Source organism: Pseudorca crassidens, chromosome 1 (genome assembly GCF_039906515.1).
Source record: "Pseudorca crassidens isolate mPseCra1 chromosome 1, mPseCra1.hap1, whole genome shotgun sequence".
Taxonomy (NCBI): Eukaryota; Metazoa; Chordata; class Mammalia; order Artiodactyla; family Delphinidae; genus Pseudorca; species Pseudorca crassidens.
Window position 1 is genome coordinate 95652593 of NC_090296.1, and position 144179 is coordinate 95796771.

The following is a 144179-nucleotide window of genomic DNA, read 5'->3' on the forward strand; positions in this document are numbered from 1 at the left end:
TTATGCTTGCTTAAGGGGAAAGGTGAGTTGGGGTGCTGCATAAAACCAGAGATTGAAATTAACACAGATACCTTTCCATAAGCCAAATATGTAATAGACAAGAGCTACTCCTTGCTCAACGAAGTGGACTCAACACCCCATATTAAACGCCTACGAATATACCTGACTAGTAAGAATCTTAAAACCTATGGATTTATATGTCTCCGAAAGAGAATCAAGCGTGTGTACAGTGGCATAAACGTAGCAGTGAAAGGATTGGTGATGTTCGGTGAGCAAATGCAGACCCTTTGTAGTCATATTGCATGGTACCCATTCCATGGTTCTCAACTCTCCAGGTTTAAGGGATTCTTCCTTCAGCTAAAACATGCATGTGGAACCCAGAGTATGATCCACCATGTGATCGGGAAACATGTTCAAATATGTCTCAGTTTTCGTCCCCTGGTACTCGGGTGCAACATTCCAGACGCTTTACTAACACTCTCCCCACTTGGAGAGTCAGTGCCTTTAACCTCCTGTTTGGCCCAGTTTGCAATTTCTGCGGAAAATGAACAGGAATAGGGAGAACCAATGAGAGACTAGCTGGAGGTGTCTGGACGGGCAAATTTAACTCTCATTTCCCACCAGGAAGAGGAATTAACCAAAGGCTCAGCGAGCCATGCCGGAACCACACTAGGGCCTGAAGCAATCCTACGGTGTTGCGGCCAGCTCACAAGAAAGCGAGTTGAAGAAAGGAGCTCAGGGGCCCTGTAATTCACAAACCTGCAGAGTTATACATGACAGCTATCGTCCAAAAATATATTGAAGTAAGGCTGCCAAGAGGACTTGAAAGCGGGGCAGAATTGCAGGAAACCGATTTCAGGAGGTAGACTGGAATTGCATGTAAAGCATAGGAAAAGAGGCAGAACATCCACAATGATGCACTTGGCCAAAAAGGGCGTATGCTTTTTTTCCTGAATATATTCAGGAAAAAACGCATACGAACTTTTTGGCCAACCAAGCAAGCTTGCAAAGGAAATCTGCACTACAATGAAGTCTCACTGCCCCCCGGTCAAAAGGGCCATCTGAAAAAAGTGTAAAATCCAGAAAGGCAGGACAGTCCATGGAGAACTGGGAGCCTTGTTATGCTGATGGGCGGGATGTAAATTGCCAACAGCCACTCTGGAGAAGTGTATGGTGTTTCCTGAAACATCTAAAAAACAAAGCAACAGAGGCTAGGGCACTTCCACTTATGGTCCTATAGCTTAGGGAAATTAAAATAAAAAAGACACAGCCACCCCAAAGTTTGGGACAGCTCTGTTTACAAGAACCTCGTTTACGGTACAAGTTCAATATCACAGAAAGCGAAAAATGGATAAAGAAGTTGTGGTACTTTGGTACAATGCAATATCACTCAGCAATGAAATCTATGTCATCAGGCCCATAGCAGCATAATGAGTGGATTCAGGTACGACGATTCTAAGTGAAATATGTCACACAGAAAATGAAACATCATAAGATATCACTAATACATGGAATGTAAACTTGGCTACACAGGAACTGAATTACAAAACAGAATAGGGTCTCAAATGTAGAAAACCAACTTATGCTTGCTTAAGGGGAAAGGTGAGTTGGGGTGCTGCATAAAACCAGAGATTGAAATTAGCACAGATACCTTTCCATAAGACAAATATGTAATAGACAAGAGCTACTGCTTGCTCAACGAAGTGGACTCAACACCCCATATTAAACGCCTAAGAATATACCTGATTAGTAAGAATCTTAAAACCTATGGATTTATATGTCTCCGAAAGAGAATCAAGCGTGTGTACAGCGGCATAAACGCAGCAGTGAAAGGATTGGTGAGGTTCGGTGAGCAAATGAAGACCCTTTGAAGTCATATTGCATGGTACCCATTCCACGGTTCTCAACTCTCCAGGTTTAAGTGATTCTTCCTTCAGCTAAAACATGCATGTGGAACCCAGAGTATGATCCAACGTGTGATCGGGAAACGTGTTCAAATGTGTCTCAGTTTTCGTCCCCTGGTACTTGGGTGCAACATTCCAGACGCTTTACTAACACTCTCCCCACTTGGAGAGTCAGTGCCTTTAACCTCCTGTTTGGCCCAGTTTGCAATTTCTGCGGAAAATGAACAGGAATAGGGAGAACCAATGAGAGACTAGCTGTAGGTGTCTGGACGGGCAAATTTAACTCTCATTTCCCACCAGGAAGAGGAATTAACCAAAGGCTCAGCGTGCCATGCCAGTACCACACTAGGGCCTGAAGCAATCCTGCAGTGTTGCGGCCAGCTCACAAGAAAACGAGTTGAAGAAAGGAGCTCAGGGGCACTGTAATTCACAAACCTGCAGAGTTATAAATGACAGCTATCGTCCAAAAATATATTGAAGTAAGGCTGCCAAGAGGACTTGAAAGCGGGGCAGAATTGCAGGAAACCGATTTCAGGAGGTAGACTGGAATTGCATGTAAAGCATAGGATAAGAGGCAGAACGTCCACAATGATGCACTTGGCCAAAAAGCGCGTATGCGTTTTTTCCTGAATATATTCAGGAAAAAACGCATACGCCCTTTTTGGCCAACCAAGCAAGCTTGCAAAGGAAATCTGCACTACAATGAACTCTCACTGCCCCCCGGTCAGAAGGGCCATCTGAAAAAAGTGTAAAACCCAGAAAGGCAGGACAGGCCATGGAGAACTGGGAGCCTAGTTAGGCTGATGGGCGGGATGTAAATTGCCAACAGCCACTCTGGAGAAGTGTATGGTGTTTCCTGAAACATCTAAAAAACAAAGCAACAGAGCCTAGAGCACTTCCACTTATGGTCCTATAGCTTAGGGAAATTAAAATCAAAAAGACACAGCCACCCCAAAATTTGGGACGGCTCTGTTTACAGGAACCTCATTTACGGTACAAGTTCAATATCACAGAAAGCGAAAAATGGATAAAGAAGTTGTGGTACTAACGTACAATGCAATATCACTCAGCAATTAAATCTATGTCATCAGGTCCATAGCAGCATAATGAGTGGATTCAGGTACGATGATTCTAAGTGAAATATGTCACACAGAAAAAGAAACATCATAAGATATCACTAATACACGGAATGTAAACTTGGCTACACAGGAACTGAATTACAAAACAGAATAGGGTCTCAAATGTAGAAAACCAACTTATGCTTGCTTAAGGGGAAAGGTGAGTTGGGGTGCTGCATAAAACCAGAGATTGAAATTAGCACAGATACCTTTCCATAAGCCAAATATGTAATAGACAAGAGCTACTGCTTGCTCAACGAAGTGGACTCAACACCCCATATTAAACGCCTAAGGATATACCTGACTAGTAAGAATCTTAAAACCTATGGATTTATATGTCTCCGAAAGAGAATCAAGTGTGTGTACAGCGGCATAAACGCAGCAGTGATAGGATTGGTGAGGTTCGGTGAGCAAATGCAGACCCTTTGAAGTCATATTGCATGGTACCCATTCCATGGTTCTCAACTCTCCATGTTTAAGGGATTCTTCCTTCAGCTAAAACATGCATGTGGAACCCAGAGTATGATCCACCGTGTGATCGGGAAACGTGTTCAAATGTGTCTCAGTTTTCGTCCCATGGTACTCGGGTGTAACATTCCAGACGCTTTACTAACACTCTCCCCACTTGGAAAGTCAGTGCCTTTAACCTCCTGTTTGGCCCAGTTTGCAATTTCTGCGGAAAATGAACAGGAATAGGGAGAACCAATGAGAGACTAACTGGAGGTGTCTGGACGGGTAAATTTAACTCTCATTTCCCACCAAGAAGAGGAATTAACCAAAGGCTCAGCGAGCCATGCCGGAACCACACTAGGGCCTGAAGCAATCCTGCGGTGTTGCGGCCAGCTCACAAGAAATCGAGTTGAAGAAAGGAGCTCAGGGACCCTGTAATTCACAAACCTACAGAGTTATACATGACAGCTATCGTCCAAAAATATATTGAAGTAAGGCTGCCAAGAGGACTTGAAAGCGGGGCAGAATTGCAGGAAACCGATTTCAGGAGGTAGACTGGAATTGCATGTAAAGCATAGGAAAAGAGGCAGAACGTCCACAATGATGCACTTGGCCAAAAAGGGCGTAGCGTTTTTTCCTGAATATATTCAGGAAAAAACGCATACGCCCTTTTTGGCCAACCAAGCAAGCTTGCAAAGGAAATCTGCACTACAATGAAGTCTCACTGCCCCCCGGTCAGAAGGGCCATCTGAAAAAAGTGTAAAACCCAGAAAGGCAGGACAGGCCATGGAGAACTGGGAGCCTTGTTATGCTGATGGGCGGGATGTAAATTGCCAACAGCCACTCTGCAGAAGTGTATGGTGTTTCCTGAAACATCTAAAAAACAAAGCAACAGAGCCTAGGGCACTTCCACTTATGGTCCTATAGCTTAGGGAAATTAAAATCAAAAAGACACACCCACCCCAAAGTTTGGGACGGCTCTGTTTACAAGAAGCTCTTTTACGGTACAAGTTCAATATCGCAGAAAGCGAAAAATGGATAAAGAAGTTGTGGTACTTACGTACAATGCAATATCACTCAGCAATGAAATGTATGTCATCAGGCCAGTAGCAGCATAATGAGTGGATTCAGGTACGATGATTCTAAGTGAAATAAGTCACACAGAAAAAGAAACCTCATAAGATATCACTAATACATGGAATGTAAACTTGGCTACACAGGAACTGAATTACAAAACAGAATAGTGTCTCAAATGTAGAAAACCAACTTATGCTTGCTTAAGGGGAAAGGTGAGTTGGGGTGCTGCATAAAACCAGAGATTGAAATTAACACAGATACCTTTCCATAAGCCAAATATGTAATAGACAAGAGCTACTCCTTGCTCAACGAAGTGGACTCAACACCCCATATTAAACGCCTACGAATATACCTGACTAGTAAGAATCTTAAAACCTATGGATTTATATGTCTCCGAAAGAGAATCAAGCGTGTGTACAGTGGCATAAACGTAGCAGTGAAAGGATTGGTGATGTTCGGTGAGCAAATGCAGACCCTTTGTAGTCATATTGCATGGTACCCATTCCATGGTTCTCAACTCTCCAGGTTTAAGGGATTCTTCCTTCAGCTAAAACATGCATGTGGAACCCAGAGTATGATCCACCATGTGATCGGGAAACATGTTCAAATATGTCTCAGTTTTCGTCCCCTGGTACTCGGGTGCAACATTCCAGACGCTTTACTAACACTCTCCCCACTTGGAGAGTCAGTGCCTTTAACCTCCTGTTTGGCCCAGTTTGCAATTTCTGCGGAAAATGAACAGGAATAGGGAGAACCAATGAGAGACTAGCTGGAGGTGTCTGGACGGGCAAATTTAACTCTCATTTCCCACCAGGAAGAGGAATTAACCAAAGGCTCAGCGAGCCATGCCGGAACCACACTAGGGCCTGAAGCAATCCTACGGTGTTGCGGCCAGCTCACAAGAAAGCGAGTTGAAGAAAGGAGCTCAGGGGCCCTGTAATTCACAAACCTGCAGAGTTATACATGACAGCTATCGTCCAAAAATATATTGAAGTAAGGCTGCCAAGAGGACTTGAAAGCGGGGCAGAATTGCAGGAAACCGATTTCAGGAGGTAGACTGGAATTGCATGTAAAGCATAGGAAAAGAGGCAGAACGTCCACAATGATGCACTTGGCCAAAAAGGGCGTATGCGTTTTTTCCTGAATATATTCAGGAAAAAACGCATACGAACTTTTTGGCCAACCAAGCAAGCTTGCAAAGGAAATCTGCACTACAATGAAGTCTCACTGCCCCCCGGTCAAAAGGGCCATCTGAAAAAAGTGTAAAATCCAGAAAGGCAGGACAGTCCATGGAGAACTGGGAGCCTTGTTATGCTGATGGGCGGGATGTAAATTGCCAACAGCCACTCTGGAGAAGTGTATGGTGTTTCCTGAAACATCTAAAAAACAAAGCAACAGAGGCTAGGGCACTTCCACTTATGGTCCTATAGCTTAGGGAAATTAAAATAAAAAAGACACAGCCACCCCAAAGTTTGGGACAGCTCTGTTTACAAGAACCTCGTTTACGGTACAAGTTCAATATCACAGAAAGCGAAAAATGGATAAAGAAGTTGTGGTACTTTGGTACAATGCAATATCACTCAGCAATGAAATCTATGTCATCAGGCCCATAGCAGCATAATGAGTGGATTCAGGTACGACGATTCTAAGTGAAATATGTCACACAGAAAATGAAACATCATAAGATATCACTAATACATGGAATGTAAACTTGGCTACACAGGAACTGAATTACAAAACAGAATAGGGTCTCAAATGTAGAAAACCAACTTATGCTTGCTTAAGGGGAAAGGTGAGTTGGGGTGCTGCATAAAACCAGAGATTGAAATTAGCACAGATACCTTTCCATAAGACAAATATGTAATAGACAAGAGCTACTGCTTGCTCAACGAAGTGGACTCAACACCCCATATTAAACGCCTAAGAATATACCTGATTAGTAAGAATCTTAAAACCTATGGATTTATATGTCTCCGAAAGAGAATCAAGCGTGTGTACAGCGGCATAAACGCAGCAGTGAAAGGATTGGTGAGGTTCGGTGAGCAAATGAAGACCCTTTGAAGTCATATTGCATGGTACCCATTCCACGGTTCTCAACTCTCCAGGTTTAAGGGATTCTTCCTTCAGCTAAAACATGCATGTGGAACCCAGAGTATGATCCAACGTGTGATCGGGAAACGTGTTCAAATGTGTCTCAGTTTTCGTCCCCTGGTACTCGGGTGCAACATTCCAGACGCTTTACTAACACTCTCCCCACTTGGAGAGTCAGTGCCTTTAACCTCCTGTTTGGCCCAGTTTGCAATTTCTGCAGAAAATGAACAGGAATAGGGAGAACCAATGAGAGACTAGCTGGAGGTGTCTGGACGGGCAAATTTAACTCTCATTTCCCACCAGGAAGAGGAATTAACCAAAGGCTCAGCGTGCCATGCCAGTACCACACTAGGGCCTGAAGCAATCCTGCAGTGTTGCGGCCAGCTCACAAGAAAACGAGTTGAAGAAAGGAGCTCAGGGGCACTGTAATTCACAAACCTGCAGAGTTATAAATGACAGCTATCGTCCAAAAATATATTGAAGTAAGGCTGCCAAGAGGACTTGAAAGCGGGGCAGAATTGCAGGAAACCGATTTCAGGAGGTAGACTGGAATTGCATGTAAAGCATAGGATAAGAGGCAGAACGTCCACAATGATGCACTTGGCCAAAAAGCGCGTATGCGTTTTTTCCTGAATATATTCAGGAAAAAACGCATACGCCCTTTTTGGCCAACCAAGCAAGCTTGCAAAGGAAATCTGCACTACAATGAACTCTCACTGCCCCCCGGTCAGAAGGGCCATCTGAAAAAAGTGTAAAACCCAGAAAGGCAGGACAGGCCATGGAGAACTGGGAGCCTAGTTAGGCTGATGGGCGGGATGTAAATTGCCAAAAGCCACTCTGGAGAAGTGTATGGTGTTTCCTGAAACATCTAAAAAACAAAGCAACAGAGCCTAGAGCACTTCCACTTATGGTCCTATAGCTTAGGGAAATTAAAATCAAAAAGACACAGCCACCCCAAAATTTGGGACGGCTCTGTTTACAGGAACCTCATTTACGGTACAAGTTCAATATCACAGAAAGCGAAAAATGGATAAAGAAGTTGTGGTACTAACGTACAATGCAATATCACTCAGCAATTAAATCTATGTCATCAGGTCCATAGCAGCATAATGAGTGGATTCAGGTACGATGATTCTAAGTGAAATATGTCACACAGAAAAAGAAACATCATAAGATATCACTAATACACGGAATGTAAACTTGGCTACACAGGAACTGAATTACAAAACAGAATAGGGTCTCAAATGTAGAAAACCAACTTATGCTTGCTTAAGGGGAAAGGTGAGTTGGGGTGCTGCATAAAACCAGAGATTGAAATTAGCACAGATACCTTTCCATAAGCCAAATATGTAATAGACAAGAGCTACTGCTTGCTCAACGAAGTGGACTCAACACCCCATATTAAACGCCTAAGGATATACCTGACTAGTAAGAATCTTAAAACCTATGGATTTATATGTCTCCGAAAGAGAATCAAGTGTGTGTACAGCGGCATAAACGCAGCAGTGATAGGATTGGTGAGGTTCGGTGAGCAAATGCAGACCCTTTGAAGTCATATTGCATGGTACCCATTCCATGGTTCTCAACTCTCCATGTTTAAGGGATTCTTCCTTCAGCTAAAACATGCATGTGGAACCCAGAGTATGATCCACCGTGTGATCGGGAAACGTGTTCAAATGTGTCTCAGTTTTCGTCCCATGGTACTCGGGTGTAACATTCCAGACGCTTTACTAACACTCTCCCCACTTGGAAAGTCAGTGCCTTTAACCTCCTGTTTGGCCCAGTTTGCAATTTCTGCGGAAAATGAACAGGAATAGGGAGAACCAATGAGAGACTAACTGGAGGTGTCTGGACGGGTAAATTTAACTCTCATTTCCCACCAAGAAGAGGAATTAACCAAAGGCTCAGCGAGCCATGCCGGAACCACACTAGGGCCTGAAGCAATCCTGCGGTGTTGCGGCCAGCTCACAAGAAAGCGAGTTGAAGAAAGGAGCTCAGGGACCCTGTAATTCACAAACCTACAGAGTTATACATGACAGCTATCGTCCAAAAATATATTGAAGTAAGGCTGCCAAGAGGACTTGAAAGCGGGGCAGAATTGCAGGAAACCGATTTCAGGAGGTAGACTGGAATTGCATGTAAAGCATAGGAAAAGAGGCAGAACGTCCACAATGATGCACTTGGCCAAAAAGGGCGTAGCGTTTTTTCCTGAATATATTCAGGAAAAAACGCATACGCCCTTTTTGGCCAACCAAGCAAGCTTGCAAAGGAAATCTGCACTACAATGAAGTCTCACTGCCCCCCGGTCAGAAGGGCCATCTGAAAAAAGTGTAAAACCCAGAAAGGCAGGACAGGCCATGGAGAACTGGGAGCCTTGTTATGCTGATGGGCGGGATGTAAATTGCCAACAGCCACTCTGGAGAAATGTATGGTGTTTCCTGAAACATCTAAAAAACAAAGCAACAGAGCCTAGGGCACTTCCACTTATGGTCCTATAGCTTAGGGAAATTAAAATCAAAAAGACACACCAACCCCAAAGTTTGGGACGGCTCTGTTTACAAGAAGCTCTTTTACGGTACAAGTTCAATATCGCAGAAAGCGAAAAATGGATAAAGAAGTTGTGGTACTTACGTACAATGCAATATCACTCAGCAATGAAATGTATGTCATCAGGCCAGTAGCAGCATAATGAGTGGATTCAGGTACGATGATTCTAAGTGAAATAAGTCACACAGAAAAAGAAACCTCATAAGATATCACTAATACATGGAATGTAAACTTGGCTACACAGGAACTGAATTACAAAACAGAATAGTGTCTCAAATGTAGAAAACCAACTTATGCTTGCTTAAGGGGAAAGGTGAGTTGGGCTGCTGCATAAAACCAGAGATTGAAATTAACACAGATACCTTTCCATAAGCCAAATATGTAATAGACAAGAGCTACTCCTTGCTCAACGAAGTGGACTCAACACCCCATATTAAACGCCTACGAATATACCTGACTAGTAAGAATCTTAAAACCTATGGAATATAGGTCTCCGAAAGAGAATCAAGCGTGTGTACAGTGGCATAAACGTAGCAGTGAAAGGATTGGTGAGGTTCGGTGAGCAAATGAAGACCCTTTGAAGTCATATTGCATGGTACCCATGCCACGGTTCTCAACTCTCCAGGTTTAAGGGATTCTTCCTTCAGCTAAAACATGCATGTGGAACCCAGAGTATGATCCAACGTGTGATCGGGAAACGTGTTCAAATGTGTCTCAGTTTTCGTCCCCTGGTACTCGGGTGCAACATTCCAGACGCTTTACTAACACTCTCCCCACTTGGAGAGTCAGTGCCTTTAACCTCCTGTTTGGCCCAGTTTGCAATTTCTGCGGAAAATGAACAGGAATAGGGAGAACCAATGAGAGACTAACTGGAGGTGTCTGGACGGGTAAATTTAACTCTCATTTCCCACCAAGAAGAGGAATTAACCAAAGGCTCAGCGAGCCATGCCGGAACCACACTAGGGCCTGAAGCAATCCTGCGGTGTTGCGGCCAGCTCACAAGAAAGCGAGTTGAAGAAAGGAGCTCAGGGACCCTGTAATTCACAAACCTACAGAGTTATACATGACAGCTATCGTCCAAAAATATATTGAAGTAAGGCTGCCAAGAGGACTTGAAAGCGGGGCAGAATTGCAGGAAACCGATTTCAGGAGGTAGACTGGAATTGCATGTAAAGCATAGGAAAAGAGGCAGAACGTCCACAATGATGCACTTGGCCAAAAAGTGCGTAGCGTTTCTTCCTGAATATATTCAGGAAAAAACGCATACGCCCTTTTTGGCCAACCAAGCAAGCTTGCAAAGGAAATCTGCACTACAATGAAGTCTCACTGCCCCCCGGTCAGAAGGGCCATCTGAAAAAAGTGTAAAACCCAGAAAGGCAGGACAGGCCATGGAGAACTGGGAGCCTTGTTATGCTGATGGGCGGGATGTAAATTGCCAACAGCCACTCTGGAGAAGTGTATGGTGTTTCCTGAAACATCTAAAAAACAAAGCAACAGAGCCTAGAGCACTTCCACTTATGGTCCTATAGCTTAGGGAAATTAAAATCAAAAAGACACAGCCACCCCAAAATTTGGGACGGCTCTGTTTACAGGAACCTCATTTACGGTACAAGTTCAATATCACAGAAAGCGAAAAATGGATAAAGAAGTTGTGGTACTAACGTACAATGCAATATCACTCAGCAATTAAATCTATGTCATCAGGTCCATAGCAGCATAATGAGTGGATTCAGGTACGATGATTCTAAGTGAAATATGTCACACAGAAAAAGAAACATCATAAGATATCACTAATACACGGAATGTAAACTTGGCTACACAGGAACTGAATTACAAAACAGAATAGGGTCTCAAATGTAGAAAACCAACTTATGCTTGCTTAAGGGGAAAGGTGAGTTGGGGTGCTGCATAAAACCAGAGATTGAAATTAGCACAGATACCTTTCCATAAGCCAAATATGTAATAGACAAGAGCTACTGCTTGCTCAACGAAGTGGACTCAACACCCCATATTAAACGCCTAAGGATATACCTGACTAGTAAGAATCTTAAAACCTATGGATTTATATGTCTCCGAAAGAGAATCAAGTGTGTGTACAGCGGCATAAACGCAGCAGTGATAGGATTGGTGAGGTTCGGTGAGCAAATGCAGACCCTTTGAAGTCATATTGCATGGTACCCATTCCATGGTTCTCAACTCTCCATGTTTAAGGGATTCTTCCTTCAGCTAAAACATGCATGTGGAACCCAGAGTATGATCCACCGTGTGATCGGGAAACGTGTTCAAATGTGTCTCAGTTTTCGTCCCATGGTACTCGGGTGTAACATTCCAGACGCTTTACTAACACTCTCCCCACTTGGAAAGTCAGTGCCTTTAACCTCCTGTTTGGCCCAGTTTGCAATTTCTGCGGAAAATGAACAGGAATAGGGAGAACCAATGAGAGACTAACTGGAGGTGTCTGGACGGGTAAATTTAACTCTCATTTCCCACCAAGAAGAGGAATTAACCAAAGGCTCAGCGAGCCATGCCGGAACCACACTAGGGCCTGAAGCAATCCTGCGGTGTTGCGGCCAGCTCACAAGAAATCGAGTTGAAGAAAGGAGCTCAGGGACCCTGTAATTCACAAACCTACAGAGTTATACATGACAGCTATCGTCCAAAAATATATTGAAGTAAGGCTGGCAAGAGGACTTGAAAGCGGGGCAGAATTGCAGGAAACCGATTTCAGGAGGTAGACTGGAATTGCATGTAATGCATAGGAAAAGAGGCAGAACGTCCACAATGATGCACTTGGCCAAAAAGGGCGTAGCCTTTTTTCCTGAATATATTCAGGAAAAAACGCATACGCCCTTTTTGGCCAACCAAGCAAGCTTGCAAAGGAAATCTGCACTACAATGAAGTCTCACTGCCCCCCGGTCAGAAGGGCCATCTGAAAAAAGTGTAAAACCCAGAAAGGCAGGACAGGCCATGGAGAACTGGGAGCCTTGTTATGCTGATGGGCGGGATGTAAATTGCCAACAGCCCCTCTGCAGAAGTGTATGGTGTTTCCTGAAACATCTAAAAAACAAAGCAACAGAGCCTAGGGCACTTCCACTTATGGTCCTATAGCTTAGGGAAATTAAAATCAAAAAGACACACCAACCCCAAAGTTTGGGACGGCTCTGTTTACAAGAAGCTCTTTTACGGTACAAGTTCAATATCGCAGAAAGCGAAAAATGGATAAAGAAGTTGTGGTACTTACGTACAATGCAATATCACTCAGCAATGAAATGTATGTCATCAGGCCAGTAGCAGCATAATGAGTGGATTCAGGTACGATGATTCTAAGTGAAATAAGTCACACAGAAAAAGAAACCTCATAAGATATCACTAATACATGGAATGTAAACTTGGCTACACAGGAACTGAATTACAAAACAGAATAGTGTCTCAAATGTAGAAAACCAACTTATGCTTGCTTAAGGGGAAAGGTGAGTTGGGGTGCTGCATAAAACCAGAGATTGAAATTAACACAGATACCTTTCCATAAGCCAAATATGTAATAGACAAGAGCTACTCCTTGCTCAACGAAGTGGACTCAACACCCCATATTAAACGCCTACGAATATACCTGACTAGTAAGAATCTTAAAACCTATGGATTTATATGTCTCCGAAAGAGAATCAAGTGTGTGTACAGCGGCATAAACGCAGCAGTGAAAGGATTGGTGAGGTTCGGTGAGCAAATGAAGACCCTTTGAAGTCATATTGCATGGTACCCATGCCACGGTTCTCAACTCTCCAGGTTTAAGGGATTCTTCCTTCAGCTAAAACATGCATGTGGAACCCAGAGTATGATCCAACGTGTGATCGGGAAACGTGTTCAAATGTGTCTCAGTTTTCGTCCCCTGGTACTCGGGTGCAACATTCCAGACGCTTTACTAACACTCTCCCCACTTGGAGAGTCAGTGCCTTTAACCTCCTGTTTGGCCCAGTTTGCAATTTCTGCGGAAAATGAACAGGAATAGGGAGAACCAATGAGAGACTAACTGGAGGTGTCTGGACGGGTAAATTTAACTCTCATTTCCCACCAAGAAGAGGAATTAACCAAAGGCTCAGCGAGCCATGCCGGAACCACACTAGGGCCTGAAGCAATCCTGCGGTGTTGCGGCCAGCTCACAAGAAAGCGAGTTGAAGAAAGGAGCTCAGGGACCCTGTAATTCACAAACCTACAGAGTTATACATGACAGCTATCGTCCAAAAATATATTGAAGTAAGGCTGCCAAGAGGACTTGAAAGCGGGGCAGAATTGCAGGAAACCGATTTCAGGAGGTAGACTGGAATTGCATGTAAAGCATAGGAAAAGAGGCAGAACGTCCACAATGATGCACTTGGCCAAAAAGTGCGTAGCGTTTCTTCCTGAATATATTCAGGAAAAAACGCATACGCCCTTTTTGGCCAACCAAGCAAGCTTGCAAAGGAAATCTGCACTACAATGAAGTCTCACTGCCCCCCGGTCAGAAGGGCCATCTGAAAAAAGTGTAAAACCCAGAAAGGCAGGACAGGCCATGGAGAACTGGGAGCCTTGTTATGCTGATGGGCGGGATGTAAATTGCCAACAGCCACTCTGGAGAAGTGTATGGTGTTTCCTGAAACATCTAAAAAACAAAGCAACAGAGCCTAGGGCACTTCCACTTATGGTCCTATAGCTTAGGGAAATTAAAATCAAAAAGACACACCCACCCCAAAGTTTGGGACAGCTCGGTTTACAAGAACCTCGTTTACGGTACAAGTTCAATATCGCAGAAAGCGAAAAATGGATAAAGAAGTTGTGGTACTTACGTACAATGCAATATCACTCAGCAATGAAATGTATGTCATCAGGCCAGTAGCAGCATAATGAGTGGATTCAGGTACGATGATTGTAAGTGAAATATGTCACACAGAAAAAGAAACATCATAAGATATCACTAATACACGGAATGTAAACTTGGCTACACAGGAACTGAATTACAAAACAGAATAGGGTCTCAAATGTAGAAAACCAACTTATGCTTGCTTAAGGGGAAAGGTGAGTTGGGGTGCTGCATAAAACCAGAGATTGAAATTAACACAGATACCTTTCCATAAGCCAAATATGTAATAGACAAGAGCTACTCCTTGCTCAACGAAGTGGACTCAACACCCCATATTAAACGCCTAAGAATATACCTGACTAGTAAGAATCTTAAAACCTATGGATTTATATGTCTCCGAAAGAGAATCAAGTGTGTGTACAGCGGCATAAACGCAGCAGTGATAGGATTGGTGAGGTTCGGTGAGCAAATGCAGACCCTTTGAAGTCATATTGCATGGTACCCATTCCATGGGTCTCAACTCTCCAGGTTTAAGGGATTCTTCTTTCAGCTAAAACATGCATGTGGAACCCAGAGTATGATCCACCGTGTGATCGGGAAACATGTTCAAATGTGTCTCAGTTTTCGTCCCCTGGTACTCGGGTGCAACATTCCAGACGCTTTACTAACACTCTCCCCACTTGGAGAGTCAGTGCCTTTAACCTCCTGTTTGGCCCAGTTTGCAATTTCTGCGGAAAATGAACAGGAATAGGGAGAACCAATGAGAGACTAACTGGAGGTGTCTGGACGGGTAAATTTAACTCTCATTTCCCACCAAGAAGAGGAATTAACCAAAGGCTCAGCGAGCCATGCCGGAACCACACTAGGGCCTGAAGCAATCCTGCGGTGTTGCGGCCAGCTCACAAGAAAGCGAGTTGAAGAAAGGAGCTCAGGGACCCTGTAATTCACAAACCTACAGAGTTATACATGACAGCTATCGTCCAAAAATATATTGAAGTAAGGCTGCCAAGAGGACTTGAAAGCGGGGCAGAATTGCAGGAAACCGATTTCAGGAGGTAGACTGGAATTGCATGTAAAGCATAGGAAAAGAGGCAGAACGTCCACAATGATGCACTTGGCCAAAAAGTGCGTAGCGTTTCTTCCTGAATATATTCAGGAAAAAACGCATACGCCCTTTTTGGCCAACCAAGCAAGCTTGCAAAGGAAATCTGCACTACAATGAAGTCTCACTGCCCCCCGGTCAGAAGGGCCATCTGAAAAAAGTGTAAAACCCAGAAAGGCAGGACAGGCCATGGAGAACTGGGAGCCTTGTTATGCTGATGGGCGGGATGTAAATTGCCAACAGCCACTCTGGAGAAGTGTATGGTGTTTCCTGAAACATCTAAAAAACAAAGCAACAGAGCCTAGGGCACTTCCACTTATGGTCCTATAGCTTAGGGAAATTAAAATCAAAAAGACACACCCACCCCAAAGTTTGGGACAGCTCGGTTTACAAGAACCTCGTTTACGGTACAAGTTCAATATCGCAGAAAGCGAAAAATGGATAAAGAAGTTGTGGTACTTACGTACAATGCAATATCACTCAGCAATGAAATGTATGTCATCAGGCCAGTAGCAGCATAATGAGTGGATTCAGGTACGATGATTGTAAGTGAAATATGTCACACAGAAAAAGAAACATCATAAGATATCACTAATACACGGAATGTAAACTTGGCTACACAGGAACTGAATTACAAAACAGAATAGGGTCTCAAATGTAGAAAACCAACTTATGCTTGCTTAAGGGGAAAGGTGAGTTGGGGTGCTGCATAAAACCAGAGATTGAAATTAACACAGATACCTTTCCATAAGCCAAATATGTAATAGACAAGAGCTACTCCTTGCTCAACGAAGTGGACTCAACACCCCATATTAAACGCCTAAGAATATACCTGACTAGTAAGAATCTTAAAACCTATGGATTTATATGTCTCCGAAAGAGAATCAAGTGTGTGTACAGCGGCATAAACGCAGCAGTGATAGGATTGGTGAGGTTCGGTGAGCAAATGCAGACCCTTTGAAGTCATATTGCATGGTACCCATTCCATGGGTCTCAACTCTCCAGGTTTAAGGGATTCTTCTTTCAGCTAAAACATGCATGTGGAACCCAGAGTATGATCCACCGTGTGATCGGGACACATGTTCAAATGTGTCTCAGTTTTCGTCCCCTGGTACTCGGGTGCAACATTCCAGACGCTTTACTAACACTCTCCCCACTTGGAGAGTCAGTGCCTTTAACCTCCTGTTTGGGCCAGTTTGCAATTTCTGCGGAAAATGAACAGGAATAGGGAGAACACATGAGAGACTAGCTGGAGGTGTCTGGACGGGCAAATTTAACTCTCATTTCCCACCAGGAAGAGGAATTAACCAAAAGCTCAGCGAGCCATGCCGGAACCACACTAGGGCCTGAAGCAATCCTGCGGTGTTGCGGCCAGCTCACAAGAAAGCGAGTTGAAGAAAGGAGCTCAGGGGCCCTGTAATTCACAAACCTGCAGAGTTATACATGACAGCTATCATCCAAAAATATATTGAAGTAAGGCTGCCAAGAGGACTTGAAAGCGGGGCCGAATTGCAGGAAACCGATTTCAGGAGGTAGACTGGAATTGCATGTAAAGCATAGGAAAAGAGGCAGAACGTCCACAATGATGCACTTGGCCAAAAAGCGCGTATGCGTTTTTTCCTGAATATATTCAGGAAAAAACGCATATGCCCTTTTTGGCCACCCAAGCAAGCTTGCAAAGGAAATCTGCACTACAATGAAGTCTCACTGCCCCCCGGTCAAAAGGGCCATCTGAAAAAAGTGTAAAATCCAGAAAGGCAAGACAGGCCATGGAGAACTGAGAGCCTTCTTATGCTGATGGGCGGGATGTAAATTGCCAACAGCCACTCTGGAGAAGTGTATGGTGTTTCCTGAAACATCTAAAAAACAAAGCAACAGAGCCTAGGGCACTTCCACTTATGGTCCTATAGCTTAGGGAAATTAAAATCAAAAAGACACAGCCACCCCAAAGTTTGGGACAGCTCGGTTTACAAGAACCTCGTTTATGGTACAAGTTCAATATCGCAGAAAGCGAAAAATGGATAAAGAAGTTGTGGTACTTACGTACAATGCAATATCACTCAGCAATGAAATCTATGTCATCAGGCCAGTAGCAGCATAATGAGTGGATTCAGGTACGATGATTCTAAGTGAAATAAGTCACACAGAAAAAGAAACATCATAAGATATCACTAATACACGGAATGTAAACTTGGCTACACAGGAACTGAATTACAAAACAGAATAGGGTCTTAAATGTAGAAAACCAACTTATGCTTGCTTAAGGGGAAAGGTGAGTTGGGGTGCTGCATAAAACCAGAGATTGAAATTAGCACAGATACCTTTCCATAAGCCAAATATGTAATAGACAAGAGCTACTGCTTGCTCAACGAAGTGGACTCAACACCCCATATTAAACGCCTAAGAATATACCTGACTAGTAAGAATCTTAAAACCTATGGATTTATATGTCTCCGAAAGAGAATCAAGTGTGTGTACAGCGGCATAAACGCAGCAGTGATAAGACTGGTGAGGTTCGGTGAGCAAATGCAGACCCTTTGAAGTCATATTGCATGGTACCCATTCCATGGTTCTCAACTCTCCAGGTTTAAGGGATTCTTCCTTCAGCTAAAACATGCATGTGGAACCCAGACTATGATCCACCGAGTGATCGGGAAACGTGTTCAAATGTGTCTCAGGTTTCTTCCCCTTGTACTCGGGTGCAACATTCCAGACGCTTTACTAACACTCTCCCCACTTGGAGAGTCAGTGCCTTTAACCTCCTGTTTGGCCCAGTTTGCAATTTCTGCGGAAAATGAACAGGAATAGGGAGAACCAATGAGAGACTAGCTGGAGGTGTCTGGACGGGCAAATTTAACTCTCATTTCCCACCAGGAAGAGGAATTAACCAAAGGCTCAGCATGCCATGCCGGTACCACACTAGGGCCTGAAGCAATCCTGCAGTGTTGCGGCCAGCTCACAAGAAAGCGAGTTGAAGAAAGGAGCTCAGGGACCCTGTAATTCACAAACCTGCAGAGTTATAAATGAAAGCTATCGTCCAAAAATATATTGAAGTAAGGCTGCCAAGAGGACTTGAAAGTGGGGCAGAATTGCAGGAAACCGATTTCAGGAGGTAGACTGGAATTGCATGTAAAGCATAGGAAAAGAGGCAGAACGTCCACAATGATGCACTTGGCCAAAAACGGCGTATGCGTTTTTTCCTGAATATATTCAGGAAAAAACGCATATGCACTTTTTGGCCAACCAAGCAAGCTTGCAAAGGAAATCTGCACTACAATGAAGTCTCACAGCTCCCCGGTCAAAAGGGCCATCTGAAAAAAGTGTAAAATCCAGAAAGGCAGGACAGGCCATGGAGAACTGGGAGTTTTGTTATGCCAATGGGCGTGATGTAAATTGCCAACAGCCACTCTGGAGAAGTGTATGGTGTTTCCTGAAACATCTAAAAAACAAAGCAACAGAGCCTAGGGCACTTCCACTTATGGTCCTATAGCTTAGGGAAATTAAAATCAAAAAGACACAGCCACCCCAAAGTTTGGAACGGCTCTTTTTACAAAAACCTCATTTACGGTACAAGTTCAATATCGCAGAAAGCGAAAAATGGATAAAGAAGTTGTGGTACTTACCTACAATGCAATATCACTCAGCAATGAAATCTATGTCATCAGGCCAGTAGCAGCATAATGAGTGTATTCAGGTACGATGATTCTAAGTGAAATAAGTCACACAGAAAAAGAAACATCATAAGATATCACTAATACACAGAATGTAAACTTGTCTACGTAGGAACTGAATTACAAAACAGAATAGGGTCTCAAATGTAGAAAACCAACTTATGCTTGCTTAAGGGGAAAGGTGAGTTGGGGTGCTGCATAAAACCAGAGATTGAAATTAACAAAGATACCTTTCCATAAGACAAATATGTAATAGACAAGAGCTACTGCTTGCTCAACGAAGTGGACTCAACACCCCATATTAAACGCCTAAGAATATACCTGACTAGTAAGAATCTTAAAACCTATGGATTTATATGTCTCCGAAAGAGAATCAAGCGTGTGTACAGCGGCATAAACGCAGCAGTGATAGGATTGGTGAGGTTCGGTGAGCAAATGCAGACCCTTTGAAGTCATATTGCATGGTACCCATTCCATGGTTCTCAACTCTCCAGGTTTAAGGGATTCTTCCTTCAGCTAAAACATGCATGTGGAACCCAGAGTATGATCCACCGTGTGATCGGGAAACATGTTCAAATGTGTCTCAGTTTTCGTCCCCTGGTACTCGGGTGCAACATTCCAGACGCTTTACTAACACTCTCCCCACTTGGAGAGTCAGTGCCTTTAACCTCCTGTTTGGCCCAGTTTGCAATTTCTGCGGAAAATGAACAGGAATAGGGAGAACCAATGAGAGACTAGCTGGAGGTGTCTGGACGGGCAAATTTAACTCTCATTTCCCACCAGGAAGAGGAATTAACCAAAAGCTCAGCGAGCCATGCCGGAACCACACTAGGGCCTGAAGCAATCCTGCGGTGTTGCGGCCAGCTCACAAGAAAGCGAGTTGAAGAAAGGAGCTCAGGGGCCCTGTAATTCACAAACCTGCAGAGTTATACATGACAGCTATCATCCAAAAATATATTGAAGTAAGGCTGCCAAGAGGACTTGAAAGCGGGGCCGAATTGCAGGAAACCGATTTCAGGAGGTAGACTGGAATTGCATGTAAAGCATAGGAAAAGAGGCAGAACGTCCACAATGATGCACTTGGCCAAAAAGCGCGTATGCGTTTTTTCCTGAATATATTCAGGAAAAAACGCATATGCCCTTTTTGGCCACCCAAGCAAGCTTGCAAAGGAAATCTGCACTACAATGAAGTCTCACTGCCCCCCGGTCAAAAGGGCCATCTGAAAAAAGTGTAAAATCCAGAAAGGCAAGACAGGCCATGGAGAACTGAGAGCCTTCTTATGCTGATGGGCGGGATGTAAATTGCCAACAGCCACTCTGGAGAAGTGTATGGTGTTTCCTGAAACATCTAAAAAACAAAGCAACAGAGCCTAGGGCACTTCCACTTATGGTCCTATAGCTTAGGGAAATTAAAATCAAAAAGACACAGCCACCCCAAAGTTTGGGACAGCTCGGTTTACAAGAACCTCGTTTATGGTACAAGTTCAATATCGCAGAAAGCGAAAAATGGATAAAGAAGTTGTGGTACTTACGTACAATGCAATATCACTCAGCAATGAAATGTATGTCATCAGGCCAGTAGCAGCATAATGAGTGGATTCAGGTACGATGATTCTAAGTGAAATAAGTCACACAGAAAAAGAAACATCATAAGATATCACTAATACACGGAATGTAAACTTGGCTACACAGGAACTGAATTACAAAACAGAATAGGGTCTCAAATGTAGAAAACCAACTTATGCTTGCTTAAGGGGAAAGGTGAGTTGGGGTGCTGCATAAAACCAGAGATTGAAATTAGCACAGATACCTTTCCATAAGCCAAATATGTAATAGACAAGAGCTACTGCTTGCTCAACGAAGTGGACTCAACACCCCATATTAAACGCCTAAGAATATACCTGACTAGTAAGAATCTTAAAACCTATGGATTTATATGTCTCCGAAAGAGAATCAAGTGTGTGTACAGCGGCATAAACGCAGCAGTGATAAGACTGGTGAGGTTCGGTGAGCAAATGCAGACCCTTTGAAGTCATATTGCATGGTACCCATTCCATGGTTCTCAACTCTCCAGGTTTAAGGGATTCTTCCTTCAGCTAAAACATGCATGTGGAACCCAGACTATGATCCACCGAGTGATCGGGAAACGTGTTCAAATGTGTCTCAGGTTTCTTCCCCTTGTACTCGGGTGCAACATTCCAGACGCTTTACTAACACTCTCCCCACTTGGAGAGTCAGTGCCTTTAACCTCCTGTTTGGCCCAGTTTGCAATTTCTGCGGAAAATGAACAGGAATAGGGAGAACCAATGAGAGACTAGCTGGAGGTGTCTGGACGGGCAAATTTAACTCTCATTTCCCACCAGGAAGAGGAATTAACCAAAGGCTCAGCATGCCATGCCGGTACCACACTAGGGCCTGAAGCAATCCTGCAGTGTTGCGGCCAGCTCACAAGAAAGCGAGTTGAAGAAAGGAGCTCAGGGACCCTGTAATTCACAAACCTGCAGAGTTATAAATGAAAGCTATCGTCCAAAAATATATTGAAGTAAGGCTGCCAAGAGGACTTGAAAGTGGGGCAGAATTGCAGGAAACCGATTTCAGGAGGTAGACTGGAATTGCATGTAAAGCATAGGAAAAGAGGCAGAACGTCCACAATGATGCACTTGGCCAAAAACGGCGTATGCGTTTTTTCCTGAATATATTCAGGAAAAAACGCATATGCACTTTTTGGCCAACCAAGCAAGCTTGCAAAGGAAATCTGCACTACAATGAAGTCTCACAGCTCCCCGGTCAAAAGGGCCATCTGAAAAAAGTGTAAAATCCAGAAAGGCAGGACAGGCCATGGAGAACTGGGAGTTTTGTTATGCCAATGGGCGTGATGTAAATTGCCAACAGCCACTCTGGAGAAGTGTATGGTGTTTCCTGAAACATCTAAAAAACAAAGCAACAGAGCCTAGGGCACTTCCACTTATGGTCCTATAGCTTAGGGAAATTAAAATCAAAAAGACACAGCCACCCCAAAGTTTGGAACGGCTCTGTTTACAAAAACCTCATTTACGGTACAAGTTCAATATCGCAGAAAGCGAAAAATGGATAAAGAAGTTGTGGTACTTACCTACAATGCAATATCACTCAGCAATGAAATCTATGTCATCAGGCCAGTAGCAGCATAATGAGTGTATTCAGGTACGATGATTCTAAGTGAAATAAGTCACACAGAAAAAGAAACATCATAAGATATCACTAATACACAGAATGTAAACTTGTCTACGTAGGAACTGAATTACAAAACAGAATAGGGTCTCAAATGTAGAAAACCAACTTATGCTTGCTTAAGGGGAAAGGTGAGTTGGGGTGCTGCATAAAACCAGAGATTGAAATTAACAAAGATACCTTTCCATAAGACAAATATGTAATAGACAAGAGCTACTGCTTGCTCAACGAAGTGGACTCAACACCCCATATTAAACGCCTAAGAATATACCTGACTAGTAAGAATCTTAAAACCTATGGATATATATGTCTCCGAAAGAGAATCAAGCGTGTGTACAGCGGCTTAAACACAGCAGTGATCGGATTGGTGAGGTTCGGTGAGCAAATGCAGACCCTTTGAAGTCATATTGCATGGTACCCATTCCATGGTTCTCAACTCTCCAGGTTTAAGGGATTCTTCCTTCAGCTAAAACATGCATGTGGAACCCAGAGTATGATCCACCGTGTGATCGGGAAACATGTTCAAATGTGTCTCAGTTTTCGTCCCCTGGTACTGGGGTGCAACATTCCAGAAGCTTTACTAACACTCTCCCCACTTGGAGAGTCAGTGCCTTTAACCTCCTGTTTGGCCCAGTTTGCAATTTCTGCGGAAAATGAACAGGAATAGGGAGAACCAATGAGAGACTAGCTGGAGGTGTCTGGACGGGCAAATTTAACTCTCATTTCCCACCAGGAAGAGGAATTAACCAAAGGCTCAGCGAGCCATGCCGGAACCACACTAGGGCCTGAAGCAATCCTGCAGTGTTGCGGCCAGCTCACAAGAAAGCGAGTTGAAGAAAGGAGCTCAGGGGCCCTGTAATTCACAAACCTGCAGAGTTATACATGACAGCTATCATCCAAAAATATATTGAAGTAAGGCTGCCAAGAGGACTTGAAAGCGGGGCAGAATTGCAGGAAACCGATTTCAGGAGGTAGACTGGAATTGCATGTAAAGCATAGGAAAAGAGGCAGAACGTCCACAATGATGCACTTGGCCAGAAAGCGCGTATGCGTTTTTTCCTGAATATATTCAGGAAAAAACGCATATGCCCTTTTTGGCCACCCAAGCAAGCTTGCAAAGGAAATCTGCACTACAATGAAGTCTCACTTCCCCCCGGTCAAAAGGGCCATCTGAAAAAAGTGTAAAATCCAGAAAGGCAAGACAGGCCATGGAGAACTGGGAGCCTTCTTATGCTGATGGGCGGGATGTAAATTGCCAACAGCCACTCTGGAGAAGTGTATGGTATTTCCTGAAACATCTAAAAAACAAAGCAACAGAGCCTAGGGCACTTCCACTTATGGTCCTATAGCTTAGGGAAATTAAAATCAAAAAGACACAGCCACCCCAAACTTTGGGACAGCTCGGTTTACAAGAACCTCGTTTACGGTACAAGTTCAATATCGCAGAAAGCGAAATATGGATAAAGAAGTTGTGGTACTTACGTACAATGCAATATCACTCAGCAATGAAATGTATGTCATCAGGCCAGTAGCAGCATAATGAGTGGATTCAGGTATGATGATTCTAAGAGAAATAAGTCACACAGAAAAACAAATATCATAAGATATCACTAATACACGGAATGTAAACTTGGCTACACAGGAACTGAATTACAAAACAGAATAAGGTCTCAAATGTAGAAAACCAACTTATGCTTGCTTAAGGGGAAAGGTGAGTTGGGGTGCTGCATAAAACCAGAGATTGAAATTAGCACAGATACCTTTCCATAAGCCAAATATGTAATAGACAAGAGCTACTGCTTGCTCAACAAAGTGGACTCAACACCCCATATTAAACGCCTAAGAATATACCTGACTAGTAAGAATCTTAAAACCTATGGATTTATATGTCTCCGAAAGAGAGTCAAGTGTGTGTACAGTGGCATAAACGCAGCAGTGATAAGATTGGTGAGGTTCGGTGAGCAAATGCAGACCCTTTGAAGTCATATTGCATGGTACCCATTCCATGGTTCTCAACTCTCCAGGTTTAAGGGATTCTTCCTTCAGGTAAAACATGCATGAGGAACCCAGAGTATGATCCAACGTGTGATCGGGAAACGTGTTCAAATGTGTCTCAGTTTTCGTCCCCTGGTACTCGGGTGCAACATTCCAGACGCTTTACTAACACTCTCCCCACTTGGAGAGTCAGTGCCTTTAACCTCCTGTTTGGCCCAGTTTGCAATTTCTGCGGAAAATGAACAGGAATAGGGAGAACACATGAGAGACTAGCTGGAGGTGTGTGGACGGGCAAATTTAACTCTCATTTCCCACCAAGAAGAGGAATTAACCAAAGGCTCAGCGAGCCATGCCGGAACCACACTAGGGCCTGAAGCAATCCTGCGGTGTTGTGGCCAGCTCACAAGAAAGCGAGTTGAAGAAAGGAGCTCAGGGGCCCTGTAATTCACGAACCTGCAGAGTTATACATGACAGCTATCGTCCAAAAATATATTGAAGTAAGGCTGCCAAGAGGACTTGAAAGCGGGTCAGAATTGCAGGAAACCGATTTCAGGAGGTAGACTGGAATTGCATGTAAAGCATAGGAAAAGAGGCAGAACGTCCACAATGATGCACTTGGCCAAAAAGGGCGTCTGCGTTTTTTCCTGAATATATTCAGGAAAAAACGCATATGCCCTTTTTGGCCAACCAAGCAAGCTTGCAAAGGAAATCTGCACTACAATGAAGTCTCACTGCCCCCCGGTCAAAAGGGCCATCTGAAAAAAGTGTAAAATCCAGAAAGGCAGGACAGTCCATGGAGAACTGGGAGCCTTGTTATGCTGATGGGCGGGATGTAAACTGCCAACAGCCACTCTGGAGAAATGTATGGTGTTTCCTGAAACATCTAAAAAACAAAGCAACAGAGCCTAGGGCACTTCCACTTATGGTCCTATAGCTTAGGGAAATTAAAATCAAAAAGACACAGCCACCCCAAAGTTTGGGATGGCTCTGTTTACAAGAACCTCGTTTACGGTACAAGTTCAATATCGCAGAAAGAGAAAAATGGATAAAGAAGTTGTGGTACTAACGTACAATGCAATATCACTCAGCAATGAAATCTATGTCATCAGGCCCATAGCAGCATAATGAGTGGATTCAGGTACGATGATTGTAAGTGAAATATGTCACACAGAAAAAGAAACATCATAAGATATCACTAATACACGGAATGTAAACTTGGCTACACAGGAACTGAATTACAAAACAGAATAGGGTCTCAAATGTAGAAAACCAACTTATGCTTGCTTAAGGGGAAAGGTGAGTTGGGGTGCTGCATAAAACCAGAGATTGAAATTAACACAGATACCTTTCCATAAGACAAATATGTAATAGGAAAGAGCTACTGCTTGCTCAACGAAGTGGACTCAACACCCCATATTAAATGCCTAAGAATACACCTGACTAGTAAGAATCTTAAAACCTATGGATTTATATGTCTCCGAAAGAGAATCAAGCGTGTGTATAGCGGCATAAACGCAGCAGTGAAAGGATTGGTGAGGTTCGGTGAGCAAATGCAGACCCTTTGAAGTCATATTGCATGGTACCCATTCCATGGTTCTCAACTCTCCAGGTTTAAGGGATTCTTCCTTCAGCTAAAACATGCATGTGGAACCCAGAGTATGATCCACCATGTGATCGGGAAACATGTTCAAATGTGTCTCAGTTTTCGTCCCCTGGTACTCGGGTGCAACATTCCAGACGCTTTACTAACACTCTCCCCACTTTTAGTGTCAGTGCCTTTAACCTCCTGTTTGGCCCAGTTTGCAATTTCTGCAGAAAATGAACAGGAATAGGGAGAACCAATGAGAGACTAGCTGGAGGTGTCTGGACGGGCAAATTTAACTCTCATTTCCCACCAAGAAGAGGAATTAACCAAAGGCTCAGCGAGCCATGCCGGAACCACACTAGGGCCTGAAGCAATCCTGCGGTGTTGCGGCCAGCTCACAAGAAAGCGAGTTGAAGAAAGGAGCTCAGGGGCCCTGTAATTCACAAACCTGCAGAGTTATACATGACAGCTATCGTCCAAAAATATATTGAAGTAAGGCTGCCAAGAGGACTTGAAAGCGGGGCAGAATTGCAGGAAACCGATTTCAGGAGGTAGACTGGAATTGCATGTAAAGCATAGGAAAAGAGGCAGAACGTCCACAATGATGCACTTGGCCAAAAAGGGTGTATGCGTTTTTTCCTGAATATATTCAGGAAAAAACGCATACGCACTTTTTGGCCAACCAAGCAAGCTTGCAAAGGAAATCTGCACTACAATGAAGTCTCACTCCCCCCCGGTCAAAAGGGATATCTGAAAAAAGTGTAAAATCCAGAAAGGCAGGACAGGCCATGGAAAACTGGGAGCCTTGTTATGCTGATGGGCGGGATGTAAATTGCCAACAGCCACTCTGGAGAAGTGTATGGTGTTTCCTGAAACATCTAAAAAACAAAGCAACAGAGCCTAGGGCACTTCCACTTATGGTCCTATAGATTAGGGAAATTAAAAGCAAAAAGACACAGCCACCACAAAGTTTGGAATGGCTCTGTTTACAAGAACATCTTTTACGATACAAGTTCAATATCGCAGAAAGAGAAAAATGGATAAAGAAGTTGTGGTACTTACGTACAATGTAATATCACTCAGAAATGAAATCTATGTCATCAGGCCCGTAGCAGCATAATGAGTGGATTCAGGTACGATGATTCTAAGTGAAATAAGTCACACAGAAAAAGAAACATCATAAGATATCACTAATACACGGAATGTAAACTTGGCTACACAGGAACTGAATTACAAAACAGAATAGGGTCTCAAATGTAGAAAACCAACTTATGCTTGCTTAATGGGAAAGGTGAGTTGGCTTTTTGCATAAAACCAGAGATTGAAATTAACACAGATACCTTTCCATAATCCAAATATGTAATAGGAAAGAGCTACTCCTTGCTCAATGAACTGGACTCAACACCCCATATTAAACGCCTAAGAATATACCTGACTAGTAAGAATCTTAAAACCTATGGATTTATATGTCTCCGAAAGAGAATCAAGCGTGTGTACAGCGGCATAAACGCAGCAGTGAAAGGATTGGTGAGGTTCGGTGAGCAAATGCAGACCCTTTGAAGTCATATTGCATGGTACCGATTCCATGGTTCTCAACTCTCCAGGTTTAAGGGATTCTTCCTTCAGCTAAAACATGCATGTGGAACCCAGAGTATGATCCACCGTGTGATCGGGAAACGTGTTCAAATGTGTCTCAGTTTTCGTCCCCTGGTACTCGGGTGCAACATTCCAGACGCTTTACTAACACTCTCCCCACTTGGAGAGTCAGTGCCTTTAACCTCCTGTTTGGCTCAGTTTGCAATTTCTGCAGAAAATGAACAGGAATAGGGAGAACCAATGAGAGACTAGCTGGAGGTGTCTGGACGGGCAAATTTAACTCTCATTTCCCACCAGGAAGAGGAATTAACCAAAGGCTCAGCGTGCCATGCCAGTACCACACTAGGGCCTGAAGCAATCCTGCAGTGTTGCGGCCAGCTCACAAGAAAGCGAGTTGAAGAAAGGAGCTCAGGGGCCCTGTAATTCACAAACCTGCAGAGTTATACATGACAGCTATCATCCAAAAATATTTTGAAGTAAGGCTGCCAAGAGGATTTGAAAGCGGGGCAGAATTGCAGGAAACCGATTTCAGGAGGTAGACTGGAATTGCATGTAAAGCATAGGAAAAGAGGCAGAACGTCCACAATGATGCACTTGGCCAAAAAGGGCGTATGCGTTTTTTCCTGAATATATTCAGGCAAAAACGCATACGAACTTTTTGGCCAACCAAGCAAGCTTGCAAAGTAAATCTGCACAACAATGAAGTCTCACTGCCCCCCGGTCAAAAGGGCCATCTGAAAAAAGTGTAAAATCCAGAAAGGCAGGACAGTCCATGGAGAACTGGGAGCCTTGTTATGCTGATGGGCGGGATGTAAATTGCCAACAGCCACTCTGCAGAAGTGTATGGTGTTTCCTGAAACATCTAAAAAACAAAGCAACAGAGCCTAGGGCACTTCCACTTATGGTCCTATAGATTAGGGAAATTAAAATCAAAAAGACACAGCCACCCCAAAGTTTGGGACGGCTCTGTTTACAAGAACCTCGTTTACGGTACAAGTTCAATATCGCAGAAAGCGAAAAATGGATAAAGAAGTTGTGGTACTTACGTACAATGCAATATCACTCAGCAATGAAATCTATGTCATCAGGCCAGTAGCAGCATAATGAGTGGATTCAGGTACGATGATTCTAAGTGAAATAAGTCACACAGAAAAAGAAACATCATAAGATATCACTAATACACGGAATGTAAACTTGGCTACACAGGAAATGAATTACAAAACAGAATAGGGTCTCAAATGTAGAAAACCAACTTATGCTTGCTTAAGGGGAAAGGTGAGTTGGGGTGCTGCATAAAACCAGAGATTGAAATTAACACAGATACATTTCCATAAGCCAAATATGTAATAGACAAGAGCTACTGCTTGCTCAACGAAGTGGACTCAACACCCCATATTAAACGTCTAAGAATATACCTGACTAGTAAGAATCTTAAAACCTATTGATTTATATGTCTCCGAAAGAGAATCAAGCGTGTGTACAGCGGCATAAATGCAGCAGTGATAGGTGTGGTGAGGTTCGGTGAGCAAATGCAGACCCTTTGAAGTCATATTGCATGGTACCCATTCCATGGTTCTCAACTCTCCAGGTTTAAGGGATTCTTCCTTCAGCTAAAACATGCATGTGGACCCCAGAGTATGATCCACCGTGTGATCGGGAAACGTGTTCTAATGTGTCTCAGTTTTCGTCCCCTGGTACTCGGGTGCAACATTCCAGACGCTTTACTAACACTCTCCCCACTTGGAGAGTCAGTGCCTTTACGGTGAGCAAATGCAGACCCTTTGAAGTCATATTGCATGGTACACATTCCATGGTTCTCAACTCTCCAGGTTTAAGGGATTCTTCCTTCAGCTAAAACATGCATGTGGAACCCAGAGTATTATCCACCGTGTGATCGGGAAACGTGTTCTAATGTGTCTCAGTTTTCGTCCCCTGGTACTCGGGTGCAACATTCCAGACGCTTTACTGACACTCTCCCCACTTGGAGAGTCAGTGCCTTTAACCTCCTGTTTTGCCCAGTTTGCAATTTCTGCGGAAAATGAACAGGAATAGGGAGAACCAATGAGAGACTAGCTGGAGGTGTCTGGACGGGCAAATTTAACCCTCATTTCCCACCAGGAAGAGGAATTAACCAAAGGCTCAGCGAGCCATGCCGGAACCACACTAGGGCCTGAAGCAATCCTGCGGTGTTGCGGCCAGCTCACAAGAAAGCGAGTTGAAGAAAGGAGCTCAGGGGCACTGTAATTCACAAACCTGCAGAGTTATAAATGACAGCTATCGTCCAAAAATATATTGAAGTAAGGCTGCCAAGAGGACTTGAAAGCGGGGAAGAATTGCAGGAAACCGATTTCAGGAGGTAGACTGGAATTGCATGTAAAGCATAGGAAAAGAGGCAGAACGTCCACAATGATGCACTTGGCCAAAAAGGGCGTATGCGTTTTTTCCTGAATATATTCAGGAAAAAACGCATACGCCCTTTTTGGCCAACCAAGCAAGCTTGCAAAGGATATCTGCACTACAATGAAGTCTCACTGCCCCCCGGTCAAAAGGGCCATCTGAAAAAAGTGTAAAATCCAGAAAGGCAGGACAGGCCATGGAGAACTGGGAGCCTTGTTATGTTGAGAGGCGGGATGTAAATTGCCAAGAACCACTCTGGAGAAGTGTATGGTGTTTCCTGAAACATCTAAAAAACAAAGAAACAGAGCCTAGGGCACTTCTACTTATGGTCCTATAGCTTAGGGAAATTAAAATCAAAAAGAAACAGCCAGCCCAAAGTTTAGGACGGCTCTGTTTACAAGAACCTCATTTACGGTACAAGTTCAATATCGCAGAAAGCGAAAAATGGATAAAGAAGTTGTGGTCCTTACGTACAATGCAATATCACTCAGCAATTAAATCTATGTCATCAGGCCCGTAGCAGCATAATGAGTGGATTCAGGTACGATGATTCTATGTGAAATAAGTCACACAGAAAAAGAAACATCATAAGATATCACTAATACACGGAAGGTAAACTTGGCTACACAGGAACTGAATTAGAAAACAGAATAGTGTCTCAAATGTAGAAAACCAACTTATGCTTGCTTAAGGGGAATGGTGAGTTGGGGTGCTGCATAAAACCAGAGATTGAAATTAGCACAGATACCTTTCCATAAGCTAAATATGTAATAGACAAGAGCTACTCCTTGCTCAATGATGTGGACTCAACACCCCATATTAAGCGCCTAAGAATATACCTGACTAGTAAGAATCTTAAAACCAATGGATTTATATGTCTCCGAAAGAGAATCAAGCGTGTGTACAGTGGCATAAACGCAGCAGTGATAGGATTGGTGAGGTTCGGTGAGCAAATGCAGACCCTGTGAAGTCATATTTCATGGTACCCATTCCATGGGTCTCAACTCTCCAGGTTTAAGGGATTCTTCCTTCAGCTAAAACATGCATGTGGAACCCAGAGTATGATCCACCGTGTGATCGGGAAACGTATTCAAATGTGTCTCAGTTTTCGTCCCCTGGTACTCGGGTGCAACATTCCAGACGCTTTACTAACACTCTCCCCACTTGGAGAGTCAGTGCCTTTAACCTCCTGTTTGGCCCAGTTTGCAATTTCTGCAGAAAATGAACAGGAATAGGGAGAACCAATGAGAGACTAGCTGGAGGTGTCTGGACGGGCAAATTTAACTCTCATTTCCCACCAGGAAGAGGAATTAACCAAAGGCTCAGCGTGCCATGCCAGTACCACACTAGGGCCTGAAGCAATACTGCAGTGTTGCGGCCAGCTCACAAGAAAGCGAGTTGAAGAAAGGAGCTCAGGGGCACTGTAATTCACAAACCTGCAGAGTTATAAATGACAGCTATCATCCAAAAATATATTGAAGTAAGGCTGCCAAGAGGACTTGAATGCGGGGCAAATTGCAGGAAACCGATTTCAGGAGGTAGACTGGAATTGCATGTAAAGCATAGGAAAAGAGGCAGAACGTCCACAGTGATGCACTTGGCCAAAAACGGTGTATGCGTTTTTTCCTGAATATATTCAGGAAAAAACGCATACGCCCTTTTTGGCCAACCAAGCAAGCTTGCAAAGGAAATCTGCACTACAATGATGTCTCACTGCCCCCCGGTCAGAAGGGCCATCTGAAAAAAGTGTAAAACCCAGAAAGGCAGGACAGGCCATGGAGAACTGGGAGCCTAGTTAGGCTGATGGGCGGGATGTAAATTGCCAACAGCCACTCTGCAGAAGTGTATGGTGTTTCCTGAAACATCTAAAAAACAAAGCAACAGAGCCTAGGGCACTTCCACTTATGGTCCTATAGCTTAGGGAAATTAAAATCAAAAAGACACAGCCACCCCAAAGGTTGGGACAACTCGGTTTACAAGAACCTCGTTTACGGTACAAGTTCAATATCACAGAAAGCGAAAAATGGATAAAGAAGTTGTGGTACTTACGTACAATGCAATATCACTCAGCAATGAAATCTATGTCATCAGGCCAGTAGCAGCATAATGAGTGGATTCAGGTACGATGATTCTAAGTGAAATAAGTCACACAGAAAAAGAAACATCATAAGATATCACTAATACACGGAATGTAAACTTGGCTACACAGGAACTGAATTACAAAACAGAATAGGGTCTCAAATGTAGAAAACCAACTTATGCTTGCTTAAGGGGAAAGGTGAGTTGGGGTGCTGCATAAAACCAGAGATTGAAATTAGCACAGATACCTTTCCATAAGCCAAATATGTAATAGACAAGAGCTACTGCTTGCTCAACGAAGTGGACTCAACACCCCATATTAAACGCCTAAGAATATACCTGACTAGTAAGAATCTTAAAACCTATGGATTTATATGTCTCCGAAAGAGAATCAAGCGTGTGTACAGCGGCATAAACGCAGCAGTGATAGGATTGGTGAGGTTCGGTGAGCAAATGCAGACCCTTTGAAGTCATATTGCATGGTACCCATTCCATGGTTCTCAACTCTCCAGGTTTAAGGGATTCTTCCTTCAGCTAAAACATGCATGTGGAACCCAGAGTATGATCCACCGAGTGATCAGGAAACGTGTTCAAATGTGTCTCAGGTTTCTTCCCCTTGTACTCGGGTGCAACATTCCAGACGCTTTACTAACACTCTCCCCACTTGGAGAGTCAGTGCCTTTAACCTCCTGTTTGGCCCCGTTTGCAATTTCTGTGGCAAATGAACAGGAATAGGGAGAACCAATGAGAGACTAGCTGGAGGTGTCTGGACGGGCAAATTTAACTCTCATTTCCCACCAGGAAGAGGAATTAACCAAAGGCTGAGCGTGCCATGCCGGTACCACACTAGGGCCTGAAGCAATCCTGCAGTGTTGCGGCCACCTCACAAGAAAGCGAGTTGAAGAAAGAGCTAAGGGGCCCTGTAATTCACACACCTGCAGAGTTCTAAATGACAGCTATCGTCCAAAAATATATTGAAGTAAGGCTGCCAAGAGGACTTGAAAGCGGGGCAGAATTGCAGGAAACCGATTTCAGGAGGTAGACTGGAATTGCATGTAAAGCATAGGAAAAGAGGCAGAACGTCCACAATGATGCACTTGGCCAAAAAGGGCGTATGCGTTTTTTCCTGAATATATTCAGGAAAAAACGCATACGCCCTTTTTGGCCAACCAAGCAAGCTTGCAAAGGAAATCTGCACTACAATGAAGTCTCACTGCCCCCCGGTCAAAAGGGCATTCTGAAAAAAGTGTAAAATCTAGAAAGGCAGGACAGGCCATGAAGAACTGGGAGCCTTCTTATGCTGATGGGCGGGATGTAAATTGCCAACAGCCACTCTGGAGAAGTGTATGGTGTTTCCTGAAACATCTAAAAAACAAAGCAACAGAGCCTAGGGCACTTCCACTTATGGTCTTATAGATTAGGGAAATTAAAATCAAAAAGACACAGCCACCCCAAATTTGGGACGGCTCTGTTTACAAGAACCTCGTTTATGGTACAAGTTCAATATCGCAGAAAGCGAAAAATGGATAAAGAAGTTGTGGTACTTACGTACAATGCAATATCACTCAGCAATGAAATCTATGTCATCAGGCCAGTAGCAGCATAATGAGTGTATTCAGGTACGATGATTCTAAGTGAAATAAGTCACACAGAAAAAGAAACATCATAAGATATCACTAATACACGGAATGTAAACTTGGCTACACAGGAAATGAATTACAAAACAGAATAGGGTCTCAAATGTAGAAAACCAACTTATGCTTGCTTAAGGGGAAAGGTGAGTTGGGGTGCTGCATAAAACCAGAGATTGAAATTAACACAGATACATTTCCATAAGCCAAATATGTAATAGACAAGAGCTACTGCTTGCTCAACGAAGTGGACTCAACACCCCATATTAAACGTCTACGAATATACCTGACTAGTAAGAATCTTAAAACCTATTGATTTATATGTCTCCGAAAGAGAATCAAGCGTGTGTACAGCGGCATAAATGCAGCAGTGATAGGTGTGGTGAGGTTCGGTGAGCAAATGCAGACCCTTTGAAGTCATATTGCATGGTACCCATTCCATGGTTCTCAACTCTCCAGGTTTAAGGGATTCTTCCTTCAGCTAAAACATGCATGTGGAACCCAGAGTATGATCCACCGTGTGATCGGGAAACGTGTTCTAATGTGTCTCAGTTTTCGTCCCCTGGTACTCGGGTGCAACATTCCAGACGCTTTACTAACACTCTCCCCACTTGGAGAGTCAGTGCCTTTACGGTGAGCAAATGCAGACCCTTTGAAGTCATATTGCATGGTACACATTCCATGGTTCTCAACTCTCCAGGTTTAAGGGATTCTTCCTTCAGCTAAAACATGCATGTGGAACCCAGAGTATGATCCACCGTGTGATCGGGAAACGTGTTCAAATGTGTCTCAGTTTTCGTCCCCTGGTACTCGGGTGCAACATTCCAGATGCTTTACTAACACTCTCCCCACTTGGAGAGTCAGTGCCTTTAACCTCCTGTTTGGCCCAGTTTGCAATTTCTGCGTAAAATGAACAGGAATAGGGAGAACCAATGAGAGACTAGCTGGAGGAGTCTGGACGGGCAAATTTAACTCTCATTTCCCACCAGGAAGAGGAATTAACCAAAGGCTCAGCGAGCCATGCCGGAACCACACTAGGGCCTGAAGCAATCCTGCGGTGTTGCGGCCAGCTCACAAGAAAGCGTGTTGAAGAAAGGAGCTCAGGGGCACTGTAATTCACAAACCTGCAGAGTTATAAATGACAGGTATCATCCAAAATTATACTGAAGTAAGGCTGCGAAGAGGACTTGAAAACGGTGCAGAATTGCTGGAAACCGATTTCAGAAGGTACACGGGAGTCGCTCTTAAAGCATAGGAAAAGAGACAGAACTTGGAAAATAATGCACTTGGCAAAAGAGGGCATATGTGTTTTATCCAGAGCTCTCATAACCGAGGGGAGGAGATTCCCAGCAGGCTCCAACTGCCACCTGAAGGCTCACGTTGTCAAGGCAACGTGAGCAAGCCAGGCAGGAGTTACCTCACAGCAGAGGTCCCAGCTCACAGAAGGGTGAGAAAATCAGCCAACATCAGACTCTCACCAGAGGGCCCACATCACCAAGGGGATGGGAACCAGGCAGGAGTGTCTTCACACCAGTGGGGCCACATCATCGAAAGGTGAGGTACTCAGCACATGTGTCCTCAAACCAGAGGACCCACATCACCAAGGGCCTCGGAGTGAGGCAGGCAGGAGTAGCCTCACAACACTGGGCCCATAGAACAAAAAAGTGAGGAATCCAGCAGTTGGAACCTCCCAGCAGGCGGCCCAGAGCACCGAGGCTATGGGATCCAGGCCACAGTGAACTCACAGAAGAGGGCCCATGTCATGAAACTGAGCAACCCAGCCATTGGGACCTCAGAGCAGGAGGCCCACATCCCCATGGGGATATAAATCTGGTAGGAGTGTCCTCGCACCACTGAGAACATATCAGAAAATTTTGGGAGACCAGCAGTTAGGGCCTGACGCCAGAGGACCCTCATCACCAAGGGAAGGAGGCTCCCAGCAGGCTCCAACTGCCACCAGAGGGCTGACGTCGCCAAGGTGATGTGTGCCAACCAGGCATGAATGACCTCACAGCAGAGGGCCCACCTCAGAGAAGTGTGATGAACCCAGTCAGGATCACACTCGCACCAGAGGGCCCACATCACCAAATGGATTCGAACCAGGCAGGAGTGTCCTCACATGAGTAGGGCCACATCATCTAAAGCTGAGGAACCCAGAACATGTGGCTTCAAACCATAGGACACCCATCATCAAGGGGCTGGGAGTGAGGCAGGCAGGAGGAGCCTCACAAAAGAGGGCCCAAAAATAAGAAAGGTGAGGAGTGACCTCACAGCAGAGGGCCCACCTCACAGAAGGGTGAGGAACACAGCCAGGATCAGACTCTCACCAGAGGGTCCACATCACCAAGGGGATGGGAACAAGGCAGGAGTGTCCCCAAACCAGTGGGACAACATCATCGAAAGGTGAGGATCCCAGCACATGTAGCCTCAAACCAGAGGAACCACATCACTAAGGGGTTCGGAACGAGGCTGGCAGGACCAGCCTCACAACACAGGGTCCATAGAATATAAAAGTTGAGGAATCCAGCAGTTGGAACCTCCCAGCAAGTGGCCCAGAGCACCGAGGCTATGAGATCCAGGCCGCAGTGAACTCACAACAGACGGCCCACATCATGAACCTGTGAGCAGCCCAGCCGTTGGGACCTCAGAACAGAAGGCCCACATCCCCATTGGGATGGGAACCTGGCAGGAGTGGCCTCGCACCACTTAGCACATATCAGAAAATGTTAGGAGCCCAGCAGTTAGGGCCTGACGCCAGGGGGCCCTCATAACTGAGGGGAGGAGACTCCCAGCAGGTTCCAACTGCCAACAGAGGGCCCACGTCTACAAGGAGGCATGCGTCAGCCAGGCAGTAGTGACCTCACAGCAGAGGGCCTATCTCACAGAAGGGTGAGGAACCGAGGCAGGATGAGACTCTCGCCAGAGGGCCCACAACACCAAGGGGATGGAAACCAGTCAGGACTGTCCTCCCACCAGTGGGGCCACATCATCGAAAGGTGAGGAACCCAGCACATGCGGCCTCATATCAGAGGACATACATCACAAAGGGGATGGGAGTGAGGCAGGTAGGAGTAGCTTAAATACAGAGGGCCCAAAGAATAAAAAAGGTGAGGAATCCAGCATTTGGAACCTCCCAGCAGGCGGCCGAGAGCACAGAAGCTATGGGATGCAGGCAGGAGTGAACTAACACCAGAGAGCCCACATCATGAAACTGTGAGCAACCCAGGCGTTGGGACCTCAGAGCAGAAAGCCCACATCCCCATGGGGATGGGAACCTGACAGGAGTGTCCTGGCATCACTGGGCTCACATCAGAAAACGTGGGGAGCCCAGCAGTTATGGCCTGATGCTAGAGGGCCGTCATCACCGAGGGCAGGAGGCTCCCAGCAGGTTCCATGTGCCAACAGAGGGCCCACGTCGCCAAGGTGATGTGTGCAAGTCAGGCAGGATTGACCTCACAGCAGAGGGCCTACCTCACAGAAGAGTGAGGAACCCAGCCAGGATAAGACTGTCACCAGAAGGCCCACATCACCAAGGGGATGGGAACCAGGCAGGAGTGTCCTCACACCAGTGGGGCCACATCATTGAAAGTTGCGGAACCCAGCACATGTGGCCTCAAACCAGAGGACCCACATCACGAAGGGGTTGCGAGTGAGGCAGGCAGGAGGAGCATCGCAACACAGGACCCATAGAATACAAAAGTTGAGGAATCGAGCAGTTGGAACCTCCCAGCAGGCGGCCCAGAGCACAGAGGCTATGGCATCCAGGCCAGAGTGAACTAACAGCAGAGAGCCCACATCATGAAACTGTGAACAACCCAGCCGTTGGGACTTCAGAGCAGAAGACCCACATCCCAATGGGGATGTGAACCTGGATAGAGTGTCTTCGAACCACTGGGCGCACATCACAAAATGTGGGGAGCCCAGCAGTTAGGGCCTGACGCCAGAGGGCCCTCATCACCAAGGGGAGGAGGCTCCCAGCAGGCTCCAAGTGCCACCGAAGGCTCATGTCCACAAGGCGAGGTGAGCAAGCCAAGCAGGAGTGACCTCACAGCAGACGGCCCACCTCACAGAAGGGTGAGGAACCCAGCCAGGATCAGACTCTCAACAGAGGGCCCACATCACCAAGGGGATGTGAACCAGGCAGGAGTCTCCTAAGACCATTGGTCCCACATCATCGAAAGGTGAGGAACCCAGCACATGTGGCCTCAAACCAGACGACACACATCACGAAGGGGCTGGGAGTGAGGCAGACAGGAGGATCCTCACAACAGAGGGCCTAAAAAATTAAAAAAGTGAGGAATCCAGCAGTTGGAACCTCCCAGCAGGCGGCCAAGAGCACAGAGGCTATGGGATCCAGGCCACAGTGAACTAACACCAGAGAGCCCACATCATGAAATTGTGATCAACCCAGCCGTTGGAACCTCAGAGCAGAAGGCCCACATCCCCATGGAGATGGGAACCTAAGAGGAGTGCCCGAGCATCACTGGGCTCACTAAGAAAAGTTGGGGAGCCCAGCAGTTAGGGCCTGACGTCAGAGGGCCCTCATCACAGAGGTGAGGAGGCTCCCAGCAGGGTCCAAGTGCCACCAGAGGGCTCATGTTAACAAGGCGAGGTGAGCAAGCCAGGCAAGAGTTACCTGATAGTAGAGGGCCCACCTCACAGATGGGTGAGGAACCCAGCCAGGATCAGACTCTCACCAGAGGGCCCACATCACAAAGGGGATGGGAACCAGTCAGGATTATCCTCACACCAGTGGGGCCTCATCATCTTAAGGTGAGGAACCCAGCACATGTGTCCTCAAACCAGAGGACCCACATCACCAAGGGCCTTGGAGTGAGGCAGGCAGGAGTAGCCTCACAACACAGGGCACATAATATAAAAAACGTGAGGATTCCAGCATTTAGACCTTCCAGCAGGCGGCTCAGAACACCGAGGCTATGGGATCCAGGCCGCAGTGAACTCACAGCAGAGGGCCCACATCATAAAACTGTGAGCAACCCAGGCGTTGGGACTTCAGCGCAGAAGGCCCACATCCCCATGGGAATGGGAACCTGGCTGGAGTGTCCTCGCACCACTGGGCGCACATCAGAAAATGTGGGGAGCCCACCATTTAGGGCCTGATGCCAGAGGGCCATCATCACCGAGAGGAGGAGGCACCCTGCACGCTCCAACTGCCACCAGAGGGCTCACGTCTCCAAGGTGACGTGTGCCAGCCAGGCAGGAGTGACCTCACAGCAGAGGGCCTACCTCACAGAACGTTGAGGAACCCAGCCAGGATTAGACTCTCGCCAGAGGGCCCACCTCACCAAGGGGATGGGAACCAGGCAGGAGTGTCCTCACACGAGTGGGGTCACATCATCGAAAGGTGAGGAACGCAGCACATGTGGCCTCAAGCCATAGGACAGTCATCACCAAGGGGCTGGCAGTGAGGCAGGCAGGAGGAGCCTCACAACAGAGGGCACATAGAATAAAAAAGTTGAGGAATCCAGCAGTTGGAACCTCCCAGCAGGCGGCTCAGAGCACCGATGATAAGGGATCCTTGCCGGAGTGAACTCACAGCAGAGGGCCCACATCAGGGTACTGTGAGCAAGCCAGCCGTTTTGACCTCAGAGCAGAAGGCCCATATCCCCATGGGGATGGGAACCTGGCAAGAGTGTCCTCACTCACTTGGCACACATCAGAAAATGTGGGGAGCCCAGCAGTTATGGCCTAAGGCAAGAGGGCCCTCATCACTGAGGGGAGGAGGATCCCAGCACACTCCAACTGCCACCAGAGGGCCCACGTCGCCAAGGTGACGTGTGCCAGACAGGCATGAATGACCTCACAGCAGAGGGGCCACCTCACAGACGGGTGGGGAACCCAGCCAGGATCAGACTCTCACCTGAGGGCCCACATCAGCAAGGGGATGGGAACCAGTCAGGACTGTCTTCCCTCCAGTGGGGCCACATCATCGAAAGGTGCGGAACCCAGCACATGTGGCCTCAAATCAGAGGACACATATCACAAAGGGAATGGGAGTGAGGCAGGCAGGAGTAGCCTAAAAACAGAGGGCCCAAAGAATAAGAAAGGTGAGGAATCCAGCAGTTGGAACCTCCCAGCAGGTGGCCGAGAGCACAGAAGCTATGGGATGCAGGCAGGAGTGAACTAATAGCAGAGAGCCCACATCATGAAACTGTGAGCAACCCAGGCGTTGGTACCTCAGAGCAGAAGGCCCACATCCCAATGGGGAGGTGAACCTGGCTGGAGTGTCCTCGCACCACTGGGCGCACATCACAAAATGTGGGGAGACCAGCAGTTAGGGCCTGACGCCAGAGGGCCCTCATCACCGAGGGGAGGAGGCTCCCAGCAGGCTCCAAGTGCCACCAGAGGGCTCATGTCCACAAGGCGAGGTGAGCAAGCCAGGCAGGACTGACCTCACAGCAGACGGCCCACCTCACAGAAGGGTGAGGAACCCAGCCAGGATCAGACTCTCAACAGAGGGCCCACATCACCAAGGGGATGTGAACCAGGCAGGAGTCTCCTAAGACCATTGGTCCCACATCATCGAAAGGTGAGGAACCCAGCACATGTGGCCTCAGACCAGACGACACACATCACGAAGGGGCTGGGAGTGAGGCAGGCAGGAGGATCCTCACAACAGAAGACCCAAAAAATTAAAAAAGTGAGGAATCCAGCAGTTGGAACCTCCCAACAGGTGGCCAAGAGCACAGAGGCTATGGGATCCAGGCCTCTGTGAACTAACACCAGAGAGCCCACATCATGAAAATGTGAACAACCCAGCCGTTGGGACTTCAGAGCAGAAGGCCCACATCCCCATCGAGATGGGATCCTAAGAGGAGTGCCCAAGCATCATTGGGCTCACTAAGAAAAGTTGGTGAGCCCAGCAGTTAGGGCCTGACGCAAGAGGGCCCTCATCACCGAGGGGAGGAGATCCTCAGCACGCTCCTACTGCCACCACATGGCTGACTTCACCAAGGCAATGTGTGCCAGCCATGCAGGAGTGACCTATCAGCAGTGACCTCCCTCACAGAAGGGTGAGGAACACAGCCAGGAACAGACTCTCACCAGGGGGTCCACATAACCACGTAGATGAGAACCAGGCAGGAGTGTCCTCACACTAGTGGGGCCACATCATCGAAAGGTGAGGAACCCAGCAAAGGTGGCCACAAACCAGAGGACCCACATCACCAAGGGGTTGAGAGTGAGGTAGGTGTCTGGACGGGCATATTTAACACTCATTTCCCACCAGGAAGAGGAATTAACCAAAGGCTCAGCGTGCCCTGCCAGAAGCAGATTAGGGCCTGAAGCAGTCTTGCGGGTTTGCGGCCAGCTCACAAGAAAGCGAGTTGAAGAAAGGAGCTCAGGGGCCCTGTAATTCACAAACCTGCAGAGTTATAAATGACAGATAACGTCCAAAAATATATTGAAGTAAGGCTGCCAAGAGGACTTGAAAGCGGGGCAGAATTTCAGGAAACCGATTTCAGGAGGTAGACTGGATTTGCATTTAAAGCATAGGAAAAGAGGCAGAACATCGACAATGATGCACTTGGCAAAAAAAAGGGCGTATGAGTTTGTTCCTGAATATATTCAGGAAAAAACACATACGCCCTTTTTGGCAAACCAAGCAAGCTTGCAATGGAAATCCGAACTACTATGAAGTGTCACTTCCCCCCGGTCTAAAGGGCCATCTGAAAAAAGTGTAAAATCCAGAAAGGCAAGACAGGCCATGGGGAAAAAGGAGCCTTGTTATGCTGATGGGCGGGATGTAAATTGCCAACAGCCACTCTGGAGAAGTGTATGGTGTTTCCTGATACATCTGAAAAACAAAGCAACAGAGTCTAGGGCATTTCCACTTATGGTCCTATAGCTTAGGGAAATTAAAATCAAAAAGACACAGCCACCCCAAAATTTGGGACGGCTCTGTTTACAAGAACCTCGTTTACGGTCCAAGTTCAATATCACAGAGAGCAAAAACTGGATAAAGAAGTTGTGGTACTTATGTACAATGCAATATCACTCAGCAATGAAATCTGTGTCACCAGGCCTGTACCAGCATAATGAGTGGATTGAGGCACGGTGATTCTAAGTGAAATAAGTAACACAGAAAAAGAAACATCATAAGGTATCACTAATGCACGGAATGTAAACTTGGCTACACATGAACTGAATTACAAAACAGAACAGGGTCTCAAGTTTAGAAAACCAACTTATGCTTGCTTAAGGGGAAAGGTGAGTTGGGGTGCTGCATAAAACCAGAGTTTGAAATTAGCACAGATACCGTTCCATAAGCCAAATATGTAATAGACAAGACCTACCCCTTGTTCATCGAAATGGACTCAACAATGAGGTATCACCTCACACCTGTTAGAATGGGCATCATCTGAAAATCTACAAACAACAAATGCTGGAAAGGGTGTGGAGAAAAGGAAGCCTCTTCCACTATTGTTGGGAATATAAATTGATACAGTCACTATGGAGAACAATATGGAGTTTCTTAAGAAACTAATAATAGAATTACCATATGATACAGCAATCCCAGTACTGGACATATACCCAGACAAAACCATAAATCAAAAAGAGACATTCACCGTAATGTTCATTGCATCACTATTTACAATATCGAGGTAATGGAAGCAACCTAAATGCCCACAGACAGACGAATGCATAAAGATGTGGTACATATATAAAATGGAATATTACTAAGCCATGAAAGGAATGAAATTGGGTCATTTGTAGAGACGTCGATGGATCTAGAGACTGTCATACAGAGTGAAGTAAGTCAGAAAGAGAAAAACAAATCTTGTATATTCATGCATATATGTGGAACCTAGAAAAACTGTACAGATTAACCGTTTTGCAAGGCATAAATAGAGCAACAGATGTAGACAACAATCGTATGGACAACAAGGGGGGAAAGCTCTTGGGGGTGGTGGTGGTGGGAGGAGTTGAGAGATTGGGATTGGCATGTAAACATTTATATGTATAAAATAGATAACCAATAAGAACCTGCTGTATAAAAATATAAAATAAAATTCAAAATTAAAAAGAAATAAAATTTAAAAAATAAAACAGAAAAAACAATTATTCCCTTCACATACATGTATTTATATGAATAAATTATTTCCATGCTTATATCTGTAAATACAAAAAAGAGGAATAAAATCTACCTTGAACCAAAAACAAAAAAGAGAAAAAAAAAACAGAACCCACCAGTTACTCAGAGGAAAACCGTATCAGGGCACTTGCTCCAGTTGTAAACAATTCTGAAGTTGGTCAGTGGTGGGGAATCGTCTCCCATTCAGCCAGCAGCCCCCACACAACAAGCGTCCTCATTGCAAAGCTGGGGCACTGTGCCGAGGCATCTGTGAGTAAACGTGAGCTGAGCCCCAGGCCAGTTGCTGCTGAACTGTTCCCACCCTTCCCAGGTAAAACACCTGAATATATACAAGGACTTGAAAGCCTAGAGGAAGGGCCATGGAGCCACACGAGTGACAGCATGCCAGCTGACTTGGTGCCTGCAGGCCAGCCAGGATGGTCCTGGCCCTGGGTGCTCTTCTGGAAGATTTCCATTTCCCTGCCTGAGATACCCGTCCTGTCCCTGCCCCCACTGCTTTTTTCCTTCCTCACCTCTGCCCAGGGAGCAATTCCAGCAGCAGGTATGGGTGACACATCCTCTTCTTTAGCAGGTGGCAGCCTGGCAACTGCTGCAGAAAGTCCAGCAGAGCCCCACTCACACTGGGCCACCCACAAAGCCGTGGCCTCTCACTCCCTCCCACCAGCCCAGCCCCGAGACTGCTGACAGGGCAGAGAAAATGGCGTCAGACACAGCTGCAGGGGCTCTTGCTGCCTGGAGTGGTATTTATATTGATCTCAACCCAGGCACACCTGGGGAGGGCTGGCCGGCACCGTAAGGCTGCCCAGGTCAGCCAATCGTCACCCCTCAGGGGCTCACAGTTGCAGAAAATGGAACTTGCTGAACCGGCCAGGTCCAAGGAACAGGTGTGGGCTCCTGAGAGTCAGGATAGACAAGGGGCTGCAGCTTTGGCTTGTTTTCTAATCATTTTATCTGGCCCATGAGTGGGAGACAACTTCAAGAAAACCCTCTCCTAATGAGAGGAACCCAGGAGTCAGGGAGAGGAGGGGTGGGTGGTGGTTGGAGACAGAGGCCTGGTGCCCCGGGTGCAGTGGAAGTCTCTGGAAGACCAGGTGGAGGGAGGCCACACAGAGTGATGCCCAGGGTCACAGACCTGTCGGAGCTGCTGTTTGTTAGTTCAAGTCCTGCTCTGAGGTGCTCTGTGTCAGCTCTGAGCGACAGGTGAGCTGGGGGTGCTCTTCAATGAGGGCTATGTGCACGGTTCCTGTGTGCCCAGCCCTGCCACGGTACCTGCAAGGGTAGCTCTGTATCCTGGGAGGGGCCTGACCACGAGAGCCCCGTGGGCTGGCTTGGGGGTGGGGTACCTGCCCAGGAGAGCTCCATATCCTGGGATTGGCCTGACCACGAGAGCTCCATGGGCTGCTGGGGACCTGGTAAAGGATGTCAGGACAGTCAGTGAAGCCACCGAGGATATACCTCCAGTTGCTCCTAATTCCTACACCCTGCTGGTCATTCTACCAACCACCAGGACATGGTATTCTGTATTAGTCTTCAATGATGCCTTCTTTTGTATTCCATTAGTCCCAGAGTCACAAGAAATTTTGGCTTGTGAGTGGCAGGACTCAACATACAACTAAAACAATACTTCCGGGCCGTCTTGCCCCAAGGGTTCAAAAATTCCCACACCATCTTTGGGGAAAGCTTAGCTAAAGACCGAAAAGTTCTACCTCTGGAAAAGGAAACCCTCCTTCAATATGCAGACGACATTCTGATCGCCAGCCCTACTAAGGAGGCCTCTGAACTACCAAGCCAATAAAGGATAGAAGTTGTCCAAGAAAAAGCTCAAATATCACAGACTGCGGTGACCTGCCTGGGCTTCATTCTCACACAAGGTCGGAGAAGCCCATCCCAGGAAAGGGAAGAAACCATTTGCAGCCTTACCCCTTTCTAAAACGAGAAGACAGCTTAGGGGTTCCTGGGGAGGCCAGGGTTTGCTGCTTCTGGATCCCTAACTACAGTCTACTAGCTGGGCCTCTATATGAAACACTGAAAGGAAAAGATGATGATCCTTTTGAAGAGAATCCAGAAGTGGCCTTTCAAGAATGGAAAGAGCAGTCAATTCAGACCCTTGCCCTGGAACTCCCTAATTGAGCTAAACCCTTTGACCTTTCCATTCCCGGTGAAAGGTGAATCGCCATTGGAGAATTAGTGCAAAAACTGGGACCACTTGAAATGGAACAACGCAAGAATGCCATCCAGGTAGGATAAACTACAGTCACCAAGGGGCTTGGCCCACTGCCACATCTGGCCAAGATACTGGCGGTATCTAAAAACCTGGAAATCAGCAGCCCAAAAGGCCACCTCCCTCCTAAGGGAAAAGGACCCCACGTGGTGATCCTAATCACCAACCATGCCCTGAAGTTGCAGGGTTCGCTCCGTGGGCACACCGACCTCGAGTGAGGAGGCCCTCCAACTCCAACATCCAGAGAGATAACCGGGGGCAGCAGGGCACCATGACGACTCGTGTGAACATCACTTGACCTGGAGTTTCTCTCATAAAACAACAATAGTGTGTCCCGAAGGAGTAGACTACTGCTTGCAGGACTTACTGCACCCGGAGGGGAGCTAATAATCTTGGCGGGGGAACCGTATATCACACTGTCACCATAGAAAAGCCTACAGACACCGTGATGATGGTGGCCAATAAGACCGGCTGGACTCCTGTTTACTTCAAAAGGCTGTTGACTCAGTGGCCATCATGGTCCTTGATCACCACTGACCCTGGACTGTCTGGGAGTTGAGCGGGCAGGGCTCTGACACCTGGTGCTGTTTTTACGTTAATTCAGGGACCTAATTGAAGAAAGAGCAGACTACTGGACAGAGCATCTAGGCTGGCAGAAACGGTCAGCCTAAGGTGGCCGAACAAATGTGGGGCGGGGTGAAACCGGCCCCCACAGCGTCTCTGCACATCTCTTTCCTGGACCCTTAAAGGTCATTAGAATCTATAACACTTCCAATGCTGGTGCTCAGGCGGACGAGCAGGGAGGCAGGGGTCCTGGGGCCAATCAACGTCACCTGGAGGCTGCTGGGGAGAAGTTCTGACCCTCGTCCCCTGGTATGAGGGCTCCCAACTCAGCACTCAGCAGTTACAGAAGAAGGGTCTGCACCCTCAGCACTCCAAGAATGAGGAATGGGACAAAAGGCAGAGGAGGGGTTTGTCCCCAGCAAAGCCCATTAAAAATCCCTGGGAGATAAAAATAGAATCTGGGCAATAAAGTCAAGTCTGACCTTTTTTATCCTTTGTGCTTTGTCTAATTTCACGTGCTCCTAGGGTCCCGCATACAGAGGTTCCACACCCGGCACTTCAGACCAGATTTCCTAGTGCAGAATGGCTGGGTCGACACCTCAGCTCCTGGGGCCCAGTGCAGACTCCGAGATATAGAGCCTGAGCTGCAGCCAACCCGGCCCTCGAGAGCTCCGCCCCCTCCCTCCCACTGACTCTGACAGGATCTCTACACAGCAGCCCAGCCCACAGCCCACGGGGTAGTGCATGCTCTCACCTCTCCATTCTCTGATCAAAATATAAAGTTTCCTTTGCTTGTGAACCAAACTCAGTCTCGATCTGTTGGCCCCAATGACACTGGGCAGGGGGACACTTGTTGGGGTCCACTCTGGAGGATCAGTAACAGAAATTGAGACTACTGTAACTTCAATGAACAGATGTGTGAGCCAAACTGTAGTTAACATAGAACAGTTTATAAGGCTCGGGTAAAATAAGATGTTTCTAACACTTCCATTTGATATTTCCATCACTTTATTATAAGCAAGTTCAGTGAAAAGGTTTGTCTTATTTGTCAGGTCAATATTAGAGAAATGAAGTGATTTCTTTCCAAGGATGTACATCTAATAATCTTGGTTAAAGCTTCAATCTTGTTTTAAATGCTTTTCCATTGAAAATGATACCTCTCTTTCAGCTCCCCCATTTCTGAGAAGTATAAAATCTTATAATTTATTATTACCAAAGGGGAAAGGTGGGAGGAGGGATAAATTAACAGTTTGGAATTAAAACATACACACTGCTATGTATAAAATAGATCATCAACAAGGAACTACTGTATAGCACAGGGAACTACACTCAATATTTTGCAATAACCTATAAGGGGAAATAATCGGAAAAAGAATAGATATTTTTATTGACATCATCTATCAATGACAGTTAAAGTGTAACCTAAGGGAAGCCGGTGGTGAGTGCTTCTGACCCTGAAGACTTCAATCATCTAAAGTTTGGACTCTGCCTACTTCCCAAGGCCCTTAATGAACATATGTGTAGCCGTAGCTTAAAAATTTCCCCAGTTTGGGTTTCGGGGAGACACTGATTTTGAAAAAGCCCTGGTGTTCTCCTTACATGAATGGGACCCTTCCTACTGCTAAAACATGTCTGTCACACCCAGAGGATGGTATACCGTCTGATCGGGAAGAATTTGGAAAAGGCATCTCATCTCCTCATCTCCTGGTGCTCGGGTTCACCCCTCCAGCGTCTTTACTAACAGTCTCCCCACTTGGAGATGTCAGCACTGTCAACATCCTGTTGCGTACAGTTTGGAATTTGCCCAGAGGATGAAGCGGAAGGATGAGGAACAATGAGAGACAAGTCCTAGGTGTTCAGACAGGCACATGTCACTCTAATTTCCAATCAGGAAGACGAATTGACCAAAGGCTAGGGTTGCCCATGGAAACAGTATAGGGCTTGAGGAAATCCCACTGCTTTGTGGCCAGTTCCCATAAACACAAGTTGAACAATGGAACTCAGGGGCAGTAAAATTCACGAAACTGCAGAGTTGAAAATATCTATCACTGAAAAATGTCTTGAGGAAAGTCAAAGAAAAGGATTGGTAAGCAAGGGAGAATGACAGGAAAGGGATTTGAGGAGGTAGAAAGGACTCGCCATTAAGCACAAGAAAAGGGGCTGAACATTGCCAACATTGCAGTTGGCCAAAAAGGCTGTATGCGTTTTTTTCTGTATATATTCAAGAAAAGGGCATACACTTTTTTAGCCAACCAAACAGGTGGGCACTGGAAATCAATACTACAAAAGATATCACTTCGCATCAGTCAGAAAAGCCATCCTCATAAAGTGTAAACACCAGAAATGCAGGACAGGGCAAGGAGAAGAGGGAGCCCTGTGAGGCTTATAGTGGAAATGTATATTGCCAACGGCCATTCTGGAGAAGTGTATTGTGTTTACTAAAGCATCTAAAAAATGAGCTACAGAGCATAGGGCACTTGCACTCATGGGCGTATATCTTGGGAAAAACAAAAATCGAGAGGACACAGGCACCCCAATGTTTACTGCCTCTCTGTTTAAAAGATCCTCGACTAGGATATAACTTAAATGTCTCTGGAGGGAAAAAATGGATAGAGATGTGGTACTTATGTAGAGTGGAATATTACTCAGCCTGGAAATCAATGAAATATGGCCAGTTGTAACAACTCCGGAGGAGTTACCTATGATCATTCTAAGTGACATAATTCAAAAAGAAAAAGACACATATCATAAGATATCACTTAAAGGTGGAATCCAAAATGGCTACACATGAAATAAATTACAAAACAAAAACATAGTCAAATATGTAGAAAACACGCGTAAGGCTGCTAAACGGGAAAGGTGGGGAGGGGTGAGGCATCATCCAGGAGGTTGAAATTAGCAAAGATACCATTCCAAATACCAAACTGATAATCAACAAGGCCTACACGGTAGCTAAAAGAACTGCACTCAGCACACTCAAGTCACCGGAAAAGAATATCTATGACTGGTAAGAATCTGAAAAAGAATTTATTGATGTCTCTCTGTACGTGAATCAAGTGGATGTACAGCAGCAAGAAACAGAGCTTTGAAAATCAGTTGTAACCAATATAGTAATAAATTGAAAAAAATAAACGACAGAGAGACAGAGAAAACCTCTTACAACTTTTCCTCAGGGACGGTGATGCAACATGGATTGAACACATCTAGACCCACAGCAGGATGAGACATAAGGCTGGAAACTGTTCGCGCTAAGAGAAATGTGAGGTTGGGTGAGGAAATGCACACCCTTTAAAGTAATACTACCTGGTACCCATTCAATGGGTCCCAAATCTGCAGGTTCAAGGAATCTTCCTACAGCTAAAACATGCATGGAAAACATGCATGGAAAACACCATGTGATCGGGAGATGTGTCTAAAATGCACCTCATTTATCCTCTCCTGGTGCTCCTGTTCATCATTCCAGCCACGTTACTTAGAATCTCCCCACTTAGAGAATCAGCACATTTAAACTTCTGTTTCACACATTTTGCAAATTGTGAGGAGGATGAACGGGAAGAGGGGGAACCAATGAGAGAATAGTTGTAGGGGTTTGGACGGGCACATGTCACTCTAATTTCCCATTAAGAGTAAGAATTAAAAAAAGGCTCAGCCCGCCTCGCCGGAGCCAAAATAGGGCCTGAAGCAATCCTGCGGCTTTGAGGCCAGCTCACAAAAGAGCAACTTAAAAAATGGAGCTCAGGGTCACTGCAATTCACAAACCTGCAGAGTTATAAATGAAAACTAACGTCCAAAAATATGTTGAGGTAAGGCAAAGAAGAGGATCTGAATGCAAGACAGAATTGCAAGAAACAGATTTCAAGAGATAGATTGGACTCGTCCTTAAAGTACATGAAAAGCGGCAGAATTTCGACAATGATGTAGTTGGCCCAAAAGGGAGTATGCGTTTTTTCCTGAATATATCCAGGAAAAAACGCATACGCACTTTATGGGCAACCAAGCAAGCAAGCAATGCAAATGTGCACAACAAAGAAGTCTCATTTCCCACCGGTCAAAAGGGCCATCCGAAAAAATTGTAAAAACCAGAAATGCAGGACAGGCCATGGAGAACAGGGAGCCTTTATACGCTGATGGACAGTGTGTGAACTGCCGAGAGCCACTCTGGAGAAGTGTATGGTGGTTCCTAAATCATCTAAAAAACAGAGCTACAGAGCATAGGGCACTTCCAATCATGGAAGTATATCTAGGGAAGTCTAAAAATCAACAAGACACAAGCACACCACAGTTTAGGGCTACTCTGTTTACAAGAACCTCAACTTCAGTACACCTTAAATATCCCAGGAAAGAGAACAATGGATAAAGAAAATGTGGTACTTATGTACAATGGAATATCTCTTCACCATGAAATCAATGTAATAAGGCTAGTAGAAGGATAAAGAGTGGATTTAGGTCCGATAATACTACTTGAAATAAGTCAAACAGAAAAAGAAACATATCATAAGATATCACTTATAGAGGGAGGATAAATATGGCTGCACAAAAAATGAATTACAAAACAGAACAGTGTCTCACATTTAGAAAACACACTTATGTCAGCTTAAGGGGAAAGGAGAGGTGGGGTGATGCATAAAACCAGAGTTTGAAATTAGCACAGATACCGTTCAATAAACCAAATAGGTATTAGACAAGATCTACACCTTGCTCAATGAACTGGCCTCAACACACCCTATACACCGCAGAGAAATATATCTGAGTAATAAGAATCTTAAAACCCATGTATTGATATATCTCCATAAGGGAATCAAGTGTGTGCAGAGCGGCACAAACACAGCAGTGAAAATGAGCTAAACCCCATTATAGAAATAAATTTTAAAACCAAAACGCAGAAACAATGAAAGAGAGAAAAATTCTTACAAAATTCGCTCAGGGGCTGTGATGCAACCTGTAATGACCACATATAAACCCACAGCTGGATAAGACATAAGGCTGGACACTTGGGGCTGAGAGCATTGGTGAGCTTTGGTGAGCAACTGCCGAAAGTTTAATGCAATACTTCATACTACTCATTCCAAGGGTCCCAACACTCCAGGTTGAAGGGAATCTTCCTACAGCTAAACCATGCATGGGGAATCCAGCAGATGGTATACCATATGATCGGGAAAGGTTTCTAAAACGCACCTCATTTTCCTCTCCTGGGGCTCCGGATCAACATTCCAGCCACTTTACTAACAACATCTCCACATGGAGAGTCAATGCCTTTAAGTTCCGGTATCGCACAGTCTGCAGTTAGTGCGGAGGATGAATGGGAATAGGGGGAACCAGTGAGAAAATAGCTGTAGCGGTTTCAATGGGCACATGTCACTCTAATTTCACATCAGGAAGAAGAATTAACCAAAGGCAGAGCAAGGCGCCCCAGAAGAAGGATAGGGCCTGAAGAAATCCTGTGGATATGAGGCAAGATCACAAAAATAAGAGCTGAAAAATGGAGCTAAGGGCCACTGCAATTCAAAAACCTGCAGAGTTATAAAGGCCAACTATTTTCCAAAAGTATATTGAGGTAAGGCTATGAAGAGGCACTGACAGCAAGGCAGAATTGCAGGAAACCGATTTCAAGAGGTAGACAGGAACTGCATTGAAAACATATGAAAAGACTCAGAACGTCGACAATGATGCACTTGGCCAAAAAGGGCGTATGCGTTTCTTCCTGAATATATTCAGGAAAAAACGCATACGCCCTTTCTGGCCAACCAAGCAAGCTTGCAAAGGAAATCTGCACTACAATGAAGTCTCACTGCCCCCCGGTCAAAAGGGCCATCTGAAAAAAGTGTAAAATCCAGAACGGCAGGACAGGCCATGGAGAACTGGGAGCCTTTTTGTGCTTATGGGCAGGATGTAAATTGCCAACAGCCACTCTGGAGAAGTGTATGGTGTTTCCTGAAACATCTAAAAAACAAAGCAACAGAGCCTAGGGCACTTCCACTTATGGTCCTATAGCTTAGTGAAATTAAAATCAAAAAGACACAGCCACCCCAAAGTTTGGGACGGCTCTGTTTACAAGAACCTCGTTTACGGTACAAGTTCAATATCGTAGAAAGCAAAAAATGGATAAAGAAGTTGTGGTACATACGTAGAATGCAATATCATTCAGCAATGAAATCTATGTTATCAGGCCCGTAGCAGCATAATGAGTGGATTCAGGTACGATGATTCTAAGTGAAATAAGTCACACAGAAAAAGAAACATCATAAGATATCCCTAATACACGGAATGTAAACTTGGCTACCCAGGAAATGAATTACAAAACAGAACAGGGTCTCAAATGTAGAACCAACTTATGCTTGCTAAAGGGGAAAGGTGAGTTGGTGTGCTGCATAAAACAAGAGATTGAAATTAACACAGATACCGTTCAATAAGCCAAATATGTAATAGACTAGAGCTACTCCTTGCTCAACGAAGTGGACTCAACACCACATATTAAACGCCTAAGAATATACCTGACTAGTAAGAATCTTAAAACCTATGGATTTATATGTCTCCGAAAGAGAATCAAGCGTGTGTACAGCGGCATAAACGCAGCAGTGATAGGATTGGTGAGGTTCGGTGAGCAAATGCAGACCCTTTGAAGTCATATTGCATGGTACCCATTCCATGGTTCTCAACTCTCCAGGTTTAAGGGATTCTTCCTTCAGCTAAAACATGCATGTGGAACCCAGAGTATGATCCACCGTGTGATCGGGAAACGTGTTCAAATGTGTCTCAGTTTTCATCCCCTGGTAATCGGGTGCAACATTCCAGACGCTTTACTAACACTCTCCCCCACTTGGAGAGTCAGTGCCTTTAACCTCCTGTTTGGCCCAGTTTGCAATTTCTGCGGAAAATGAACAGGAATAAGGAGAACCAATGAGAGACTAGCTGGGGGTGTCTGGACGGGCAAATTTAACTCTCATTTCCCACCAGGAAGAGGAATTAACCAAAGGCTCAGCGAGCCATGCCGGAACCACACTAGGGCCTGAAGCAATCCTGCGGTGTTGCGGCCAGCTCACAAGAAAGCGAGTTGAAGAAAGGAGCTCAGGGGCAATGTAATTCACAAACCGGCAGAGTTATAAATGACAGCTATCGTCCAAAAATATATTGAAGTAAGGCTGCCAAGAGGACTTGAAAGCGGGGCAGAATTGCAGGAAACCGATTTCAGGAGGTAGACTGGAATTGCATGTAAAGCATAGGAAAAGAGGCAGAACGTCCACAATGATGCACTTGGCCAAAAAGGGCGTATGCGTTTTTTCCTGAATATACTCAGGAAAAAACGCATACGCCCTTTTTGGCCAACCAAGCAAGCTTGCAAAGGAAATCTGCACTACAATGAAGTCTCACTGCCCCCCGGTCAAAAGGGCCATCGGAAAAAAGTGTAAAATCCAAAAAGGCAGGACAGGCCAAGGAGAACTGGGAGCCTTGTTATGCTGATGGGCGGGATGTAAATTGCCAACAGCCACTCTGGAGAAGTGTATGGTGTTTCCTGAAATATCTAAGAAACAGAGCAACACAGCCTAAGGCACTTCCACTTATGGTCCTATAGATTAGGGAAATTAAAATCAAAAAGACACAGACACCGCAATGTTTGGGACGGCTCTGTTTACAAGAACCTCGTTTACAATACAAGTTCAATATCACAGAAAGCGAAAAATGGATAAAGAAGTTGTGGTACTTACGTACAATGCAATATCACTCAGCAATGAAATGTATGTCATCAGGCCAGTAGCAGCATAATGAGTGGATTCAGGTACGATGATTCTAAGTGAAATAAGTCACCCAGAAAAAGAAACATCATAAGGTATCACTAATACACGGAATGTAAACTTGGCTACACAGGAACTGAATTACAAAACAGAACAGGGTCTCAAATGTAGAAAACCAACTTATGCTTGCTTAAGGGGAAAGGTGAGTTGGGGTGCTGCAGAAAACCAGAGATTGAAATTAACACAGATAGCTTTCCATAAGACAAATATGTAATAGACAAGAGCTACTCCTTGCTCAACGAAGCGGACTCAACACCCCATATTAAACGCCTAAGAATATACCTGACTAGTAAGAATCTTAAAACCTATGGATTTATATGTCTCCGAAAGAGAATCAAGCGTGTGTACAGCGACATAAAGGCAGCAGTGAAAGGATTGGTGAGGTTCGGTGAGCAAATGAAGACCGTTTGAAGTCATATTGCATGGTACCCACTCCATGGTTCTCAACTCTCCAGGTTTAAGGGATTCTTCCTTCAGCTAAAACATGCATGTGGAACCCAGAGTATAATCCACCGTGTGATCGGGAAACGTGTTCAAATGTGTCTCAGTTTTCGTCTCCTGGTACTCGGGTGCAACATTCCAGACGCTTTACTAACACTCTCCCCACTTGGAGAGTCAGTGCCTTTAACCTCCTGTTTGGCCCAGTTTGCAATTTCTGCAGAAAAGGAACAGGAATAGGCAGAACGAATGAGAGACTAGCTGGAGGTGTCTGGACGGGCAAATTTAACTCTCATTTCCCACCAGGAAGAGGAATTAACCAAAGGCTCAGCGAGCCATGCCGGAACCACACTAGGGCCTGAAGCAATCCTGCGGTGTTGCGGCCAGCTCACAAGAAAGCGAGTTGAAGAAAGGAGCTCAGGGGCCCTGTAATTCACACACCTGCAGAGTTCTAAATGACAGCTATCGTCCAAAAATATATTGAAGTAAGGCTGCCAAGAGGACTTGAAAGCGGGGCAGAATTGCAGGAAACCGATTTCAGGAGGTAGACTGGAATTGCATGTAAAGCATAGGAAAAGAGGCAGAACGTCCACAATGATGCACTTGGCCAAAAAGGGCGTATGCGTTTTTTCCTGAATATATTCAGGAAAAAACCCATACGCCCTTTTTGGCCAACCAAGCAAGCTTGCAAAGGAAATCTGCACTACAATGAAGTCTCACTGCTCCCAGGTCAAAAGGGCCATCTGAAAAAAGAGTAAAATCCAGAAAGGCAGGACAGGCCATGGAGAACTGGTAGTTTTGTTATGCTGATGGGCGTGATGTAAATTGCCAACAGCCACTCTGGAGAAGTGTATGGTGTTTCCTGAAACATCTAAAAAACAAAGCAACAGAGCCTAGGGCACTTCCACTTATGGTGCTATAGCTTAGGGAAATTAAAATCAAAAAGACACGGCTACCCCAAAGTTTGGGACGGCTCTGTTTACAAGAACCTCGTTTACGGTACAAGTTCAATATCGCAGAAAGCGAAAAATGGATAAAGAAGTTGTGGTACTTACGTACAATGCAATATCACTCAGCAATGAAATCTATCTCATCAGGCCAGTAGCAGCATAATGAGTGGATTGAGGTACGATGATTCTAAGTGAAATAAGTCACACAGAAAAAGAAACATCATAAGATATCACTAATACACAGAATGTAAACTTGGCTACACAGGAACTGAATTACAAAACAGAATAGGGTCTCAAATGTAGAAAACCAACTTATGCTTGCTTAAGGGGAAAGGTGAGTTGGGGTGCTGCATAAAACCAGAGATTGAAATTAGCACAGATACCTTTCCATAAGACAAATATGTAATAGAAAAGAGCTACTCCCTGCTCAACGAAGTGGACTCAACACCCCATATTAAACGCCTAAGAATATACCTGACTAGTAAGAATCTTAAAACCTATGGATTGATATGTCTCCGAAAGAGAATCAAGCGTGTGTACAGCGGCATAAACGCAGCAGTGAAAGGATTGGTGAGGTTCGGTGAGCAAATGCAGACCCTTTGAAGTCATATTGCAGGGTTCCCATTCCATGGTTCTTAACTCTTCAGGTTTAAGGGATTCTTCCTTCAGCTAAAACATGCATGTGGAACCCAGAGTATGATCCAACGTGTGATCGGGAAACGTGTTCAAATATGTCTCAGTTTTCATCCCCTGGTACTCGGGTGCAACATTCCAGACGCTTTACTAACACTCTCCCCACTTGGAGAGTCAGTGCCTTTAACCTCCTGTTTGGCCCAGTTTGCAATTTCTGCGGAAAATGAACAGGAATAGGGAGAACAAATGAGAGACTAGCTGGAGGAGTCTGGACGGGCTAATTTAACTCTCATTTCCCACCAGGAAGAGGAATTAACCAAAGGCTCAGCGTGCCATGCCGGAACCACACTAGGGCCTGAAGCAATCCTGCGGTGTTGTGGCCAGCTCACAAGAAAGCGAGTTGAAGAAAGGAACTCAGGGGCCCTGTAATTCACAAACCTGCAGAGTTATAAATGACAGCTATCGTCCAAAAATATATTGAAGTAAGGCTGCCAAGAGGACTTGAAAGCGGGGCAGAATTGCAGGAAACCGATTTCAGGAGGTAGACTGGAATTGCATGTAAAGCATAGGAAAAGAGGCAGAACGTCCTCAATGATGCACTTGGCCAAAAAGGGCGTATGCGTTTTTTCCTGAATATACTCAGGACAAAACGCAGACACCCTTTTTGGCCCACCAAGCAAGCTTGCAAAGGAAATCTGCACTACAATGAAGTCTCACTGCCCCCCGTTCAAAAGGGCCATCTGAAAAAAGTGTAAAATCCAGAAAGGCAGGACAGGCCATGGAGAACTGGGAGCCTTCTTATGCTGACGGGCGGGATGTAAATTGCCAACAGCCACTCTGGAGAAGTGTATGGTGTTTCCTGAAACATCTAAAAAACAAGCAAAAGAGCCTAGGGCACTTCCACTTATGGTCCTATAGATAAGGGAAATTAAAATAAAAAAGACACAGCCACCCCAAAGTTTGGGACAGCTCTGTTTACAAGAACCTTGTTTACGGTACAAGTTCAATATCGCAGAAAGCGAAAAATGGATAAAGAAGTTGTGGTACTTACGTACAATGCAATATCACTCAGCAATGAAATCATATTGCAGGGTACCCACTCCATGGTTCTCAACTCTCCAGGTTTAAGGGATTCTTCCTTCAGCTAAAACATGCATGTGGAACCCAGAGTATGATCCACCATGTGATCGGGAAATGTGTTCAAATGTGTCTCAGATTTCGTCCCCTGGTACTCGGGTGCAACATTCCAGATGCTTTACTAACACTCTCCCCACTTGCAGAGTCAGTGCCTTTAATCTGCTGTTGGGCCCAGTTTGCAATTTCGGCGGAAAATGAACAGGAATAGGGAGAACCAATGAGAGACTAGCTGGAGGTGTCTGGATGGGCAAATTTAACTCTCATTTCTCACCAGGAAGAGGAATTAACGTAAGGCTCAGCATGCCATGCCAGTATCACACTAGGGCCTGAAGCAATCCTGCAGTGTTGCGGCCAGCTCACAAGAAAGCGAGTTGAAGAAAGGAGCTCAGGGGCACTGTAATTCACAAAACTGCAGAGATATAAATGACAGCTATCGTCCAAAAATATATTGAAGTAAGGCTGCCAAGAGGACTTGAAAGCGGGGCAGAATTGCAGGAAACCGATTTCAGGAGGTAGACTGGAATTGCATGTAAAGCATAGGAAAAGAGGCAGAACGTCCACAATGATGCACTTGGCCAAAAAGGGCGTATGCGTTTTTTCCTGAATATATTCAGGAAAAAACGCATACGCCCTTTTTGGCCACCCAAGCATGCTTGCAAAGAAATCTGCAATACAATGAAGTCTCACTGCCCCCCGGTCAAAAGGGCCATCTGAAAAAAGTGTAAAATCCAGAAAGGCAGGACAGGCCATGGAGAACTGGGAGCCTTGTTATGCTGATGGTCAGGATGTAAATTGCCAACAGCCACTCTGGAGAAGTGTATGGTGGTTCCTGAAATATCTAAAAAACAAAGCAACACAGCCTAGGGCACTTCCACTTATGGTCCTATAGCTTAGGGAAATTAAAATCAAAAAGACACAGCCACCCCAATGTTTGGGACGGCTCTGTTTACAAGAACCTCATTTACGGTACAAGTTCAATATCGCAGAAGGCGAAAAATGGATAAAGAAGTTGTGGTACTTACGTACAATGCAATATCACTCAGCAATGAAATGTATGTCATCAGACCAGTAGCAGCATAATGAGTGGATTCAGGTACGATGATTCTAAGTGAAATAAGTCACACAGAAAAAGAAACATCATAAGATATCACTAATACACAGAATGTAAACTTCTCTACATAGGAACTGAATTACAAAACAGAATAGGGTCTCAAATGTAGAAAACCAACTTATGCTTGCTTAAGGGGAAAGGTGAGTTGGGGTGCTGCATAAAACCAGAGATTGAAATTAACACAGATACCTTTCCATAAGAAAAATATATAATAGACAAGAGCTACTCCTTGCTCAAAGAAGTGGACACAACACCCCATATTAAACGCCTAAGAATATGCCTGACTAGTAAGAATCTTAAAACCTATGGATATATATGTCTCCGAAAGAGAATCAAGCGTGTGTACAGCGGCATAAAAGCAGCAGTGATAGGATTGGTGAGGTTCGGTGAGCAAATGCAGACCCTTTGAAGTCATATTGCATGGTACCCATTCCATGGTTCTCAACTCTCCAGGTTTAAGGGATTCTTCCTTCAGCTAAAACATGCATGTGGAACCCAGAGTATGATCCACCGTGTGATCGGGAAACGTGTTCAAATGTGTCTCAGATTTCGTCCCCTGGTACTCGGGTGCAACATTCCAGACACTTTACTAACACTCTCCCCACTTGGAGAGTCAGTGCCTTTAACCTCCTATTTGGCCCAATTTGCAAATTCTGCTGAAGATGAACAGGAATAGGGAGAACCAATGAGAGACTAGCTGGAGGTGTCTGGATGGTCAAATTTAACTCTCATTTCCCACCAGGAAGAGGAATTAACCAAACCTCAGCCTGCCGTGCCAGAACGACATTAGGGCCTGAAGCAATCCTGCGGTGTTGCGGCCAGCTCTGAAGAAAGCGAGTTGAAGAAAGGAGCTCAGGGGCACTGTAATTCACAAACCTGCAGAGTTATAAATGACAGCTATCGTCCAAAAATATATTGAAGTAAGGCTGCCAAGAGGACTTGAAAGCGGGGCAGAATTGCAGGAAACCGATTTCAGGAGGTAGACTGGAATTGCATGTAAAGCATAGGAAAAGAGGCAGAACGTCCACAATGATGCACTTGGCCAAAAAGGGCGTATTCTTTTTTTCCTGAATATGTTCAGGAAAAAACGCATACGCACTTTTTGGCCAACCAAGCAAGCTTGCAAAGGAAATCTGCACTACAATGAAGTCTCACTGCCCCCCGGTCAAAAGGGCCATCTGAAAAAAGTGTAAAATCCAGAAAGGCAGGACAGACCATGGAGAACTGGGAGCCTACTTAGGCTGATGGGCGGGATGTAAATTGCCAACAGCCACTCTGGAGAAGTGTATGGTGTTTCCTGAAACATCTAAAAAACAAAGCAACAGAGCCTAGGGCACTTCCACTTATGGTCTTATAGATTAGGGAAATTAAAATCAAAAAGACACAGCCACCCCAAAGTTTGGGACGGCTCTGTTTACAAGAACCTCGGTTACGGTACAAGTTCAATATCGCAGAAAGCGAAAAATGGATAAAGAAGTTGTGGTACTTACGTACAATGCAATATCACTCAGCAATGAAATCTATGTCATCAGGCCAGTAGCAGCATAATGAGTGGATTCAGGTACGATGATTCTAAATGAAATAAGTCACACAGAAAAAGAAACATCATAAGATATCACTAATACACGGAATGTAAACTTGCCTACACAGGAACTGAATTACAAAACAGAATAGGGTCTCAAATGTAGAAAACCAACTTATGCTTGCTTAAGGGGAAAGGTGAGTTGGGGTGCTGCATAAAACCAGAGATTGAAATTAGCACAGATACCTTTCCATAAGCCAAATATGTAATAGACAAGAGCTACTGCTTGCTCAACGAAGTGGACTCTACACCCCATATTAAACGCCTAAAAATATACCTGACTAGTAAGAATCTTAAAACCTATGGATTGATATGTCTACGAAAGAGAATCAAGCGTGTGTACAGCAGCATAAACGCAGCAGTGATAGGATTGGTGAGGTTCGGTGAGCAAATGCAGACCCTTTGAAGTCATATTGCATGGTACCCATTCCATGGTTCTCAACTCTCCACGTTTAAGGGATTCTTCCTTCAGCTAAAACATGCATGTGGAACCCAGAGGATGATCCACCGTGTGATCGGGAAACGTGTTCAAATGTGTCTCAGTTTTCGTCCCCTGGTACTCGGGTGCAACATTCCAGATGCTTTACTAATACTCTCCCCACTTGGAGAGTCAGTGCCTTTAACCTCCTGTTTGGCCCAGTTTGCAATTTCTTCGGAAAATGAACAGGAATAGGGAGAACCAATGAGAGACTAGCTGGAGGTGTCTGGACGGGCAAATTTTACTCTCATTTCCCACCAGGAAGAGGAATTAACCAAAGGCTCAGCCTGCCGTGCCGGAACCACACTAGGGCCTGAAGCAATCCTGCGGTGTTGCGGCCAGCTCACAAGAAAGCGAGTTGAAGAAAGGAGCTCAGGGGCACTGTAATTCACAAACCTGCAGAGTTATAAATGACAGCTATCGTCCAAAAATATATTGAAGTAAGGCTGCCAAGAGGACTTGAAAGCGGGGCAGAATTGCAGGAAACCGATTTCAGGAGGTAGACTGGAATTGCATGTAAAGCATAGGAAAAGAGGCAGAACGTCCACAATGATGCACTTGGCCAAAAAGGGCGTCTGCGTTTTTTCCTGAATATACTCAGGAAAAAACGCATACGCCCTTTTTGGCCAACCAAGCAAGCTTGTAAAGGAAATCTGCACTACAATGAAGTCTCACTGCCCCCCGGTCAAAAGGGCCATCTGAAAAAAGTGTAAAATCCAGAAAGGCAGGACAGGCCATGGAGAACTGGGAGCCTTGTTATGCTGATGGTCGTGATGTAAATTGCCAACAGCCACTCTGGAGAAGTGTATGGTGTTTCCTGAAACATCTAAAAAGCAAAGCAACAGAGCCTAGGGCACTTCCACTTATGGTCCTATAGATTAGGGAAATTAAAATCAAAAAGACACAGCCACCCCAAAGTTTGGAACAGCTCTGTTTACAAGAACCTCGTTTACGGTACAAGTTCAATATCGCAGAAAGCGAAAAATGGATAAAGAAGTTGTGGTACTTACGTACAATGCAATATCACTCAGCAATGAAATCTATGTCATCAGGCCAGTAGCAGCATAATGAGTGGATTCAGGTACGATGATTCTAAGTGAAATAAGTCACACAGAAAAAGAAACATCATAAGATATCACTAATACACGGAATGTAAACTTGCCTACACAGGAACTGAATTACAAAACAGAATAGGGTCTCAAATGTAGAAAACCAACTTATGCTTGCATAAGGGGAAAGGTGAGTTGGGGTGCTGCATAAAACCAGAGATTGAAATTAGCACAGATACCTTTCCATAAGCCAAATATGTAATAGACAAGAGCTACTGCTTGCTCAACGAAGTGGACTCAACACCACATATTAAACGCCTAAGAATATACCTGACTAGTAAGAATCTTAAAACCTATGGATTTATATGTCTCAGAAAGAGAATCAAGCGTGTTGACAGCGGCATAAACACAGCAGTGATAGGATTGGTGAGGTTCGGTGAGCAAATGCAGACCCTTTGAAGTCATATTGCAATGTACCCATTCCATGGTTCTCAACTCTCCAGGTATAAGGGATTCTTCCTTCAGCTAAAACATGCATGTGGAACCCAGAGTATGATCCACCGTGTGATCGGGAAACGTGTTCAAATGTGTCTCAGTTTTCGTCCCCTGGTACTCGGGTACAACATTCCAGACGCTTTACTAACACTCTCCCCCCTTGGAGAGTCAGTGCCTTTAACGTCCTGTTTGGCCCAGTTTGCAATTTCTGCGGAAAATGAACAGGAATAGGGAGAACCAATGAGAGAGTAGCCTGAGCTGTCTGGACGGGCAAATTTAACTCTCATTTCCCACCAGGAAGAGAAATTAACCAAAGGCTCAGCGAGCCATGCCGAAATCACACTAGGGCCTGAAGCAATCCTGCGGTGTTGCGGCCAGCTCAGAAGAAAGCGAGTTGAAGAAAGGAGCTCAGGGGCACTGTAATTCACAAACCTGCAGAGTTATAAATGACAGCTATCGTCCAAAAATATATTGAAGTAAGGCTGCCAAGAGGACTTGAAAGCGGGGCAGAATTGCAGGAAACCGATTTCCGGAGGTAGACTGGAATTGCATGTAAAGCATAGGAAAAGAGGCAGAACATCCACAATGATGCACTTGGCCAAAAAGGGCGTATTCTTTTTTTCCTGAATATGTTCAGGAAAAAACGCATACGCACTTTTTGGCCAACCAAGCAAGCTTGCAAAGGAAATCTGCACTACAATGAAGTCTCACTGCCCCCCGGTCAAAAGGGCCATCTGAAAAAAGTGTAAAATCCAGAAAGGCAGGACAGACCATGGAGAACTGGGAGCCTACTTAGGCTGATGGGCGGGATGTAAATTGCCAACAGCCACTCTGGAGAAGTGTATGGTGTTTCCTGAAACATCTAAAAAACAAAGCAACAGAGCCTAGGGCACTTCCACTTATGGTCTTATAGATTAGGGAAATTAAAATCAAAAAGACACAGCCACCCCAAAGTTTGGGACGGCTCTGTTTACAAGAACCTCGGTTACGGTACAAGTTCAATATCGCAGAAAGCGAAAAATGGATAAAGAAGTTGTGGTACTTACGTACAATGCAATATCACTCAGCAATGAAATCTATGTCATCAGGCCAGTAGCAGCATAATGAGTGGATTCAGGTACGATGATTCTAAATGAAATAAGTCACACAGAAAAAGAAACATCATAAGATATCACTAATACACGGAATGTAAACTTGCCTACACAGGAACTGAATTACAAAACAGAATAGGGTCTCAAATGTAGAAAACCAACTTATGCTTGCTTAAGGGGAAAGGTGAGTTGGGGTGCTGCATAAAACCAGAGATTGAAATTAGCACAGATACCTTTCCATAAGCCAAATATGTAATAGACAAGAGCTACTGCTTGCTCAACGAAGTGGACTCTACACCCCATATTAAACGCCTAAAAATATACCTGACTAGTAAGAATCTTAAAACCTATGGATTGATATGTCTACGAAAGAGAATCAAGCGTGTGTACAGCAGCATAAACGCAGCAGTGATAGGATTGGTGAGGTTCGGTGAGCAAATGCAGACCCTTTGAAGTCATATTGCATGGTACCCATTCCATGGTTCTCAACTCTCCACGTTTAAGGGATTCTTCCTTCAGCTAAAACATGCATGTGGAACCCAGAGGATGATCCACCGTGTGATCGGGAAACGTGTTCAAATGTGTCTCAGTTTTCGTCCCCTGGTACTCGGGTGCAACATTCCAGATGCTTTACTAATACTCTCCCCACTTGGAGAGTCAGTGCCTTTAACCTCCTGTTTGGCCCAGTTTGCAATTTCTTCGGAAAATGAACAGGAATAGGGAGAACCAATGAGAGACTAGCTGGAGGTGTCTGGACGGGCAAATTTTACTCTCATTTCCCACCAGGAAGAGGAATTAACCAAAGGCTCAGCCTGCCGTGCCGGAACCACACTAGGGCCTGAAGCAATCCTGCGGTGTTGCGGCCAGCTCACAAGAAAGCGAGTTGAAGAAAGGAACTCAGGGGCCCTGTAATTCACAAACCTGCAGAGTTATAAATGACAGCTATCGTCCAAAAATATATTGAAGTAAGGCTGCCAAGAGGACTTGAAAGCGGGGCAGAATTGCAGGAAACCGATTTCAGGAGGTAGACTGGAATTGCATGTAAAGCATAGGAAAAGAGGCAGAACGTCCTCAATGATGCACTTCGCCAAAAAGGGCGTATGCGTTTTTTCCTGAATATACTCAGGAAAAAACGCAGACACACTTTTTGGCCCACCAAGCAAGCTTGCAAAGGAAATCTGCACTACAATGAAGTCTCACTGCCCCCCGGTCAAAAGGGCCATCTGAAAAAAGTGTAAAATCCAGAAAGGCAGGACAGGCCATGGAGAACTGGGAGCCTTATTATGCTGATGGGCGGGATATAAATTGCCAACAGCCACTCTGGAGAAGTGTATGGTGTTTCCTGAAACATCTAAAAAACAAGCAACAGAGCCTAGGGCACTTCCACTTATGGTCCTATAGATTAGGGAAATTAAAATCAAAAACACAGCCACCCCAAAGTTTGGGACAGCTCTGTTTACAAGAACCTCGTTTACGGTACAAGTTCAATATCGCAGAAAGCGAAAAATGGATAAAGAAGTTGTGGTACTTACGTACAATGCAATATCACTCAGCAATGAAATCTATGTCATCAGGCCAGTAGCAGCATAATGAGTGGATTCAGGTACGATGATTCTAAGTGAAATAAGTCACACAGAAAAAGAAACATCATAAGGTATCACTAATACACGGAATGTAAACTTGGCTACACAGGAACTGAATTACAAAACAGAACAGGGTCTCAAATGTAGAAAACCAACTTATGCTTGCTTAAGGGGAAAGGTGAGTTGGGGTGCTGCAGAAAACCAGAGATTGAAATTAACACAGATAGCTTTCCATAAGACAAATATGTAATAGACAAGAGCTACTCCTTGCTCAACGAAGCGGACTCAACACCCCATATTAAACGCCTAAGAATATACCTGACTAGTAAGAATCTTAAAACCTATGGATTTATATGTCTCCGAAAGAGAATCAAGCGTGTGTACAGCGGCATAAAGGCAGCAGTGAAAGGATTGGTGAGGTTCGGTGAGCAAATGAAGACCGTTTGAAGTCATATTGCATGGTACCCACTCCATGGTTCTCAACTCTCCAGGTTTAAGGGATTCTTCCTTCAGCTAAAACATGCATGTGGAACCCAGAGTATAATCCACCGTGTGATCGGGAAACGTGTTCAAATGTGTCTCAGTTTTCGTCTCCTGGTACTCGGGTGCAACATTCCAGACGCTTTACTAACACTCTCCCCACTTGGAGAGTCAGTGCCTTTAACCTCCTGTTTGGCCCAGTTTGCAATTTCTGCAGAAAAGGAACAGGAATAGGCAGAACGAATGAGAGACTAGCTGGAGGTGTCTGGACGGGCAAATTTAACTCTCATTTCCCACCAGGAAGAGGAATTAACCAAAGGCTCAGCGAGCCATGCCGGAACCACACTAGGGCCTGAAGCAATCCTGCGGTGTTGCGGCCAGCTCACAAGAAAGCGAGTTGAAGAAAGGAGCTCAGGGGCCCTGTAATTCACACACCTGCAGAGTTCTAAATGACAGCTATCGTCCAAAAATATATTGAAGTAAGGCTGCCAAGAGGACTTGAAAGCGGGGCAGAATTGCAGGAAACCGATTTCAGGAGGTAGACTGGAATTGCATGTAAAGCATAGGAAAAGAGGCAGAACGTCCACAATGATGCACTTGGCCAAAAAGGGCGTATGGGTTTTTTCCTGAATATATTCAGGAAAAAACCCATACGCCCTTTTTGGCCAACCAAGCAAGCTTGCAAAGGAAATCTGCACTACAATGAAGTCTCACTGCTCCCAGGTCAAAAGGGCCATCTGAAAAAAGAGTAAAATCCAGAAAGGCAGGACAGGCCATGGAGAACTGGTAGTTTTGTTATGCTGATGGGCGTGATGTAAATTGCCAACAGCCACTCTGGAGAAGTGTATGGTGTTTCCTGAAACATCTAAAAAACAAAGCAACAGAGCCTAGAGCACTTCCACTTATGGTCCTATAGCTTACGGAAATTAAAATCAAAAAGACACGGCTACCCCAAAGTTTGGGACGGCTCTGTTTACAAGAACCTCGTTTACGGTACAAGTTCAATATCGCAGAAAGCGAAAAATGGATAAAGAAGTTGTGGTACTTACGTACAATGCAATATCACTCAGCAATGAAATCTATCTCATCAGGCCAGTAGCAGCATAATGAGTGGATTGAGGTACGATGATTCTAAGTGAAATAAGTCACACAGAAAAAGAAACATCATAAGATATCACTAATACACAAATTGTAAACTTGGCTACACAGGAACTGAATTACAAAACAGAATAGGGTCTCAAATGTAGAAAACCAACTTATGCTTGCTTAAGGGGAAAGGTGAGTTGGGGTGCTGCATAAAACCAGAGATTGAAATTAGCACAGATACCTTTCCATAAGACAAATATGTAATAGAAAAGAGCTACTCCCTGCTCAACGAAGTGGACTCAACACCCCATATTAAACGCCTAAGAATATACCTGACTAGTAAGAATCTTAAAACCTATGGATTGATATGTCTCCGAAAGAGAATCAAGCGTGTGTACAGCGGCATAAACGCAGCAGTGAAAGGATTGGTGAGGTTCGGTGAGCAAATGCAGACACTTTGAAGTCATATTGCAGGGTTCCCATTCCATGGTTCTCAACTCTTCAGGTTTAAGGGATTCTTCCTTCAGCTAAAACATGCATGTGGAACCCAGAGTATGATCCAACGTGTGATCGGGAAACGTGTTCAAATATGTCTCAGTTTTCATCCCCTGGTACTCGGGTGCAACATTCCAGACGCTTTACTAACACTCTCCCCACTTGCAGAGTCAGTGCCTTTAATCTGCTGTTGGGCCCAGTTTGCAATTTCGGCGGAAAATGAACAGGAATAGGGAGAACCAATGAGAGACTAGCTGGAGGTGTCTGGATGGGCAAATTTAACTCTCATTTCTCACCAGAAAGAGGAATTAACGTAAGGCTCAGCATGCCATGCCAGTATCACACTAGGGCCTGAAGCAATCCTGCAGTGTTGCGGCCAGCTCACAAGAAAGCGAGTTGAAGAAAGGAGCTCAGGGGCACTGTAATTCACAAAACTGCAGAGATATAAATGACAGCTATCGTCCAAAAATATATTGAAGTAAGGCTGCCAAGAGGACTTGAAAGCGGGGCAGAATTGCAGGAAACCGATTTCAGGAGGTAGACTGGAATTGCATGTAAAGCATAGGAAAAGAGGCAGAACGTCCACAATGATGCACTTGGCCAAAAAGGGCGTATGCGTTTTTTCCTGAATATATTCAGGAAAAAACGCATACGCCCTTTTTGGCCACCCAAGCATGCTTGCAAAGAAATCTGCAATACAATGAAGTCTCACTGCCCCCCGGTCAAAAGGGCCATCTGAAAAAAGTGTAAAATCCAGAAAGGCAGGACAGGCCATGGAGAACTGGGAGCCTTGTTATGCTGATGGTCAGGATGTAAATTGCCAACAGCCACTCTGGAGAAGTGTATGGTGGTTCCTGAAATATCTAAAAAACAAAGCAACACAGCCTAGGGCACTTCCACTTATGGTCCTATAGCTTAGGGAAATTAAAATCAAAAAGACACAGCCACCCCAATGTTTGGGACGGCTCTGTTTACAAGAACCTCATTTACGGTACAAGTTCAATATCGCAGAAGGCGAAAAATGGATAAAGAAGTTGTGGTACTTACGTACAATGCAATATCACTCAGCAATGAAATGTATGTCATCAGACCAGTAGCAGCATAATGAGTGGATTCAGGTACGATGATTCTAAGTGAAATAAGTCACACAGAAAAAGAAACATCATAAGATATCACTAATACACAGAATGTAAACTTCTCTACATAGGAACTGAATTACAAAACAGAATAGGGTCTCAAATGTAGAAAACCAACTTATGCTTGCTTAAGGGGAAAGGTGAGTTGGGGTGCTGCATAAAACCAGAGATTGAAATTAACACAGATACCTTTCCATAAGAAAAATATATAATAGACAAGAGGTACTCCTTGCTCAAAGAAGTGGACACAACACCCCATATTAAACGCCTAAGAATATGCCTGACTAGTAAGAATCTTAAAACCTATGGATATATATGTCTCCGAAAGAGAATCAAGCGTGTGTACAGCGGCATAAAAGCAGCAGTGATAGGATTGGTGAGGTTCGGTGAGCAAATGCAGACCCTTTGAAGTCATATTGCATGGTACCCATTCCATGGTTCTCAACTCTCCAGGTTTAAGGGATTCTTCCTTCAGCTAAAACATGCATGTGGAACCCAGAGTATGATCCACCATGTGATCGGGAAACGTGTTCAAATGTGTCTCAGATTTCGTCCCCTGGTACTCGGGTGCAACATTCCAGACACTTTACTAACACTCTCCCCACTTGGAGAGTCAGTGCCTTTAACCTCCTATTTGGCCCAATTTGCAAATTCTGCTGAAGATGAACAGGAATAGGGAGAACCAATGAGAGACTAGCTGGAGGTGTCTGGATGGTCAAATTTAACTCTCATTTCCCACCAGGAAGAGGAATTAACCAAACCTCAGCCTGCCGTGCCAGAACGACATTAGGGCCTGAAGCAATCCTGCGGTGTTGCGGCCAGCTCCGAAGAAAGCGAGTTGAAGAAAGGAGCTCAGGGGCACTGTAATTCACAAACCTGCAGAGTTATAAATGACAGCTATCGTCCAAAAATATATTGAAGTAAGGCTGCCAAGAGGACTTGAAAGCGGGGCAGAATTGCAGGAAACCGATTTCCGGAGGTAGACTGGAATTGCATGTAAAGCATAGGAAAAGAGGCAGAACGTCCACAATGATGCACTTGGCCAAAAAGGGCGTATTCTTTTTTTCCTGAATATGTTCAGGAAAAAACGCATACGCACTTTTTGGCCAACCAAGCAAGCTTGCAAAGGAAATCTGCACTACAATGAAGTCTCACTGCCCCCCGGTCAAAAGGGCCATCTGAAAAAAGTGTAAAATCCAGAAAGGCAGGACAGACCATGGAGAACTGGGAGCCTACTTAGGCTGATGGGCGGGATGTAAATTGCCAACAGCCACTCTGGAGAAGTGTATGGTGTTTCCTGAAACATCTAAAAAACAAAGCAACAGAGCCTAGGGCACTTCCACTTATGGTCTTATAGATTAGGGAAATTAAAATCAAAAAGACACAGCCACCCCAAAGTTTGGGACGGCTCTGTTTACAAGAACCTCGGTTACGGTACAAGTTCAATATCGCAGAAAGCGAAAAATGGATAAAGAAGTTGTGGTACTTACGTACAATGCAATATCACTCAGCAATGAAATCTATGTCATCAGGCCAGTAGCAGCATAATGAGTGGATTCAGGTACGATGATTCTAAGTGAAATAAGTCACACAGAAAAAGAAACATCATAAGATATCACTAATACACGGAATGTAAACTTGCCTACACAGGAACTGAATTACAAAACAGAATAGGGTCTCAAATGTAGAAAACCAACTTATGCTTGCTTAAGGGGAAAGGTGAGTTGGGGTGCTGCATAAAACCAGAGATTGAAATTAGCACAGATACCTTTCCATAAGCCAAATATGTAATAGACAAGAGCTACTGCTTGCTCAACGAAGTGGACTCTACACCCCATATTAAACGCCTAAAAATATACCTGACTAGTAAGAATCTTAAAACCTATGGATTGATATGTCTACGAAAGAGAATCAAGCGTGTGTACAGCAGCATAAACGCAGCAGTGATAGGATTGGTGAGGTTCGGTGAGCAAATGCAGACCCTTTGAAGTCATATTGCATGGTACCCATTCCATGGTTCTCAACTCTCCACGTTTAAGGGATTCTTCCTTCAGCTAAAACATGCATGTGGAACCCAGAGGATGATCCACCGTGTGATCGGGAAACGTGTTCAAATGTGTCTCAGTTTTCGTCCCCTGGTACTCGGGTGCAACATTCCAGATGCTTTACTAATACTCTCCCCACTTGGAGAGTCAGTGCCTTTAACCTCCTGTTTGGCCCAGTTTGCAATTTCTTCGGAAAATGAACAGGAATAGGGAGAACCAATGAGAGACTAGCTGGAGGTGTCTGGACGGGCAAATTTTACTCTCATTTCCCACCAGGAAGAGGAATTAACCAAAGGCTCAGCCTGCCGTGCCGGAACCACACTAGGGCCTGAAGCAATCCTGCGGTGTTGCGGCCAGCTCACAAGAAAGCGAGTTGAAGAAAGGAGCTCAGGGGCACTGTAATTCACAAACCTGCAGAGTTATAAATGACAGCTATCGTCCAAAAATATATTGAAGTAAGGCTGCCAAGAGGACTTGAAAGCGGGGCAGAATTGCAGGAAACCGATTTCAGGAGGTAGACTGGAATTGCATGTAAAGCATAGGAAAAGAGGCAGAACGTCCACAATGATGCACTTGGCCAAAAAGGACATATGCGTTTTTTCCTGAATATATTCAGGAAAAAACGCATACGCCCTTTTTGGCCAACCAAGCAAGCTTGCAAAGGAAATCTGCACTACAATGAAGTCTCACTGCCCCCCGGTCAAAAGGGCCATCTGAAAAAAGTGTAAAATCCAGAAAGGCAGGACAGGCCATGGAGAACTGGGAGCCTTGTTATGCTGATGGGCGTGATGTAAATTGCCAACAGCCACTCTGGAGAAGTGTATGGTGTTTCCTGAAACATCTAAAAAACAAAGCAACAGAGCCTAGGGCACTTCCACTTATGGTCCTATAGATTAGGGAAATTAAAATCAAAAAGACACAGCCACCCCAAAGTTTGGAACAGCTCTGTTTACAAGAACCTCGTTTACGGTACAAGTTCAATATCGCAGAAAGCGAAAAATGGATAAAGAAGTTGTGGTACTTACGTACAATGCAATATCACTCAGCAATGAAATCTATGTCATCAGGCCAGTAGCAGCATAATGAGTGGATTCAGGTACGATGATTCTAAGTGAAATAAGTCACACAGAAAAAGAAACATCATAAGATATCACTAATACACGGAATGTAAACTTGCCTACACAGGAACTGAATTACAAAACAGAATAGGGTCTCAAATGTAGAAAACCAACTTATGCTTGCTTAAGGGGAAAGGTGAGTTGGGGTGCTGCATAAAACCAGAGATTGAAATTAGCACAGATACCTTTCCATAAGCCAAATATGTAATAGACAAGAGCTACTGCTTGCTCAACGAAGTGGACTCAACACCACATATTAAACGCCTAAGAATATACCTGACTAGTAAGAATCTTAAAACCTATGGATTTATATGTCTCAGAAAGAGAATCAAGCGTGTTTACAGCGGCATAAACACAGCAGTGATAGGATTGGTGAGGTTCGGTGAGCAAATGCAGACCCTTTGAAGTCATATTGCAATGTACCCATTCCATGGTTCTCAACTCTCCAGGTATAAGGGATTCTTCCTTCAGCTAAAACATGCATGTGGAACCCAGAGTATGATCCACCATGTGATCGGGAAACGTGTTCAAATGTGTCTCAGTTTTCGTCCCCTGGTACTCGGGTACAACATTCCAGACGCTTTACTAACACTCTCCCCCCTTGGAGAGTCAGTGCCTTTAACGTCCTGTTTGGCCCAGTTTGCAATTTCTGCGGAAAATGAACAGGAATAGGGAGAACCAATGAGAGAGTAGCCCGAGCTGTCTGGACGGGCAAATTTAACTCTCATTTCCCACCAGGAAGAGAAATTAACCAAAGGCTCAGCGAGCCATGCCGAAATCACACTAGGGCCTGAAGCAATCCTGCGGTGTTGCGGCCAGCTCAGAAGAAAGCGAGTTGAAGAAAGGAGCTCAGGGGCACTGTAATTCACAAACCTGCAGAGTTATAAATGACAGCTATCGTCCAAAAATATATTGAAGTAAGGCTGCCAAGAGGACTTGAAAGCGGGGCAGAATTGCAGGAAACCGATTTCCGGAGGTAGACTGGAATTGCATGTAAAGCATAGGAAAAGAGGCAGAACATCCACAATGATGCACTTGGCCAAAAAGGGCGTATTCTTTTTTTCCTGAATATGTTCAGGAAAAAACGCATACGCACTTTTTGGCCAACCAAGCAAGCTTGCAAAGGAAATCTGCACTACAATGAAGTCTCACTGCCCCCCGGTCAAAAGGGCCATCTGAAAAAAGTGTAAAATCCAGAAAGGCAGGACAGACCATGGAGAACTGGGAGCCTACTTAGGCTGATGGGCGGGATGTAAATTGCCAACAGCCACTCTGGAGAAGTGTATGGTGTTTCCTGAAACATCTAAAAAACAAAGCAACAGAGCCTAGGGCACTTCCACTTATGGTCTTATAGATTAGGGAAATTAAAATCAAAAAGACACAGCCACCCCAAAGTTTGGGACGGCTGTGTTTACAAGAACCTCGGTTACGGTACAAGTTCAATATCGCAGAAAGCGAAAAATGGATAAAGAAGTTGTGGTACTTACGTACAATGCAATATCACTCAGCAATGAAATCTATGTCATCAGGCCAGTAGCAGCATAATGAGTGGATTCAGGTACGATGATTCTAAATGAAATAAGTCACACAGAAAAAGAAACATCATAAGATATCACTAATACACGGAATGTAAACTTGGCTACACAGGAACTGAATTACAAAACAGAATAGGGTCTCAAATGTAGAAAACCAACTTATGCTTGCTTAAGGGGAAAGGTGAGTTGGGGTGCTGCATAAAACCAGAGATTGAAATTAGCACAGATACCTTTCCATAAGCCAAATATGTAATAGACAAGAGCTACTGCTTGCTCAACGAAGTGGACTCTACACCCCATATTAAACGCCTAAAAATATACCTGACTAGTAAGAATCTTAAAACCTATGGATTGATATGTCTACGAAAGAGAATCAAGCGTGTGTACAGCAGCATAAACGCAGCAGTGATAGGATTGGTGAGGTTCGGTGAGCAAATGCAGACCCTTTGAAGTCATATTGCATGGTACCCATTCCATGGTTCTCAACTCTCCACGTTTAAGGGATTCTTCCTTCAGCTAAAACATGCATGTGGAACCCAGAGGATGATCCACCGTGTGATCGGGAAACGTGTTCAAATGTGTCTCAGTTTTCGTCCCCTGGTACTCGGGTGCAACATTCCAGATGCTTTACTAATACTCTCCCCACTTGGAGAGTCAGTGCCTTTAACCTCCTGTTTGGCCCAGTTTGCAATTTCTTCGGAAAATGAACAGGAATAGGGAGAACCAATGAGAGACTAGCTGGAGGTGTCTGGACGGGCAAATTTTACTCTCATTTCCCACCAGGAAGAGGAATTAACCAAAGGCTCAGCCTGCTGTGCCGGAACCACACTAGGGCCTGAAGCAATCCTGCGGTGTTGCGGCCAGCTCACAAGAAAGCGAGTTGAAGAAAGGAGCTCAGGGGCACTGTAATTCACAAACCTGCAGAGTTATAAATGACAGCTATCGTCCAAAAATATATTGAAGTAAGGCTGCCAAGAGGACTTGAAAGCGGGGCAGAATTGCAGGAAACCGATTTCAGGAGGTAGACTGGAATTGCATGTAAAGCATAGGAAAAGAGGCAGAACGTCCACAATGATGCACTTGGCCAAAAAGGGCATCTGCGTTTTTTCCTGAATATACTCAGGAAAAAACGCATACGCCCTTTTTGGCCAACCAAGCAAGCTTGCAAAGGAAATCTGCACTACAATGAATTCTCACTGCCCCCCGTTCAAAAGGGCCATCTGAAAAAAGTGTAAAATCCAGAAAGGCAGGACAGGCCATGGAGAACTGGGAGCCTTGTTATGCTGATGGGCGTGATGTAAATTGCCAACAGCCACTCTGGAGAAGTGTATGGTGTTTCCTGAAACATCTAAAAAACAAAGCAACAGAGCCTAGGGCACTTCCACTTATGGTCCTATAGATTAGGGAAATTAAAATCAAAAAGACACAGCCACCCCAAAGTTTGGAACAGCTCTGTTTACAAGAACCTCGTTTACGGTACAAGTTCAATATCGCAGAAAGCGAAAAATGGATAAAGAAGTTGTGGTACTTACGTACAATGCAATATCACTCAGCAATGAAATCTATGTCATCAGGCCAGTAGCAGCATAATGAGTGGATTCAGGTACGATGATTCTAAGTGAAATAAGTCACACAGAAAAAGAAACATCATAAGATATCACTAATACACGGAATGTAAACTTGCCTACACAGGAACTGAATTACAAAACAGAATAGGGTCTCAAATGTAGAAAACCAACTTATGCTTGCTTAAGGGGAAAGGTGAGTTGGGGTGCTGCATAAAACCAGAGATTGAAATTAGCACAGATACCTTTCCATAAGCCAAATATGTAATAGACAAGAGCTACTGCTTGCTCAACGAAGTGGACTCAACACCACATATTAAACGCCTAAGAATATACCTGACTAGTAAGAATCTTAAAACCTATGGATTTATATGTCTCAGAAAGAGAATCAAGCGTGTTTACAGCGGCATAAACACAGCAGTGATAGGATTGGTGAGGTTCGGTGAGCAAATGCAGACCCTTTGAAGTCATATTGCAATGTACCCATTCCATGGTTCTCAACTCTCCAGGTATAAGGGATTCTTCCTTCAGCTAAGACATGCATGTGGAACCCAGAGTATGATCCACCGTGTGATCGGGAAACGTGTTCAAATGTGTCTCAGTTTTCGTCCCCTGGTACTCGGGTACAACATTCCAGACGCTTTACTAACACTCTCCCCCCTTGGAGAGTCAGTGCCTTTAACGTCCTGTTTGGCCCAGTTTGCAATTTCTGCGGAAAATGAACAGGAATAGGGAGAACCAATGAGAGAGTAGCCCGAGCTGTCTGGACGGGCAAATTTAACTCTCATTTCCCACCAGGAAGAGAAATTAACCAAAGGCTCAGCGAGCCATGCCGAAATCACACTAGGGCCTGAAGCAATCCTGCGGTGTTGCGGCCAGCTCAGAAGAAAGCGAGTTGAAGAAAGGAGCTCAGGGGCACTGTAATTCACAAACCTGCAGAGTTATAAATGACAGCTATCGTCCAAAAATATATTGAAGTAAGGCTGCCAAGAGGACTTGAAAGCGGGGCAGAATTGCAGGAAACCGATTTCCGGAGGTAGACTGGAATTGCATGTAAAGCATAGGAAAAGAGGCAGAACATCCACAATGATGCACTTGGCCAAAAAGGGCGTATTCTTTTTTTCCTGAATATGTTCAGGAAAAAACGCATACGCACTTTTTGGCCAACCAAGCAAGCTTGCAAAGGAAATCTGCACTACAATGAAGTCTCACTGCCCCCCGGTCAAAAGGGCCATCTGAAAAAAGTGTAAAATCCAGAAAGGCAGGACAGACCATGGAGAACTGGGAGCCTACTTAGGCTGATGGGCGGGATGTAAATTGCCAACAGCCACTCTGGAGAAGTGTATGGTGTTTCCTGAAACATCTAAAAAACAAAGCAACAGAGCCTAGGGCACTTCCACTTATGGTCTTATAGCTTAGGGAAATTAAAATCAAAAAGACACAGCCACCCCAAAGTTTGGGACGGCTCTGTTTACAAGAACCTCGGTTACGGTACAAGTTCAATATCGCAGAAAGCGAAAAATGGATAAAGAAGTTGTGGTACTTACGTACAATGCAATATCACTCAGCAATGAAATCTATGTCATCAGGCCAGTAGCAGCATAATGAGTGGATTCAGGTACGATGATTCTAAATGAAATAAGTCACACAGAAAAAGAAACATCATAAGATATCACTAATACACGGAATGTAAACTTGCCTACACAGGAACTGAATTACAAAACAGAATAGGGTCTCAAATGTAGAAAACCAACTTATGCTTGCTTAAGGGGAAAGGTGAGTTGGGGTGCTGCATAAAACCAGAGATTGAAATTAGCACAGATACCTTTCCATAAGCCAAATATGTAATAGACAAGAGCTACTGCTTGCTCAACGAAGTGGACTCTACACCCCATATTAAACGCCTAAAAATATACCTGACTAGTAAGAATCTTAAAACCTATGGATTGATATGTCTACGAAAGAGAATCAAGCGTGTGTACAGCAGCATAAACGCAGCAGTGATAGGATTGGTGAGGTTCGGTGAGCAAATGCAGACCCTTTGAAGTCATATTGCATGGTACCCATTCCATGGTTCTCAACTCTCCACGTTTAAGGGATTCTTCCTTCAGCTAAAACATGCATGTGGAACCCAGAGGATGATCCACCGTGTGATCGGGAAACGTGTTCAAATGTGTCTCAGTTTTCGTCCCCTGGTACTCGGGTGCAACATTCCAGATGCTTTACTAATACTCTCCCCACTTGGAGAGTCAGTGCCTTTAACCTCCTGTTTGGCCCAGTTTGCAATTTCTTCGGAAAATGAACAGGAATAGGGAGAACCAATGAGAGACTAGCTGGAGGTGTCTGGACGGGCAAATTTTACTCTCATTTCCCACCAGGAAGAGGAATAAACCAAAGGCTCAGCCTGCCGTGCCGGAACCACACTAGGGCCTGAAGCAATCCTGCGGTGTTGCGGCCAGCTCACAAGAAAGTGAGTTGAAGAAAGGAGCTCAGGGGCACTGTAATTCACAAACCTGCAGAGTTATAAATGACAGCTATCGTCCAAAAATATATTGAAGTAAGGCTGCCAAGAGGACTTGAAAGCGGGGCAGAATTGCAGGAAACCGATTTCAGGAGGTAGACTGGAATTGCATGTAAAGCATAGGAAAAGAGGCAGAACGTCCACAATGATGCACTTGGCCAAAAAGGGCGTATTCTTTTTTTCCTGAATATATTCAGGAAAAAACGCATACGCCCTTTTTGGCCAACCAAGCAAGCTTGCAAAGGAAATCTGCACTACAATGAAGTCTCACTGCCCCCCAGTCAAAAGGGACATCTGAAAAAAGTGTAAAATCCAGAAAGGCAGGACAGGCCATGGAGAACTGGGAGCCTTATTATGCTGATGGGCGGGATGTAAATTGCCAACAGCCACTCTGGACAAGTGTATGGTGTTTCCTGAAACATCTGAAAAACAAAGCAACAGAGCCTAGGGCACTTCCATTTTTGGTCCTATAGATTAGTGAAATTAAAATCAAAAAGACACAGCCACCCCAAAGTTTGGAACGGCTCTGTTTACAAGAACCTCATTTACGGTTCAAGTTCAATATCGCAGAAAGCGAAAAATGGATAAAGAAGTTCTGGTACTTACGTACAATGCAATATCACTCAGCAATGAAATCTATGTCATCAGGCCAGTAGCAGCATAATGAGTGGATTCAGGTATGATGATTCTAAGTGAAATAAGTCACACAGAAAAAGAAACATCATAAGATATCACTAATACACGGATTGTAAACTTGGCTACACAGGAACTGAATTACAAAACAGAATAGGGTCTCAAATGTAGAAAACCAACTTATGCTTGCTTAAGGGGAAAGGTGAGTTGGAGTGCTGCAGAAAACCAGAGATTGAAATTAGCACAGATACCTTTCCATAAGCCAAATATGTAATAGACAAGAGCTACTGCTTGCTCAACGAAGTGGACTCAACACCCCATATTAAACGCCTAAGAATATACCTGACTAGTAAGAATCTTAAAACCTATGGATTGATATGTCTCCGAAAGAGAATCAAGCGTGTGTACAGCGGCATAAACGCAGCAGTGATAGGATTGGTGAGGTTCGGTGAGCAAATGCAGACCCTTGGAAGTCATATTGCATGGTACCCATTCCATGGGTCTCAACTCTCCAGGTTTAAGGGATTCTTCCTTCAGCTAAAACATGCATGTGGAACCCAGAGTATGATCCACCGTGTGATCGGGAAACGTGTTCAAATGTGTCTCACATTTCGTCCCCTGGTACTCGGGTGCAACATTCCAGACACTTTACTAACACTCTCCCCACTTGGAGAGTCAGTGCCTTTAACCTCCTATTTGGCGCAACTTGCAAATTCTGCCGAAAATGAACAGGAATAGGGAGAACCAATGAGAGACTAGCTGGAGGTGTCTGGAAGGGCAAATTTAACTCTCATTGCCCACCAGGAAGAGGAATTAACCAAAGGCTCAGCCTGCCATGCCGGAACGACACTAGGGCCTGAAGCAATCATGCGGTGTTGCGGCCAGCTCACAAGAAAGCGAGTTGAAGAAAGGAGCTCAGGGGCACTGTAATTCACAAACCTGCAGAGTTATAAATGACAGCTATCGTCCAAAAATATATTGAAGTAAGGCTGCCAAGAGGACTTGAAAGCGGGGCAGAATTGCAGGAAACCGATTTCAGGAGGTAGACTGGAATTGCATGTAAAGCATAGGAAAAGAGGCAGAACGTCCACAATGATGCACTTGGCCAAAAAGGGCGTATGCGTTTTTTCCTGAATATATTCAGGAAAAAACGCATACGCCCTTTTTGGCCAACCAAGCAAGCTTGCAAAGGAAATCTGCACTACAATGAAGTCTCACTGCCCCCCGGTCAAAAGGGACATCTGAAAAAAGTGTAAAATCCAGAAAGGCAGGACAGGCCATGGAGAACTGGGAGCCTTGTTATGCTGATGGGCGTGATGTAAATTGCCAACAGCCACTCTGGAGAAGTGTATGGTGTTTCCTGAAACATCTAAAAAACAAAGCAACAGAGCCTAGGGCACTTCCACTTATGGTCCTATAGCTTAGGGAAATTAAAATCAAAAAGACACAGCCACCCCAAAGTTTGGGACGGCTCTTGTTACAAAAACCTCGTTTACGGTACAAGTTCAATATCGCAGAAAGCGAAAAATGGATAAAGAAGTTGTGGTACTTACGTACAATGCAATATCACTCAGCAATGAAATCTATGTCATCAGGCCAGTAGCAGCATAATGAGTGGATTCAGGTACGATGATTCTAAGTGAAATAAGTCACACAGAAAAAGAAGCATCATAAGATATCACTAATACACGGAATGTAAACTTTGCTACACAGGAACTGAATTACAAAACAGAATAGGGTCTCAAATGTAGAAAACCAACTAATGCTTACTTAAGGGGAAAGGTGAGTTGGGGTGCTGCATAAAACCAGAGATTGAAATTAGCACAGATACCTTTCCATAAGCCAAATATGTAATAGACAAGAGCTACTGCTTGCTCAACGAAGTGGACTCAACACCCCATATTAAACGCCTACGAATATACCTGACTAGTAAGAATCTTAAAACCTATGGATTGATATGTCTACGAAAGAGAATCAAGCGTGTGTACAGCGGCATAAACGCAGCAGTGATAGGATTGGTGAAGTTCGGTGAGCAAATGCAGACCCTTTGAAGTCATATTGCATGGTACCCATTCCATGGGTCTCAACTCTCCAGGTTTAAGGGATTCTTCCTTCAGCTAAAACATGCATGAGGATCCCAGAGTATGATCCACCGTGTGATCGGGAAACGTGTTCAAATGTGTCTCTGTTTTCGTCCCGTGGTACTCGGGTGCAACATTCCAGACACTTTACTAACACTCTCCCCACTTGGAGAGTCAGTGCCTTTAACCTCCTATTTGGCCCAATTTGCAAATTCTGCTGAAGATGAACAGGAATAGGGAGAACCAATGAGAGACTAGCTGGAGGTGTCTGGACGGGCAAATTTAACTCTCATTTCCCACCAGGAAGAGGAATTAACCAAAGGCTCAGGCTGCCGTGCCGGAACGACACTACGGCCTGAAGCAATCCTGCAGTGTTGCGGCCAGCTCACAAGAAAGCGAGTTGAAGAAAGGAGCTCAGGGGCACTGTAATTCACAAACCTGCAGAGTTATAAATGACAGCTATCGTCCAAAAATATATTGAAGTAAGGCTGCCAAGAGGACTTGAAAGCGGGGCAGAATTGCAGGAAACCGATTTCAGGAGGTAGACTGGATTTGCATGTAAAGCATAGGAAAAGAGGCAGAACGTCCACAATGATGCACTTGGCCAAAAAGGGCGTATGCGTTTTTTCCTGAATATATTCAGGAAAAAACGCATACGCCCTTTTTGGCCAACCAAGCAAGCTTGCAAAGGAAATCTGCACTACAATGAAGTCTCACTGCCCCCCGGTCAAAAGGGCCATCTGAAAAAAGTGTAAAATCCAGAAAGGCAGGACAGGCCATGGAGAACTGGGAGCCTTGTTATGCTGATGGGCGGGATGTAAATTGCCAACAGCCACTCTGGAGAAGTGTATGGTGTTTCCTGAAACATCTAAAAAACAAAGCAACAGAGCCTAGGGCACTTCCACTTATGGTCCTATAGCTTAGGGAAATTAAAATCAAAAAGACACAGCCACCCCAAAGTTTGGGACGGCTATGTTTACAAGAACCTCGTTTACGGTACAAGTTCAATATGGCAGAAAGCGAAAAATGGATAAAGAAGTTGTGGTACTTACGTACAATGCAATATCACTCAGCAATGAAATCTATGTCATCAGGCCAGTAGCAGCATAATGAGTGGATTCAGGTACGATGATTCTAAGTGAAATAAGTCACACAGAAAAAGAAACATCATAAGATATCACTAATACACGGAATGTAAACTTGGCTACACAGGAATTGAATTACAAAACAGAATAGGGTCTCAAATGTCGAAAACCAACTTATGCTTGCTTAAGGGGAAAGGTGAGTTGGGGTGCTGCATAAAACCAGAGATTGAAATTAGCACAGATACCTTTCCATAAGCCAAATATGTAATAGACAAGAGCTACTGCTTGCTCAACGAAGTGGACTCAACACCCCATATTAAACGCCTAAGAATATACCTGACTAGTAAGAATCTTAAAACCTATGGATTTATATGTCTCCGAAAGAGAATCAAGCATGTGTACAGCGGCATAAACGCAGCAGTGATAGGATTTGTGAGGTTCGGTGAGCAAATGCAGACCCTTTGAAGTCATATTGCATGGTACCCATTCCATGGTTCTCAACTCTCCAGGTTTAAGGGATTCTTCCTTCAGCTAAAACATGCATGTGGAACCCAGAGTATGATCCTCCGTGTGATCGGGAAACGTGTTCAAATGTGTCTCAGTTTTCGTCCCCTGGTACTCGGGTGCAACATTCCAGACGCTTTACTAACACTCTCCCCACTTGGAGAGTCAGTGCCTTTAACCTCCTGTTTGGCCCAGTTTGCAATTTCTGCGGAAAATGAACAGGAATAGGGAGAACCAATGAGAGACTAGCTGGAGGTGTCTGGATGGGCAAATTTAACTCTCATTTCTCACCAGGAAGAGGAATTAACCAAAGGCTCAGCATGCCATGCCAGTATCACACTAGGGCCTGAAGCAATCCTGCGGTGTTGCGGCCAGCTCACAAGAAAGCGAGTTGAAGAAAGGAGCTCAGGGGCACTGTAATTCACAAACCTGCAGAGATATAAATGACAGCTATCGTCCAAAAATATATTGAAGTAAGGCTGCCAAGAGGACTTGAAAGCGGGGCAGAATTGCAGGAAACCGATTTCAGGAGGTAGACTGGAATTGCATGTAAAGCATAGGAAAAGAGGCAGAACGTCCACAATGATGCACTTGGCCAAAAAGGGCGTATGGGTTTTTTCCTGAATATATTCAGGAAAAAACGCATACGCCCTTTTTGGCCACCCAAGCAAGCTTGCAAAGAAATCTGCACTACAATGAAGTCTCACTGCCCCCCGGTCAAAAGGGCCATCTGAAAAAAGTGTAAAATCCAGAGAGGCAGGAAAGGCCATGGAGAACTGGGAGCCTTGTTATGCTGATGGGCAGGATGTAAATTGCCAACAGCCACTCTGGAGAAGTGTATGGTGGTTCCTGAAATATCTAAAAAACAAAGCAACACAGCCTAGGGCACTTCCACTTATGGTCCTATAGCTTAGGAAAATTAAAATAAAAAAGACACAGCCACCCCAATGTTTGGGACGGCTCTGTTTACAAGAACCTCGTTTACGGTACAAGTTCAATATCGCAGAAGGCGAAAAATGGATAAAGAAGTTGTGGTACTTACGTACAATGCAATATCACTCAGCAATGAAATGTATGTCATCAGGCCAGTAGCAGCATAATGAGTGGATTCAGGTACGATGATTCTAAGTGAAATAAGTCACACAGAAAAAGAAACATCATAAGATATCACTAATACACAGAATGTAAACTTCTCTACATAGGAACTGAATTACAAAACAGAATAGGGTCTCAAATGTAGAAAACCAACTTATGCTTGCTTAAGGGGAAAGGTGAGTTGGGGTGCTGCATAAAACCAGAGATTGAAATTAACACAGATACCTTTCCATAAGAAAAATATGTAATAGACAAGAGCTACTCCTTGCTCAACGAAGTGGACACAACACCCCATATTAAACGCCTAAGAATATGCCTGACTAGTAAGAATCTTAAAACCTATGGATATATATGTCTCCGAAAGAGAATCAAGCGTGTGTACAGCGGCATAAACGCAGCAGTGATAGGATTTGTGAGGTTCGGTGAGCAAATGAAGACCCTTTGAAGTCATATTGCATGGTACCCATTCCATGGTTCTCAACTCTCAAGGTTTAAGGGATTCTTCCTTCAGCTAAAACATGCATGTGGAACCCAGAGGATGATCCACCGTGTGATCGGGAATCGTGTTCAAATGTGTCTCAGTTTTCGTCCCCTGGTACTCGGGTGCAACATTCCAGATGCTTTACTAACACTCTCCCCACTTGGAGAGTCAGTGCCTTTAACCTCCTGTTTGGCCCAGTTTGCAATTTCTGCAGAAAATGAACAGGAATAGGGAGAACCAATGAGAGACTAGCTGTAGGTGTCTGGACGGGCAAATTTAACTCTCATTTCCCACCAGGAAGAGGAATTAACCAAAGGCTCAGCGAGCCATGCCGGAACCACACTAGGGCCTGAAGCAATCCTGCAGTGTTGCGGCCAGCTCACAAGAAATCGAGTTGAAGAAAGGAGCTCAGGGACCCTGTAATTCACAAACCTGCAGAGTTAAACATGACAGCTATCGTCCAAAAATATATTGAAGTAAGGCTGCCAAGAGGACTTGAAAGCGGGGCAGAATTGCAGGAAACCGATTTCAGGAGGTAGACTGGAATTGCATGTAAAGCATAGGAAAAGAGGCAGAACATCCACAATGATGCACTTGGCCAAAAAGGGCGTATGCGTTTTTACCTGAATATATTCAGGAAAAAACGCATACGCCCTTTTTGGCCAACCAAGCAAGCTTGCAAAGGAAATCTGCACTACAATGAAGTCTCACTGCCCCCCGGTCAAAAGGGCCATCTGAAAAAATTGTAAAATCCAGAAAGGCAGGACAGGCCATGGAGAACTGGGAGCCTTCTTATGCTGATGGGTGGGATGTAAATTGCCAACAGCCACTCTGCAGAAGTGTATGGTGTTTCCTGAAACATCTAAAAAACAAAGCAACAGAGCCTAGGGCCCTTCCACTTATGGTCCTATAGATTAGGGAAATTAAAATCAAAAAGACACAGCCACCCCAATATTTGGTTCGGCTCTGTTTACAAGAACCTCATTTACGGTACAAGTTCAATATTGCAGAAAGCGAAAAATGGATAAAGAAGTTGTGGTACTTACGTACAATGCAATACCACTCAGCAATGAAATCTATGTCATCAGGCCAGTAGCAGCATAATGAGTGGATTCAGGTACGATGATTCTAAGTGAAATAAGTCACACAGAAAAAGAAACATCATAAGATATCACTAATACACGGAATGTAAACTTGCCTACACAGGAACTGAATTACAAAACAGAATAGGGTCTCAAATGTAGAAAACCAACTTATGCTTGCTTAAGGGGAAAGGTGAGTTGGGGTGCTGCATAAAACCAGAGATTGAAATTAGCACAGATACCTTTCCATAAGCCAAATATGTAATAGACAAGAGCTACTGCTTGCTCAACGAAGTGGACTCAACACCCCATATTAAACGCCTAAGAATATACCTGACTAGTAAGAATCTTAAAGCGTATGGATTTATATGTCTCCGAAAGAGAATCAAGCGTGTGTACAGCGGCATAAACGCAGCAGTGATAGGATTGGTGAGGTTCGGTGAGCAAATGCAGACCCTTTGAAGTCATATTGCATGGTACCCATTCCATGAGTCTCAACTCTCCAGGTAAGGGATTCTTCCTTCAGCTAAAACATGCATGTGGAACCCAGAGTATGATCTACCGTGTGATTGGGAAACGTGTTCATATGTGTCTCAGTTTTCGTCCCCTGGTACTCAGGTGCAACATTCCAGACGCTTTACTAACACTCTCCCCACTTGGAGAGTCAGTGCCTTTAACCTCCTGTTTGGCCCGGTTTGCAATTTCTGTGGAAAATTAACAGGAATAGGGAGAACCAATGACAGACTAGCTGGAGGTGTCTGGACGGGCAAATTTAACTCTGATATCCCACCAGGAAGATGAATTAACCAAAGGCTCAGCGAGCCATGCCGAAACTACACTAGGGCTTGAAGCAATCCTGCGGTGTTGCGGCCAGCTCACAAGAAAGCGAGTTGAAGAAAGAAGCTCAGGGGCACTGTAATTCACAAACCTGCAGAGTTATAAATGACAGCTATCATCCAAAAATATATTGAAGTAAGGCTGCCAAGAGGACTTGAAAGCGGGGCAGAATTGCAGGAAACCGATTTGAGGAGGTAGACTGGAATTGCATGTAAAGCATAGGAAAAGAGGCAGAACGTCCACAATGATGCACTTGGCCAAAAAGGGCGTATGCGTTTTTTCCTGAATATATTCAGGAAAAAACGCATACGCCCTTTTTGGCCAACCAAGCAAGCTTGCAAAGGAAATCTGCACTACAATGAAGTCTCACTGCCCCCCGGTCAAAAGGGCCATCTGAAAAAAGTGTAAAATCCAGAAAGGCAGGACAGGCCATGGAGAACTGGGAGCCTTGTTATGCTGATGGGCGTGATGTAAATTGCCAACAGCCACTCTGGAGAAGTGTATGGTGTTTCCTGAAACATCTAAAAAACAAAGCAACAGAGCCTAGGGCACTTCCACTTATGGTCCTATAGATTAGGGAAATTAAAATCTAAAAGACACAGCCACCCCAAAGTTTGGGACAGCTCTGTTTACAAGAACCTCATTTACGGTACAAGTTCAATATTGCAGAAAGCGAAAAATGGATAAAGAAGTTGTGGTACTTACGTACAATGCAATACCACTCAGCAATGAAATCTATGTCATCAGGCCAGTAGCAGCATAATGAGTGGATTCAGGTACGATGATTCTAAGTGAAATAAGTCACACAGAAAAAGAAACATCATAAGGTATCACTAATACACGGAATGTAAACTTGGCTACACAGGAACTGAATTACAAAACAGAATAGGGTCTCAAATGTAGAAAACCAACTTATGCTTGCTTAAGGGGAAAGGTGAGTTGGGTGCTGCATAAAACCAGAGATTGAAATTAACACAGATACCTTTCCATAAGCCAAATATGTAATAGACAAGAGCTACTGCTTGCTCAACGAAGTGGACTCAACACCCCATATTAAACGCCTAAGAATATACCTGACTAGTAAGAATCTTAAAACCTATGGATTTATATGTCTCCGAAAGAGAATCCAGTGTGTGTACAGCGGCATAAACGCAGCAGTGATAGGATTGGTGAGGTTCGGTGAGCAAATGCAGACCCTTTGAAGTCATATTGCATGGTACCCATTCCATGGGTCTCAACTCTCCAGGTTTAAGGGATTCTTCCTTCAGCTAAAACATGCATGTGGAACCCAGAGTATGATCCACCGTGTGATCGGGAAACGTGTTCAAATGTGTATCAGTTTTCGTCCCCTGGTACTCGGGTGCAACATTCCAGACGCTTTACTAACACTCTCCCCACTTGGAGAGTCAGTGCCTTTAACCTCCTATTTGGCCCAGTTTGCAATTTCTGCGGAAAATGAACAGGAATAGGGAGAACCAATGAGAGACTAGCTGGAGGTGTCTGGACGGGCAAATTTAACTCTCATTTCCCACCAGGAAGAGGAATTAACCAAAGGCTCAGCGAGCCATGCCGGAACCACACTAGGCCTGAAGCAATCCTGCGGTGTTGTGGCCAGCTCAGAAGAAAGCGAGTTGAAGAAAGGAGCTCAGGGGCACTGTAATTCACAAACCTGCAGAGTTATAAATGACAGCTATCGTCCAAAAATATATTGAAGTAAGGCTGCCAAGAGGACTTGAAAGCGGGGCAGAATTGCAGGAAACCGATTTCAGGAGGTAGACTGGAATTGGATGTAAAGCATAGGAAAAGAGGCAGAACGTCCACAATGATGCACTTGGCCAAAAAGGGCGTATGCGTTTTTTCCTGAATATATTCAGGAAAAATCGCATACGCCCTTTTTGGCCAACCAAGCAAGCTTGCAAAGGAAATCTGCACTACAATGAAGTCTCACTGCCCCCCGGTCAAAAGGGCCATCTGAAAAAAGTGTAAAATCCAGAAAAGCAGGACAGGCCATGGAGAACTGGGAGCCTTGTTATGCTGATGGGCGGGATGTAAATTGCCAACAGCCACTCTGGAGAAGTGTATGGTGTTTCCTGAAACATCTAAAAAACAAAACAACAGAGCCTAGGGCACTTCCACTTATGGTCCTATAGATTAGGGAAATTAAAATCAAAAAGACACAGCCACCCCAAAGTTTGGGACGGCTCTGTTTACAAGAACCTCATTTACGGTACAAGTTCAATATCGCAGAAAGCGAAAAATGGATAAAGAAGTTGTGGTACTTACGTACAATGCAATATCACTCAGCAATGAAATCTATGTCATCAGGCCAGTAGCAGCATAATGAATGGATTCAGGTACGATGATTCTAAGTAAAATAAGTCACACAGAAAAAGAAACATCATAAGGTATCACTAATACACGGAATGTAAACTTGGCTACACAGGAACTGAATTACAAAACAGAATAGGGTCTCAAATGTAGAAAACCAACTTATGCTTGCTTAAGGGGAAAGGTGAGTTGGGGTGCTGCATAAAACCAGAGATTGAAATTAGCATAGATACCTTTCCATAAGTCAAATATGTAATAGACAAGAGCTACTGCTTGCTCAACGAAGTGGACTCAACACCCCATATTAAAAGCCTAAGAATATACCTGACTAGTAAGAATCTTAAAACCTATGGATTTATATGTCTCCGAAAGAGAATCCAGTGTGTGTACAGCGGCATAAACGCAGCAGTGATGGGATTGGTGAGGTTCGGTGAGCAAATGCAGACCCTTTGAAGTCATATTGCATGGTACCCATTCCATGGGTCTCAACTCTCCAGGTTTAAGGGATTCTTCCTTCAGCTAAAACATGCATGTGGAACCCATAGTATGATCCACCATGTGATCTGGAAACGTGTTCAAATGTGTCTCAGTTTTCGTCCCCTGGTACTCGGGTGCAACATTCCAGACGCTTTACTAACACTCTCCCCACTTGGAGAGTCAGCGCCTTTAACCTCCTGTTTGGCCCAGTGTGCAATTTCTGCGGAAAATGAACGGGAATAGGGAGAACCAATGAGAGACTAGCTGGAGGTGTCTGAACGGGCAAATTTAACTCTCATTTCCCACCAGGAAGAGGAATTAACCAAAGGCTCAGCGAGCCATGCCGGAACCACACTAGGGCCTGAAGCAATCCTGCGGTGTTGCGGCCAGCTCACAAGAAAGCCAGTTGAAAAAAGGAGCTCAGGGGCACTGTAATTCACAAACCTTCAGAGTTATAAATGACAGCTATCGTCCAAAAATATATTGAAGTAAGGCTGCCAAGAGGACTTGAAAGCGGGGCAGAATTGCAGGAAACCGATTTCAGGAGGTAGACTGGAATTGCATGTAAAGCATAGGAAAAGAGGCAGAACGTCCACAATGATGCACTTGGCCAAAAAGGGCGTATGCGTTTTTTCCTAAATATATTCCTGAATATATTCAGGAAAAAACGCATACGCCCTTTTTGGCCAACGAAGCAAGCTTGCAAAGGAAATCTGCACTACAATGAAGTCTCACTGCCCCCCGGTCAAAAGGGCCATCTGAAAAAATTGTAAAATCCAGAAAGGCAGGACAGGCCATGGAGAACTGGGAGCCTTCTTATGCTGATGGGTGGGATGTAAATTGCCAACAGCCACTCTGCAGAAGTGTATGGTGTTTCCTGAAACATCTAAAAAACAAAGCAACAGAGCCTAGGGCCATTCCACTTATGGTCCTATAGATTAGGGAAATTAAAATCAAACAGACACAGCCACCCCAAAAATTGGGACGGCTCTGTTTACAAGAACCTCATTTACGGTACAAGTTCAATATTGCAGAAAGCGAAAAATGGATAAAGAAGTTGTGGTACTTACGTACAATGCAATATCACTCAGCAATGAAATCCATGTCATCAGGCCAGTAGCAGCATGATGAGTGGATTCAGGTACGATGATTCTAAGTGAAATAAGTCACACAGAAAAAGAAGCATCATAAGGTATCACTAATACACGGAATGTAAACTTTGCTACACAGGAACTGAATTACAAAACAGAATAGGGTCTCAAATGTAGAAAACCAACTTATGCTTACTTAAGGGGAAAGGTGAGTTGGGGTGCTGCATAAAACCAGAGATTGAAATTAGCACAGATACCTTTCCATAAGCCAAATATGTAATAGACAAGAGCTACTGCTTGCTCAACGAAGTGGACTCAACACCCCATATTAAACGCCTAAGAATATACCTGACTAGTAAGAATCTTAAAACCTATGGATTGATATGTCTACGAAAGAGAATCAAGCGTGTGTACAGCGGCATAAACGCAGCAGTGATAGGATTGGTGAAGTTCGGTGAGCAAATGCAGACCCTTTGAAGTCATATTGCATGGTACCCATTCCATGGGTCTCAACTCTCCAGGTTTAAGGGATTCTTCCTTCAGCTAAAACATGCATGAGGAACCCAGAGTATGATCCACCGTGTGATCGGGAAACGTGTTCAAATGTGTCTCAGTTTTCGTCCCCTGGTACTCGGGTGCAACATTCCAGACGCTTTACTAACACTCTCCCCACTTGCAGAGTCAGTGCCTTTAAACTCCTGTTTGGCCCGGTTTGCAATTTCTGCAGAAAATGAACAGGAATAGGGAGAACTAATGAGAGACTAGCTGGAGGTGTCTGGAAGGGCAAATTTAACTCTCATTTCCCACCAGGAAGAGGAATTAACCAAAGGCTCACTGAGATATGCCGGAACGACACTAGGGCCTGAAGCAATCCTGCGGTGTTGCGGCGAGCTCACAAGAAAGCCAGTTGAAGAAAGGAGCTCAGGGGCACTGTATTTCACAAACCTGCAGAGTTATAAATGACAGTTATCTTCCAAAAATATATTGAAGTAATGCTGCCAAGAGGATTTGAAAGCGGGGCAGAATTGCAGGAAACCGATTTCAGGAGGTAGACTGGAATTGCATGTAAAGCATAGGAAAAGAGGCAGAACGTCCACAATGATGCACTTGGCCAAAAGGGCGTATGCGTTTTATCCTGAATATATTTAGGAAAAAACGCGTACGCGCTTTTTGGCCAACCAAGCAAGCTTGCAAAGGAAATCTGCACTACAATGAAGTCTCACTGCCCCCCGGTTAAAAGGGCCATCTGAAAAAAGTGTAAAATCCAGAAAGGCAGGACAGGCCATGGAGAACTGGGAGCCTTCTTATGCTGATGGGCGGGATGTAAATTGCCAACAGCCACTCTGGAGAAGTGTATGGTGTTTCCTGAAACATCTAAAAAACAAAGCAACAGAGCCTAGGGCACTTCCACTTATGGTCCTATAGATTAGGGAAATTAAAATCAAAAAGACACAGCCACCCCAAAGTTTGGGACGGCTCTGTTTACAAGAACCTCGTTTACGGTACAAGTTCAATATCGCAGAAAGCGAAAAATGGATAAAGTAGTTGTGGTACTTACGTACAATGCAATATCACTCAGCAATGAAATCTATGTCATCAGGCCAGTAGCAGCATAATGAGTGGATTCAGGTACGATGTTTCTAAGTGAAATAAGTCACAGAGAAAAAGAAACATCATAAGGAATCACTAATACACGGAGTGTAAACTTGGCTACACAGGAACTGAATTACAAAACAGAATAGGGTCTCAAATGTGGAAAACCAACTTATGCTTGCTTAAGGGGAAAGGTGAGTTGGGTGTTGCATAAAACCAGAGATTGAAATTAGCACAGATACCTTTCCATAAGCCAAATATGTAATAGACAAGAGCTACTGCTTGCTCAACGAAGTGGACTCAACACCCCATATTAAAAGCCTAAGAATATACCTGACTAGTAAGAATCTTAAAACCTATGGATTTATATGTCTCCGAAAGAGAATCAAGCGTGTGTACAGCAGCATAACCGCAGCAGTGATAGGATTGGTGAGGTTCGGTGAGCAAATGCAGACCCTTTGAAGTCATATTGCATGGTACCCATTCCATGGTTCTCAACTCTCCAGGTTTAAGGGATTCTTCCTTCAGTTAAAACATGCATGTGGAACCCAGAGTATGATACACCGTGTGATCGGGAAACGTGTTCAAATGTGTCTCAGTTTTCGTCCCCTGGTACTCGGGTGCAACATTCCAGACGCTTTACTAACACTCTCCCCACTTGGAGAGTCAGCGCCTTTATCCTCCTGTTTGGCCCAGTGTGCAATTTCTGCGGAAAATGAACAGGAATAGGGATAACCAATGAGAGACTAGCTGGAGGAGTCTGGACGGGCAAATTTAACTCTCATTTCCCACCAGGAAGAGGAATTAACCAAAGGCTCAGCGAGCCATGCCGGAACCACACTAGGGCCTGAAGCAATCCTGCGGAGTTGCGGCCAGCTCACAAGAAAGCCAGTTGAAAAAAGGAGCTCAGGGGCACTGTAATTCACAAAGCTTCAGAGTTATAAATGACAGCTATCGTCCAAAAATATATTGAAGTAAGGCTGCCAAGAGGACTTGAAAGCGGGGCAGAATTGCAGGAAACCGATTTCAGGAGGTAGACTGGAATTGGATGTAAAGCATAGGAAAAGAGGAAGAACGTACACAACGATGCACTTGGCCAAAAAGGGCGTATGCGTTTTTTCCTGAATATATTCAGGAAAAAACGCATACGCCCTTTTTGGCCAACCAAGCAAGCTTGCAAAGGAAATCTGCACTACAATGAAGTCTCACTGCCCCCACGGTCAAAAGGGCCATCTGAAAAAAGTGTAAAATCCAGAAAGGCAGGACAGGCCATGGAGAACTGGGAGCCTTGTTATGCTGATGGGCGGGATGTAAATTGCCAACAGCCACTCTGGAGAAGTGTATGGTGTTTCCTGAAACATCTAAAAAACAAAGCAACAGAGCCTAGGGCACTTCCACTTATGGTCCTATAGATTAGGGAAATTAAAATCAAAAAGACACAGCCACCCCAAAGTTTGGGACGGCTCTGTTTACAAGAACCTCATTTACGGTACAAGTTCAATATCGCAGAAAGCGAAAAATGGATAAAGAAGTTGTGGTACTTACGTACAATGCAATATCACTCAGCAATGAAATCTATGTCATCAGGCCAGTAGCAGCATAATGAGTGGATTCAGGTACGATGATTCTAAGTAAAATAAGTCACACAGAGAAAGAAACATCATAAGTTATCACTAATACACGGAATGTAAACTTGGCTACACAGGAACTGAATTACAAAACAGAATAGGGTCTCAAATGTAGAAAACCAACTTATGCTTGCTTAAGGGGAAAGGTGAGTTGGGGTGCTGCATAAAACCAGAGATTGAAATTAGCACAGATACATTTCCATATGTCAAATATGTAATAGACAAGAGCTACTGCTTGCTCAACGAAGTGGACTCAACACCCCATATTAAACGCCTAAGAATATATCTGACTAGTAAGAATCTTAAAGCCTATGGATTTATATGTCTCCGAAAGAGAATCAAGCGTGTGTACAGCGGCATAAACGCAGCAGTGATAGGATTGGTGAGGTTTGGTGAGCAAATGCAGACCCTTTGAAGTCATATTGCATGGTACCCATTCCATGGTTCTCAACTCTCCAGGTTTAAGGGATTCTTACTTCAGCTAAAACATGCATGTGGAACACAGAGTATGATCCACCATGTGATCTGGAAACGTGTTCAAATGTGTCTCAGTTTTCGTCCCCTGGTACTCGGGTGCAACATTCCAGACGCTTTACTAACACTCTCCCCACTTGGAGAGTCAGCGCCTTTATCCTCTTGTTTGGCCCAGTGTGCAATTTCTGCGGAAAATGAACAGGAATAGGGAGAACCAATGAGAGACTAGCTGGAGGTGTCTGGACGGGCAAATTTAACTCTCATTTCCCACCAGGAAGAGGAATTAACCAAAGGCTCAGCGAGCCATGCCGGAACCACACTAGGGCCTGAAGCAATCCTGCGGTGTTGCGGCCAGCTCACAAGAAATCGAGTTGAAGAAAGGAGCTCAGGGACCCTGTAATTCACAAACCTGCAGAGTTATACATGACAGCTATCGTCCAAAAATATATTGAAGTAAGGCTGCCAAGAGGACTTGAAAGCGGGGCAGAATTGCAGGAAACCGATTTCAGGAGGTAGACTGGAATTGCATGTAAAGCATAGGAAAAGAGGCAGAACGTCCACAATGATGCACTTGGCCAAAAAGGGCGTATGCGTTTTTTCCTGAATATATTCAGGAAAAAACGCATACGCCCTTTTTGGCCAACCAAGCAAGCTTGCAAAGGAAATTTGCACTACAATGAAGTCTCACTGTCCCCCTGTCAAAAGGGCCATCTGAAAAAAGTGTAAAATCCAGAAAGGCAGGACAGGCCATGGAGAAATGGGAGCCTACTTAGGCTGATGGGCGGGATGTAAATTGCCAACAGCCACTCTGGAGAAGTGTATGGTGTTTCCTGAAACATCTAAAAAACCAAAGCAACAGAGCCTAGGGCACTTCCACTTATGATCCTATAGATTAGGGAAATTAAAATCAAAAAGACACAGCCACCCCAAAGTTTGGGATGGCTATGTTTACAAGAACCTCATTTACGGTACAAGTTCAATATCGCAGAAAGCGAAAAATGGATAAAGAAGTTGTGGTACTTACGTACAATGCAATATCACACAGCAATGAAATCTATGTCATCAGGCCAGTAGCAGCATAATGAATGGATTCAGGTACGATGATTCTAAGTAAAATAAGTCACACAGAAAAAGAAACATCATAAGGTATCACTAATACACGGAATGTAAACTTGGCTACACAGGAACTGAATTACAAAACAGAATAGGGTCTCAAATGTAGAAAACCAACTTATGCTTGCTTAAGGGGAAAGGTGAGTTGGGGTGCTGCATAAAACCAGAGATTGAAATTAGCATAGATACCTTTCCATAAGTCAAATATGTAATAGACAAGAGCTACTGCTTGCTCAATGAAGTGGACTCAACACCCCATATTAAACGCCTAAGAATATACCTGACTAGTAAGAATCTTAAAACCTATGGATTTATATGTCTCCGAAAGAGAATCCTGTGTGTGTACAGCGGCATAAACGCAGCAGTGATAGGATTGGTGAGGTTCGGTGAGCAAATGCAGACCCTTTGAAGTCATATTGCATGGTACCCATTCCATGGTTCTCAACTCTCCAGGTTTAAGGGATTCTTCCTTCAGCTAAAACATGCATGTGGAACCCAGAGTATGATCCACCATGTGATCGGGAAACGTGTTCAAATGTGTCTCAGTTTTCGTCCCCTGGTACTCGGGTGCAACATTCCAGACGCTTTACTAACACTCTCCCCACTTGGAGAGTCAGCGCCTTTAACCTCCTGTTTGGCCCAGTGTGCAATTTCTGCGGAAAATGAACGGGAATAGGGAGAACCAATGAGAGACTAGCTGGAGGTGTCTGAACGGGCAAATTTAACTCTCATTTCCCACCAGGAAGAGGAATTAACCAAAGGCTCAGCGAGCCATGCCGGAACCACACTAGGGCCTGAAGCAATCCTGCGGTGTTGCGGCCAGCTCACAAGAAAGCCAGTTGAAAAAAGGAGCTCAGGGGCACTGTAATTCACAAACCTTCAGAGTTATAAATGACAGCTATCGTCCAAAAATATATTGAAGTAAGGCTGCCAAAAAGACTTGAAAGCGGGGCAGAATTGCAGGAAACCGATTTCAGGAGGTAGACTGGAATTGCATGTAAAGCATAGGAAAAGAGGCAGAACGTCCACAATGATGCACTTGGCCAAAAAGGGCGTATGCGTTTTTTCCTAAATATATTCCTGAATATATTCAGGAAAAAACGCATACGCCCTTTTTGGCCAACGAAGCAAGCTTGCAAAGGAAATCTGCACTACAATGAAGTCTCACTGCCCCCCGGTCAAAAGGGCCATCTGAAAAAAGTGTAAAATCCAGAAAGGCAGGACAGGCCATGGAGAACTGGGAGCCTTCTTATGCTGATGGGTGGGATGTAAATTGCCAACAGCCACTCTGCAGAAGTGTATGGTGTTTCCTGAAACATCTAAAAAACAAAGCAACAGAGCCTAGGGCCCTTCCACTTATGGTCCTATAGATTAGGGAAATTAAAATCAAAAAGACACAGCCACCCCAAAATTTGGGACGGCTCTGTTTACAAGAACCTCATTTACGGTACAAGTTCAATATTGCAGAAAGCGAAAAATGGATAAAGAAGTTGTGGTACTTACGTACAATGCAATACCACTCAGCAATGAAATCTATGTCATCAGGCCAGTAGCAGCATAATGAGTGGATTCAGGTACGATGATTCTAAGTGAAATAAGTCACACAGAAAAAGAAACATCATAAGATATCACTAATACACGGAATGGAAACTTGCCTACACAGGAACTGAATTACAAAACAGAATAGGGTCTCAAATGTAGAAAACCAACTTATGCTTGCTTAAGGGGAAAGGTGAGTTGGGGTGCTGCATAAAACCAGAGATTGAAATTATCACAGATACCTTTCCATAAGCCAAATATGTAATAGACAAGAGCTACTGCTTGCTCAACGAAGTGGACTCAACACCCCATATTAAACGCCTAAGAATATACCTGACTAGTAAGAATCTTAAAGCGTATGGATTTCTATGTCTCCGAAAGAGAATCAAGCGTGTGTACAGCGGCATAAACGCAGCAGTGATAGGATTGGTGAGGTTCGGTGAGCAAATGCAGACCCTTTGAAGTCATATTGCATGCTACCCATTCCATGCGTCTCAACTCTCCAGGTAAGGGATTCTTCCTTCAGCTAAAACATGCATGTGGAACCCAGAGTATGATCTACCGTGTGATCGGGAAACGTGTTCATATGTGTCTCAGTTTTCGTCCCCTGGTACTCGGGTGCAACATTCCAGACGCTTTACTAACACTCTCCCCACTTGGAGAGTCAGTGCCTTTAACCTCCTGTTTGGCCCAGTTTGCAATTTCTGTGGAAAATTAACAGGAATAGGGAGAACCAATGACAGACTAGCTGGAGGTGTCTGGACGGGCAAATTTAACTCTCATTTCCCACCAGGAAGAGGAATTAACCAAAGGCTCAGCGAGCCATGCCAAAACTACACTAGGGCTTGAAGCAATCCTGCGGTGTTGCGGCCAGCTCACAAGAAAGCGAGTTGAAGAAAGAAGCTCAGGGGCACTGTAATTCACAAACCTGCAGAGTTATAAATGACAGCTATCATCCAAAAATATATTGAAGTAAGGCTGCCAAGAGGACTTGAAAGCGGGGCAGAATTGCAGGAAACCGATTTCAGGAGGTAGACTGGAATTGCATGAAAAGCATAGGAAAAGAGGCAGAACGTCCACAATGATGCACTTGGCCAAAAAGGGCGTATGCGTTTTTTCCTGAATATATTCAGGAAAAAACGCATACGCCCTTTTTGGCCAACCAAGCAAGCTTGCAAAGGAAATCTGCACTACAATGAAGTCTCACTGCCCCCCGGTCAAAAGGGCCATCTGAAAAAAGTGTAAAATCCAGAAAGGCAGGACAGGCCATGGAGAACTGGGAGCCTTGTTATGCTTATGGGCGGGATGTAAATTGCCAACAGCCAATCTGGAGAAGTGTATGGTGTTTCCTGAAACATCTAAAAAACAAAGCAACAGAGCCTAGGGCACTTCCACTTATGGTCCTATAGATTAGGGAAATTAAAATCTAAAAGACACAGCCACCCCAAAGTTTGGGACGGCTCTGTTTACAAGAACCTCATTTACGGTACAAGTTCAATATTGCAGAAAGCGAAAAATGGATAAAGAAGTTGTGGTACTTACGTACAATGCAATACCACTCAGCAATGAAATCTATGTCATCAGGCCAGTAGCAGCATAATGAGTGGATTCAGGTACGATGATTCTAAGTGAAATAAGTCACACAGAAAAAGAAACATCATAAGGTATCACTAATACACGGAATGTAAACTTGGCTACACAGGAACTGAATTACAAAACAGAATAGGGTCTCAAATGTAGAAAACCAACTTATGCTTGCTTAAGGGCAAAGGTGAGTTGGGTGCTGCATAAAACCAGAGATTGAAATTAACACAGATACCTTTCCATAAGCCAAATATGTAATAGACAAGAGCTACTGCTTGCTCAACGAAGTGGACTCAACACCCCATATTAAACGCCTAAGAATATACCTGACTAGTAAGAATCTTAAAACCTATGGATTTATATGTCTCCGAAAGAGAATCCAGCGTGTGTACAGCGGCATAAACGCAGCAGTGATAGGATTGGTGAGGTTCGGTGAGCAAATGCAGACCCTTTGAAGTCATATTGCATGGTACCCATTCCATGGGTCTCAACTCTCCAGGTTTAAGGGATTCTTCCTTCAGCTAAAACATGCATGTGGAACCCAGAGTATGATCCACCGTGTGATCGGGAAACGTGTTCAAATGTATCTCAGTTTTCGTCCCCTGGTACTCGGGTGCAACATTCCAGACGCTTTACTAACACTCTCCCCACTTGGAGAGTCTGTGCCTTTAACCTCCTATTTGGCCCAGTTTGCAATTTCTGGGGAAAATGAACAGGAATAGGGAGAACCAATGAGAGACTAGCTGGAGGTGTCTGGACGGGCAAATTTAACTCTCATTTCCCACCAGGAAGAGGAATTAACCAAAGGCTCAGCGAGCCATGCCGGAACCACACTAGGCCTGAAGCAATCCTGCGGTGTTGTGGCCAGCTCACAAGAAAGCGAGTTGAAGAAAGGAGCTCAGGGGCACTGTAATTCACAAACCTGCAGAGTTATAAATGACAGCTATCGTCCAAAAATATATTGAAGTAAGGCTGCCAAGAGGACTTGAAAGCGGGGCAGAATTGCAGGAAACCGATTTCAGGAGGTAGACTGGAATTGGATGTAAAGCATAGGAAAAGAGGCAGAACGTCCACAATGATGCACTTGGCCAAAAAGGGCGTATGCGTTTTTTCCTGAATATATTCAGGAAAAATCGCATACGCCCTTTTTGGCCAACCAAGCAAGCTTGCAAAGGAAATCTGCACTACAATGAAGTCTCACTGCCCCCCGGTCAAAAGGGCCATCTGAAAAAAGTGTAAAATCCAGAAAAGCAGGACAGGCCATGGAGAACTGGGAGCCTTGTTATTCTGATGGGCGGGATGTAAATTGCCAACAGCCACTCTGGAGAAGTGTATGGTGTTTCCTGAAACATCTAAAAAACAAAACAACAGAGCCTAGGGCACTTCCACTTATGGTCCTATAGATTAGGGAAATTAAAATCAAAAAGACACAGCCACCCCAAAGTTTGGGACGGCTCTGTTTACAAGAACCTCATTTACGGTACAAGTTCAATATCGCAGAAAGCGAAAAATGGATAAAGAAGTTGTGGTACATACGTACAATTCAATATCACTCAGCAATGAAATCTATGTCATCAGGCCAGTAGCAGCATAATGAATGGATTCAGGTACGATGATTCTAAGTAAAATAAGTCACACAGAAAAAGAAACATCATAAGGTATCACTAATACACGGAATGTAAACTTGGCTACACAGGAACTGAATTACAAAACAGAATAGGGTCTCAAATGTAGAAAACCAACTTATGCTTGCTTAAGGGGAAAGGTGAGTTGGGGTGCTGCATAAAACCAGAGATTGAAATTAGCATAGATACCTTTCCATAAGTCAAATATGTAATAGACAAGAGCTACTGCTTGCTCAACGAAGTGGACTCAACACCCCATATTAAACGCCTAAGAATATACCTGACTAGTAAGAATCTTAAAACCTATGGATTTATATGTCTCCGAAAGAGAATCCAGTGTGTGTACAGCGGCATAAATGCAGCAGTGATGGGATTGGTGAGGTTCGGTGAGCAAATGCAGACCCTTTGAAGTCATATTGCATGGTACGCATTCCATGGTTCTCAACTCTCCAGGTTTAAGGGATTCTTCCTTCAGCTAAAACATGCATGTGGAACCCAGAGTATGATCCACCATGTGATCGGGAAACGTGTTCAAATGTGTCTCAGTTTTCGTCCCCTGGTACTCGGGTGCAACATTCCAGACGCTTTACTAACACTCTCCCCACTTGGAGAGTCAGCGCCTTTAACCTCCTGTTTGGCCCATTGTGCAATTTCTGCGGAAAATGAACGGGAATAGGGAGAACCAATGAGAGACTAGCTGGAGGTGTCTGAACGGGCAAATTTAACTCTCATTTCCCACCAGGAAGAGGAATTAACCAAAGGCTCAGCGAGCCATGCCGGAACCACACTAGGGCCTGAAGCAATCCTGCGGTGTTGCGGCCAGCTCACAAGAAAGCCAGTTGAAAAAAGGAGCTCAGGGGCACTGTAATTCACAAACCTTCAGAGTTATAAATGACAGCTATCGTCCAAAAATATATTGAAGTAAGGCTGCCAAGAGGACTTGAAAGCGGGGCAGAATTGCAGGAAACCGATTTCAGGAGGTAGACTGGAATTGCATGTAAAGCATAGGAAAAGAGGCAGAACGTCCACAATGATGCACTTGGCCAAAAAGGGCGTATGCGTTTTTTCCTAAATATATTCCTGAATATATTCAGGAAAAAACGCATACGCACTTTTTGGCCAACGAAGCAAGCTTGCAAAGGAAATCTGCACTACAATGAAGTCTCACTGCCCCCCGGTCAAAAGGGCCATCTGAAAAAATTGTAAAATCCAGAAAGGCAGGACAGGCCATGGAGAACTGGGAGCCTTCTTATGCTGATGGGTGGGATGTAAATTGCCAACAGCCACTCTGCAGAAGTCTATGGTGTTTCCTGAAACATCTAAAAAACAAAGCAACAGAGCCTAGGGCCCTTCCACTTATGGTCCTATAGATTAGGGAAATTAAAATCAAAAAGACACAGCCACCCCAAAAATTGGGACGGCTCTGTTTACAAGAACCTCATTTACGGTACAAGTTCAATATTGCAGAAAGCGAAAAATGGATAAAGAAGTTGTGGTACTTACGTACAATGCAATACCACTCAGCAATGAAATCTATGTCATCAGGCCAGTAGCAGCATAATGAGTGGATTCAGGTACGATGATTCTAAGTGAAATAAGTCACACAGAAAAAGAAACATCATAAGATATCACTAATACACGGAATGTAAACTTGCCTACACAGGAACTGAATTACAAAACAGAATAGGGTCTCAAATGTAGAAAACCAACTTATGCTTGCTTAAGGGGAAAGGTGAGTTGGGTGCTGCATAAAACCAGAGATAGAAATTAACACAGATACCTTTCCATAAGCCAAATATGTAATAGACAAGAGCTACTGCTTGCTCAACGAAGTGGACTCAACACCCCATATTAAACGCCTAAGAATATACCTGACTAGTAAGAATCTTAAAACCTATGGATTTATATGTCTCCGAAAGAGAATCCAGCGTGTGTACAGCGGTATAAACGCAGCAGTGATAGGATTGGTGAGGTTCGGTGAGCAAATGCAGACCCTTTGAAGTCATATTGCATGGTACCCATTCCATGGGTCTCAACTCTCCAGGTTTAAGGGATTCTTCCTTCAGCTAAATCATGCATGTGGAACCCAGAGTATGATCCACCGTGTGATCAGGAAACGTGTTCAAATGTGTCTCAGTTTTCGTCCCCTGGTACTCGGGTGCAACATTCCAGGCGCTTTACTAACACTCTCCCCACTTGGAGAGTCAGTGCCTTTAACCTCCTATTTGGCCCAGTTTGCAATTTCTGCGGATAATGAACAGGAATAGGGAGAACCAATGAGAGACTAGCTGGAGGTGTCTGGACGGGCAAATTTAACTCTCATTTCCCACCAGGAAGAGGAATTAACCAAAGGCTCAGCGAGCCATGCCGGAACCACACTAGGCCTGAAGCAATCCTGCGGTGTTGTGGCCAGCTCACAAGAAAGCGAGTTGAAGAAAGGAGCTCAGGGGCACTGTAATTCACAAACCTGCAGAGTTATAAATGACAGCTATCGTCCAAAAATATATTGAAGTAAGGCTGCCAAGAGGACTTGAAAGCGGGGCAGAATTGCAGGAAACCGATTTCAGGAGGTAGACTGGAATTGGATGTAAAGCATAGGAAAAGAGGCAGAACGTCCACAATGATGCACTTGGCCAAAAAGTGCGTATGCGTTTTTTCCTGAATATATTCAGGAAAAATCGCATACACCCTTTTTGGCCAACCAAGCAAGCTTGCAAAGGAAATCTGCACTACAATGAAGTCTCACTGCCCCCCGGTCAAAAGGGCCATCTGAAAAAAGTGTAAAATCCAGAAAAGCAGGACAGGCCATGGAGAACTGGGAGCCTTGTTATGCTGATGGGCGGGATGTAAATTGCCAACAGCCACTCTGGAGAAGTGTATGGTGTTTCCTGAAACATCTAAAAAACAAAACAACAGAGCCTAGGGCACTTCCACTTATGGTCCTATAGATTAGGGAAATTAAAATCAAAAAGACACAGCCACCCCAAAGTTTGGGACGGCTCTGTTTACAAGAACCTCATTTATGGTACAAGTTCAATATCGCAGAAAGCGAAAAATGGATAAAGAAGTTGTGGTACATACGTACAATTCAATATCACTCAGCAATGAAATCTATGTCATCAGGCCAGTAGCAGCATAATGAATGGATTCAGGTACGATGATTCTAAGTAAAATAAGTCACACAGAAAAAGAAACATCATAAGGTATCACTAATACACGGAATGTAAACTTGGCTACACAGGAACTGAATTACAAAACAGAATAGGGTCTCAAATGTAGAAAACCAACTTATGCTTGCTTAAGGGGAAAGGTGAGTTGGGGTGCTGCATAAAACCAGAGATTGAAATTAGCATAGATACCTTTCCATAAGTCAAATATGTAATAGACAAGAGCTACTGCTTGCTCAACGAAGTGGACTCAACACCCCATATTAAACGCCTAAGAATATACCTGACTAGTAAGAATCTTAAAACCTATGGATTTATATGTCTCCGAAAGAGAATCCAGTGTGTGTACAGCGGCATAAACGCAGCAGTGATGGGATTGGTGAGGTTCGGTGAGCAAATGCAGACCCTTTGAGGTCATATTGCATGGTACCCATTCCATGGTTCTCAACTCTCCAGGTTTAAGGGATTCTTCCTTCAGCTAAAACATGCATGTGGAACCCAGAGTATGATCCACCATGTGATCGGGAAACGTGTTCAAATGTGTCTCAGTTTTCGTCCCCTGGTACTCGGGTGCAACATTCCAGACGCTTTACTAACACTCTCCCCACTTGGAGAGTCAGCGCCTTTAACCTCCTGTTTGGCCCATTGTGCAATTTCTGCGGAAAATGAACGGGAATAGGGAGAACCAATGAGAGACTAGCTGGAGGTGTCTGAACGGGCAAATTTAACTCTCATTTCCCACCAGGAAGAGGAATTAACCAAAGGCTCAGCGAGCCATGCCGGAACCACACTAGGGCCTGAAGCAATCCTGCGGTGTTGCGGCCAGCTCACAAGAAAGCCAGTTGAAAAAAGGAGCTCAGGGGCACTGTAATTCACAAACCTTCAGAGTTATAAATGACAGCTATCGTCCAAAAATATATTGAAGTAAGGCTGCCAAGAGGACTTGAAAGCGGGGCAGAATTGCAGGAAACCGATTTCAGGAGGTAGACTGGAATTGCATGTAAAGCATAGGAAAAGAGGCAGAACGTCCACAATGATGCACTTGGCCAAAAAGGGCGTATGCGTTTTTTCCTGAATATATTCAGGAAAAAACGCATACGCCCTTTTTGGCCAACCAAGCAAGCTTGCAAATGAAATCTGCACTACAATGAAGTCTCACTGCCCCCCGGTCAAAAGGGCCATCTGAAAAAAGTGTAAAATCCAGAAAGGCAGGACAGGCCATGGAGAACTGGGAGCCTTGTTATGCTGATGGGCGGTATGTAAATTGCCAACAGCCACTCTGGAGAAGTGTATGGTGTTTCCTGAAACATCTAAAAAACAAAGCAACAGAGCCTAGGACACTTCCACTTATGGTCATATAGATTAGGGAAATTAAAATCAAAAAGAAACAGCCACCCCAAAGTTTGGGACGGCTATGTTTACAAGAACCTCATTTACGGTACAAGTTCAATATCGCAGAAAGCGAAAAATGGATAAAGAAGTTGTGGTACTTACGTACAATGCAATATCACTCAGCAATGAAATCTATGTCATCAGGCCAGTAGCAGCATAATGAGTGAATTCAGGTACGATGTTTCTAAGTAAAATAAGTCACAGAGAAAAAGAAACATCATAAGGTATCACTAATACACGGAATGTAAACTTGGCTACACAGGAACTGAATTACAAAACAGAATAGGGTCTCAAATGTAGAAAACCAACTTATGCTTGCTTAAGGGGAAAGGTGAGTTGGGGTGCTGCATAAAACCAGAGATTGAAATTAGCACAGATACATTTCCATAAGTCAAATATGTAATAGACAAGAGCTACTGCTTGCTCAACGAAGTGGACTGAACACCCCATATTAAACGCCTAAGAATATACCTGACTAGTAAGAATGTTAAAGCCTATGAATTTATATGTCTCCAAAAGAGAATCAAGCGTGTGTACAGCGGTATAAACGCAGCAGTGATAGGATTGGTGAGGTTCGGTGAGCAAATGCAGACCCTTTGAAGTCATATTGCATGGTACCCATTCCATGGTTCTCAACTCTCCAGGTTTAAGGGATTCTTCCTTCAGCTAAAACATGCATGTGGAACCCAGAGTATGATCCACCATGTGATCGGGAAACGTGTTCATATGTGTCTCAGTTTTCGTCCCCTGGTACTCGGGTGCAACATTCCAGACGCTTTACTAACACTCTCCCCACTTGGAGAGTCAGTGCCTTTAACCTCCTTTTTGGCCCAGTTTGCAATTTCTGTGGAAAATTAACAGGAATAGGGAGAACCAATGACAGACTAGCTGGAGGTGTCTGGACGGGCAAATTTAACTCTCATTTCCCACCAGGAAGAGGAATTAACCAAAGGCTCAGCGAGCCATGCCGAAACTACACTAGGGCCTGAAGCAATCCTGCGGTGTTGCGGCCAGCTCACAAGAAAGTGAGTTGAAGAAAGAAGCTCAGGGGCACTGTAATTCACAAACCTGCAGAGTTATAAATGACAGCTATCATCCAAAAATATATTGAAGTAAGGCTGCCAAGAGGACTTGAAAGCGGGGCAGAATTGCAGGAAACCAATTTCAGGAGGTAGACTGGAATTGCATGAAAAGCATAGGAAAAGAGGCAGAACGTCCACAATGATGCAATTGGCCAAAAAGGGCGTATGCGTTTTTTCCTGAATATATTCAGGAAAAAACGCATACGCACTTTTTGGCCAACTAAGCAAGCTTGCAAAGGAAATCTGCACTACAATGAAGTCTCACTGCCCCCCGGTCAAAAGGGCCATCTGAAATAGTGTAAAATCCAGAAAGGCAGGACAGGCCATGGAGAACTGGGAGCCTTCTTATGCTGATGGGCGGGATGTAAATTGCAAACAGCCACTCTGGAGAAGTGTATGGTGTTTCCTGAAACATCTAAAAACCAAAGCAACAGAGCCTAGGGCACTTCCACTTATGGTCCTATAGATTAGGGAAATTAAAATCAAAAAGACACAGCCACCCCAAAGTTTGGGACGGCTCTGTTTACAAGAACCTCATTTACGGTAGAAGTTCAATATTGCAGAAAGCGAAAAATGGATAAAGAAGTTGTGGTACTTACGTACAATGCAATACCACTCAGCAATGAAATCTATGTCATCAGGCCAGTAGCAGCATAATGAGTGGATTCAGGTACGATGATTCTAAGTGAAATAAGTCACACAGAAAAAGAAACATCATAAGATATCACTAATACACGGAATGTAAACTTGCCTACACAGGAACTGAATTACAAAACAGAATAGGGTCTCAAATGTAGAAAACCAACTTATGCTTGATTAAGGGGAAAGGTGAGTTGGGGTGCTGCATAAAACCAGAGATTGAAATTAGCACAGATACCTGTCCATAAGCCAAATATGTAATAGACAAGAGCTACTGCTTGCTCAACGAAGTGGACTCAACACCCCATATTAAACGCCTAAGAATATACCTGACTAGTAAGAATCTTAAAACCTATGGATTGATATGTCTACGAAAGAGAATCAAGCGTGTGTACAGCGGCATAATCGCAGCAGTGATAAGATTGGTGAGGTTCGGTGAGCAAATGCAGACCCTTTGAAGTCATATTGCATGGTACCCATTCCATGGTTCTCAACTCTCCAGGTTTAAGGGATTCTTCCTTCAGCTAAAACATGCATGTGGAACCCAGATTATGATCCACCGTGTGATCGGGAAACGTGTTCAAATGTGTCTCAGTTTTCGTCCCCTGGTACTCGGGTGCAACATTCCAGACGCTTTACTAACACTCTCCCCACTTGGAGAGTCAGTGCCTTTAACCTCCTGTTTGGCCCAGTTTGAAATTTCTGCGGAAAATGAACAGGAATAGGGAGAACCAATGACAGACTAGCTGGAGGTGTCTGGACGGGCAAATTTAACTCTCATTTCCCACCAGGAAGAGGAATTAACCAAAGGCTCAGCGAGCCATGCTGGAACCACACTAGGGCCTGAAGCAATCCTGCGGTGTTGTGGCCAGCTCACAAGAAAGCGAGTTGAAGAAAGGAGCTCAGGGGCACTGTAATTCACAAACCTTCAGAGTTATAAATGACAGCTATCGTCCAAAAATATATTGAAGTAAGCCTGCCAAGAGGACTTGAAAGCGGGACGGAATTGCAGGAAACCGATTTCAGGAGGTAGACTGGAATTGCATGTAAAGCATAGGAAAAGAGGCAGAACGTCCACAATGATGCACTTGGCCAAAAAGGGCGTATGCGTTTTTTCCTGAATATATTCAGGAAAAAACGCATACGCCCTTTTTGGCCAACCAAGCAAGCTTGCAAAGGAAATCTGCACTACAATGAAGTCTCACTGCCCCCCGGTCAAAAGGGCCATCTGAAAAAAGTATAAAATCCAGAAAGGCAGGACAGGCCATGGAGAACTGGGAGCCTTCTTATGCTGATGGGCAGGATGTAAATTGCAAACAGCCACTCTGGAGAAGTGTATGGTGTTTCCTGAAACATCTAAAAAACAAAGCAACAGAGCCTAGGGCACTTCCACTTATGGTCCTATAGATTAGGGAAATTAAAATCAAAAAGACACAGCCACCCCAAAATTTGGGACGGCTGTGTTTACAAGAACCTCGTTTACGGTACAAGTTCAATATCGCAGAAAGCGAAAAATGGATAAAGAAGTTGTGGTACTTACGTACAATGCAATATCACTCAGCAATGAAATCTATGTCATCAGGCCAGTAGCAGCATAATGAGTGGATTCAGGTACGATGATTCTAAGTGAAATCAATCACACATAAAAAGAAGCATCATAAGATATCACTAATACACGGAATGTAAACTTGGCTACACAGGAACTGAATTACAAAACAGAATAGGGTCTCAAATGTAGAAAACCAACTTATGCTTGCTTAAGGGGAAAGGTGAGTTGGGTGCTGCATAAAACCAGAGATTGAAATTAACACAGATACCTTTCCATAAGCCAAATATGTAATAGACAAGAGATACTGCTTGCTCAAAGAAGTGGACTCAACACCCCATATTAAACGCCTAAGAATAAACCTGACTAGTAAGAATCTTAAAACCTATGGATTTATATGTCTCCGAAAGAGAATCCAGCGTGTGTACAGCGGCATAAACGCAGCAGTGATAGGATTGGTGAGGTTCGGTGAGCAAATGCAGACCCTTTGAAGTCATATTGCATGGTACCCATTCCATGGGTCTCAACTCTCCAGGTTTAAGGGATTCTTCCTTCAGCTAAAACATGCATGTGGAACCCAGAGTATGATCCACCGTGTGATCGGGAAACGTGTTCAAATGTGTCTCAGTTTTCGTCCCCTGGTACTCGGGTGCAACATTCCAGACGCTTTACTAACACTCTCCCCACTTGGAGAGTCAGTGCCTTTAACCTCCTATTTGGCCCAGTTTGCAATTTCTGTGGAAAATGAACAGGAATAGGGAGAACCAATGAGAGACTAGCTGGAGGTGTCTGGACGGGCAAATTTAACTCTCATTTCCCACCAGGAAGAGGAATTAAACAAAGGCTCAGCGAGCCATGCCGGAACCACACTAGGGCCTGAAGCAATCCTGCGGTGTTGTGGCCAGCTCACAAGAAATCGAGTTGAAGAAAGGAGCTCAGGGGCACTGTAATTCACAAACCTGCAGAGTTATAAATAACAGCTATCGTCCAAAAATATATTGAAGTAAGGCTGCCAAGAGGACTTGAAAGCGGGGCAGAATTGCAGGAAACCGATTTCAGGAGGTAGACTGGAATTGGATGTAAAGCATAGGAAAAGAGGCAGAACGTCCACAATGATGCACTTGGCCAAAAAGGGCGTATGCGTTTTTTCCTGAATATATTCAGGAAAAAACGCATACGCCCTTTTTGGCCAACCAAGCAAGCTTGCAAAGGAAATCTGCACTACAATGAAGTCTCACTGTCCCCCGGTCAAAAGGTACATCTGAAAAAAGTGTAAAATCCAGAAAAGCAGGACAGGCCATGGAGAACTGGGAGCCTTGTTATGCTGATGGGCGGGATGTAAATTGCCAACAGCCACTCTGGAGAAGTGTATGGTGTTTCCTGAAACATCTAAAAAACAAAACAACAGAGCCTAGGGCACTTCCACTTATGGTCCTATAGATTAGGGAAATTAAAATCAAAAAGACACAGCCACCCCAAAATTGGGGACGGCTCTGTTTACAAGAACCTCATTTACGGTACAAGTTCAATATCGCAGAAAACGAAAAATGGATAAAGAAGTTGTGGTACTTACGTACAATTCAATATCACTCAGCAATGAAATCTATGTCATCAGGCCAGTAGCAGCATAATGAATGGATTCAGGTACGATGATTCTAAGTAAAATAAGTCACACAGAAAAAGAAACATCATAAGGTATCACTAATACACGGAATGTAAACTTGGCTACACAGGAACTGAATTACAAAACAGAATAGGGTCTCAAATGTAGAAAACCAACTTATGCTTGCTTAAGGGGAAAGGTGAGTTGGGGTGCTGCATAAAACCAGAGATTGAAATTAGCATAGATACCTTTCCATAAGTCAAATATGTAATAGACAAGAGCTACTGCTTGCTCAACGAAGTGGACTCTACACCCCATATTAAACGCCTAAGAATATACCTGACTAGTAAGAATCTTAAAACCTATGGATTTATATGTCTCCGAAAGAGAATCCAGCGTGTGTACAGCGGCATAAACGCAGCAGTGATAGGATTGGTGAGGTTCGGTGAGCAAATGCAGAACCTTTGAAGTCATATTGCATGGTACCCATTCCATGGTTCTCAACTCTCCAGGTTTAAGGGATTCTTCCTTCAGCTAAAACATGCATGTGGAACCCAGAGTATGATCCACCGTGTGATCGGGAAACCTGTTCAAATGTGTCTCAGTTTTCGTCCCCTGGTACTCGGGTGCAACATTCCAGACGCTTTACTAACACTCTCCCCACTTGGAGAGTCAGCGCCTTTAACCTCCTGTTTGGCCCAGTGTGCAATTTCTGCGGAAAATGAACAGGAATAGGGAGAACCAATGACAGACTAGCTGGAGGTGTCTGGACGGGCAAATTTAACTCTCATTTCCCACCAGGAAGAGGAATTAACCAAAAGCTCAGCGAGCCATGCCGGAACCACACTAGGGCCTGAAGCAATCCTGCGGTGTTGCGGCCAGCTCACAAGAAAGCCAGTTGAAAAAAGGAGCTCAGGGGCACTGTAATTCACAAACCTTCAGAGTTATAAATGACAGCTATCGTCCAAAAATATATTGAAGTAAGGCTGCCAAGAGGACTTGAAAGCGGGGAAGAATTGCAGGAAACCGATTTCAGGAGGTAGACTGGAATTGCATGTAAAGCATAGGAAAAGAGGCAGAATGTCCACAATGATGCACTTGGCCAAAAAGGGCGTATGCGTTTTTTCCTGAATATATTCCTGAATATATTCAGGAAAAAACGCATACGCCCTTTTTGGCCAACCAAGCAAGCTTGCAAAGGAAATCTGCACTACAATGAAGTCTCACTGCCCCCCGGTCAAAAGGGCCATCTGAAAAAATTGTAAAATCCAGAAAGGCAGGACAGGCCATGGAGAACTGGGAGCCTTCTTATGCTGATGGGTGGGATGTAAATTGCCAACAGCCACTCTGCAGAAGTCTATGGTGTTTCCTGAAACATCTAAAAAACAAAGCAACAGAGCCTAGGGCCCTTCCACTTATGGTCCTATAGATTAGGGAAATTAAAATCAAAAAGACACAGCCACCCCAAAAATTGGGACGGCTCTGTTTACAAGAACCTCATTTACGGTACAAGTTCAATATTGCAGAAAGCGAAAAATGGATAAAGAAGTTGTGGTACTTACGTACAATGCAATACCACTCAGCAATGAAATCTATGTCATCAGGCCAGTAGCAGCATAATGAGTGGATTCAGGTACGATGATTCTAAGTGAAATAAGTCACACAGAAAAAGAAACATCATAAGATATCACTAATACACGGAATGTAAACTTGCCTACACAGGAACTGAATTACAAAACAGAATAGGGTCTCAAATGTAGAAAACCAACTTATGCTTGCTTAAGGGGAAAGGTGAGTTGGGGTGCTGCATAAAACCAGAGATTGAAATTAGCACAGATACATTTCCATAAGTCAAATATGTAATAGACAAGAGCTACTGCTTGCTCAACGAAGTGGACTCAACACCCCATATTAAACGCCTAAGAATATACCTGACTAGTAAGAATCTTAAAGCCTATGAATTTATATGTCTCCAAAAGAGAATCAAGCGTGTGTACAGCGGCATAAACGCAGCAGTGATAGGATTGGTGAGGTTCGGTGAGCAAATGCAGACCCTTTGAAGTCATATTGCATGGTACCCATTCCATGGTTCTCAACTCTCCAGGTAAGGGATTCTTCCTTCAGCTAAAACATGCATGTGGAACCCAGAGTATGATCCACCATGTGATCGGGAAACGTGTTCAAATGTGTCTCAGTTTTCGTCCCCTGGTACTCGGGTGCAACATTCCAGACGCTTTACTAACACTCTCCCCACTTGGAGAGCAGTGCCTTTAACCTCCTGTTTGGCCCACTTTGCAATTTCTGTGGAAAATTAACAGGAATAGGGAGAACCAATGAGAGACTAGCTGGAGGTGTCTGGACGGGCAAATTTAACTCTCATTTCCCACCAGGAAGAGGAATTAACCAAAGGCTCAGCGAGCCATGCCGAAACTACACTAGGGCCTGAAGCAATCCTGCGGTGTTGCGGCCAGCTCACAAGAAAGTGAGTTGAAGAAAGAAGCTCAGGGGCACTGTAATTCACAAACCTTCAGAGTTATAAATGACAGCTATCATCCAAAAATATATTGAAGTAAGGCTGCCAAGAGGACTTGAATGCGGGGCAGAATTGCAGGAAACCGATTTCAGGAGGTAGACTGGAATTGCATGAAAAGCATAGGAAAAGAGGCAGAACGTCCACAATGATGCACTCGGCCAAAAAGGACGTATGCTTTTTTTCCTGAATATATTCAGGAAAAAACGCATATGCCCTTTTTGGCCAACAAGCAAGCTTGCAAAGGAAATCTGCACTACAATGAAGTCTCACTGCCCCCCGGTCAAAAGGGCCATCTGAAAAAAGTGTAAAATCCAGAAAGGCAGGACAGGCCATGGAGAACTGGGAGCCTAGTTAGACTGATGTGCGGGATGTAAATTTCCAACAGCCACTCTGGAGAAGTGTATGGTGTTTCCTGAAACATCTAAAAAACAAAGCAACAGAGCCTAGGGCACTTCCACTTATGGTCCTATAGATTAGGGAAATTAAAATCAAAAAGACACAGCCACCCCAAAGTTTGGGACGGCTCTGTTTACAAGAACCTCATTTACGGTAGAAGTTCAATATTGCAGAAAGCGAAAAATGGATAAAGAAGTTGTGGTACTTACGTACAATGCAATACCACTCAGCAATGAAATCTATGTCATCAGGCCAGTAGCAGCATAATGAGTGGATTCAGGTACGATGATTCTAAGTGAAATAAGTCACACAGAAAAAGAAACATCATAAGATATCACTAATACACGGAATGTAAACTTGCCTACACAGGAACTGAATTACAAAACAGAATAGGGTCTCAAATGTAGAAAACCAACTTATGCTTGCTTAAGGGGAACGGTGAGTTGGGGTGCTGCATAAAACCAGAGATTGAAATTAGCACAGATACCTGTCCATAAGCCAAATATGTAATAGACAAGAGCTACTGCTTGCTCAACGAAGTGGACTCAACACCCCATATTAAACGCCTAAGAATATACCTGACTAGTAAGAATCTTAAAACCTATGGATTGATATGTCTACGAAAGAGAATCAAGCGTGTGTACAGCGGCATAAACGCAGCAGTGATAAGATTGGTGAGGTTCGGTGAGCAAATGCAGACCCTTTGAAGTCATATTGCATGGTACCCATTCCATGGTTCTCAACTCTCCAGGTTTAAGGGATTCTTCCTTCAGCTAAAACATGCATGTGGAACCCAGATTATGATCCACCGTGTGATCGGGAAACGTGTTCAAATGTGTCTCAGTTTTCGTCCCCTGGTACTCAGGTGCAACATTCCAGACGCTTTACTAACACTCTCCCCACTTGGAGAGTCAGTGCCTTTAAACTCCTGTTTGGCCCAGTTTGCAATTTCTGCGGAAAATGGACAGGAATAGGGAGAACCAATGAGAGACTAGCTGGAGGTGTCTGGATGGGCAAATTTTACTCTCATTTCCCACCAGGAAGAGGAATTAACCAAAGGCTCAGCGAGCCGTGCCGGAACCACACTAGGGCCTGAAGCAATCCTGCGGTGTTGCAGCCAGCTCACAAGAAAGCGAGTTGAAGAAAGTAGCTCAGGGGCACTGTAATTCACAAACCTTCAGAGTTCTAAATGACAGCTATCGTCCAAAAATATATTGAAGTAAGGCTGCCAAGAGGACTTGAAAGCCGGGCAGAATTGCAGGAAACCGTTTTGAGGAGGTAGACTGGAATTGCATGTAAAGCATAGGAAAAGAGGCAGAACGTCCACAATGATGCACTTGGCCAAAAAGGGCGTATGCGTTTTTTCCTGAATATATTCAGGAAAAAACGCATACGCCCTTTTTGGCCAACCAAGCAAGCTTGCAAAGGAAATCTGCACTACAATGAAGTCTCACTGCCCCCCGGTCAAAAGGGCCATCTGAAAAAAGTGTAAAATCCAGAAAGGCAGGACAGACCATGGAGAAATGGGAGCCTACTTAGGCTGATGGGCGGGATGTAAATTGCCAACAGCCACTCTGGAGAAGTGTATGGTGTTTCCTGAAACATCTGAAAAACAAAGCAACAGAGCCTAGGGCACTTCCACTTATGGTCCTATAGATTAGGGAAATTAAAATCAAAAAGACACAGCCACCCCAAAGTTTGGGACGGCTCTGTTTACAAGAACCTCATTTACGGTACAAGTTCAATATCGCAGAAAGCGAAAAATGGATAAAGAAGTTGTGGTACTTACGTACAATGCAATATCACTCAGCAATGTAATCTATGTCATCAGGCCAGTAGCAGCATAATGAGTGGATTCAGGTACGATGATTCTAAGTGAAATAAGTCACACAGAAAAGGAAACATCATAAGGTATCACTAATACACGAAATGTAAACTTGGCTACACAGGAACTGAATTACAAAACAGAATAGGGTCTCAAATGTAGAAAACCAACTTATGCTTGCTTAAGGGGAAAGGTGAGTTTGGGTGCTGCATAAAACCAGAGATTGAAATTAGCACAGATACCTTTCCATAAGTCAAATATGTAATAGACAAGAGCTACTGCTTCCTCAACGAAGTGGACTCAACACCCCATATTAAACGCCTAAGAATATACCTGACTAGTAAGAATCTTAAAACCTATGGATTTATATGTCTCCAAAAGAGAATCCAGCGTGTGTACAGCGGCATAAACGCAGCAGTGATAGGATTGGTGAGGTTCGGTGAGCAAATGCAGACCCTTTGAAGTCATATTGCATGGTACCCATTCCATGGTTCTCAACTCTCCAGGTTTAAGGGATTCTTCCTTCAGCTAAAACATGCATGTGGAACCCAGAGTATGATCCACCGTGTGATCGGGAAACGTGTTCAAATGTGTCTCAGTTTTCATCCCCTGGTACTCGGGTGCAACATTCCAGACGCTTTACTAACACTCTCCCCACTTGGAGAGTCAGTGCCTTTAACCTCCTGTTTGGCCCAGTTTGCAATTTCTGCGGAAAATGAACAGGAATAGGGAGAACCAATGAGAGACTAGCTGGAGGTGTCTGGACGGGCAAATTTAACTCTCATTTCCCACCAGGAAGAGGAATTAACCAAAGGCTCAGCGAGCCATGCCGGAACCACACTAGGGCCTGAAGCAATCCTGCGGTGTTGCGGCCAGCTCACAAAAAAGCCAGTTGAAAAAAGGAGCTCAGGGGCACTGTAATTCACAAAGCTTCAGAGTTATAAATGACAGCTATCGTCCAAAAATATATTGACGTAAGGCTGCCAAGAGGACTTGAAAGCGGGGCAGAATTGCAGGAAACCGATTTCAGGAGGTAGACTGGAAATGCATGTAAAGCATAGGAAAAGAGGCAGAACGTCCACAATGATGCACTTGGCCAAAAAGGGCATATGCGTTTTTTCCTGAATATATTCAGGAAAAAACGCATATGCCCTTTTTGGCCAACCAAGCAAGCTTGCAAAGGAAATCTGCACTACAATGAAGTCTCACTGCCCCCCGGTCAAAAGGGCCATCTGAAAAAAGTGTAAAATCCAGAAAGGCAGGACAGGCCATGGAGAACTGGGAGCCTTATTATGCTGATGGGCGGGATGTAAATTGCCAACAGCCACTCTGGAGAAGTGTATGGTGTTTCCTGAAACATCTAAAAAACCAAAGCAACAGAGCCTAGGGCACTTCCACTTATGGTCCTATAGATTAGGGAAATTAAAATCAAAAAGACACAGCCACCCCAAAGTTTGGGACGGCTATGTTTACAAGAACCTCGTTTACGGTACAAGTTCAATATCGCAGAAAGCGAAAAATGGATAAAGAAGTTGCGGTACTTACGTACAATGCAATATCACTCAGCAATGAAATCTATGTCATCAGGCCAGTAGCAGCATAATGAGTGGATTCAGGTACAATGATTCTAAGTGAAATAAGTCACAGAGAAAAGGAAACATCATAAGGTATCACTAATACACGGAATGTAAACTTGGCTACACAGGAACTGAATTACAAAACAGAATAGGGTCTCAAATGTAGAAAACCAACTTATGCTTGCTTAAGGGGAAAGGTGAGTTGGGGTGCTGCATAAAACCAGAGATTGAAATTAGCACAGATACCTTTCCATAAGCCAAATATGTAATAGACAAGAGCTACTGCTTGCTCAACGAAGTGGACTCAACACCCCATATTAAAGGCCTAAGAATATACCTGACTAGTAAGAATCTTAAAACCTATGGATTTATATGTCTCCGAAAGAGAATCCAGCGTGTGTACAGCGGCATAAACGCAGCAGTGATAGGATTGGTGAGGTTCGGTGAGCAAATGCAGACCCTTTGAAGTCATATTGCATGGTACCCATTCCATGGGTCTCAACTCTCCAGGTTTAAGGGATTCTTCCTTCAGCTAAAACATGCATGTGGAACCCAGAGTATGATCCACCGTGTGATCGGGAAACGTGTTCAAATGTGTCTCAGTTTTCGTCCCCTGGTACTCAGGTGCAACATTCCAGACGCTTTACTAACACTCTCCCCACTTGGAGAGTCAGTGCCTTTAACCTCCTGTTTGGCCCAGTTTGCAATTTCTGTGGAAAATGAACAGGAATGGGGAGAACCAATGAGAGACTAGCTGGAGGTGTCTGGACGGGCAAATTTAACTCTCATTTCCCACCAGGAAGAGGAATTAACCAAAGGCTCAGCGAGCCATGCCGGAACCACACTAGGGCCTGAAGCAATCCTGCGGTGTTGCGGCCAGCTCACAAGAAAGCGAGTTGAAGAAAGGAGCTCAGGGGCACTGTCATTCACAAACCTGCAGAGTTATAAATGACAGCTATCATCCAAAAATATATTGAAGTAAGGCTGGCAAGAGGACTTGAAAGCGGGGCAGAATTGCAGGAAACCGATTTCAGGAGGTAGACTGGAATTGCATGTAAAGCATAGGAAAAGAGGCAGAACGTCCACAATGATGCACTTGGCCAAAAAGGGCGTATGCGTTTTTTCCTGAATATATTCAGGAAAAAACGCATACGTCCTTTTTGGCCAACCAAGCAAGCTTGCAAAGGAAATCTGCACTATAATGAAGTCTCACTGCCCCCCGGTCAAAAGGGCCATCTGAAAAAACTGTAAAATCCAGAAAGGCAGGACAGGCCATGGAGAACTGGGAGCCTTCTTATGCTGATGGGCGGGATGTAAATTGCCAACAGCCACTCTGGAGAAGTGTATGGTGTTTCCTGAAACATCTAAAAAACAAAGCAACAGAGCCTAGGGCACTTCCACTTATGGTCCTATAGATTAGGGAAATTAAAATCAAAAAGACACAGCCACCCCAAAATTTGGGACGGCTGTGTTTACAAGAACCTCGTTTACGGTACAAGTTCAATATCGCAGAAAGCGAAAAATGGATAAAGAAGTTGTGGTACTTACGTACAATGCAATATCACTCAGCAATGAAATCTATGTCATCAGGCCAGTAGCAGCATAATGAGTGGATTCAGGTACGATGATTCTAAGTGAAATAAGTCACACATAAAAAGAAGCATCATAAGATATCACTAATACACGGAATGTAAACTTGGCTACACAGGAACTGAATTACAAAACAGAATAGGGTCTCAAATGTAGAAAACCAACTTATGCTTGCTTAAGGTGAAAGGTGACTTGGGGTGCTGCATAAAACCAGAGATTGAAATTAGCACAGATACCTTTCCATAAGCCAAATATGTATAGACAAGAGCTACTGCTTCCTCAACGAAGTGGACTCAACACCCCATATTAAACGCCTAAGAATATACCTGACTAGTAAGAATCTTAAAACCTATGGATTTATATGTCTCCGACAGAGAATCCAGCATGTGTACAGCGGCATAAACGCAGCAGTGATAGGATTGGTGAGGTTCGGTGAGCAAATGCAGACCCTTTGAAGTCATATTGCATGGTACCCATTCCATGGTTCTCAACTCTCCAGGTTTAAGGGATTCTTCCTTCAGCTAAAACATGCATGTGGAACCCAGAGTATGATCCACCGTGTGATCGGGAAACGTGTTCAAATGTGTCTCAATTTTCGTTCCCTGGTACTCGGGTGCAACATTCCAGACGCTTTACTAACACTCTCCCCACTTGGAGAGTCAGTGCCTTTAACCTCCTGTTTGGCCCAGTTTGCAATTTCTGCGGAAAATGAACAGGAATAGGGAGAACCAATGAGAGACTAGCTGGAGGTGTCTGGACGGGCAAATTTAACTCTCATTTCCCACCAGGAAGAGGAATTAACCAAAGGCTCAGCGTGCCATGCTGGAACCACACTAGGGCCTGAAGCAATCCTGCGCTGTTGCGGCCAGCTCACAAGAAAGCGAGTTGAAGAAAGGAGCTCAGGGGCTCTGTAATTCACAAACCTGCAGAGTTATAAATGACAGCTATCGTCCAAAAATATATTGAAGTAAGGCTGCCAAGAGGACTTGAAAGCAGGGCAGAATTGCAGTAAAACGATTTCAGGAGGTAGACTGGAATTGCATGTAAAGCATAGGAAAAGAGGCAGAACGTCCACAATGATGCACTTGGCCAAAAAGGGCGTATGCGTTTTTTCCTGAATATATTCAGGAAAAAACGCATACGCCCTTTTTGGCCAACCAAGCAAGCTTGCAAAGGAAATCTGCACTACAATGAAGTCTCACTGCCCCCCGGTCAAAAGGGCCATCTGAAAAACCTGTAAAATCCAGAAAGGCAGGACAGGCCATGGAGAACTGGGAGCCTTCTTATGCTGATGGGCGGGATGTAAATTGCCAACAGCCACTCTGCAGAAGTCTATGGTGTTTCCTGAAACATCTAAAAAACAAAGCAACAGAGCCTAGGGCACTTCCACTTTTGGTCCTATAGCTTAGGGAAATTAAAATCAAAAAGACACAGCCACCCCAAAGTTTGGGTCGGCTCTGTTTACAAGAACCTCGTTTATGGTACAAGTTCAATATCGCAGAAAGCGAAAAATGGATAAAGAAGTTGTGGTACTTACGTACAATGCAATATCACTCAGCAATGAAATCTATGTCATCAGGCCAGTAGCAGCATAATGAGTGGATTCAGGTACGATGATTCTATGTGAAATAAGTCACACAGAAAAAGAAACATCATAAGGTATCACTAATACACGGAATGTAAACTTGGCTACACAGGAACTGAATTACAAAACAGAATAGGGTCTCAAATGTAGAAAACCAACTAATGCTTGCTTAAGGGGAAAGGTGAGTTGGGGTGCTGCATAAAACCAGAGATTGAAATTAGCACAGATACCTTTCCATAAGCCAAATATGTAATAGACAAGAGCTACTGCTTGCTCAACGAAGTGGACTCAACACCCCATATTAAACGCCTAAGAATATACCTGACTAGTAAGAATCTTAAAACCTATGGATTTATATGTCTCCGAAAGAGAATCCAGCGTGTGTACAGCGGCATAAACGCAGCAGTGATAGGATTGGTGAGGTTCGGTGAGCAAATGCAGACCCTTTGAAGTCATATTGCATGGTACCCATTCCATGGGTCTCAACTCTCCAGGTTTAAGGGATTCTTCCTTCAGCTAAAACATGCATGTGGAACCCAGAGTATGATCCACCGTGTGATCGGGAAACGTGTTCAAATGTGTCTCAGTTTTCGTCCACTGGTACTCGGATGCAACATTCCAGACGCTTTACTAACACTCTCCCCACTTGGAGAGTCAGTGCCTTTAACCTCCTATTTGGCCCAGTTTGCAATTTTTGTGGAAAATGAACAGGAATAGGGAGAACCAATGAGAGACTAGCTGGAGGTGTCTGGACGGGCAAATTTAACTCTCATTTCCCACCAGGAAGAGGAATTAACCAAAGGCTCAGCGAGCCATGCTGGAACCACACTAGGGCCTGAAGCAATCCTGCGGTGTTGTGGCCAGCTCACAAGAAAGCGAGTTGAAGAAAGGAGCTCAGGGGCACTGTAATTCACAAACCTTCAGAGTTATAAATGACAGCTATCGTCCAAAAATATATTGAAGTAAGGCTGCCAAGAGGACTTGAAAGCGGGGAAGAATTGCAGGAAACCGATTTCAGGAGGTAGACTGGAATTGCATGTAAAGCATAGGAAAAGAGGCAGAACGTCCACAATGATGCACTTGGCCAAAAAGGACGTATGCTTTTTTTCCTGAATATATTCAGGAAAAAACGCATATGCCCTTTTTGGCCAACAAGCAAGCTTGCAAAGGAAATCTGCACTACAATGAAGTCTCACTGCCCCCCGGTCAAAAGGGCCATCTGAAAAAAGTGTAAAATCCAGAAAGGCAGGACAGGCCATGGAGAACTGGGAGCCTAGTTAGACTGATGGGCGGGATGTAAATTTCCAACAGCCACTCTGGAGAAGTGTATGGTGTTTCCTGAAACATCTAAAAAACAAAGCAACAGAGCCTAGGGCACTTCCACTTATGGTCCTATAGATTAGGGAAATTAAAATCAAAAAGACACAGCCACCCCAAAATTTGGGACGGCTGTGTTTACAAGAACCTCATTTACGGTACAAGTTCAATATCGCAGAAAGCGAAAAATGGATAAAGAAGTTGTGGTACTTACGTACAATGCAATATCACTCAGCAATGAAATCTATGTCATCAGGCCAGTAGCAGCATAATGAGTGGATTCAGGTACGATGATTCTAAGTGAAATAAGTCACACATAAAAAGAAGCATCATAAGATATCACTAATACACGGAATGTAAACTTGGCTACACAGGAACTGAATTACAAAACAGAATAGGGTCTCAAATGTAGAAAACCAACTTATGCTTGCTTAAGGTGAAAGGTGACTTGGGGTGCTGCATAAAACCAGAGATTGAAATTAGCACAGATACCTTTCCATAAGCCAAATATGTAATAGACAAGAGCTACTGCTTGCTCAACGAAGTGGACTCAACACCCCATATTAAACGCCTAAGAATATACCTGACTAGTAAGAATCTTAAAACCTATGGATTTATATGTCTCCGAAAGAGAATCCAGCATGTGTACAGCGGCATAAACGCAGCAGTGATAGGATTGGTGAGGTTCGGTGAGCAAATGCAGACCCTTTGAAGTCATATTGCATGGTACCCATTCCATGGTTCTCAACTCTCCAGGTTTAAGGGATTCTTCCTTCAGCTAAAACATGCATGTGGAACCCAGAGTATGATCCACCGTGTGATCGGGAAACGTGTTCCAATATGTCTCACTTTTTGTCCCCTGGTACTCGGGTGCAACATTCCAGACGCTTTACTTACACTCTCCCCACTTGGAGAGTCAGTGCCTTTAAACTCCTGTTTGACCCAGTTTGCAATTTCTGCGGAAAATGAACAGGAATAGGGAGAACCAATGAGAGACTAGCTGGAGGTGTCTGGACGGGCAAATTTTACTCTCATTTCCCACCAGGAAGAGGAATTAACCAAAGGCTCAGCGAGCCGTGCCGGAACCACACTAGGGCCTGAAGCAATCCTGCGGTGTTGCGGCCAGCTCACAAGAAAGCGAGTTGAAGAAAGGAGCTCAGGGGCACTGTAATTCACAAACCTTCAGAGTTCTAAATGACAGCTATCGTACAAAAATATATTGAAGTAAGGCTGCCAAGAGGACTTGAAAGCGAGGCAGAATTGCAGGAAACCGATTTCAGGAGGTAGACTGGAATTGCATGTAAAGCATAAGAAAAGAGGCAGAACGTCCACAATGATGCACTTGGCCAAAAAGGGCGTATGCGTTTTTTCCTGAATATATTCAGGAAAAAACGCATACGCCCTTTTTGGCCAACCAAGCAAGCTTGCAAAGGAAATCTGCACTACAATGAAGTCTCACTGCCCCCCGGTCAAAAGGGCCATCTGAAAAAAGTGTAAAATCCAGAAAGGCAGGACAGACCATGGAGAACTGGGAGCCTACTTAGGCTGATGGGCGGGATGTAAATTGCCAACAGCCACTCTGGAGAAGTGTATGGTGTTTCCTGAAACATCTGAAAAACAAAGCAACAGAGCCTAGGGCACTTCCATTTTTGGTCCTATAGATTAGGGAAATTAAAATCAAAAAGACACAGCCACCCCAAAGTTTGGGACAGCTCTGTTTACAAGAACCTCATTTACGATACAAGTTCAATATCGCAGAAAGCGAAAAATGGATAAAGAAGTTGTGGTACTTACGTACAATGCAATATCACTCAGCAATGAAATCTATGTCATCAGGCCAGTAGCAGCATAATGAGTGGATTCAGGTACGATGATTCTAAGTGAAATAAGTCACACAGAAAAAGAAACATCATAAGGTATCACTAATACACGGAATGTAAACTTGGCTACACAGGAACTGAATTACAAAACAGAATAGGGTCTCAAATGTAGAAAACCAACTTATGCTTGCTTAAGGGGAAAGGTGAGTTGGGGTGCTGCATAAAACCACAGATTGAAATTAGCACAGATACCTTTCCATAAGCCAAATATGTAATAGACAAGAGCTACTGCTTGCTCAACGAAGTGGACTCAACACCACATATTAAACGCCTAAGAATATACCTGACTAGTAAGAATCTTAAAACCTATGGATTTATATGTCTCCGAAAGAGAATCCAGCGTGTGTACAGCGGCATAAACGCAGCAGTGATAGGATTGGTGAGGTTCGGTGAGCAAATGCAGACCCTTTGAAGTCATATTGCATGGTACCCATTCCATGGGTCTCAACTCTCCAGGTTTAAGGGATACTTCCTTCAGCTAAAACATGCATGTGGAACCCAGAGTATGATCCACCGTGTGATCGGGAAACGTGTTCAAATGTGTCTCAGTTTTCGTCCCCTGGTACTCGGGTGCAACATTCCAGATGCTTGACTAACACTCTCCCAACTTGGAGAGTCAGTGCCTTTAACCTCCTGTTTGGCCCAGTTTGCAATTTCTGTGGAAAATGAACAGGAATAGGGAGAACCAATGAGAGACTAGCTGGAGGTGTCTGGACGGGCAAATTTAACTCTCATTTCCCACCAGGAAGAGGAATTAACCAAAGGCTCAGCGAGCCATGCCGGAACCACACTAGGGCCTGAAGCAATCCTGTGGTGTTGCGGCCAGCTCACAAGAAAGCCAGTTGAAGAAAGGAGCTCAGGGGCACTGTAATTCACAAACCTTCAGAGTTATAAATGACAGCTATCGTCCAAAAATATATTGAAGTAAGGCTGCCAAGAGGACTTGAAAGCAGGGCAGAATTGCAGTAAACCGATTTCAGGAGGTAGACTGGAATTGCATGTAAAGCATAGGAAAAGAGGCAGAACGTCCACAATGATGCACTTGGCCAAAAAGGGCGTATGCATTTTTTCCTGAATATATTCAGGAAAAAACGCATACGCCCTTTTTGGCCAACCAAGCAAGCTTGCAAAGGAAATCTGCACTACAATGAAGTCTCACTGCCCCCAGGTCAAAAGGGCCATCTGAAAAACCTGTAAAATCCAGAAAGGCAGGACAGGCCATGGAGAACTGGGAGCCTTCTTATGCTGATGGGCGGGATGTAAATTGCCAACAGCCACTCTGGAGAAGTGTATGGTTTTTCCTGAAACATCTAAAAAACAAAGCAACAGAGCCTAGGGCACTTCCACTTATGGTCCTATAGCTTAGGGAAATTAAAATCAAAAAGACACAGCCACCCCAAAGTTTGGGTCGGCTCTGTTTACAAGAACCTCGTTTATGGTACAAGTTCAATATCGCAGAAAGCGAAAAATGGATAAAGAAGTTGTGGTACTTACGTACAATGCAATATCACTCAGCAATGAAATCTATGTCATCAGGCCAGTAGCAGCATAATGAGTGGATTCAGGTACGATGATTCTAAGTGAAATAAGTCACACAGAAAAAGAAACATCATAAGGTATCACTAATACACGGAATGTAAACTTGGCTACACAGGAACTGAATTACAAAGCAGAATAGGGTCTCAAATGTGGAAAACCAACTTATGCTTGCTTAAGGGGAAAGGTGAGTTGGGGTGCTGCATAAAACCAGAGATTGAAATTAGCACAGATACCTTTCCATAAGCCAAATATGTAATAGACAAGAGCTACTGCTTGGTCAACGAAGTGGACTCAACACCCCATATTAAACGCCTAAGAATATACCTGACTAGTAAGAATCTTAAAGCCTATGGATTTATATGTCTCCGAAAGAGAATCAAGCGTGTGTACAGCGGCATAAACGCAGCAGTGATAGGATTGGTGAGGTTCGGTGAGCAAATGCAGATCCTTTGAAGTCATATTGCATGGTACCCATTCCATGTGTCTCAACTCTCCAGGTAAGGGATTCTTCCTTCAGCTAAAACATGCATGTGGAACCCAGAGTATGATCCACCGTGTGATCGGGAAACGTGTTCAAATGTGTCTCAGTTTTCGTCCCCTGGTACTCGGGTGCAACATTCCAGACGCTTTACTAACACTCTCCCCACTTGGAGAGTCAGTGCCTTTAACCTCCTGTTTGGCCCAGTTTGCAATTTCTGTGGAAAATTAACAGGAATAGGGAGAACCAATGACAGACTAGCTGGAGGTGTCTGGACGGGCAAATTTAACTCTCATTTCCCACCAGGAAGAGGAATTAACCAAAGGCTCAGCGAGCCATGCCGAAACCACACTAGGGCCTGAAGCAATCCTGCGGTGTTGCGGCCAGCTCACAAGAAAGCGAGTTGAAGAAAGAAGCTCAGGGGCACTGTAATTCACAAGCCTGCAGAGTTATAAATGACAGCTATCATCCAAAAATATATTGAAGTAAGGCTGCCAAGAGGACTTGAAAGTGGGGCAGAATTGCAGGAAACCGATTTCAGGAGGTAGACTGGAATTGCATGAAAAGCATAGGAAAAGAGGCAGAACGTCCACAATGATGCACTTGGCCAAAAAGGACGTATGCGTTTTTTCCTGAATATATTCAGGAAAAAACGCATACGCCCTTTTTGGCCAACCAAGCAAGCTTGCAAAGGAAATCTGCACTACAATGAAGTCTCACTGCCCCCCGGTCAAAAGGGCCATCTGAAAAAAGTGTAAAATCCAGAAAGGCAGGACAGGCCATGGAGAACTGGGAGCCTTCTTATGCTGATGGGCGGGATGTAAATTGCCAACAGCCACTCTGGAGAAGTGTATGGTGTTTCCTGAAACATCTAAAAAACAAAGCAACAGAGCCTAGGGCACTTCCACTTATGGTCCTATAGATTAGGGAAATTAAAATCAAAAAGACACAGCCACCCCAGAGTTTGGGACGGCTCTGTTTACAAGAACCTCATTTACGGTACAAGTTCAATATTGCAGAAAGTGAAAAATGAATAAAGAAGTTGTGGTACTTACGTACAATGCAATACCACTCAGCAATGAAATCTATGTCATCAGGCCAGTAGCAGCATAATGAGTGGATTCAGGTACGATGATTCTAAGTGAAATATGTCACACAGAAAAAGAAACATCATAAGATATCACTAATACACGGAATGTAAACTTGGCTACACAGGAACTGAATTACAAAACAGAATAGGGTCTCAAATGTAGAAAACCAACTTATGCTTGCTTAAGGGGAAAGGTGAGTTGGGGTGCTGCATAAAACCAGAGATTGAAATTAGCACAGATACCTTTCCATAAGCCAAATATGTAATAGACAAGAGCTACTGCTTGCTCAACGAAGTGGACTCAACACCCCATATTAAACGCCTAAGAATATACCTGACTAGTAAGAATCTTAAAACCTATGGATTTATATGTCTCCGAAAGAGAATCCAGCGTGTGTACAGCGGCATAAATGCAGCAGTGATAGGATTGGTGAGGTTCGGTGAGCAAATGCAGACCCTTTGAAGTCATATTGCATGCTACCCATTCCAAGGTTCTCAACTCTCCAGGTTTAAGGGATTCTTCCTTCAGCTAAAACATGCATGTGGAACCCAGAGTATGATCCACCGTGTGATCGGGAAACGTGTTCAAATGTGTCTCAGTTTTCGTCCCCTGGTACTCGGGTGCAACATTCCAGATGCTTTACTAACACTCTCCCCACTTGGAGAGTCAGTGCCTTTAAACTCCTGTTTGGCCCAGTTTGCAATTTCTGCGGAAAATGAACAGGAATAGGGAGAACCAATGAGAGACTAGCTGGAGGTGTCTGGACGGGCAAATTTTACTCTCATTTCCCACCAGGAAGAGGAATTAACCAAAGGCTCAGCGAGCCGAGCCGGAACCACACTAGGGCCTGAATCAATCCTGCGGTGTTGCGGCCAGCTCACAAGAAAGCGAGTTGAAGAAAGTAGCTCAGGGGCACTGTAATTCACAAAACTTCAGAGTTCTAAATGACAGCTAACGTCCAAAAATATATTGAAGTAAGGCTGCCAAGAGGACTTGAAAGCGGGGCAGAATTGCAGGAAACCGTTTTCAGGAGGTAGACTGGAATTGCATGTAAAGCATAAGAAAAGAGGCAGACCGTCCACAATGATGCACTTGGCCAAAAAGGGCATATGCGTTTTTTCCTGTATATATTCAGGAAAAAACGCATACGCCCTTTTTGGCCAATCAAGCAAGCTTGCAAAGGAAATCTGCACTACAATGAAGTCTCACTGCCCCCGGGTCAAAAGGGCCATCTGAAAAAAGTGTAAAATCCAGAAAGTCAGGACAGACCATGGAGAACTGGGAGCCTACTTAGGCTGATGGGCGGGATGTAAATTGCCAACAGCCACTCTGGAGAAGTGTATGGTGTTTCCTGAAACATCTGAAAAACAAAGCAACAGAGCCTAGGGCACTTCCATTTTTGGTCCTATAGATTAGGGAAATTAAAATCAAAAAGACACAGCCACCCCAAAGTTTGGGACAGCTCTGTTTACAAGAACCTCATTTACGATACAAGTTCAATATCGCAGAAATCGAAAAATGGATAAAGAAGTTGTGGTACTTATGTACAATGCAATATCACTCAGCAATGAAATCTATGTCATCAGGCCAGTAGCAGCATAATGAGTGGATTCAGGTACGATGATTCTAAGTAAAATAAGTCACACAGAAAAAGAAACATCATAAGGTATCACTAATACACGGAATGTAAACTTGGCTACACAGGAACTGAATTACAATACAGAATAGGGTCTCAAATGTAGAAAACCAACTTATGCTTGCTTAAGGGGAAAGGTGAGTTGGGGTGCTGCATAAAACCAGAGATTGAAATTAACACAGATACCTTTCCATAAGCCAAATATGTAATAGACAAGAGCTACTGCTTGCGCAACGAAGAGAAATCAACACCCCATATTAAACGCCTAAGAATATACCTGACTAGTAAGAATCTTAAAACCTATGGATTTATATGTCTCCGAAAGAGAATCCAGCGTGTGTACAGCGGCATAAACGCAGCAGTGATAGGATTGGTGAGGTTCGGTGAGCAAATGCAGACCCTTTGAAGTCATATTGCATGGTACCCATTCCATGGTTCTCAACTCTCCAGGTTTAAGGGATTCTTCCTTCAGCTAAAACATGCATGTGGAACCCAGAGTATGATCCACCATGTGATCGGGAAACGTGTTCAAATGTGTCTCAGTTTTCGTCCCCTGGTACTCGGGTGCAACATTCCAGACGCTTTACTAACACTCTCCCCACTTGGAGAGTCAGCGCCTTTAACCTCCTGTTTGGCCCAGTGTGCAATTTCTGCGGAAAATGAACAGGAATAGGGAGAACCAATGAGAGACTAGCTGGAGGTGTCTGGACGGGCAAATTTAACTCTCATTTCCCACCAGGAAGAGGAATTAACCAAAGGCTCAGCGAGCCATGCCGGAACCACACTAGGGCCTGAAGCAATCCTGCGGTGTTGCGGCCAGCTCACAAGAAAGCCAGTTGAAAAAAGGAGCTCAGGGGCACTGTAATTCACAAACCTGCAGAGTTATAAATGACAGCTATCGTCCAAAAATATATTGAAGCAAGGCTGCCAAGAGGACTTGAAAGCGGGGAAGAATTGCAGGAAACCGATTTCAGGAGGTAGACTGGAATTGCATGTAAAGCATAGGAAAAGAGGCAGAACGTCCACAATGATGCACTTGGCCAAAAAGGTCGTATGCGTTTTTTCCTGAATATATTCAGGAAAAAACGCATACGCCCTTTTTGGCCAACCAAGCAAGCTTGCAAAGGAAATCTGCACTACAATGAAGTCTCACTGCCCCCCGGTCAAAAGGGCCATCTGAAAAAAGTGTAAAATCCAGAAAGGCAGGACAGGCCATGGAGAACTGGGAGCCTTCTTATGCTGATGGGTGGGATGTAAATTGCAAACAGCCACTCTGGAGAAGTGTATGGTGTTTCCTGATATATCTAAAAACAAAGCAACAGAGCCTAGGGCACTTCCACTTATGGTCCTATAGCTTAGGGAAATTAAAATCAAAAAGACACAGCCACCCCAAAGTTTGGGACGGCTCTGTTTACAAGAACCTCGTTTACGGTACAAGTTCAATATCGCAGAAAGCGAAAAATGGATAAAGAAGTTGTGGTACTTACGTAAAATGCAATATCACTCAGCAATGAAATCTATGTCATCAGGCCAGTAGCAGCATAATGAGTGGATTCAGGTACGATGATTCTAAGTGAAATAAATCACACAGAAAAAGAAACATCATAAGGTATCACTAATACACGGAATGTAAACATGGCTACACAGGAACTGAATTACAAAACAGAATAGGGTCTCAAATGAAGAAAACCAACTTACGCTTGCTTAAGAGGAAAGGTTAGTTGGGGTGCTGCATAAAACCAAAGATTGAAATTAACACAGATACCTTTCCATAAGCCAAATATGTAATAGACAAGAGCTACTGCTTGCTCAACGAAGTGGACTCAACACCACATATTAAACGCCTAAGAATATACCTGACTAGTAAGAATCTTAAAACCTATGGATTTATATGTCTCTGAAAGAGAATCAAGCGTGTGTACAGCGGCATAAACGCAGCAGTGATAGGATTGGTGAGGTTCGGTGAGCAAATGCAGACCCTTTGAAGTCATATTGCATGGTACCCATTCCATGCGTCTCAACTCTCCAGGTAAGGGATTCTTCCTTCAGCTAAAACATGCATGTGGAACCCAGAGTATGATCCACCGTGTGATCGGGAAACGTGTTCATATGTGTCTCAGTTTTCGTCCCCTGGTACTCGGGTGCAACATTCCAGACGCTTTACTAACACTCTCCCCACTTGGAGAGTCAGTGCCTTTAACCTCCTGTTTGGCCCAGTTTGCAATTTCTGTGGAAAATTAACAAGAATAGGGAGAACCATTGACAGACTAGCTGGAGGTGTCTCGACGGGCAAATTAAACTCTCATTTCCCACCAGGAAGAGGAATTAACCAAAGGCTCAGCGAGCCATGCCGAAACCACACTAGGGCCTGAAGCAATCCTGCGGTGTTGCGGCCAGCTCACAAGAAAGCGAGTTGAAGAAAGAAGCTCAGGGGCACTGTAATTCACAAACCTGCAGAGTTATAAATGACAGCTATCATCCAAAAATATATAGAAGTAAGGCTGCCAAGAGGACTTGAAAGCGGGGCAGAATTGCAGGAAACCGATTTCAGGAGGTAGACTGGAATTGCATGAAAAGCATAGGAAAAGAGGCAGAACGTCCACAATGATGCACTTGGCCAAAAAGGACGTATGCGTTTTTTCCTGAATATATTCAGGAAAAAACGCATACGCCCTTTTTGGCCAACCAAGCAAGCTTGCAAAGGAAATCTGCACTACAATGAAGTCTCACTGCCCCCCGGTCAAAAGGGCCATCTGAAAAAAGTGTAAAATCCAGAAAGGCAGGACAGGCCATGGAGAACTGGGAGCCTTCTTATGCTGATGGGCGGGATGTAAATTGCCAACAGCCACTCTGGAGAAGTGTTTGGTGTTTCCTGAAACATCTAAAAAACAAAGCAACAGAGCCTAGGGCACTTCCACTTATGGTCCTATAGATTAGGGAAATTAAAATCAAAAAGACACAGCCACCCCAGAGTTTGGGACGGCTCTGTTTACAAGAACCTCATTTACGATACAAGTTCAATATTGCAGAAAGCGAAAAATGGATAAAGAAGTTGTGGTACTTACGTACAATGCAATACCACTCAGCAATGAAATCTATGTCATCAGGCCAGTAGCAGCATAATGAGTGGATTCAGGTACGATGATTCTAAGTGAAATATGTCACACAGAAAAAGAAACATCATAAGATATCACTAATACACGGAATGTAACTTGGCTACACAGGAACTGAATTACAAAACAGAATAGGGTCTCAAATGTAGAAAACCAACTTATGCTTGCTTAAGGGGAAAGGTGAGTTGGGGTGCTGCATAAAACCAGAGATTGAAATTAGCACAGATACCTTTCCATAAGCCAAATATGTAATAGACAAGAGCTACTGCTTGCTCAACGAAGTGGACTCAACACCCCATATTAAACGCCTAAGAATATACCTGACTAGTAAGAATCTTAAAACCTATGGATTTATATGTCTCCGAAAGAGAATCCAGCGTGTGTACAGCGGCATAAACGCAGCAGTGATAGGATTGGTGAGGTTCGGTGAGCAAATGCAGACCCTTTGAAGTCATATTGCATGGTACCCATTCCAAGGTTCTCAACTCTCCAGGTTTAAGGGATTCTTCCTTCAGCTAAAACATGCATGTGGAACCCAGAGTATGATCCACCGTGTGATCGGGAAACGTGTTCAAATGTGTCTCAGTTTTCGTCCCCTGGTACTCGGGTGCAACATTCCAGATGCTTTACTAACACTCTCCCCACTTGGAGAGTCAGTGCCTTTAACCTCCTGTTTGGCCCAGTTTGCAATTTCTGCGGAAAATGAACAGGAATAGGGAGAACCAATGAGAGACTAGCTGGAGGTGTCTCGACGGGCAAATTAAACTCTCATTTCCCACCAGGAAGAGGAATTAACCAAAGGCTCAGCGAGCCGTGCCGGAACCACACTAGGGCCTGAATCAATCCTGCGGTGTTGCGGCCAGCTCACAAGAAAGCGAGTTGAAGAAAGTAGCTCAGGGGCACTGTAATTCACAAAACTTCAGAGTTCTAAATGACAGCTAACGTCCAAAAATATATTGAAGTAAGGCTGCCAAGAGGACTTGAAAGCGGGGCAGAATTGCAGGAAACCGTTTTCAGGAGGTAGACTGGAATTGCATGTAAAGCATAAGAAAAGAGGCAGACCGTCCACAATGATGCACTTGGCCAAAAAGGGCATATGCGTTTTTTCCTGAATATATTCAGGAAAAAACGCATACGCCCTTTTTGGCCAACCAAGCAAGCTTGCAAAGGAAATCTGCACTACAATGAAGTCTCACTGCCCCCCGGTCAAAAGGGCCATCTGAAAAAAGTGTAAAATCCAGAAAGGCAGGACAGACCATGGAGAACTGGGAGCCTACTTAGGCTGATGGGCGGGATGTAAATTGCCAACAGCCACTCTGGAGAAGTGTATGGTGTTTCCTGAAACATCTGAAAAACAAAGCAACAGAGCCTAGGGCACTTCCATTTTTGGTCCTATAGATTAGGGAAATTAAAATCAAAAAGACACAGCCACCCCAAAGTTTGGGACAGCTCTGTTTACAAGAACCTCATTTACGATACAAGTTCAATATCGCAGAAAGCAAAAAATGGATAAAGAAGTTGTGGTACTTACGTACAATGAAATATCACTCAGCAATGAAATCTATGTCATCAGGCCAGTAGCAGCATAATGAGTGGATTCAGGTACGATGATTCTAAGTAAAATAAGTCACACAGAAAAAGAAACATCATAAGGTATCACTAATACACGGAATGTAAACTTGGCTACACAGGAACGGAATTACAAAACAGAATAGGGTCTCAAATGTAGAAAACCAACTTATGCTTGCTTAAGGGGAAAGGTGAGTTGGGGTGCTGCATAAAACCAGAGATTGAAATTAACACAGATACCTTTCCATAAGCCAAATATGTAATAGACAAGAGCTACTGCTTGCTCAACGAAGAGGACTCAACACCCCATATTAAACGCCTAAGAATATACCTGACTAGTAAGAATCTTAAAACCTATGGATTTATATGTCGCCGAAAGAGAATCCAGCGTGTGTACAGCGGCATAAACGCAGCAGTGATAGGATTGGTGAGGTTCGGTGAGCAAATGCAGACCCTTTGAAGTCATATTGCATGGTACCCATTCCATGGTTCTCAACTCTCCAGGTTTAAGGGATTCTTCCTTCAGCTAAAACATGCATGTGGAACCCAGAGTATGATCCACCATGTGATCGGGAAACGTGTTCAAATGTGTCTCAGTTTTCGTCCCCTGGTACTCGGGTGCAACATTCCAGACGCTTTACTAACACTCTCCCCACTTGGAGAGTCAGCGCCTTTAACCTCCTGTTTGGCCCAGTGTGCAATTTCTGCAGAAAATGAACAGGAATAGGGAGAACCAATGAGAGACTAGCTGGAGGTGTCTGGACGGGCAAATTTAACTCTCATTTCCCACCAGGAAGAGGAATTAACCAAAGGCTCAGCGAGCCATGCCGGAACCACACTAGGGCCTGAAGCAATCCTGCGGTGTTGCGGCCAGCTCACAAGAAAGCCAGTTGAAAAAAGGAGCTCAGGGGCACTGTAATTCACAAACCTGCAGAGTTATAAATGACAGCTATCGTCCAAAAATATATTGAAGCAAGGCTGCCAAGAGGACTTGAAAGCGGGGAAGAATTGCAGGAAACCGATTTCAGGAGGTAGACTGGAATTGCATGTAAAGCATAGGAAAAGAGGCAGAACGTCCACAATGATGCACTTGGCCAAAAAGGGCGTATGCGTTTTTTCCTGAATATATTCAGGAAAAAACGCATACGCCCTTTTTGGCCAACCAAGCAAGCTTGCAAAGGAAATCTGCACTACAATGAAGTCTCACTGCCCCCCGGTCAAAAGGGCCATCTGAAAAAAGTGTAAAATCCAGAAAGGCAGGACAGGCCATGGAGAACTGGGAGCCTTCTTATGCTGATGGGTGGGATGTAAATTGCAAACAGCCACTCTGGAGAAGTGTATGGTGTTTCCTGAAATATCTAAAAAACAAAGCAACAGAGCCTAGGGCACTTCCACTTATGGTCCTATAGCTGAGGGAAATTAAAATCAAAAAGACACAGCCACCCCAAAGTTTGGGACGGCTCTGTTTACAAGAACCTCGTTTACGGTACAAGTTCAATATCGCAGAAAGCGAAAAATGGATAAAGAAGTTGTGGTACTTACGTACAATGCAATATCACTCAGCAATGAAATCTATGTCATCAGGCCAGTAGCAGCATAATGAGTGGATTCAGGTACGATGATTCTAAGTGAAATAAATCACACAGAAAAAGAAACATCATAAGGTATCACTAATACACGGAATGTAAACATGGCTACACAGGAACTGAATTACAAAACAGAATAGGGTCTCAAATGAAGAAAACCAACTTACGCTTGCTTAAGAGGAAAGGTTAGTTGGGGTGCTGCATAAAACCAGAGATTGAAATTAACACAGATACATTTCCATAAGCCAAATATGTAATAGACAAGAGCTACTGCTTGCTCAACGAAGTGGACTCAACACCACATATTAAACGCCTAAGAATATACCTGACTAGTAAGAATCTTAAAACCTATGGATTTATATGTCTCCGAAAGAGAATCAAGCGTGTTTACAGCGGCATAAACGCAGCAGTGATAGGATTGGTGAGGTTCGGTGAGCAAATGCAGACCCTTTGAAGTCATATTGCATGGTACCCATTCCATGGTTCTCAACTCTCCAGGTTTAAGGGATTCTTCCTTCAGCTAAAACATGCATGTGGAACCCAGAGTATGATCCACCGTGTGATCGGGAAACGTGTTCAAATGTGTCTCACTTTTCGTCCCCTGGTACTCGGGTGCAACATTCCAGACGCTTTACTAACACTCTCCCCACTTGGAGAGTCAGTGCCTTTAACCTCCTGTTTGGCCCAGTTTGCAATTTCTGTGGAAAATGAACAGGAATAGGGAGAACCAATGAGAGACTAGCTGGAGGTGTCTGGACGGGCAAATTTAACTCTCATTTCCCACCAGGAAGAGGAATTAACCAAAGGCTCAGCGAGCCATGCCGAAACCACACTAGGGCCTGAAGCAATCCTGCGGTGTTGCGGCCAGCTCACAAGAAAGCGAGTTGAAAAAAGGAGCTCAGGGGCACTGTCATTCACAAACCTGCAGAGTTATACATGACAGCTATCGTCCAAAAATATATTGAAGTAAGGCTGCCAAGAGGACTTGAAAGCGGGGCAGAATTGCAGGAAACCGATTTCAGGAGGTAGAGTGGAATTGCATGTAAAGCATAGGAAAAGAGGCAGAACGTCCACAATGATGCACTTGGCCAAAAAGGGCGTAGGCGTTTTTTCCTGAATACATTCAGGAAAAAACGCATACGCCCTTTTTGCCCAAGGAAGCAAGCTTGCAAAGGAAATCTGCATTACAATGAAGTCTCACTGCCCCCCGGTCAAAAGGGCCATCTGAAAAAAGTGTAAAATCCAGAAAGGCAGGACAGACCATGGAGAACTGGGAGCCTACTTAGGCTGATGGGCGGGATGTAAATTGCCAACAGCCACTCTGGAGAAGTGTATGGTGTTTCCTGAAACATCTGAAAAACAAAGCAACAGAGCCTAGGGCACTTCCATTTTTAGTCCTATAGATTAGGGAAATTAAAATCAAAAAGACACAGCCACCCCAAAGTTTGGGACGGCTCTGTTTACAAGAACCTCGTTTACGGTACAAGTTCAATATCGCAGAAAGCGAAAAATGGATAAAGAAGTTGTGGTACTTACGTACAATGCAATATCACTCAGCAATGAAATCATATTGCAGGGTACCCACTCCATGGTTCTCAACTCTCCAGGTTTAAGGGATTCTTCCTTCAGCTAAAACATGCATGTGGAACCCAGAGTATGATCCACCGTGTGATCGGGAAATGTGTTCAAATGTGTCTCAGATTTCGTCCCCTGGTACTCGGGTGCAACATTCCAGACGCTTTACTAACACTCTCCCCACTTGCAGAGTCAGTGCCTTTAATCTGCTGTTGGGCCCAGTTTGCAATTTCGGCGGAAAATGAACAGGAATAGGGAGAACCAATGAGAGACTAGCTGGAGGTGTCTGGATGGGCAAATTTAACTCTCATTTCTCACCAGGAAGAGGAATTAACGTAAGGCTCAGCATGCCATGCCAGTATCACACTAGGGCCTGAAGCAATCCTGCAGTGTTGCGGCCAGCTCACAAGAAAGCGAGTTGAAGAAAGGAGCTCAGGGGCACTGTAATTCACAAAACTGCAGAGATATAAATGACAGCTATCGTCCAAAAATATATTGAAGTAAGGCTGCCAAGAGGACTTGAAAGCGGGGCAGAATTGCAGGAAACCGATTTCAGGAGGTAGACTGGAATTGCATGTAAAGCATAGGAAAAGAGGCAGAACGTCCACAATGATGCACTTGGCCAAAAAGGGCGTATGCGTTTTTTCCTGAATATATTCAGGAAAAAACGCATACGCCCTTTTTGGCCACCCAAGCATGCTTGCAAAGAAATCTGCAATACAATGAAGTCTCACTGCCCCCCGGTCAAAAGGGCCATCTGAAAAAAGTGTAAAATCCAGAAAGGCAGGACAGGCCATGGAGAACTGGGAGCCTTGTTATGCTGATGGTCAGGATGTAAATTGCCAACAGCCACTCTGGAGAAGTGTATGGTGGTTCCTGAAATATCTAAAAAACAAAGCAACACAGCCTAGGGCACTTCCACTTATGGTCCTATAGCTTAGGGAAATTAAAATCAAAAAGACACAGCCACCCCAATGTTTGGGACGGCTCTGTTTACAAGAACCTCATTTACGGTACAAGTTCAATATCGCAGAAGGCGAAAAATGGATAAAGAAGTTGTGGTACTTACGTACAATGCAATATCACTCAGCAATGAAATGTATGTCATCAGACCAGTAGCAGCATAATGAGTGGATTCAGGTACGATGATTCTAAGTGAAATAAGTCACACAGAAAAAGAAACATCATAAGATATCACTAATACACAGAATGTAAACTTCTCTACATAGGAACTGAATTACAAAACAGAATAGGGTCTCAAATGTAGAAAACCAACTTATGCTTGCTTAAGGGGAAAGGTGAGTTGGGGTGCTGCATAAAACCAGAGATTGAAATTAACACAGATACCTTTCCATAAGAAAAATATATAATAGACAAGAGCTACTCCTTGCTCAAAGAAGTGGACACAACACCCCATATTAAACGCCTAAGAATATGCCTGACTAGTAAGAATCTTAAAACCTATGGATATATATGTCTCCGAAAGAGAATCAAGCGTGTGTACAGCGGCATAAAAGCAGCAGTGATAGGATTGGTGAGGTTCGGTGAGCAAATGCAGACCCTTTGAAGTCATATTGCATGGTACCCATTCCATGGTTCTCAACTCTCCAGGTTTAAGGGATTCTTCCTTCAGCTAAAACATGCATGTGGAACCCAGAGTATGATCCACCGTGTGATCGGGAAACGTGTTCAAATGTGTCTCAGATTTCGTCCCCTGGTACTCGGGTGCAACATTCCAGACACTTTACTAACACTCTCCCCACTTGGAGAGTCAGTGCCTTTAACCTCCTATTTGGCCCAATTTGCAAATTCTGCTGAAGATGAACAGGAATAGGGAGAACCAATGAGAGACTAGCTGGAGGTGTCTGGATGGTCAAATTTAACTCTCATTTCCCACCAGGAAGAGGAATTAACCAAACCTCAGCCTGCCGTGCCAGAACGACATTAGGGCCTGAAGCAATCCTGCGGTGTTGCGGCCAGCTCTGAAGAAAGCGAGTTGAAGAAAGGAGCTCAGGGGCACTGTAATTCACAAACCTGCAGAGTTATAAATGACAGCTATCGTCCAAAAATATATTGAAGTAAGGCTGCCAAGAGGACTTGAAAGCGGGGCAGAATTGCAGGAAACCGATTTCCGGAGGTAGACTGGAATTGCATGTAAAGCATAGGAAAAGAGGCAGAACGTCCACAATGATGCACTTGGCCAAAAAGGGCGTATTCTTTTTTTCCTGAATATGTTCAGGAAAAAACGCATACGCACTTTTTGGCCAACCAAGCAAGCTTGCAAAGGAAATCTGCACTACAATGAAGTCTCACTGCCCCCCGGTCAAAAGGGCCATCTGAAAAAAGTGTAAAATCCAGAAAGGCAGGACAGACCATGGAGAACTGGGAGCCTACTTAGGCTGATGGGCGGGATGTAAATTGCCAACAGCCACTCTGGAGAAGTGTATGGTGTTTCCTGAAACATCTAAAAAACAAAGCAACAGAGCCTAGGGCACTTCCACTTATGGTCTTATAGATTAGGGAAATTAAAATCAAAAAGACACAGCCACCCCAAAGTTTGGGACGGCTCTGTTTACAAGAACCTTGGTTATGGTACAAGTTCAATATCGCAGAAAGCGAAAAATGGATAAAGAAGTTGTGGTACTTACGTACAATGCAATATCACTCAGCAATGAAATCTATGTCATCAGGCCAGTAGCAGCATAATGAGTGGATTCAGGTACGATGATTCTAAATGAAATAAGTCACACAGAAAAAGAAACATCATAAGATATCACTAATACACGGAATGTAAACTTGCCTACACAGGAACTGAATTACAAAACAGAATAGGGTCTCAAATGTAGAAAACCAACTTATGCTTGCTTAAGGGGAAAGGTGAGTTGGGGTGCTGCATAAAACCAGAGATTGAAATTAGCACAGATACCTTTCCATAAGCCAAATATGTAATAGACAAGAGCTACTGCTTGCTCAACGAAGTGGACTCTACACCCCATATTAAACGCCTAAAAATATACCTGACTAGTAAGAATCTTAAAACCTATGGATTGATATGTCTACGAAAGAGAATCAAGCGTGTGTACAGCAGCATAAACGCAGCAGTGATAGGATTGGTGAGGTTCGGTGAGCAAATGCAGACCCTTTGAAGTCATATTGCATGGTACCCATTCCATGGTTCTCAACTCTCCACGTTTAAGGGATTCTTCCTTCAGCTAAAACATGCATGTGGAACCCAGAGGATGATCCACCGTGTGATCGGGAAACGTGTTCAAATGTGTCTCAGTTTTCGTCCCCTGGTACTCGGGTGCAACATTCCAGATGCTTTACTAATACTCTCCCCACTTGGAGAGTCAGTGCCTTTAACCTCCTGTTTGGCCCAGTTTGCAATTTCTTCGGAAAATGAACAGGAATAGGGAGAACCAATGAGAGACTAGCTGGAGGTGTCTGGACGGGCAAATTTTACTCTCATTTCCCACCAGGAAGAGGAATTAACCAAAGGCTCAGCCTGCCGTGCCGGAACCACACTAGGGCCTGAAGCAATCCTGCGGTGTTGCGGCCAGCTCACAAGAAAGCGAGTTGAAGAAAGGAGCTCAGGGGCACTGTAATTCACAAACCTGCAGAGTTATAAATGACAGCTATCGTCCAAAAATATATTGAAGTAAGGCTGCCAAGAGGACTTGAAAGCGGGGCAGAATTGCAGGAAACCGATTTCAGGAGGTAGACTGGAATTGCATGTAAAGCATAGGAAAAGAGGCAGAACGTCCACAATGATGCACTTGGCCAAAAAGGGCGTCTGCGTTTTTTCCTGAATATACTCAGGAAAAAACGCATACGCCCTTTTTGGCCAACCAAGCAAGCTTGTAAAGGAAATCTGCACTACAATGAAGTCTCACTGCCCCCCGGTCAAAAGGGCCATCTGAAAAAAGTGTAAAATCCAGAAAGGCAGGACAGGCCATGGAGAACTGGGAGCCTTGTTATGCTGATGGTCGTGATGTAAATTGCCAACAGCCACTCTGGAGAAGTGTATGGTGTTTCCTGAAACATCTAAAAAACAAAGCAACAGAGCCTAGGGCACTTCCACTTATGGTCCTATAGATTAGGGAAATTAAAATCAAAAAGACACAGCCACCCCAAAGTTTGGAACAGCTCTGTTTACAAGAACCTCGTTTACGGTACAAGTTCAATATCGCAGAAAGCGAAAAATGGATAAAGAAGTTGTGGTACTTACGTACAATGCAATATCACTCAGCAATGAAATCTATGTCATCAGGCCAGTAGCAGCATAATGAGTGGATTCAGGTACGATGATTCTAAGTGAAATAAGTCACACAGAAAAAGAAACATCATAAGATATCACTAATACACGGAATGTAAACTTGGCTACACAGGAACTGAATTACAAAACAGAATAGGGTCTCAAATGTAGAAAACCAACTTATGCTTGCATAAGGGGAAAGGTGAGTTGGGGTGCTGCATAAAACCAGAGATTGAAATTAGCACAGATACCTTTCCATAAGCCAAATATGTAATAGACAAGAGCTACTGCTTGCTCAACGAAGTGGACTCAACACCACATATTAAACGCCTAAGAATATACCTGACTAGTAAGAATCTTAAAACCTATGGATTTATATGTCTCAGAAAGAGAATCAAGCGTGTTGACAGCGGCATAAACACAGCAGTGATAGGATTGGTGAGGTTCGGTGAGCAAATGCAGACCCTTTGAAGTCATATTGCAATGTACCCATTCCATGGTTCTCAACTCTCCAGGTATAAGGGATTCTTCCTTCAGCTAAAACATGCATGTGGAACCCAGAGTATGATCCACCGTGTGATCGGGAAACGTGTTCAAATGTGTCTCAGTTTTCGTCCCCTGGTACTCGGGTGCAACATTCCAGACGCTTTACTAACACTCTCCCCCCTTGGAGAGTCAGTGCCTTTAACGTCCTGTTTGGCCCAGTTTGCAATTTCTGCGGAAAATGAACAGGAATAGGGAGAACCAATGAGAGAGTAGCCTGAGCTGTCTGGACGGGCAAATTTAACTCTCATTTCCCACCAGGAAGAGAAATTAACCAAAGGCTCAGCGAGCCATGCCGAAATCACACTAGGGCCTGAAGCAATCCTGCGGTGTTGCGGCCAGCTCAGAAGAAAGCGAGTTGAAGAAAGGAGCTCAGGGGCACTGTAATTCACAAACCTGCAGAGTTATAAATGACACCTATCGTCCAAAAATATATTGAAGTAAGGCTGCCAAGAGGACTTGAAAGCGGGGCAGAATTGCAGGAAACCGATTTCAGGAGGTAGACTGGAATTGCATGTAAAGCATAGGAAAAGAGGCAGAACGTCCTCAATGATGCACTTCGCCAAAAAGGGCGTATGCGTTTTTTCCTGAATATACTCAGGAAAAAACGCAGACACACTTTTTGGCCCACCAAGCAAGCTTGCAAAGGAAATCTGCACTACAATGAAGTCTCACTGCCCCCCGGTCAAAAGGGCCATCTGAAAAAAGTGTAAAATCCAGAAAGGCAGGACAGGCCATGGAGAACTGGGAGCCTTATTATGCTGATGGGCGGGATATAAATTGCCAACAGCCACTCTGGAGAAGTGTATGGTGTTTCCTGAAACATCTAAAAAACAAGCAAAAGAGCCTAGGGCACTTCCACTTATGGTCCTATAGATTAGGGAAATTAAAATCAAAAACACAGCCACCCCAAAGTTTGGGACAGCTCTGTTTACAAGAACCTCGTTTACGGTACAAGTTCAATATCGCAGAAAGCGAAAAATGGATAAAGAAGTTGTGGTACTTACGTACAATGCAATATCACTCAGCAATGAAATCTATGTCATCAGGCCAGTAGCAGCATAATGAGTGGATTCAGGTACGATGATTCTAAGTGAAATAAGTCACACAGAAAAAGAAACATCATAAGGTATCACTAATACACGGAATGTAAACTTGGCTACACAGGAACTGAATTACAAAACAGAACAGGGTCTCAAATGTAGAAAACCAACTTATGCTTGCTTAAGGGGAAAGGTGAGTTGGGGTGCTGCAGAAAACCAGAGATTGAAATTAACACAGATAGCTTTCCATAAGACAAATATGTAATAGACAAGAGCTACTCCTTGCTCAACGAAGCGGACTCAACACCCCATATTAAACGCCTAAGAATATACCTGACTAGTAAGAATCTTAAAACCTATGGATTTATATGTCTCCGAAAGAGAATCAAGCGTGTGTACAGCGGCATAAAGGCAGCAGTGAAAGGATTGGTGAGGTTCGGTGAGCAAATGAAGACCGTTTGAAGTCATATTGCATGGTACCCACTCCATGGTTCTCAACTCTCCAGGTTTAAGGGATTCTTCCTTCAGCTAAAACATGCATGTGGAACCCAGAGTATAATCCACCGTGTGATCGGGAAACGTGTTCAAATGTGTCTCAGTTTTCATCTCCTGGTACTCGGGTGCAACATTCCAGACGCTTTACTAACACTCTCCCCACTTGGAGAGTCAGTGCCTTTAACCTCCTGTTTGGCCCAGTTTGCAATTTCTGCAGAAAAGGAACAGGAATAGGCAGAACGAATGAGAGACTAGCTGGAGGTGTCTGGATGGGCAAATTTAACTCTCATTTCCCACCAGGAAGAGGAATTAACCAAAGGCTCAGCGAGCCATGCCGGAACCACACTAGGGCCTGAAGCAATCCTGCGGTGTTGCGGCCAGCTCACAAGAAAGCGAGTTGAAGAAAGGAGCTCAGGGGCCCTGTAATTCACACACCTGCAGAGTTCTAAATGACAGCTATCGTCCAAAAATATATTGAAGTAAGGCTGCCAAGAGGACTTGAAAGCGGGGCAGAATTGCAGGAAACCGATTTCAGGAGGTAGACTGGAATTGCATGTAAAGCATAGGAAAAGAGGCAGAACGTCCACAATGATGCACTTGGCCAAAAAGGGCGTATGGGTTTTTTCCTGAATATATTCAGGAAAAAACCCATACGCCCTTTTTGGCCAACCAAGCAAGCTTGCAAAGGAAATCTGCACTACAATGAAGTCTCACTGCTCCCAGGTCAAAAGGGCCATCTGAAAAAAGAGTAAAATCCAGAAAGGCAGGACAGGCCATGGAGAACTGGTAGTTTTGTTATGCTGATGGGCGTGATGTAAATTGCCAACAGCCACTCTGGAGAAGTGTATGGTGTTTCCTGAAACATCTAAAAAACAAAGCAACAGAGCCTAGAGCACTTCCACTTATGGTCCTATAGCTTACGGAAATTAAAATCAAAAAGACACGGCTACCCCAAAGTTTGGGACGGCTCTGTTTACAAGAACCTCGTTTACGGTACAAGTTCAATATCGCAGAAAGCGAAAAATGGATAAAGAAGTTGTGGTACTTACGTACAATGCAATATCACTCAGCAATGAAATCTATCTCATCAGGCCAGTAGCAGCATAATGAGTGGATTCAGGTACGATGATTCTAAGTGAAATAAGTCACACAGAAAAAGAAACATCATAAGATATCACTAATACACAAATTGTAAACTTGGCTACACAGGAACTGAATTACAAAACAGAATAGGGTCTCAAATGTAGAAAACCAACTTATGCTTGCTTAAGGGGAAAGGTGAGTTGGGGTGCTGCATAAAACCAGAGATTGAAATTAGCACAGATACCTTTCCATAAGACAAATATGTAATAGAAAAGAGCTACTCCCTGCTCAACGAAGTGGACTCAACACCACATATTAAACGCCTAAAAATATACCTGACTAGTAAGAATCTTAAAACCTATGGATTGATATGTCTCCGAAAGAGAATCAAGCGTGTGTACAGCGGCATAAACGCAGCAGTGAAAGGATTGGTGAGGTTCGGTGAGCAAATGCAGACACTTTGAAGTCATATTGCAGGGTTCCCATTCCATGGTTCTCAACTCTTCAGGTTTAAGGGATTCTTCCTTCAGCTAAAACATGCATGTGGAACCCAGAGTATGATCCAACGTGTGATCGGGAAACGTGTTCAAATATGTCTCAGTTTTCATCCCCTGGTACTCGGGTGCAACATTCCAGACGCTTTACTAACACTCTCCCCACTTGGAGAGTCAGTGCCTTTAACCTCCTGTTTGGCCCAGTTTGCAATTTCTGCGGAAAATGAACAGGAATAGGGAGAACAAATGAGAGACTAGCTGGAGGAGTCTGGACGGGCTAATTTAACTCTCATTTCCCACCAGGAAGAGGAATTAACCAAAGGCTCAGCGTGCCATGCCGGAACCACACTAGGGCCTGAAGCAATCCTGCGGTGTTGTGGCCAGCTCACAAGAAAGCGAGTTGAAGAAAGGAACTCAGGGGCCCTGTAATTCACAAACCTGCAGAGTTATAAATGACAGCTATCGTCCAAAAATATATTGAAGTAAGGCTGCCAAGAGGACTTGAAAGCGGGGCAGAATTGCAGGAAACCGATTTCAGGAGGTAGACTGGAATTGCATGTAAAGCATAGGAAAAGAGGCAGAACGTCCTCAATGATGCACTTGGCCAAAAAGGGCGTATGCGTTTTTTCCTGAATATACTCAGGACAAAACGCAGACACCCTTTTTGGCCCACCAAGCAACCTTGCAAAGGAAATCTGCACTACAATGAAGTCTCACTGCCCCCCGTTCAAAAGGGCCATCTGAAAAAAGTGTAAAATCCAGAAAGGCAGGACAGGCCATGGAGAACTGGGAGCCTTCTTATGCTGACGGGCGGGATGTAAATTGCCAACAGCCACTCTGGAGAAGTGTATGGTGTTTCCTGAAACATCTAAAAAACAAAGCAACAGAGCCTAGGGCACTTCCACTTATGGTGCTATAGCTTAGGGAAATTAAAATCAAAAAGACACGGCTACCCCAAAGTTTGGGACGGCTCTGTTTACAAGAACCTCGTTTACGGTACAAGTTCAATATCGCAGAAAGCGAAAAATGGATAAAGAAGTTGTGGTACTTACGTACAATGCAATATCACTCAGCAATGAAATCTATCTCATCAGGCCAGTAGCAGCATAATGAGTGGATTGAGGTACGATGATTCTAAGTGAAATAAGTCACACAGAAAAAGAAACATCATAAGATATCACTAATACACAAATTGTAAACTTGGCTACACAGGAACTGAATTACAAAACAGAATAGGGTCTCAAATGTAGAAAACCAACTTATGCTTGCTTAAGGGGAAAGGTGAGTTGGGGTGCTGCATAAAACCAGAGATTGAAATTAGCACAGATACCTTTCCATAAGACAAATATGTAATAGAAAAGAGCTACTCCCTGCTCAACGAAGTGGACTCAACACCCCATATTAAACGCCTAAGAATATACCTGACTAGTAAGAATCTTAAAACCTATGGATTGATATGTCTCCGAAAGAGAATCAAGCGTGTGTACAGCGGCATAAACGCAGCAGTGAAAGGATTGGTGAGGTTCGGTGAGCAAATGCAGACCCTTGGAAGTCATATTGCAGGGTTCCCATTCCATGGTTCTCAACTCTTCAGGTTTAAGGGATTCTTCCTTCAGCTAAAACATGCATGTGGAACCCAGAGTATGATCCAACGTGTGATCGGGAAACGTGTTCAAATATGTCTCAGTTTTCATCCCCTGGTACTCGGGTGCAACATTCCAGACGCTTTACTAACACTCTCCCCACTTGGAGAGTCAGTGCCTTTAACCTCCTGTTTGGCCCAGTTTGCAATTTCTGCGGAAAATGAACAGGAATAGGGAGAACAAATGAGAGACTAGCTGGAGGAGTCTGGACGGGCTAATTTAACTCTCATTTCCCACCAGGAAGAGGAATTAACCAAAGGCTCAGCGTGCCATGCCGGAACCACACTAGGGCCTGAAGCAATCCTGCGGTGTTGTGGCCAGCTCACAAGAAAGCGAGTTGAAGAAAGGAACTCAGGGGCCCTGTAATTCACAAACCTGCAGAGTTATAAATGACAGCTATCGTCCAAAAATATATTGAAGTAAGGCTGCCAAGAGGACTTGAAAGCGGGGCAGAATTGCAGGAAACCGATTTCAGGAGGTAGACTGGAATTGCATGTAAAGCATAGGAAAAGAGGCAGAACGTCCTCAATGATGCACTTGGCCAAAAAGGGCGTATGCGTTTTTTCCTGAATATACTCAGGACAAAACGCAGACACCCTTTTTGGCCCACCAAGCAAGCTTGCAAAGGAAATCTGCACTACAATGAAGTCTCACTGCCCCCCGTTCAAAAGGGCCATCTGAAAAAAGTGTAAAATCCAGAAAGGCAGGACAGGCCATGGAGAACTGGGAGCCTTCTTATGCTGACGGGCGGGATGTAAATTGCCAACAGCCACTCTGGAGAAGTGTATGGTGTTTCCTGAAACATCTAAAAAACAAGCAAAAGAGCCTAGGGCACTTCCACTTATGGTCCTATAGATAAGGGAAATTAAAATAAAAAAGACACAGCCACCCCAAAGTTTGGGACAGCTCTGTTTACAAGAACCTTGTTTACGGTACAAGTTCAATATCGCAGAAAGCGAAAAATGGATAAAGAAGTTGTGGTACTTACGTACAATGCAATATCACTCAGCAATGAAATCATATTGCAGGGTACCCACTCCATGGTTCTCAACTCTCCAGGTTTAAGGGATTCTTCCTTCAGCTAAAACATGCATGTGGAACCCAGAGTATGATCCACCGTGTGATCGGGAAATGTGTTCAAATGTGTCTCAGATTTCGTCCCCTGGTACTCGGGTGCAACATTCCAGACGCTTTACTAACACTCTCCCCACTTGCAGAGTCACTGCCTTTAATCTGCTGTTGGGCCCAGTTTGCAATTTCGGCGGAAAATGAACAGGAATAGGGAGAACCAATGAGAGACTAGCTGGAGGTGTCTGGATGGGCAAATTTAACTCTCATTTCTCACCAGAAAGAGGAATTAACGTAAGGCTCAGCATGCCATGCCAGTATCACACTAGGGCCTGAAGCAATCCTGCAGTGTTGCGGCCAGCTCACAAGAAAGCGAGTTGAAGAAAGGAGCTCAGGGGCACTGTAATTCACAAAACTGCAGAGATATAAATGACAGCTATCGTCCAAAAATATATTGAAGTAAGGCTGCCAAGAGGACTTGAAAGCGGGGCAGAATTGCAGGAAACCGATTTCAGGAGGTAGACTGGAATTGCATGTAAAGCATAGGAAAAGAGGCAGAACGTCCACAATGATGCACTTGGCCAAAAAGGGCGTATGCGTTTTTTCCTGAATATACTCAGGACAAAACGCAGACACCCTTTTTGGCCCACCAAGCAAGCTTGCAAAGGAAATCTGCACTACAATGAAGTCTCACTGCCCCCCGTTCAAAAGGGCCATCTGAAAAAAGTGTAAAATCCAGAAAGGCAGGACAGGCCATGGAGAACTGGGAGCCTTCTTATGCTGACGGGCGGGATGTAAATTGCCAACAGCCACTCTGGAGAAGTGTATGGTGTTTCCTGAAACATCTAAAAAACAAAGCAACAGAGCCTAGGGCACTTCCACTTATGGTGCTATAGCTTAGGGAAATTAAAATCAAAAAGACACGGCTACCCCAAAGTTTGGGACGGCTCTGTTTACAAGAACCTCGTTTACGGTACAAGTTCAATATCGCAGAAAGCGAAAAATGGATAAAGAAGTTGTGGTACTTACGTACAATGCAATATCACTCAGCAATGAAATCTATCTCATCAGGCCAGTAGCAGCATAATGAGTGGATTGAGGTACGATGATTCTAAGTGAAATAAGTCACACAGAAAAAGAAACATCATAAGATATCACTAATACACAAATTGTAAACTTGGCTACACAGGAACTGAATTACAAAACAGAATAGGGTCTCAAATGTAGAAAACCAACTTATGCTTGCTTAAGGGGAAAGGTGAGTTGGGGTGCTGCATAAAACCAGAGATTGAAATTAGCACAGATACCTTTCCATAAGACAAATATGTAATAGAAAAGAGCTACTCCCTGCTCAACGAAGTGGACTCAACACCCCATATTAAACGCCTAAGAATATACCTGACTAGTAAGAATCTTAAAACCTATGGATTGATATGTCTCCGAAAGAGAATCAAGCGTGTGTACAGCGGCATAAACGCAGCAGTGAAAGGATTGGTGAGGTTCGGTGAGCAAATGCAGACCCTTGGAAGTCATATTGCAGGGTTCCCATTCCATGGTTCTCAACTCTTCAGGTTTAAGGGATTCTTCCTTCAGCTAAAACATGCATGTGGAACCCAGAGTATGATCCAACGTGTGATCGGGAAACGTGTTCAAATATGTCTCAGTTTTCATCCCCTGGTACTCGGGTGCAACATTCCAGACGCTTTACTAACACTCTCCCCACTTGGAGAGTCAGTGCCTTTAACCTCCTGTTTGGCCCAGTTTGCAATTTCTGCGGAAAATGAACAGGAATAGGGAGAACAAATGAGAGACTAGCTGGAGGAGTCTGGACGGGCTAATTTAACTCTCATTTCCCACCAGGAAGAGGAATTAACCAAAGGCTCAGCGTGCCATGCCGGAACCACACTAGGGCCTGAAGCAATCCTGCGGTGTTGTGGCCAGCTCACAAGAAAGCGAGTTGAAGAAAGGAACTCAGGGGCCCTGTAATTCACAAACCTGCAGAGTTATAAATGACAGCTATCGTCCAAAAATATATTGAAGTAAGGCTGCCAAGAGGACTTGAAAGCGGGGCAGAATTGCAG